The 126,475-nt window shown below is 50.3% G+C and overlaps 29 protein-coding genes across 29 annotated transcripts; 16 read left to right on the plus strand and 13 right to left on the minus strand.

Annotated features, from left to right (window-relative positions):
* Positions 1-3,614: 3,614 nt before the first annotated feature.
* Positions 3,615-5,208, plus strand: CkaCkLH20_12197 (uncharacterized protein; the record flags this gene model as incomplete). Its single annotated transcript, XM_038894910.1, has 6 exons — positions 3,615-3,675; positions 3,724-3,934; positions 3,996-4,044; positions 4,103-4,394; positions 4,452-4,774; positions 4,879-5,208. The coding sequence occupies 6 exons, from the start codon at positions 3,615-3,617 to the stop codon at positions 5,206-5,208; spliced, it is 1,266 nt and encodes a 421-aa protein (XP_038739811.1).
* A 4,928-nt stretch (positions 5,209-10,136) lies between these two features.
* CkaCkLH20_12198 (uncharacterized protein) lies at positions 10,137-10,784 on the minus strand (the record flags this gene model as incomplete). Its single annotated transcript, XM_038894911.1, has 1 exon — positions 10,137-10,784. One exon carries the CDS (start codon positions 10,782-10,784, stop codon positions 10,137-10,139), a length of 648 nt encoding a protein of 215 aa, XP_038739812.1.
* A 4,176-nt stretch (positions 10,785-14,960) lies between these two features.
* Positions 14,961-15,824, minus strand: CkaCkLH20_12199 (uncharacterized protein; the record flags this gene model as incomplete). The annotated part of the gene is made up of 4 exons (XM_038894912.1): positions 14,961-15,146; positions 15,199-15,253; positions 15,304-15,488; positions 15,558-15,824. 4 exons carry the CDS (start codon positions 15,822-15,824, stop codon positions 14,961-14,963), a joined length of 693 nt encoding a protein of 230 aa, XP_038739813.1.
* Positions 15,825-16,242: 418 nt separating this feature from the next.
* CkaCkLH20_12200 (uncharacterized protein) lies at positions 16,243-17,907 on the plus strand (the record flags this gene model as incomplete). Its single annotated transcript, XM_038894913.1, has 5 exons — positions 16,243-16,314; positions 16,385-16,520; positions 16,573-16,756; positions 16,812-17,515; positions 17,570-17,907. 5 exons carry the CDS (start codon positions 16,243-16,245, stop codon positions 17,905-17,907), a joined length of 1,434 nt encoding a protein of 477 aa, XP_038739814.1.
* A 768-nt stretch (positions 17,908-18,675) lies between these two features.
* On the minus strand, positions 18,676-19,865 carry CkaCkLH20_12201 (2-nitropropane dioxygenase; the record flags this gene model as incomplete). Its single annotated transcript, XM_038894914.1, has 2 exons — positions 18,676-19,525; positions 19,582-19,865. 2 exons carry the CDS (start codon positions 19,863-19,865, stop codon positions 18,676-18,678), a joined length of 1,134 nt encoding a protein of 377 aa, XP_038739815.1.
* A 1,307-nt stretch (positions 19,866-21,172) lies between these two features.
* CkaCkLH20_12202 (dihydropteroate synthase) lies at positions 21,173-22,841 on the plus strand (the record flags this gene model as incomplete). The annotated part of the gene is made up of 3 exons (XM_038894915.1): positions 21,173-21,442; positions 21,616-21,824; positions 21,875-22,841. 3 exons carry the CDS (start codon positions 21,173-21,175, stop codon positions 22,839-22,841), a joined length of 1,446 nt encoding a protein of 481 aa, XP_038739816.1.
* Positions 22,842-23,506: 665 nt separating this feature from the next.
* On the plus strand, positions 23,507-25,057 carry CkaCkLH20_12203 (FAD binding domain-containing protein; the record flags this gene model as incomplete). Its single annotated transcript, XM_038894916.1, has 1 exon — positions 23,507-25,057. One exon carries the CDS (start codon positions 23,507-23,509, stop codon positions 25,055-25,057), a length of 1,551 nt encoding a protein of 516 aa, XP_038739817.1.
* A 40-nt stretch (positions 25,058-25,097) lies between these two features.
* CkaCkLH20_12204 (uncharacterized protein) lies at positions 25,098-25,497 on the minus strand (the record flags this gene model as incomplete). The annotated part of the gene is made up of 2 exons (XM_038894917.1): positions 25,098-25,401; positions 25,460-25,497. The coding sequence occupies 2 exons, from the start codon at positions 25,495-25,497 to the stop codon at positions 25,098-25,100; spliced, it is 342 nt and encodes a 113-aa protein (XP_038739818.1).
* Positions 25,498-29,221: 3,724 nt separating this feature from the next.
* Positions 29,222-30,415, plus strand: CkaCkLH20_12205 (SET domain-containing protein 5; the record flags this gene model as incomplete). Its single annotated transcript, XM_038894918.1, has 2 exons — positions 29,222-29,477; positions 29,538-30,415. The coding sequence occupies 2 exons, from the start codon at positions 29,222-29,224 to the stop codon at positions 30,413-30,415; spliced, it is 1,134 nt and encodes a 377-aa protein (XP_038739819.1).
* A 483-nt stretch (positions 30,416-30,898) lies between these two features.
* On the plus strand, positions 30,899-33,326 carry CkaCkLH20_12206 (ABC transporter; the record flags this gene model as incomplete). Its single annotated transcript, XM_038894919.1, has 5 exons — positions 30,899-30,988; positions 31,041-31,209; positions 31,259-31,474; positions 31,522-31,714; positions 31,766-33,326. 5 exons carry the CDS (start codon positions 30,899-30,901, stop codon positions 33,324-33,326), a joined length of 2,229 nt encoding a protein of 742 aa, XP_038739820.1.
* Positions 33,327-36,668: 3,342 nt separating this feature from the next.
* CkaCkLH20_12207 (alpha-1, 3-mannosyltransferase CMT1) lies at positions 36,669-38,044 on the plus strand (the record flags this gene model as incomplete). The annotated part of the gene is made up of 2 exons (XM_038894920.1): positions 36,669-36,807; positions 36,861-38,044. 2 exons carry the CDS (start codon positions 36,669-36,671, stop codon positions 38,042-38,044), a joined length of 1,323 nt encoding a protein of 440 aa, XP_038739821.1.
* Positions 38,045-39,280: 1,236 nt separating this feature from the next.
* CkaCkLH20_12208 (uncharacterized protein) lies at positions 39,281-40,147 on the minus strand (the record flags this gene model as incomplete). Its single annotated transcript, XM_038894921.1, has 2 exons — positions 39,281-39,795; positions 39,856-40,147. 2 exons carry the CDS (start codon positions 40,145-40,147, stop codon positions 39,281-39,283), a joined length of 807 nt encoding a protein of 268 aa, XP_038739822.1.
* Positions 40,148-42,693: 2,546 nt separating this feature from the next.
* On the minus strand, positions 42,694-44,259 carry CkaCkLH20_12209 (glucose/galactose transporter; the record flags this gene model as incomplete). The annotated part of the gene is made up of 3 exons (XM_038894922.1): positions 42,694-42,954; positions 43,014-44,006; positions 44,062-44,259. The coding sequence occupies 3 exons, from the start codon at positions 44,257-44,259 to the stop codon at positions 42,694-42,696; spliced, it is 1,452 nt and encodes a 483-aa protein (XP_038739823.1).
* A 1,885-nt stretch (positions 44,260-46,144) lies between these two features.
* CkaCkLH20_12210 (uncharacterized protein) lies at positions 46,145-47,501 on the minus strand (the record flags this gene model as incomplete). Its single annotated transcript, XM_038894923.1, has 3 exons — positions 46,145-46,458; positions 46,511-47,397; positions 47,443-47,501. 3 exons carry the CDS (start codon positions 47,499-47,501, stop codon positions 46,145-46,147), a joined length of 1,260 nt encoding a protein of 419 aa, XP_038739824.1.
* A 1,551-nt stretch (positions 47,502-49,052) lies between these two features.
* Positions 49,053-50,188, plus strand: CkaCkLH20_12211 (ribonuclease T2 family protein; the record flags this gene model as incomplete). The annotated part of the gene is made up of 4 exons (XM_038894924.1): positions 49,053-49,155; positions 49,212-49,294; positions 49,354-49,628; positions 49,678-50,188. The coding sequence occupies 4 exons, from the start codon at positions 49,053-49,055 to the stop codon at positions 50,186-50,188; spliced, it is 972 nt and encodes a 323-aa protein (XP_038739825.1).
* A 289-nt stretch (positions 50,189-50,477) lies between these two features.
* On the minus strand, positions 50,478-51,931 carry CkaCkLH20_12212 (translocation protein sec62; the record flags this gene model as incomplete). Its single annotated transcript, XM_038894925.1, has 5 exons — positions 50,478-50,684; positions 50,745-50,913; positions 50,970-51,357; positions 51,416-51,531; positions 51,588-51,931. The coding sequence occupies 5 exons, from the start codon at positions 51,929-51,931 to the stop codon at positions 50,478-50,480; spliced, it is 1,224 nt and encodes a 407-aa protein (XP_038739826.1).
* Positions 51,932-54,861: 2,930 nt separating this feature from the next.
* On the plus strand, positions 54,862-55,790 carry CkaCkLH20_12213 (uncharacterized protein; the record flags this gene model as incomplete). The annotated part of the gene is made up of 2 exons (XM_038894926.1): positions 54,862-55,108; positions 55,174-55,790. The coding sequence occupies 2 exons, from the start codon at positions 54,862-54,864 to the stop codon at positions 55,788-55,790; spliced, it is 864 nt and encodes a 287-aa protein (XP_038739827.1).
* Positions 55,791-56,873: 1,083 nt separating this feature from the next.
* CkaCkLH20_12214 (cation transport atpase) lies at positions 56,874-60,256 on the plus strand (the record flags this gene model as incomplete). Its single annotated transcript, XM_038894927.1, has 3 exons — positions 56,874-57,156; positions 57,208-57,276; positions 57,330-60,256. 3 exons carry the CDS (start codon positions 56,874-56,876, stop codon positions 60,254-60,256), a joined length of 3,279 nt encoding a protein of 1,092 aa, XP_038739828.1.
* A 7,568-nt stretch (positions 60,257-67,824) lies between these two features.
* CkaCkLH20_12215 (major facilitator superfamily transporter) lies at positions 67,825-69,562 on the plus strand (the record flags this gene model as incomplete). The annotated part of the gene is made up of 3 exons (XM_038894928.1): positions 67,825-67,894; positions 68,005-68,370; positions 68,424-69,562. The coding sequence occupies 3 exons, from the start codon at positions 67,825-67,827 to the stop codon at positions 69,560-69,562; spliced, it is 1,575 nt and encodes a 524-aa protein (XP_038739829.1).
* An 855-nt stretch (positions 69,563-70,417) lies between these two features.
* CkaCkLH20_12216 (tpr repeat protein) lies at positions 70,418-71,698 on the plus strand (the record flags this gene model as incomplete). Its single annotated transcript, XM_038894929.1, has 1 exon — positions 70,418-71,698. One exon carries the CDS (start codon positions 70,418-70,420, stop codon positions 71,696-71,698), a length of 1,281 nt encoding a protein of 426 aa, XP_038739830.1.
* A 373-nt stretch (positions 71,699-72,071) lies between these two features.
* CkaCkLH20_12217 (APSES transcription factor Xbp1) lies at positions 72,072-73,672 on the minus strand (the record flags this gene model as incomplete). The annotated part of the gene is made up of 4 exons (XM_038894930.1): positions 72,072-72,949; positions 73,001-73,085; positions 73,136-73,251; positions 73,303-73,672. 4 exons carry the CDS (start codon positions 73,670-73,672, stop codon positions 72,072-72,074), a joined length of 1,449 nt encoding a protein of 482 aa, XP_038739831.1.
* Positions 73,673-77,874: 4,202 nt separating this feature from the next.
* CkaCkLH20_12218 (uncharacterized protein) lies at positions 77,875-79,464 on the plus strand (the record flags this gene model as incomplete). Its single annotated transcript, XM_038894931.1, has 1 exon — positions 77,875-79,464. The coding sequence occupies one exon, from the start codon at positions 77,875-77,877 to the stop codon at positions 79,462-79,464; it is 1,590 nt and encodes a 529-aa protein (XP_038739832.1).
* A 3,375-nt stretch (positions 79,465-82,839) lies between these two features.
* CkaCkLH20_12219 (uncharacterized protein) lies at positions 82,840-85,963 on the plus strand (the record flags this gene model as incomplete). Its single annotated transcript, XM_038894932.1, has 2 exons — positions 82,840-85,013; positions 85,060-85,963. The coding sequence occupies 2 exons, from the start codon at positions 82,840-82,842 to the stop codon at positions 85,961-85,963; spliced, it is 3,078 nt and encodes a 1,025-aa protein (XP_038739833.1).
* Positions 85,964-86,761: 798 nt separating this feature from the next.
* On the plus strand, positions 86,762-87,391 carry CkaCkLH20_12220 (acetyltransferase; the record flags this gene model as incomplete). The annotated part of the gene is made up of 1 exon (XM_038894933.1): positions 86,762-87,391. The coding sequence occupies one exon, from the start codon at positions 86,762-86,764 to the stop codon at positions 87,389-87,391; it is 630 nt and encodes a 209-aa protein (XP_038739834.1).
* Positions 87,392-89,397: 2,006 nt separating this feature from the next.
* Positions 89,398-90,350, minus strand: CkaCkLH20_12221 (inositol monophosphatase; the record flags this gene model as incomplete). Its single annotated transcript, XM_038894934.1, has 2 exons — positions 89,398-90,170; positions 90,233-90,350. The coding sequence occupies 2 exons, from the start codon at positions 90,348-90,350 to the stop codon at positions 89,398-89,400; spliced, it is 891 nt and encodes a 296-aa protein (XP_038739835.1).
* A 933-nt stretch (positions 90,351-91,283) lies between these two features.
* CkaCkLH20_12222 (uncharacterized protein) lies at positions 91,284-92,099 on the minus strand (the record flags this gene model as incomplete). The annotated part of the gene is made up of 2 exons (XM_038894935.1): positions 91,284-91,886; positions 91,995-92,099. 2 exons carry the CDS (start codon positions 92,097-92,099, stop codon positions 91,284-91,286), a joined length of 708 nt encoding a protein of 235 aa, XP_038739836.1.
* A 1,643-nt stretch (positions 92,100-93,742) lies between these two features.
* Positions 93,743-95,333, minus strand: CkaCkLH20_12223 (phytase; the record flags this gene model as incomplete). Its single annotated transcript, XM_038894936.1, has 2 exons — positions 93,743-95,045; positions 95,104-95,333. The coding sequence occupies 2 exons, from the start codon at positions 95,331-95,333 to the stop codon at positions 93,743-93,745; spliced, it is 1,533 nt and encodes a 510-aa protein (XP_038739837.1).
* A 1,673-nt stretch (positions 95,334-97,006) lies between these two features.
* On the plus strand, positions 97,007-99,597 carry CkaCkLH20_12224 (dynamin family protein; the record flags this gene model as incomplete). Its single annotated transcript, XM_038894937.1, has 6 exons — positions 97,007-97,117; positions 97,174-97,428; positions 97,482-97,611; positions 97,785-97,881; positions 97,937-98,840; positions 98,902-99,597. 6 exons carry the CDS (start codon positions 97,007-97,009, stop codon positions 99,595-99,597), a joined length of 2,193 nt encoding a protein of 730 aa, XP_038739838.1.
* A 266-nt stretch (positions 99,598-99,863) lies between these two features.
* On the minus strand, positions 99,864-101,447 carry CkaCkLH20_12225 (uncharacterized protein; the record flags this gene model as incomplete). Its single annotated transcript, XM_038894938.1, has 4 exons — positions 99,864-100,176; positions 100,236-100,573; positions 100,631-101,202; positions 101,279-101,447. The coding sequence occupies 4 exons, from the start codon at positions 101,445-101,447 to the stop codon at positions 99,864-99,866; spliced, it is 1,392 nt and encodes a 463-aa protein (XP_038739839.1).
* Positions 101,448-126,475: the final 25,028 nt, after the last annotated feature.

Raw genomic sequence — 126,475 nt, forward strand, 5'->3', positions numbered from 1 at the left:
CCTGTTCTTGACCGGAGACATGCCGAGAGAGCAGCACGCCTCCGAGTCCACCGTCAACTGCTTGGTAAGGTAGTTGCGAAGCAACGGGAACTTGTCTGCGCTGTGTTGTTGAGTTATTGAACGAGGCGCAATTGTGATTTGCGGAGAATCATACGCTCATCGCACCATTGTGGGATAGAGCGCACCACTACTGTCGCCGGGTGGCATGTAACTTCCGACGGATTTCGCGGGGCAGAAACGATGATCTTGCATAAGAGGCACCTGTGTGCGGGGACTTAAACACCGCTGGCGTTTCCAGTACCGCAAAAATGCATGGTTCTGATGCTGTTAGAGTTGCGCGGCTTTGGTTGTCTCGCTCAACGAGACAAGTCTGCCATTGTTCAGCAAAAGGCGCGGAAAGAACCCCGCTGGCTTGTTTCCACCGCGGCTTCAACTCCTCTCCCCCTGAACGAGTTCTTACAAGTTCCAAGACTGGTCTTGACTACTTCAATGCGTTTGGCAGTTGATCAAATTCCAGATAAGCCGCGATACTCTGAAGTGCTGACTCTGAAATCACCGAGTGCCTCAAGGTGTGGACGCTGAAGCAAGTGGCTTCTTGCAAGGCTTCTTAATCCCATCGACGGGTGCATCATCGCTCAGTTCCTCGCGCAAACTGGAGGCTGCCATGGCTGCCTTCTGCCTCGATTACGAAACTCGTCGAGGTATGAGTCAGTCCCTGGCCAAACGGTCCAACGGAAATGAACCGAGCTCTTAAGTGACAGACTGGATCTGCCCAAGCTTCCCCAGACTTGCCTCTTTTTCAGAGTATCCGTACCCCCGCAATGTTTTCCAGGAGGCCTGGGCGGTGGCTCGTAGAGCTGTACTCCGTAGTTGAGGACAATTGCGGCGGTATCGTGTTATCTGCCCAGACTGCCCTGGGTGAAGATTGACCCGAGCCTCCTTGCCGGGACAAGCCTGTGTTTGAAACCAGCTTCCTGGAAAAAGGCGACGAATCTGGGGCGTAGGAACGGACTGGGGATGGCGTTTTACGGGGGGGCGATACAGATAGGCTGTGGGGAGAGTCAGAGCCACGCCTCTGGGCGTGAACGTTGACGTGTGGTGTGCTGTTATGATACTGAGTCCCATTTTTCTGAGGGATGTCGAGATCCCGAGATTCTCCGACAAGCACAAGCAAGCAAGCTCTGAGCTTCTGCTTGGTCAGAGCTGGTGGTATGCGAGTGGCGCCGTGAAGTCTCTGTTGTGTCCTGGTCGCCTCAGTGAGACGCAAACAGACAAATGAACGGCGCCGAGACTCATCCCTCATTGAGGCATCGCTCCGTGATTGCAATTCGTGCTGTTGCAAAAGCTTTGAGTTTTGGAACGCAGATAGACCCCTCGTTCACATGTGAAAAGATAAGGTGAAAAGGGGGGGTACCCCAGGGGGAAGTCGGCCCCTTTCCCCCGAAGAGAGAATTTGACCATGATGTCAGCGACAAAGCTTGGGAACCGCAATTAGTATTTGGAGAAACGGTAACATTCTTCCACATGAAAAATGCTGGGGAAGCGCGTACCTTGCATCACACATGGATGCCAAAAGTCAAGTAATTTGGCCAGACCAGCCGGACTGGTTCTGTGGCTTTTGCGCGCCCTGACGCTCCGTTAACCGCACCTGTGAGCGAGCGATTTCAGGCAATTTGAAGCGCCGCAAAACGCTGGCCCGAGTCCCGATATCAGCTCCCCCACAATATTTGCGGACAGCTAAACGGAAGAAGACAACTCCGCCTGCCCTCCACGTTATGAACCCCAGGTCAAAAATGCCCAAGTCACATGGGGATTTATTGGCAAATGTCCCCAGTTTGTAAGATGAACGACGCCCAGCCTGGGCCAGAGGACGCAGAAATCGATTTCTAGACACCTCTTGGAAAAGAACAACGTGATCCGTCGACCCGAGCTCGGGTCTCGGTATGAAGTCGAAAGATTTTTGGACTGATGATTACAGCAGCGGATGTTCTGTTCAAGAACATGCACGACGGCGCGGCTGCATGGCATCGTCTTCCATCGTTATGCTTTCTTGGAGCATATTTGTCAGGAACATCCTTGGTAGTCTTCTTGTTGGGCATTTGAGGTTCAACCACGTAGGGCGACTGTTGGCCGCGGCCTGCTGGGCGACTCAGGTCTGCTCTGTCGGGTGGAAGTCGCACACATTTTTGATCTTCGCAAGGGTCTTGGCCAACGACTGTCCGCGAGTGGTGGAGCAGATAACCACCGTCCCGATTTCCGAGCCGACGAGTGTCCGTTTTAGACAGGTCATGCTGGCTTTCGATATTGCCCTGAGCCTCCAGCATCTCGGGTAGGACCTCTGCCCCCGAGGGGTCGTCCTGGATCCCATGGGGAGACCCCAAGATCAATAAGTTGCTCAATCTAGACATACCGAACCCCCGCAGGGCCCCACGCGGGATCATGCCGCAAGTGTCTCGAGAGATATTGACCTTGATAGGCATGATCAAAGCAACTGCTGATGCTTCTTATTGGACGTAGTTCTCGGCGAAATTGTGGTCGTCTGCGATATTTCGACTTAGTTGACCTTTGCTCGCACTCTGAGCCTGAACCTTAGCGTGCCGGTATCAGGACTTCTTGACTTGACTCGCTGCAAGGCGTGCGAATCCACAAGTGCCGTATGCTGATGAAACCACGAATAGGTTCGCCCAGGCATTTGCCGTAAGATAACCATCGCAGGTCAAGTTAAAGGTCTGAGAGCTGGTGGTATCCGGTTGGCAGTAGGGTTGCAGCGAGAGTGAAACCGGAGAGGCCCTAGAATGTTCCGAAAGGAGATGGAAATAGACTTGTTTGGTGAAGAAGGAGGTTCAGGTATGCAAGTTGGCGGCGCTCGAGCAATCGACCCGACGGCCACGTTCCACCCGTTTGGCCGGGGATGGATCCGCGGTTGACATTTCTTGTCGTCCGAATGTGTAGGACGGCATCCGAAAACGTTCCAGGAAGTCGGTAACAGTGGGCTTAATGGGCTGAGACGACTCTGTGCTTTGTTGTTTGGATTGACGTCGTATCCAGGGAGGCTGTCCGCATAGTAGATTGTATCGGAAGAATGGAGAACAGATTCGAGCGTTCTGTCGGGAAGGTGAAAAAAAAAGCCATGATTGCAAGTGAGGCTCTGGGCTCTAGTCATCATGTGAACCCTTGGTTTCGTGAAGACGCACGGAGTCGCACTTTTTGGGGGTGCTCTGCGATGGCCATTGGCGAACTTGAACTTCCATCATCGGTGTGTATGTGCGAAAGAAGGACTGGATGTCAATTTGGAATTCGGATTCCAGCTCTTGACTTGTCTTTTCAATTCTGGAACGTAGTTGCAGGTAGTTGCCTTCCATAGAGGTTATTACTTGGGGTTGAGGCAGGAAGGCCCGAGGAGCCGTTCATGTCCTAGGTCGTTCTTGCCCATCTTCAGCCTCAGCCACATACGCGGTTTCCCAATGTGGCTGGTGACATCATGTGAGGCGCGCGTGTGGATATGGAGTCACGCGTACTGTACGCCTTCTCCAACCTAAGTGGCTTTAGGCAGGAATAACTCGACAACAGCACGTCTTTGGCGCAGACGATGGTCTACGGCGGCTTGTTAAGCGATGGATAAATACCACTCCGTTCATGAGGAGGATATTTCCAGCTTCGATCTTCCTTCCACGCGTACGTTTGTCACCGTAGCAGTAGGATCTGAGCACTGACGAGACGCAGACCGATTGCCCACTGTGTCCGCTGCACAGGTGCTAGAAGACTTGGACGAAGACCTGTCAAGGCATATTCCTACCGGGCTGGAGAGTCTGGACAAAACACTTGATGCTTCTGGTTCTTCCGAACATTCGGACTCGAAACGACCGGGAGGCATTCTGAAAGGCCAGGTCACCGAGATCTGGGGACCGCCAGGTTCTGGCAAGACGGCCCTGGGGTATTACTTCACCAGCCACGCAAGATACAGTGCGGTACTAATCCTGTTCTTCCACTTCTAGCATCCAACTCGTTGCGAATGCTCTTCGCGAGGGCCATGGTGCCGTGTGGGTAGGTCGGTTCATCTTAGCCCGCGTTGCATCGCATCAGAGCACGACAAGACTGACAGTTCCTTCAAGACTGCGCCTATCTACTATGTGGACGACGACTCGCCGCGGTGATTGAGGCAGTAGAGGGTGCCTCTACATCGACGGAAGACCAAGCAGAATCGTTAGGTCGAGACAACTTCACCCACTACACTTGTCCAAGTCTGCCTCATCTAGTTGCGCTGCTTTGCCGTCCCTCAGCGACGACAGTACCAGCAAACACGGCCTTAGTGGTCATCGACTCGCTATCGGCGCTGGTGAATCACGCCTTCCCCAAAGCACCCGATGGAAGGAAAGCAGCGCTACAAGGCAAAGGTCTGCAAGCCGGTTCAAGTCGACTGTATGAGCGGGGCATATGCTGATGATATGCAGGTCCAGGACCATCAGCAAAGCGACTGCAAGCGTTGCAGTACATCGTCAGCGCGCTCCAGAAGCTAGCAGCGACGCGAAACTGTGCTGTTGTGGTCTTGTCGCAATGCGCGACCAAGATGCAATCGGAGCGGAGTCCGACTCTCATTCCTTCCATTAACGCTGGGGTTTGGGAGCAGGGGGTATCTACGCGGCTGGTGCTCTTCAGAGACTGGGTCTGGAGGGATGGCAGCCCGTCGAGTGTGTGCTTCGCTGGCGTGCAGAAGCTAGACGGCAAGGCTGGGTCGGACTCGATGCAGAGCGCAGCAGCATTCAGAGTTGAAGCGGTCAGTAATTTTGTTGGGCATTCACGAGTGCGGCATAATGTGGCAGATGCGGAGTTTCCGAGAAGGGAGATTAGGTTGGCTGACACTCCACGTTGTGTTGACAGACGGGCCTGATTGGCGTGCATTACGACACTAGCCAACCATCGGTGCTGCTATCGACGACTCCACGGGCAAAGCGCAAGCTGGCAGAAGCCGGTCTCGAGGTGCCCGACAGCGACGAAGACGACGAGGAGTACGGGTGGGCACAAGACGACGACGCGGCACTTCCCGGGATGCCACCGCAATGGCAAGGCAGCGAAGACTTGCTCCTGGGAACGCAGGCCGCGAGCGACGAAGAAGACGGCGGCGGCGGCGACGGCGATAATGATGACAAGGACGACGAGGCAGAAGAAGTGGAGGACAGGGCGGCTAGTGGCCGAGGTAACGACGAATAAGCCGAGTATTTTCAGCACAAGCAGGCAAGGCCACCAGGCCCGGCTGGAGAAGGGCCGGGCCAAGGTCCGGAGCTTGGCCGACAGATAGGACGAGCATGAATCGATAATACGGTACCAGTCCGAAGTCGTTGTTGGCCCCCCTTTGGTGGTCCCGGAAAAACGCAGCCCCAGACTTTGACGAGACTCAGTTGCAGAAGAAAATTCTAACAAGGAAAAACAGGAGAAATTCCGAGACTCGCGAAGTGTGAGCCTTTGGAGGACTGGAATTATGAGGCGGGAATGCTCCGTAGGGAGAAAAAAAACCAAATAACTCCACCGAATATCAGCGGCGACCCGCCACCAGCCAGAGATTCAGCGGTTAAGGACCGATAGGAAGCAGCGGTCGGTCAAGGACCGGCTCCACCGAGAGCATGAAAATTCATCGTCACCATCGGCCAAATGTCGGCTTGACGCGGACCGCCCAGATGCCCCCCTTCGCCCGTCATCGGCCGGGCAAAAAGAAGGTTGGGTGAGGTGCTGGGCTGGGCAAGCTGGGGTGACGGTGCGGGAGCTGGAGTCCTGGGCTTGCGAGCTTGGTCTGGGGACTCCACCGTGATGTGTTGGTAAGCCGCATCAGTGACTGCAGTCGTGTCGTGGCTCACTGAGGCTGAGGCAAAGGATGAGTTGGATCCTGGACTCTTGGTGCAGTCGTTAGACCCGGGCAAGTCCGGATGCGGCTGGAGGCTCGGAGGCTCGCAGGCTCGACGAGAAAAAAAAGGGAGGACCGTGATGGTCGAGAGCCGGGGTGCCGCGGGTTTTCGTGGGGAAACTCTTCTGCTGCCCCGTTTGTTCTCGAAGGAAAATATGGCGTCAGATCGAGGCGCTCCACACACAGCACACACTGCACAGCGGAAGATGTGCTGTTATTGGAGCACCGCGAAGCCGCTGCCAGGCTTACCGGCGCGCCAAGCTTCTCCCCCAGCGCACCCAGCACCTCCATGTCAGGAACAAGGACGCCAAAGCGCTGGACCGTGGGACGTATCTCGTCGTCCATTCGTCTATTGGATTCCGATATGGACACTGGCAGGACGGCCTTGGCCAGGTGGCGTACCCTCCACACAGGGCACGATGAATATTCTCACCACCAAGGGAACATTCATCGCTGTGGAGTTCATGCCCTCTTCAACGTTAGGGTCTCCCGACATCCTGAACGGAATACCGCCGTAGCGCAAGAAAGAGCGCTGAAGACACTCTGGACACTGCCCGTCCACCGAAATCGACGAGAGGTATCCCTCTGGGGAGAGTGACTTTGCGGTACTTGTGTCCCCCAAATTGGCCTGTCGCATCCCGCTCGCGACTATCTCGCCCTCCGTCAAAGCCCCAGATCTTGGACTTGGAGCACGTTCAGCTATCCGCACCCCTCCAGACCCTCTGGAGCTCCTGGAGAACGGAGACTGGGGACTGGAGACTGGAGACTGTTGAAGCACCAGCCCTGCGACGGTCCCGTCCTCCCACGAGAAAGACGCCATCCAGCGCGGAATTACAGCGTGCAAGAAATTCCCTCTGCTGAGGTTTGAATCGTGGTGAGTGAGTTATTTCCTCACCCAAACGCTGTTTAATGCCGCGATCCCTTCAATTGGTGACATAATACAGCCCCATCAACCCGCATTGGTTGGTTTGAGGTTATTCCCACCAACTCTACTCAGAGTTAGCAACTGGCAACACACGTACATTGTACGTACGTGCTTGATATTCTCCGACTTCACTCGAGGTCTAGAACGCGGACTGATGACGACGTCGGGTTCCTGGGTCCTTGTACCGCAGTACACCAGTTGCGTTTGGAACTTTACGCTGCGAACTCACCGTGGTCGTATGCCATTGTGACACGCGCACAGTACACACACATACATACACACACACAACTTGGCCATCCATCGCCTCTCCTTCCCGAAGTTGAGGTCGCGTTGCATCACAGGCTCGCAGTAGGATGAATAGAGTGGCCACTAATCTCACCGACGGAACCGGCCAAGGATGTGGAATTCACCCTTCTCTCCGTAACGTCCTTTCTCCGCCATATCTCTCCGGTTGTCTCTCCGCTCTTTTGTCCAACATAACGCCATTCCATCTTACGATCTTGGAAATCGGGAGATCATCCTATCCCGCACCAGATCCCGGTCCCGGACTACAAACGCAGCCCATCGCGGCCTTCGACTGGTCTATCCGCCGCCGGTCCAGACTAGCCGAGACGGTGTAAGACAGAGAGTCGTGTAGAGGGTGCGACGACAGAGAGATACTGCCAAGATTGAAGCGTTAGGTGGTGAGAGCCAGTCCGCATCGCCTGAAACGCTGTTTCTTCCAAGGCCTTGTCCGATCAGTCGACATCTCTCCCCGGAACCCCAGCCATGACTTTAGCCGCACCACAGCGATGCCGTGGACAGAAACACAATCTAAGAAAAGCATAGATTGATTGCCCGGATCGACAAACTACTGACGCGTCCACTCGCAGCCACGCAGCATGAGAGTCACATATACGATATCACATCGTCCAGTGACGACCCCGGCATCATCATCACCAAACACCATCTCGCTGCTGCTTGGCAGCCACTCTGTGTTCTGTACTATATCGTACCTCTCCCTCTGCCCGCAAGCCGGGGATCTACGACGGGCATCTGGACCTGGGCCTGGATATCACTACAACGCTGTCCATGGCCAGAAGGGGGGCCGCGGGCTGCCTTACGTTGCGCTGCTACTGCTGCCACTACTGCTGCTGCTCCCGCTCCCTCGCATACAGATCGCCCATTCGCCGCGCATCCGATTGCAACCCACGAAGTTGGAGAGCCACAGATGGGGTTGGAAGCGGAGAGAGAAAAGGTACGATGCGGTGCGCGGTGCGGGCCAAGGCGAGAGGGAAAAAAAAAACATCAGATCCCGACGCTGAGTTGAGACGATTTTGCTGCACGAGAACCCTCTCACAGGCGCCTCCCGCTTCTTGGTCAGCCCACAATGCCGCTCAATCGTGCGGAGGTCGTCTAACCCTGGCTCCATCTTCCCGGATCCTCACGGGCGGCGGACAACCCCCGGTTTGTTCTTGCAACCAAGCTTCTATTGTGTGAGCCGCACCCGCGCCGCCCGCGCCCCGGAAAACAGCATTCTTCCCCATCCAACTACGACTTCACAACACACTCGCCCATTGTTTTCGCTACACCTGCTACAATGTTTGTTTTGCTGTTTGTCAATGTTCTCTCTCCCCGTCTCCGCAATCTCCTTTCGCTGGCATCCAAGCACCCGTTTCTCGTCTCATGTCACCACCGTCCCCAAATGCCGCAGCCGTTGCCGTTACCGCTCCCACTGCCGGACGATGCATCCCGTCGGTCTGCATGCTTTTCTACACTAGCCCTCCAGAAACCCGCGCGAGCTTCAAGGCAAGATTCGGCGAAGAGTGTGCAGAAAGAAGAAATTATCAACAGAGCCGTCAACCTCGCTGCGATGACTTGCATCTGGGGGACCTTGCACATCCCGCTTCCCCGCCTGCCTACCCGTCCACCCCCTCCCGTCCCTCCCATGTCTTCCCCGAGATCGCCCCCCGTGATCCCGCCGCAAGCGCTTGACTCTGTCATTGTAGAGGGCTGCTGAGGCTGAAGAGGGCTGTGGCTCTTACGGTCACAATTTCACTGGAGTCTAAGTAGCTCCTTTGCCACTGGGGAGCGTTGCAATATCACCCCCTCTTGGCCAGAGTGGCTCTGATCGCCTACTACGATTTTCGTCCTGCATATGCGCTGAAGGTCTAGACTGCACATCGACATGTCCACGCAACTACACTTCCCGGCGTGTTTCTTCCTATCCAATGTTTGTCCTTGGCATTGCAAGTGCCAGCCGGGTGTGTGGTCGTCGCAAGAAACTTGATTGCGCAAACTTGTGGACCATGCATATGGACATGGAAGGGGGTCGTGTGAAGAAGAAGACGCGGTGACTTTCACACGTCTCTTTATCCCACAAAAGTCTCCGGCCTATTAAGAACGGGTAACCGAGGATACATAAACTGAGATGTATTGTACAACACGTAACTGAAGTACATCGGGCCTTTTTCGCAGCATGTGTCAACTTGTTTTTTGCGGGCTCAACTGAGAGGGGGTGTGTTCGTAGACTAGTGATCTCCTCGAGGTTTGGTTCGTTCATAATTCGGAAGTTGGCCAGAGTTCGCCGGGACAGTTGTCATGTTTCGCATCGGAAAGTATGCTGGCCAAACTCGGGAGGATGTAGTTGCGGTTCTCTCTGTTCTCTGAGTTCTAACTTCTCTGAACCATTTCTCTGTCACATGCCAACTCAACAACGAGCCCGCATTTTCGGAACTGGTTCCTGGTTGCTTATGCCGCATGAAAGGTAACAAGCAAGTTGTCCCCTCTCTCTCGCGCGGCAGGGCAATTACCAGAGAACCTGGGCTGATCCGGAACACGTATAACCGGTAATAGTCCAGAACGTCTCTGTTTGGCTGAACTCCATGTCTATGCGACCAAGCTCTAAACTTCGTCATCCTGGGGTGAAGCTTTCCGGCAATGCGGATTTCAACTTAACCTCGGGTGCGGGGCGGGACGGGAGCTTGTTCGATCTCAACATTTGTCCCTGCGTGTGTCTTATGACGGAATATCTCTTTTTGCCATGTGAAAGGGAACGTCTCTGTTAGATTCCGCGAGATGATCTGATCTTGCCATGAGGGCATCGACAACACCCACCCGCCGTCGCGATTGGCCAACCTTGCCAGGAAATTCAATCGGTTCATGCCATGCAAGACCTTCCCCCCTCAGCACATGAGAGTCAAAAAACAACAACCAAAAACGCCCATTACCCAAACGCCGATTGTGCGCCCGATCCCATAGCGCCCCAAGATCCCGCGCGAACGACTCAACAAAAACTCGAAAGAAAACGAAAACCCCGCGCCCGCCCGCCCGACGTCATGCCGAGTAACTCGGCGGGCTGGGGTCGACGTACAGGGTGGCCTTGAGGAAGATGAGCACCTCGTACGCGGCCTTTGCGATGTCGAGCCCCCGCTTCTTCCACTCGGACTCGTACCACAGGTTCTGCAGCAGGTTGTCGGCGACGAGGGTGATGATGAAGCGCACGTAGTGGTCCTCGGCGGTCCAGCCCGTCTTGTCCGGGTGGTAGACGAGGAACTTTGGCTTTTTGGAGTTGAGGGCCTCGCGCGCGGCCTGCGCGGTGCGGGCCTTGTCCGGCTCCGGGATGCCGGCGCCGCCACCACCACCGGACGGGCCTCCTCCGGACGCGGCCCCGCACCGGAGGAGGAAGTCGGCGTGGAACTCGTTCCAGGGCCCGCGGACGAAGGGGCTGTCGAGCCACTCGTGGAACTTGGACGCTTCTTTAAAGGGGAGGAGCTCGAGGAGCAGGCGCTCGTGCTGGGAGGAGACGCGGGCTGAGGAGGGTCCCGGCATGCCGATGGTCGGCATCGCTGAGGTGGTGGTGAGTGGTTTGGGGGCCATTCGCGGCGTCGGGGGCGGCGATTCCAGGCGGTCGTAGGGGAGGTTTGTGATGGGAGAGGTCGTGCTGGAGGAGGATCTGTGTCTCCGCGGGCGAGGGATGCACATTTGACGGGAGGAGGACTACTTCAAAGTTCGGGTTTGACGTCGACGAAGCACGTGCGGTGGATTGAGGCGGATGCCTTTAAAACGGAGACTATGGTTTTAGAGTAATCTGTAGGGCGGATTTGCGTGGCTGTACGTGCAGAAGACGGCGAAGTTCTGCCTGGGGAAAAGGCGGCAAATCGTCCATATATGCACCTTGTGACACGGCTTCCTTCTGCGCCTCACGCCGGTTAGTCCGTCGTTGAAGTCTGCCCCGGTGCTTTGACGTGTGTGCCACATTCCGTTTACCCCAGCTTTTTTGGCATGTTTGCGGGTGCCTGTGTCTGGGTGGTGGAAGTGCAGGTGGTGTTTTAGGCAACAGAGCTGAAAAGCGGCTTGGGCGAATCAAGCGCCCTGACGGCGGCGCCTGCTTACGGTCCCGCTTACGTGGCTCTGAGGGAGCCAAGAGGGATATTCGGAACTTCTTTGCGCGAATTCTTTATCTGCTGGTGGTTGGTTTCAATTACGCTGGGGAAAATAGAAAAACGAACGTGTGGTCTGTGGTAGAATTGAGTGTGATTGAATGACGCTCAACAAGATCGTGGTCTGGACCTCAAAGAGGCCGCCAACCGCTCGGGGCTCAACGTCTGTTTTCCACATTCAATTGACAGGATAAGCGGGTGGATGAATGTTTGCGTCGGCGACTACGTTTCTGTCATAACTGGTAGAAAGACGGCACTTTGGATGAAGATGCGGGTGGGATGAAAACGGAGAGATCACACCCGGTACTTCTTCAGTGAGTGTATGACTCTGGAGGAAGCTCAGACGTAACCATTTTCCCTCGAAGTCTCCAATGGTTCTTGCACTCTCTACTTAGATGTAGCGATTAAATTTCTGATGTTTACTCCCAACCAAGCCTTCTATTTTACATGGAATCTTTCACAGATTTGGTGGCCACACAGCCCAACTTGATGATGGAGGATTTTGGCAGGGACGATGTTGAAGTCTTGATCGGGTATAGAAGTCTTGGAGTAGACTTTTCATCTGGCTCCTATACCCTGACCAGCGGTCCAGTGAAACTGAAAGTGAAACCCCTATGACTTCGAATAATATATGTAAAGCTCACATAACTGAGAGGATATTCAATGCAAATAAAGTGCTGAAGTCGTAGTTTCCGGGCTCTCCGCGTGTTGATGTGGGACTTGAATGATTGGAACCTACTACACCAGCAGCATAAAGCCAACCACGTAGCTCAAGTAGTATATGTCATCTCTTGGGAAAGAGTCCAGGAAATGAAACCCTTGTCGAGATTGTCAAGGACTTAACCATCGTCTTTTTGTGAATCAGTGAAGCTGGCTCACAAGAATAGATATCGTAATCTCATGTTGAAAGATAAATGGGAACTCCCAGATACCCAAGTATAGACGAGTTCAGGCAAGACGTCAGCAATCCTTGCCGTGCTTGTAAGCTAGGAAGGTGAATACTGTTACCATCACTTTCAAATTACCTGAGCTTCTCTGTTGCCAGACGTATAGTACCATGAACCCAGATGAGGTTTAGCTTGTTCACTCTTCGCGAACTTGGGTATCACCTTTACTTGTCTCTGGAATGATCCAGACTTTCCCCATTTTAGTTGGCTTGAGTTCACTTCTCATACAAGTATTCACCCTTCTTTTATTGCTTAGCGAATAAGCAATGACTCGGCCTGATTAGGAGACGTCGAAGTTCAAGTTGTGACAACGGAATGACCAATCTGTGTCGTGAGGAGCATGATAGCCTCGCCAGCGAGGTAGGGATACTCAAATCCTGTCCCTCAAAGTACGTGGTATTTGTGCTTCTTGATGTTTTGCATAGAAAGCGACGTTTCGTAACAGCGTTAGGCGTAGTGATTAGTATCAGAGCATGCCTTCCCCTTCGCCGTAGGCGGTCGGCAGATGTCTGAAGCAGCCCGATGGCGAGTTGAGAACGTTTCCACAACCGGCTGCCTTGAATAGCTCTCGAGTAGTCAAATAGTTGGAGGAGTAGCTCTTACAGTGGCCCGATTCCGTTCATTTAATGCGTAGACTGTCTTACTATTGGTCATCTGGCGCTTTCGCCGCTGGGGTCAAAATCATTACTTCAAATGACGACAGTACGCCATGATTCCGTATACAAGGAGACTCGCGTGACCTACTTCGATAACAACTCTAAAAATCAATTTCCATCATGGAGGGAATCACCGGGCCCAGTTGGATATTAATGGATCACCGGTATTCGACGTCTTGCGGCACTATACGCACCGCATGTCATCGCACCCGAGAATATTGAAGGGGACACCATGGATCTCTTCGGGAACATCAAGATACCTATGTTGAATGATGCAAAAGAACAAGTCTGGCGAAACATATCTTTGGACACTAGTGCGATACAGTATACCTTCCTGGTAGGCGTTCCTGTCGGTCATATTGAGGATGGGAATACAACATTCTTCATCGAGTCGGCCTATATACACATAGAATGCAGCAACATCACTATGATTGAGTGGTTCGGCAACGTTTCTTCTAAAAGCAACAAACTTCATCAAGCCGCAACAGTCTTGAGCGGAATGGACCCCTCGGGCAGCTATTCCGGTTGTACAATGGCACGTGGCATGACGTTCCCACATCCAGGGCCAGCAGACTATCTGGAGACACAACGTGGAGTCTGGCGCTTGACCGATTCGTAGACCCCATTTGGATGGGAAACAATGATATGGATGGGCCTTTCCTCAATTATGAGAGATTGTTGGAGAAGATGTACGCACCCATTCTTTTCCAGAAGGAAAAGGGCGTAGAAGCAGGCCCCACGACACTCCTCTTTCGAGGTTTCTCTCAACACGCAAAGAGAAGCGGCCCTGAAACTGATTTCAGTTTCAGAACATACTGCAGGGTCAAGCAGAAGTACGTTGAAAGTCGGGTTGTGTGCTCAGCTACCACTTTCAGCAAGAATTGCAGCGTCACGGCACAGAGACCTTCCCAAAAGCAGCACCCACCCGAATACGTTTCCTTCTTGTCGTTCCTAACGAACTTCATTGGGATTCTAGACGTAATCCCGGATGTAATTCGGCCCTCTACATTGTATCAGTCTGAAACCTCCCTTTATTACCTCAAGGACCCAACTCTCAGAAGCCTACAATCACCAGAATATGAATTTCTGAGAGGAATCACAGAAGAGGATATCAGCGTCCGCCTGGCTCAATTGATTAACACGTACCTACAGCTAAGCCAGCTGGGTACCAACATCACAACAGGCGGCGACACTGATGGAACCTTTGAGCCAAATATCACAGTTCCAGCCAAACACACCAAGGAAGTTGTCAAGGTTGTAGTTTCACAGACCTGGGCACTATTGTGTTGGATTTCCAGTCTTGTGCTGTTTGGGGCGGGCATCCTAAGCGCAGTCTACAAGCATTTAGCGCGGGGCCCCGAAACTCTGGGATACATATCGACGATCTTCCGAGATTCTAAGTACATTCATGTGCAGTCGGACTCAGGCTGGATGGATGGCATCGAGTTGTCGAGCAATATGAGAGATCAGCGAATACGACTTGGTCTTGTCCAGGCCAGCGACGCCGGTGCGGAGCCATCGGTAGGGGTTGCGCGACTGGAAGAGACGGTACAGATTGGACATACAGGTGCTCACAGCTAGAGTGAGTCACGTCGTCACTCACCTGGTTGGTTGATCGACATGAGATTCGTTCGGAGCTTCGGGGTTTGGCGCAAGCCGGCCGCTTGCATTATCCAAGGTCACCTACGAAGCCAGGGACCGAATGTCGTCCTCTATGGGCTGAAAATGCTGCTCAACTTCTGTATCTTAGTAAACATGGACTGCTTGATCAGCTCCCTCCGAGCTTCTGTGGATATCCGAGGAGCTATCTATAGAAACATCCTGAAGTGCCTATGCTCTCACACGACTTCACCAAGCAGAGGGAGTGATAGCCTGCCAAGGCGATTTTAGCGCTCTCTGCGCCGAACTTGACCACGTTAACTGAGAGCCGCTGGACTTTCTATCTACACTGATACTCGAGAGTCAGAGCGGCATGCTGGTATATGAGGTGCAAGGGAGCTTTATGGAGCAAACGCACTGAATAGTCCTTCTCACCTCCTGATGAATGTATCCTACAATGCTCATAATAGATTCCAGCTGACACCCCTTGATATAGTACAGTTGCTACTCCTGGCATCACCAGCTGATGCCCAGGAACTTGAAAGCCTTCTTTCCAGAAGCAGAAGACCCGGTGTCGTTCTCCAGGTAGAGTCTCTGGTGCCCTCTGACATCAAGATACAGATACTTGTACTCAAATTCACCGCTGCTGGGTGTTTTGACCATATGCAGGTAGACGACTCCTTTGTTGAGGGGCCCTTCGACCTAGAGACTAAAGTCAGGCGGTGAAATACCAATCGCAGTGATCAAGACCTACGTGGAAGTGCATCAACAGATGCTCGTGACCTTTAGAATCGGTATTGATGGTCGAGCTGTTGCCGTTAGACACGCAGGTTCATGCTTGACAACACGGAAAACATACGCAAGGGGACGAGCACGGCGCCATTTGTTATTCGTCTCCTCTCCATGCGCCGAGATCTTCTTCGGGTCTCCCAGCAAGTCAATACATCTCGGATCGCTTCTGATCCTGTCTACGACTCGGTTGTAGTGCGCAGTCTTGCTGTCGAGGGAGAACACATCGGTGTATAGGACGTATGCAATTCCACCCTGTTTCGCGCGCAGGCATTAGCTACGTTGCCGCGGGGTAGAGACGATGATCGTATGACTTGCCGTCACTAACAATCCGGCGAGGATCAAGCCGAAGTTGAAGGTCTGCTGCGTGGCTCTGGCCGCCTTTTCTCCCGCTGAAAGATCCGCCCAGGGAACAGCTCCGGTATCGTTGAATGGGGTGACCGTCCTCCGCTTCGGCTTGGACGAAGCTGTCGCTCCCAAACCAGTCTGTGTCGCGTATTGGCGCTGTAGTCGGAAGGGTTGCAGTCGCGGCGCAAGGCCCAATGTCGTGGGTGCGCGGATCGCGATTGCACTGGTGTTCAATTTCATCATGGCGGTTCGGCGTCAGCCATCGTACGAGGGCGATTCGCTGGGAAGAGAACGTCGTCGAGGAAGCTCGGCAGTCTGTTGCTAGAGCTCCAGTGTAGCTGGGCCTCGAGCTCTGCAAAAGGTGCTGACCGCCCTTGGCAGAATTCCAACTACCAGTCCACTGTGGGGAAAAGGGAGCTAGCCGGATGAGGATTAGCGCACTGATTACATGCCACTTCAGCGAAGGGCGGCGAGCGCCTCCTGAACTTTTGGACACGAAATTCAGATAACTCCGCTCCCTGCTTCGCTCTCTCGTTGGCGCACCCATTCTCCGAATACCCGCAATCTACACTCTCCTTTCCCGGACCGCCCTTTCTTACGGCAGCGCATTGCATCTGGACAAACTACAAACCCTTCTCTGTCACTTGCACGCACCGTCAACATGGCTGCACTTGCTTCTAAGCAGCAGTCGCAGAAGATCTTCGAGAAGTTGAAGACGAAGCCTGCGAACAAGGTAATGCCTTCCACCTGCGCCCGTTAAGATCTCTCTGTGTCCTTTGGTTCTGACTATTTTTGCACTACAGATTTGCTTCGACTGCGGCGCCAAATACCCTACCTGGACCTCTGTTCCGTTCGGTATCTACCTCTGCCTCGACTGCTCGTCGAACCACCGAAACCTCGGTGTCCATATCTCTTTCGTCCGATCTACCAACCTCGACCGTATGTCCTCGGCTTTCCAGGCCACGTTTCCTTTGACTGACCCCTGCGATAGAGTGGCAATGGGATCAATTGCGCCTGATGAAGGTCGGTGGAAACGAATCGGCTACCAAGTTCTTTCAGCAAAACGGAGGTACCGCCGCGCTCAACAGCAAGGACCCCAAGACGAAGTACCAATCAAGCGCTGCCACCAAGTACAAGGATGAGTTGAAGAGACGGGCCGCCAGAGATGCCCAAGAGTGCGTCAAGACTGAACATCCAGGACAGATTACAGGTTCACTGACCGATTCTCAGATACCCCGGCGAGGTTGTCATCACCGACGCCACCGATGTCGACGCCTCTACCCCATCCGGCGAGCCTGACGACGATTTCTTCTCCTCATGGGACAAGCCCTCCATCAAGAAGCCCACTCCTCCTGTTTCCCGAACTGCGACCCCCCCGACCGTCGGCCGAACCCCTTCTCCGTTCTTGAACGCCAATAACGGCGCCGGCAAGGACATCGCCCGCTCCTCATCGCCCCTGTCCAAGACCGATGGCGACAACAAGCCCGCTGCCAGTCGCGTCACTACTTCTGCTGCGCTGCGCAAGACCACTGCCGGCGGTCCCCGCAAGGCCAACATCCTGGGTGCTAAGAAGGCTCCCAAGTTGGGCGTGAAGAAGGTCACCGCCGATCTGATCGACTTCGATGAAGCCGAGAAGAAGGCAAAGGAGGAGGCTGAGCGCATCGAGAAGCTCGGATACGACCCCGAAGCCGAGGAAGAGAAGAAGGCAGCGGCCAAGGTGGATAGCGTCTCTGCACCCACCCCCACCAGCCCGAAGGGTGGTTACGGCTCTTCCAGCCACACTCGCCAGAAGTCCAACGCAGAGGTGGAGCGCTTGGGAATGGGCGTCGCCAGACTTGGTTTCGGTCAGGTCGGCGGACCCAAGGGCGCTGCGGCTCCCAAGAAGGCCGCAGCTGGCGGATTCGGCTCTGTTGGACCCATCAAGGCTTCTGAGGGTATGAGACAGAATCTCCAGTTCAAAGTGAAGAGCATCACTGACATTAGTACAGACAACGACGAGACATACGCGCGCAGCAAGTTCGGCGCCCAGAAGGGTATCTCTTCCGACGAGTTCTTCGGCAAGGGATCGTTCGACCCCAATGCCCAGGCCGAGGCCAAGACGCGCCTGCAAGGATTCGAAGGAGCCACATCTATTTCCTCCAACGCTTACTTCGGCCGCCCTGAAGACGAGCCGGTCGAGGAGTACGGCGATCTCGAGGGTGCCGCCAAGGACTTCATCCGCAAATTCGGCATCACCGCCGGCGACGACCTCGAGAACCTTACCCAGCTGGCAGGCGAGGCCAGCCAGAAGCTCCAAGGTGCCATCCGTGCCTACCTTGGCAGCTGAGAGACCTAGAGGGGAAGGCGTAACGGCATATGAAAAAGGGACGAAAGACTGCTTTTCACACAGACAAATTTGCTACGACAAGAGAGAATATCAGACACACCCCCCAGCGGCATCTACGGACGGGAAGAGCTCGGTTTCTAAGGGAAGGGAAACGTGGGAAACGTTGGAAAAAGAAACGGCCAGGCGGGTTTGCGAACAGACACCTTGTGCTCTGCCTCACGAACCCATTCTACCGAGCTTGCGGGTGGGAAGGGGGTCAAGTCAGGAGGAACGCGTGCTGGGGAGGGTTTTCCATGATGCATCGTCCCAGCACGCGGTCTGCGGCTGGGGCCGGCGACGGGAGTGATGAAACTGTTGTTGGTTTAGGTAATACATAAGTATGAATGAATAGATTTGAGCTTTTATCGTTTAAGAGTTGTGGCACGCGAGTGACATGTGATTCGCGCGTGTGTGCACTGTCTCGCGTTCCACGATGCTGTACCACAGCCTTCAGGGGTCATGCGTCGTTGGAAACGTCCAGACACACAGTCGGACAACAGAACAAGCGCACAGCCCAATTCATCACATCACCACATCCACAGAGGTGGAAATGACACACTGCAAATGACCCAGTTTGGAAAAGAAAGGAAATCATTCATGATATGCTAGTAGTCGTATCCTAGATCATTCTTATGTACAGAGAGCCTCAAAACTCCAGGCCCTAGCGCCTCCCAATAATGTGACCGATTCGTTAAATGGCAAGGGTAATAGATGGTGTTTTTTACAATTTTACAGCTTGGCGATCATCTTGTTTCCCTTCTGGAGCCATGCGACGGCGTCGGTGACGAACTCGTCGACGACGGCCTTGGCGGGCTTCTGCTCGTTGCAGACGGCGGCGGCCTTGCCCATGAGGAAGGGGCGGAACTGGTCCAAGGCGTCGTCAATGTCGACCTCGGAGGCGTTATCGTCGCTGCCGCCGTTGCCGCTGCCCTCGCCGTCGCCGCCGGAGTTCATCAGCTTCTCGAGGTCGGCCTCATAGGGGATGACACCCTTGGCGGTCAGCTCCTTGATCTCCTGCTGGCGCTCCGTCTCCCAGTTCTCGATGTAGGGGTTCTTGCGGACGCGCAGGGGGCGACCGGTGAAGATGAGGGTCTTGATGTTGTCGTCGTGGCCGGCGGTGCGGACGGCGTCCTTGTGAGCGGTGGGGGCACCGGCCTCATCCGTGAGAATGAAGCGGGTACCGACCCAGACGGCGCCGGCGCCCATCATCAGGGCGGCGGCCAGGAGCTGGCCGTTGTGGATACCACCGGCGGCGATGACCTGAACGGGGCCGTTGGTGAGAGGGCTCTTGTGGCCCTTGCAGAGGTCAACGACGGCGGGAATGAGGACGGTGGTGGGGACGTCTCCGGTGTGGCCACCTCCCTCACCACCCTGAGCGCAGATGATGTCGACACCGAGGTCGAGGCACTTCTGCACGTGCTTGGGGTGGCCGATCATGTTCATGTACACAATGCCGGCCTTGTGGAGCTTGTCGACGACATACTTAGGAGGAACACCGACGGCAGAGACAAAGAGCTTGGCGCCGGACTCAATGATGATGTCAACCAGCTCGTTGAGCTTTCCCTTGGTGTAGTCGTAGCTAAGCGAAGCCTGTCAGCTCACAATGTGACGTGGTGTTTGCGCGCTCGTGCTTACTTGGTCTTGCGGGCGTTGCCGCCAACCTGGGGGAGCAGCAAGTCAACACCAAAGGGTGCGTTCTTGTCGGTAAGGTACTCCTTGAGCTCGGCGATCTGCTCCTTCAACATGTCCGGGGTGTATCCGACACCACCAATGACACCGAGACCTCCGGCGTTGGTGACGGCAGCAGCGAGCCTGGGTCCAGCGGCAACGTTCATGCCGGCCAGGAGGATCGGGTGCTTGATCTTGAAAAGATCGGTGATGGGGGTGCGAATCTGCTCTGTTTGCGCGCAACGTGTCAGCGGATGGACCGGCGCATGTGATAGTGGGTTCTGGAGAAAAGAACTTACGAGGAGAAGCCATCTTGTCTGATTTCGTTGATATGATACGACACTTGAAGCCCGGGTATATTGGATCGCGAACGATGCTGAGACAAAGGGACTGGGCTGGGGAATGAGTTGTGTACGAAGAAGGAAAGTTGCGGTAGCAGTTCGAACGAAGAGGGAGCTGGCAACCGGCGGTTTAAAGAGAAATAGCGTTCGGCATCACCCAGCTTGGTTTCCTGGGGAAGAAGGGGCGGAGTGCGTTGCCATGCGCCCATGCTGGGCCGAGGTTCACCTGTGACCTCAGCGACTAGTCCCGATTGGGGATGGCGCCTGCAAGTGGGTAAGCCCAGCGGGGTGGATCTGGGGAAAAAGATGCCGAGGGTCATTCACAGTTCTGAGAGGGGGATCGTTCACAAGTTGCTGCAGGGAAAGCATAAATCGATTGGATATCCGGGGTGATTCATCACGGAGTTTCGATGTGGAGAGCTGACCTCGGTTTGACGTCTCGATCTGAAGGTAAACGCTTCAGATGCAGCACTTGGGTCCTTCGCATTCTCTTCGGACAACAACACGAACAAAGGGTGACAGTGGCTGACAGCGGGTCAAAGCCCTCCCGAGTCAACACCAGCTAAAGCGGTTTCCGTTCCAGAACGTTTGGAAATGAAATCGCAAACTTTGTCCGAATCATGACATGATCTAACCTCAATGTCGTCCGGTCGAGTGCTACCATCGACGGACGGGAGCCAATTCGAATTTCGGACCGGTCAGATAAGATAAGGTACGGATAACGATAAGAGCGGTGCACACTTCACCTCTCATCTTGATTGGATGATCAATCGGAGCCTATGGATTGTGAACGAGGACCCTGAGGACCGCAGCTTACATAAACATCTCAATCTAAAGGGACCACCACACCCAAACCTCATTGGCTGCAAGATTCTCTCTCGGTGACCCTCAACACCACACAAGCGCACACTTGTCAGTGGGCGCCTTCGAGTTTTGCCATGATGAAACCTCCGATCCCTCTCCCTCTCCCTCTCCGCCACCCCTCCCTTCTTTCACGAGCTTGCGCCCTTGCTCGCAGCGACAATGCGCGCTGCTGTCAGGCCATAACACCGCGACTCGCACGGTCCCATCTCACGATACCAAGAAGCTGTTACACAACCTCATCCTCCTGCTGCAAATCATCTGCGCCGCAGGCCTCCACACTCACTGCACTCTCCCGTTCCCGTGCCCGCCTCCGGCCAACCACACGGTCACGGTCCCAGCCCCCGTCTCCGAACATGCCCGCCGTCCACTCCCGATCCGCCTGCGGATGCGCCTGCAGTAGCGGCGGCGGCGGATGCGGTAGTAAGGGCGCCGCCCGTCCTAGGGGCCCGACGACGGCGTACATTGCCCTCGGCAGCAACCTTGGTGACCGCGTCGGCTGGATCGAGCAGGCCTGCACCGAGATGGACCGCCGCGGCATCAAGGTGAAGCGCACAAGCAGCCTCTGGGAGACGGAGCCCATGTATGTTCTAGATCAGGATAGATTCGTCAATGGAGCATGCGAGGTTAGTGACCAACCCTCCTTCCTACCTTCGCTTTCGCATGGAATCGCTTGTTTCGCTTGTGATGCTGATTGCGCGCGCGTGCTGCATGAATATTGTTTTGTGTAATTGAGTTTTTCACCTGACCTGGAGATGAGCTGAGCCGAGTTGAGTCGAGCTGATCGGATGACATGTAGGTCGAGACTGAGCTTGAACCCCTAGCCCTTCTCGATGAGCTGCAGGATATCGAGCGCACGCTTGGTCGTCAAAAGTTTATCGACAAGGGCCCTCGGAATATCGACCTCGACGTTCTCATGTATGGTGATGAGAAGATTGACCATCCACGCCTTACCGTTCCTCACATCGGCATCCCTGAACGCGAGTTTGTCCTGCGCCCTCTTGCAGAGTAAGTTGGCTCATATCTCATCTCACTGCCAGCAATTGACATTCATCCAGACTCATTCCCAACAAGCCCCTTTATGCATCCAACCCATGGAAGCTCACCCTCGACTACCTTAATGAGCTGCCTCCAGCGGCAGCACCACTCTCACCACTGACTCCCATCTCAGCCGGCCATGAGCCCCTTCTCTCTCTCGCCTCTAGCCGCAAAACTCACGTCATGGCCATCATCAACGTCACACCAGACTCCTTCTCCGATGGCGGCATTCACACCCCCGAGAACCTCATCTCAACACTGCGATCCTTCGCCAAAGCCGGCGCCACCATGATCGACGTCGGCGGCGCCTCCACCGCCCCAGGTCGCCCCGAGGTCCCCGCCGACCAGGAGCTGGCCCGCGTCCTCCCCGTCATCAAGCTCGTCCGAAGCCTCCCCGAGCTCTCCCACCTCGCCCTGAGCGTCGACACCTGGCGCGCCTCCGTCGCCGAGGCCGCCGTCAACGCCGGTGCCGACATCATCAACGACGTCTCCGCCGGCCTGCTCGACCCGGCCATGATCCCCTACATGGCCCGCAGCAAGCGCACTGTCTGCCTCATGCACATGCGCGGCACCCCGGAGACAATGAACTCCCTGACGGACTATCCTGACGGCCTGATCCCCACCGTCGCCCGCGAGCTGCTCGATCGGGTCGCCGAGGCCGAGGCCGCGGGCGTGCGTCGCTGGCGCATCATCCTAGACCCCGGCCTAGGTTTTGCCAAGACGGGCGCCCAGAACCTCGAGATCCTCCGCCACATGGACGAGCTCCGCTCGTGGCCCGGTCTCGAGGGCCTTCCCTGGCTGCTGGGCTCCAGCCGCAAGAACTTCATCGGCAAGATCACCGGCGTGCTGAAGCCGCAGGAGCGCGTGTGGGGTACGGCGGCCACGGTCGTCTCGGCCATCCAGGGCGGAGCGGACATTGTGAGGGTTCACGATGCTGTTGAGATGTGCCAGGTGGTCAAGATGGCGGATGCGATTTACAGACAATGAGACACTGCATGCTCCTGGAGTTTGGGGGGGAAACAAAATTCAACATGATATAATCAGCGGACATGAGCGTCAACTGCTCATGATAGATCTACGTGTACACGGCCAAATTATAGCAAAAAAAGAGTCGAGACATTGCATATATACTAGCAATTTGCGTCCGTCAGTACGAGTTAACAGCGTATGGACAATGTGCAATCAAACTCTCTTGGACATCAAACTGAACAGTCATCACGACACGACGGTCTTATTCTCAACGGTGAAGATTGCAGCTGGACTTTCAGGAATCCCCGAATTACCCCGATTCAGCCCTCTTGCCCACTAGCGCGCCACACCAAAGACTCTCAAAGGTTAGTGTCATGAACAAAACGTACAAGACATGCTGACCGATTCCGGGTAAGTCGGCTCTGTACAGGATTCATTTATATCAGGGTAAGTTTCGGTCCCGAAAACAGCGCCCGAATTCAGTATTGAAGCTGTCTAATATAAGCTGATGCAATACTTCATGTCGGGCCCGAGCCCGATGCTAAGCATCACATGGAGCAACAGCCAAATTCGTATAAAGGCATGGTTTTGGCATCACCCAGAAGATATTCAATGTTCCACAGCTCTTTTTCGGTTCTCATTAAGGTCGTCTAATTCTACTCCGTGTTTCAATCCTCGCAAACATGACCAAACTATACGACGTAATCATCTCCGGAGCCGGCCCCGTCGGCCTCCTCCTGGCATGCGAGCTTGGTCTCGCCGGCTCCTCCGTGCTCCTCCTTGAACGCGACGTCAAGCCCGAGTCGGCGTGGAAAAGCAATCCCGTTGGCTTCCGTGGTCTCCACCTCCCCTCCATCGAGCTCCTCTACCGCCGCGGCCTCCTCGACAAATTGTACGACCTCTCCGAGCGGCCCCACCTGCCGCCGAAGGGGCCCGGCATGCAGTTCGGCGGTCACTTCGCCGGCATCCCGCTCAACCTCAACCAGCTCGACCTCAACCGCTGGAAGTACCGCCTTCCGGGCCCCTCGCTGATGCCGGGACCCATCACGATCGACCGCATCGAGGCGGTGTTGGCGGAGCGCGCTGAGAGTCTTGGTGTGACAATCCTCAGGGGTCACGGGTTTAAGAGAATCGTCAAAGAGAACGATAACGACATTACGGTCGAGGCGGGAGAGGAGGGGACGACCTTCAGGGGCAGGTGGCTCGTGGGCTGCGACGGCGGCCGCAGCGTCATTCGCCACGCGGCCGGGTTCGAGTTCGCCGGGACGGAGGCGACCCTGACCGGGTACGTCGTCCACTGCGACCTGGATCATCCCGACAGGCTAGTGCCGGGGTTCCAGCCGACCAGGAACGGCATGTACATCTTCAGGAAGCCCGACACGGTCTACCTCATGGACTTCGACGGCGGCGCGGGACGCACGCAGGAGCTCTCCCGGGAGCGGATCCAGGACATACTGAACCGCGTCACGGGGAAGACGGACGTGCAGATCACCGCGATCCATCTCGCCACGGCGTTCACGGATCGCAGCAAGCAGGCGACGGAGTATCGAAGGGGGAGGGTCCTCCTCGCCGGCGACGCCGCGCATATTCACCCGCCCCTCGGAGCCCAGGGCATGAACACCGGCCTCGGCGACGCCATGAACCTGGGTTGGAAGCTTGCTGCGTCGGTTCGACGGGAGAGAGAGAACGGCGGCGGCAGCGGCGGGACCGACTACGAGCTGGTCGATACGTACGAGAAAGAGAGGCATCCGATCGGGGAGTTCGTGCTGGAGTGGAACCGTTCACAGGTCGCGGCGCTCCGGCCTGACGAGACGGGGTACGCGGTACAGAAGCTCATCCGCGATCTCATCAACACTGATGACGGGGTCAACCACTTCATCGATCGCGTATGGGGTCTTTCGCAGCGATACGATCTCGGCGGCGAGGCTCACCCGGCTGCCGGACGGAGCACGCCGGATTTCACGTTTATGGATGGCTCGAGGCTTGGTCCGAAGATGGAAGGTGGACGGGGCATCCTCGTCGATTTTGAGAATGACGGGGAATTTAAGGATCTCATTGCCAACGGGGCATACGAGGGCCGAGTCGACTACATCGGCGCGGATGTTGAAGACAGGCGCGGGATCCGCGCCCTCTTGATAAGACCAGACGGATTTGTTGCATGGGCGGTGGAGGAGAAATCAGAAAATGATATTGATGGTCTAAAGAAGGCGCTGGAGAAGTGGTTTGAGTTCTAGAAGGGGAGAAATGAAGATGCGGCCTGTGTATCCGTAGATTCTAGAAGTTGGACAGTCTCCTCACGATCGGCCTCGTCGACAGAGGCACGACCTCGCGCTTGTAAATACCCCTCTTCAACTCAGACCGAGCCGATCCGCAGCTCGCCAGGAACGAGTCTCCCAAAGTCTTGCAGTCCGCGTCCGTGAATCTCTCCGGAAGCTTGGTGCAGAGCTCGTTGTCCTCGCTCAGGATACCGCCGCGCTGACTGCAGAGCTTGCGGCCGCCGGTCCTGATGACGGAGTTTGTGAGAGTTGCTTTGCATTGGCACTGGATCGTGCCTTGCTGTGCGAGGCCGAGGCCGAAGCTGGATTGGTGTGTTAGTCTGGACGTGTGTAAGTGTATGAGCGAGGCTTTGAGCTTACCAGAGGGCGAGCATGATGTAAGAGAGAAGGCACTTCATGATGAGAATAGGGTTTGTGTTGCGGGGTTTTCAATGGCCTTTCTGGTACCCAGATGTAGAATGCGAGCAATTCGATGAACTTATTGATTCGTAGATGATGTATTGAGTGTACTCTTGCTGGTGTTGTTAGATCGTCGCCGAGAAGAGAAGGGTCGCAGATCCTTTATACAAGCAATGCCGAGCCCGGCGCCCCAGCCATGATCATCGCAAGACTCAAATTGACAGCCCTGCCATCCGATCGTATGGTCTAGAGTGGATTTGACTCGCGTCCAAGTTCGTCCTACTGGCCACGACCGCGGAGGAAGACCTGCAATGGCGTTGATGCCGGCCGCAAAAAGAGGGCGGCTGAGCGTACGATAGGGGGGTCATCCTGCCTCCCTGCGCCGTCTCATGTCTGTCCAGCCCGCGTAAGCTCAGCGACGAGAACATACATACATTTTCGCCATCGTCGCTCTGCTTGAAGCACGGAGCCGCCGAACCAGCAGCGGTCCTCCCACTTCCCGATCTCAACCTCAGACGAACAATGCCAGATTTTGATCTCGTTGGCTCGTGCGGGCCTCGCGGTAATGACGTTCGGGCTGACGCGTGCTTGGCATGAAGAGCGGTTTTTTCTTGGGGACGTCGACGTCTCAGGTCTGCGAACATGGATTGGAGGTGTACGTTGCTGGTTTCAGGGTTTAGGGGTAGGAAGAAAGGGGGTAAGCTTGAAACTTGAGATGGCATGCGAACCCACATATCGAACCCGATAATATTCTGGCTTGCTTCTTTTCGAACACCGCCGACTCCGGAGGACCGGACCGTCCGGCGGGTTCCATCCAAGTCCGACATGATCCGCGGAGCCCGCGGTGCTCACGGGCCCGGTCCGCCGGTGGGGCCGATTGATCTTTGAAAGCGTGCGATGACATTTTAGGGGCAAGAACCGACTCAACTGCGATTTGCTATTCTTGGTTTTTATAACTATTAAGCAGTGGCTCATATATGTATTTACTGGAGCAAAGTCGAGTAACTTGAAATGAATACTGAATTGATGATCAGAATCACGATCGAGGATGCGGGCGTTGATTGACAACGGCTTTCATCTCCGGTGGCCTGGGCTTTTTCTCAACAGCTTTGGAACCTTTTGACCTCAAACAACATAGAAAGTGTCCATAACGACGGAACGTGAAAACCTGGGAGTGGTTACTGACTAACACTTGTGACAACTTTGAGTAGTCACTGACTAGCTGCCGTGATGATATTGAGAAAACTCTCTTCAAATGACCCATGACTGATTCACACGACGACTTACTCAATAGCAACATGAAGACTCAATTATATGCGAAACCGAATGCAAAAGAGCGCACTCTACTAGTCAAGGATGGACGGTCTCGGCTCGAAGATAACTGCTTGTGATTTCGAACGTCGCAACGAGAACTTATTATCGCGAAAGCGACTTTGATTTCTCGGGGTGTTTTCTCACGATGAAACAGAAAACTCGCGAGCATTTCGATGGAATTTACTGCAACGAAGTTTCAAGAAGCCGGTGATGGGTTTGTAGTAAGCTCCTCAGAGGCAGCCAAACCATGTCGAGTGAGGATATTCTCTTCCTCAACCTTCTGCTCCATCTCAATTGACATACTGTTCTCGATTCGTGCTTCGGTCTTCTGGATCAATGTGAGTGTCTGATAGGTGCTATTGGATCTTCTCATAGACAAGAGCTGCACTGGAGGCTGACCCATCTCTCCAGGACGTGGGCGAACCATGAGGGCTTGGTCACGTTCACGTAATCCCTCACCTTTCTAGCGAGCCTCTACGTCTTACTACTAGACAAGTCCGTACAAGAAATATTCATTGCTCAGTATATCCCAATACGTTCTCAATACGTTTCTTCTTTCCCGGATGGCCGTAGTCCCATATGCCTCATCCACCTGTTGAAAGTAGTCTTCGTCAAGAGCTCTCGATCTTACAGGCGTTCTTAAACCCAGGATGAAGCTATGGGAGGCCTAGCGGCGGAGACAGTCCTCACGGAGCAGGTCTGTTTATGCAGGGCGTGCAGCTCGTACTCTTTGACTAGGAGATCTGCAAGTGTTTCCATTTCAGCGATACGCTATCAAGACTGTCTGCGTTGCTGCTAACGAGCGATAATCCGGCTGCTATATCCTTCAAATTCCGACTTGTGACAACCCCCAGGTGAAGTATTCGACAGGATATGTTTCGAGGTAAAGTTGAGCTCGAATTGTGACTATTTTGTCTCGAGGCATGTGTTGTTGTGGAGTTTTGGGTCTTATTTGGTAGGGTTTCCGCGAAGGTCGTTGAAGTAGTCGGTAGACGTACAGAAAGCCGTCTTATAGAATATCAGGTAGTTACCTCACACTAGAAGCTCGCACTTATAACGACTTGCTCTCAAAGATGGATCAAATTTCACTACTGCAGCGTTCGCATTCCTGAGTTCAGCTTACGTGTGATCGCCATCTATGCCCCCTCGTCTTATGATTTAACCTGTTAAACCGCTAAAATCACAGTCCAGTGACGGCGTCCCCGAGGGCTGCCACGGTGCTGAGACCATTGCAATTTCCATTTCAAGCAAGTAACTCATATTCACGAATGCCAAAATAATTACATCACCAAACCCCAGTATCAGACTTTCCCATTTGGAAGAAGACATATTTTGGAGCAATAAACTAAAGAATTAACGACGGCGACATGCCCACTTGGCTCCTGGGGGATGTAGATAAAGAAATAAAGACACATCCGAAATAAATCAGCGGCGAAAAGCAGCGCAGGTTAATGCGCACAATAATGCAAGAATCGCGGACGAGGACGGAGAACGGCGTGTGCGGCCGAGGCCCGGCAGAAAGCGGGGCCTGCTACGGACCCGGGTCCGGGTCGCCCGCCGAATGTCCCCGGGATCCCGGAGAATGAGGCCGGCGGAAGTAGAAGGATGATTTGGAGCAGTGCAACGGACATCGTCAGAAAATTGAATCCTGAAACCCATGCAGTGTTTTCTCTTAGTCCTTTATCTACGCCAATGCTGAGTACATTCGCTTTGGACTCCTACTCAATTCACTGCTGTCAATGTGACTGCGCTGACTACTACCACGATATAGAGACTTAGCAACAGCGCGTAGTTTGGACTTATCTGGCTTTGGTTTTTTACCGGCACAATGGCGCGGAAATTCCAAGGAACGCTTGTTTGCAAAGGGGCTTCGATGACAGGCTAGGCGAGAACCAAGCCAACTCGAAACAAAAAGCCCCTGAAACCCCAAATCATCGACTGCCCCTTAGGAGAATTGGGGTAGAATACGACCTGAATTAGTGTCGATCACCGCACCGAAAATCTTCGCGAAGGATGAAATTTGAAGAGCAGTCACCTCACTTTTATCGCATTTTACCTTGCAAAGGAAAGGAGATCTGTTCTGACTTGTTTCAGTCCGAGAGGCCTTCAACCCTCAAGATGCCTGTCGCGTGGGGAACGCCACGGCGCGTTGACACGATCCTGTGACAGCAGATCCGTTTCGACCGGCCCCCGGCTAGCCGGTCTAGCCAGCCAGCCATACTTTCTTTGTGTGGTGTTTGTCAGACATTCTCGAGCCTGCACGGCACGGCGCGCGATGGCTGGAAATACCTATTTCCCAATATTTCCCCGCGGAGACACACCATTTGAGACAACCTCAGCCAAAGAAGAAGCAATGAGAGTTTTCGTCTGAACCACGGACATACGCGGGAGAAACCAAACCAAGAAATTATGAGATCGTCTCAAGTGTTGATGTGGCTTTGTCTCGCCGCATCGCAGCATCCCCCCGCGGTACTCGGCTACGACGGCAGCAGCAGCGGTGACGCGCAGGTTCGCGATCGTATATGCGACTCGGATTCATGTCGACATCATGACGGCGAGAAGGGCCATCTGGGGCTACTGGACACGAGTGACTTCCCTCTCGCGGATGGGAGCATACCAGACGGGCTGGGCGATTCCGAGGAAGTTCGCGTCCGCTACGGAACAAGTGCGCACGACCATTCAAGTCCACTTCAGACGGAGCTCAATCACTGACTATGTCTCACAGATCTCAAATCAGAAGATGGGATATGGGAAGTACGGCCGTCGCCGGGCAAAGGCCTAGGCGTCTTCGCGCGGCGCAAGATCCCCAAGCACACCATCATCATCGACGAGACGCCGCTCTTCACCGTCGACCCCGGCAGTCTAGTCAGCGGGCAGGGGTTCGCGTTCGACACGATCGCCACGGCCGTCGACGAGGCCTTCGAGCGCCTCAACGCGACGGCGCGGGCGGCGTACCTTTCGTGCCCGGAGAACCGGGACGCGGACGACGCCAAGTTCAGCCGTGAGGCGCTCATCTTCCGGACGAACGGGTTCACGATGGCGGGCGGGACGATCGGGATCTTCCCGCGGATCGCGAAGCTGAACCACGCGTGCCGGCCCAACGCCGCGAGCGTGTCGGTCGGCGGGAGGAGGGTGATCTGGGCCGGGCGGGACATCGCGGCCGGTGAGGAGGTGACGGCCACGTATGCGCCGCTCACGGAGACGACGGAGGCGAGGAGGGCGAGGCTCGCGCAGTGGGGGTTCACGTGCGACTGTCAGTCGTGCGCGGCGAGGGACGGAGGGGAGGGGGCTGCTGAGGACCTAAAGAGGGTTGAGATGAAGAGGTTGACGGGGTTGGTGGAGCAGGAGCTCGGGAGGGATGAGTTCGGGGGCGACGTGTTGCCCCTCGCGGAGAAGTTGGTGAAGCTTGTTGAGGAGGTCGGGCTGGTCGACTACCTCAGCAAGGCGTACAAGTATGCGGCGTATTCTGCGTCGCGGGCGGGGAAGTACGGGGCGGCGAGGAAGTGGGCGAAGAAGGAGTTGAAAGTTCATGAGATTGCCGACGCCGAGTCGGTCTACGCCAAGCAAACGAGGGAATTCCTGGACTCACTTCCTTTGTTTTGAAAGGCCCTTGCTTGGGATTTACCCGCAACAGTAGGAAAAGCATGTCGAGTGGTGGAGGACTTGAGTCACTCCGGCAGCCGTGACACCGCCGAGACGGAGGGCAGACGGTCGGGAACGGAGCACTTCATCGGTGTGACTCACCCGGTGCGGAGGTCAGAGACCAAAAGTCGACTCGACATCGCAGCCACAACATGCAAGATGAGTACGTACCATCAGGGCGTACTTGCAGCAGCAGATGTGCGACGCGACAGATTTGGCGTTCGAAACTGCTGTTTGCTTCTTCCTTGAAGGACTAAGGAATGGAAAGCAGCATGCGGCGATATGCAGCCGCAATTCACCTAATAAATACAAAAAGATTCCCCCGCACCATCCCGAGTTTTGAAGCATCTTGGACGTGATCCTTCGCGCGACAGCCACTTCTGAAGTCATTCGTCAATTTGTCAATTGATTCACGTTGTTCAGTTCCCTCCTGCCACCGCTGCGATGACGTCGATAGCATCCGAATCGGTAGCTACGATCCTCTGCACCAGCAAACAGACACGCTTCAACATCCAAAATGCGGATCGCCGAGAGGTGCTACAAAGTCCGCTCATATCAAGATGATACCAGCTAACCCAGCGCCCAGTTGGACATAGATGGCCTGCACATTACCGTCACTTCGGGCAGCAAGCCTGGTGTGAAAGGAAAGGCCAAGGCTAGGAGTGAGGGGACGGAAATCCTCGTAGACGCCAAGCTTCATCTGAAGGCCGGTCAGAGATACGCGCTGGTCGGTCGGAATGGGTCAGGAAAATCAAGTAAGCAGAACACCGAAGATGTCTCGAGACAGGGCTGACGCCAGATCAGCACTGCTCAAGGCCGTCGCCGAGAAGCTGATTCCTGGCATTCCCGAGGAATGTCGTATATCCATACTGCAGCAGACGGATGCCAGTGCCTCCGACACAGATACTCCGCCTCGAGATACCTCAGCCGCAGTGGATCAGGCATTCCAGGACCGAATTGTACTGGAGCATGTCATTGAACAGGCTACGGCTCGGTCAGACGTTGAGCAGGACATTAGAGGTATGCCGGAGTACGTTCACCCAGTAAGCCACGCTAACGTTCTCCAGCTTTGTCTGAAGGAATCAACAGTAACGATCCATACGGGCCTGTGCGGGCAATACGTGTTCTTCGTCACGAGAGGAATCAGAAGCTTCTCTTTCAGTCTGATAAGAATGCGAGGTTGCGGAGCGGTGACCGGGGCCTGGCAGCACGAAAGGCGTTGAAGGCGTTTGAGAAGACTGTCGCCGCCTCACAATCGCTGTAAGCGAAACGCTCAACTCATCACCAAAGATTGTATTGACCACAACTTAGGGTCGAGCAACCCCAAGACGAGATCTCAGCCGAAACTCTCAAAAATGAAACCCAAGAGGCGCTCGACATGCTCGCAGACTTACAACTGCAGGTCGAACCATCCAAAGTTGCAGAGATAGAGTCTAGAGCTAAGAGAATTCTGACCGGTCTCGGCTTTTCAGAGGCGTACATGTCGAAGCCGGTTTCGGGTCTGTCCGGTGGATGGAGGATGCGCACTGCCTTGTCCATATCATTGCTTCAAGAAACCGACATCCTCATCCTGGACGAACCAACCAACTTCCTCGATCTTTTGGGAATCATATGGCTACAGCGCTACCTCGAGTCGCTTCAAGACGAAGAGACTTCCCCGACCCTCATTCTCGTTTCCCACGACAGAGATTTCGTCACTCTTTGCACCGATCTACTGATTCTCAAGGATAAGGGGCTGACCTATTTCCACGGTGATCTCCCGACATATGAGGCCTCACAGTCTGAGCGCAAGCTGTGGTTGACCAAGATGAAGGATGCTCAAGACAGGCAAAAATCACATATTCAACAGAGCATCACCAACAACATCAAGGCGGGGAAAGCCAATGACGACCAGAACAAGCTTCGCCAAGCCAAATCCCGCCAAAAGAAGCTGGATGAACGTTGGGGTCTCCAGGTCAGCGCCAAGGGCGGCAGGTTCAAGCTAAACCGAGACCTCGAGGGTTATCACTTGACCAGCCGCGCCGATATCGATGTTCCGCAGGATGAGCGTCCGGTGTTCATCGACTTACCCGAGCCGCCCGAGCTTCGGTTTCCCGGACCGCTAATATCGATGGAGAATGTGACGTTTCGTTATCCGAACAAGACGAAGGGCAAGACGCCGGCATCGCCCGTGTTGCAGGATGTCAACCTGTCGGTACACATGGGTGATAAGATTGGTATTCTGGGGTTGAACGGCGCCGGCAAGTCGACTCTGGTGAAGCTCCTTGTCGATGAGACCAAGCCTTCGTCAGGGAACGTAACGACGCACCCGAGATTGAAACTGGGTTATTACTCCCAACATGCTGTCGAGGAACTGCAGAAGATGGGCCGAAAAGACCTCTCACTGACGGCTTTGTCCCTGCTGACAAAAGAAGTCGACGCGGAGCTGGATGAGGGACAACTTCGAGGCATACTCGGCAGTCTGGGGTTGCCCGGCCGAGTTGCTTCCGACATACCAATCGCGAAGCTATCCGGCGGCCAGCTCGTGCGATGCGAGCTTGCTCGGATACTCTGGCGAAGACCTCATTGCCTCATTCTCGACGAAGTGACTACTCATCTCGACTATGAGACGGTCACGGCCCTGCGCGAGTCGCTGAGAGACTGGGATGGGGCTGTTATCCTCGTCAGCCACGACCGATGGTTCATGCGGGGTGCTGTAGAAGGTTCGACAGAAGACGGGGAGGATACAGAAGATGAGGACGAGGACGGTGCCTTTTCCGGGAGACGAGCGGTGTACAGGCTGAGGGCCGGAAAACTGACGATCCTGGAGGGCGGCGTGAGCGGCTTCGAGGACGGGGTCGCGAAGAAGGTCACGAAGCTCCTGAACTCATAGAAAAAGCAGATTACACCGTCTGAACACAGTCAAGTCTCGTCATGCGGCTCGCCGACTATGGAATGGTTCGTCGCGTCGGCCGAATTTTCGTGAATTCTGCATGCTGAGGCCGAACATGATACAGAGTATCCGTAGTATCGTAGGACCCGTATTCCAGGCAGACGAATTCTTTCGAATTTGAGTTGCCCGATTGAGGAACTTCACTCGATGCGGGATGGCGCTGCTAGTCAGGGGGGAGGGATCCCCGGTGTCCGCGCGTCAAGGGCTCCGTTCTCAGTTCTGTTTCCCCCCTCCGCATCGCATGATTCTCCCGGCTTTTCCTCTTTGCCAACGAATCTGGGCCCGTGGGTGTTGGAACTTTGCAAGACTCTAACAGAATTGATGGCTGACGTACATCTCGAAACAAAAACGTGCAAAGATCAACAGCCTTTGCTTTGGTAGCATCGCAGGTCAATATTTGTAGTTTTAGTGTTCGCGGTCGCGGGCTTGGCGGATGCACGAAAGGGGACTTTTGGGCCTTCTTTATTTCTTTTCGTCTATCCGTGCACAACTAGGGACGGGGACCTATCGGGGATTAGATTTGCTGTCGCCGAGCGAACTGCCGCCCGGGGAGCCTTATCGGGACGACGGAATGGCACCGATCATCTGACAGACGTCACCTCGTCTCTTATTCATCCCTTGCCCGGGGCGACGCATGTCGAGTCGAGTCGACATTCCTCGATGTCGCTTTGCCAAGCCCTCTTGTTGTGCGGAATGTGTGACAGAAAGTTGAAGCGTAACTCAAGCCGGGCTGAAGAACAAGGGACAAGGGACATGTCGAACAAATTTGGGCGAGGAAAGTAACCAAAAAACCTACCGTGTTGGTTGAGAGTGATCGTCGTCACGGCCTGTGGCTGGGACGTTGCCGCGTGCCCGGTCGGTAGGGAAGCGTGGGTCGGGTAGCATTGAAAAGTCGGGAACATTTCGAATGCAGGGAACATGCCCACCGCGGATTCGTACTTGGCGACAGGTTACGTCCGTTTTCCAATTTTGCTTTCGTCGGGGGATATTTTGGGGACGGTCTGAACTTTTTTTTTTTTGGCGAAGTCAAATAACGGAACAGAGTTCCTTGGCGACGAATAGATGTTAACGGCCGTCGGCAGGGCCAGGCGGTGTAAGTTGTTGCGGAGGCCGTGATGTTGTTCTGGTTCGGTATGTGGGATTTCCCATGAATAAGGGACGAGGAAAGGATCGCCGAGGACGCCCCGTCGCCCGGCTTTGCTTTTTCCCCAAGGATTCAACGGGCCACTGAGAACCTGGTCGTCAGCAGAATCGGGCGAGCGAGCGACTCGGCGACGGAGGTGGTCTCCGTACCTTAAGGAAAGGGGCCCCGTAGAAACAATTACGTTTGGCCGGCCGTGTGGGAGGCGTTGCTATCCGATGTTTAATTGGGTTGACCAATATTATTTCGAATATTTATTCGTTGTGTCTTCTGATTTTCGGCACCATGCGAGTCTGAGACTTCTGTGCTCATGCTTGCTAGTCGCCGCTGATGCGTGCGGAGGAGGCTGAGTCTCTAGAAGAGTTGCAACCGCACATGCATTCGTCTGTCAGCCACGATGATTATGGTGTTAGTCCACATCTCCACGCAATGAGGTTGCAACGGCTTACTACTGAGCCACGACATGATCGGCCCCTAGAAGCTCACACCAAGGCTGAATGTTGACTTGGTATTATTATGTTGTGTTGATATATTTGGTGCCTGCCTACGAGTAAGTAATGTACAAGGTGAAACATTCCCTGACAGAACGTGGAACTTGCCGCACCCAAGACACCGTGTACAGAACCGTGTGTAAGGCATTCCGGTTCTCATCTCAACTCTGCTTCTCCCACATGTTTCCGCCCGAGGCATATCGCACGGCGGCGGTACGGGCGGGGGAGAACAGAGCGCTTTTGTTGCGCTGTTCAATCGTAGTGCCGCTCATTTGTTTGCCTAGAAATCCTTCGAACAACGACAGCATTCCACTCGCAGAACGACTGGAATATGTGGGCGCAGGAGTCACGATGTGGACACTCGCAGGTGATGATTCAATTTGCATGCCGGTCCGGAACTGGGTCCGCTCTGCCCTGGTCGTGGAGATCTGGGCGAGGGTTACATAGTGCGATGTGCACATCCCTCCTGACGGGTAAGGCCAGCTGTAATAATACCTTAGTATCCGTAGAGACTAGGCATCCGTAAAGAATGATTAGCCAGGAGAAAGCTGTGCTAAGGTTTGCGTCGGTAAGTGGTGGACGTTCGAAGTTGTGTGCCTTGAAGAACGCCCCCAAATTGAATCTGCAGAGAAACAGTCTGTTTCTACTGTCTTTCTCTCGAGTCCACCACCCCTTTCCACTTTCCACTTTCCCCCCAAGCTTTAAGTTGCTTTCGTTCCTGACGTCGGCCGGGACTCTTCCGTGCGCGGACAGCTAAGGTGAACGAACTAAAGTCAGCCACAACCGTCTGCAAGCCTACCTTACATTAGAGAGGAAACCTTGAGACATCTGGACCTTTTTTTGGCCTTTACCCTTTTGACCTTACGCTTGCCTAGCCTGACATCCTGGGCAGTTCAAACTCTCTTCTCTTCTCTTCCTCTTCTCTCGCTTTTCCTCATCCTCCTCCTCCCCCCAATTCCCTCCTTCTCCATCCATTGGTTGCTGCTGCGCCTCGCATCGCCCGGCCTCCGTCCCGTCTTCAAAACGTCCAATCGTACGAAAACACCTACCTGGGGAAGAGCACCGGTTGGCCATTCGAACCACACAGTTCATGCCGCAGCTTGTGCCTTGTGCCCGGCTATTGTAGTACCTTCTGCACCTTAAACCTGGGGCTTCTTTTACTTTCCTAGAACCATCGAGCTTTGGCTTCTTCTCCCTCGCCCCCCTTCTTCTCTCACCTGCCTCGTCCTACCTTATGCCAAACATCTTTCCTGCAGGGCACCTCGGGAGTTCGCGCCTCAAACCAACACGCAGGTGCAAGATCGAGGCCTGAGCTTTCCCATCTTCTGGGTCCCCCGGCCCAAGCTGATATGAGCTTGCCATCCCCACCTCGACTTCACCCTTCGACGTCCTTCGAATCCTTTGGCATCTCCTCTCTTCCTCGCTGCATCACACGAGAGTACAACCCTGCATGACCGACGCTGGTTGACCACCTCGTTGCATTCCTGCTGCATCTTTCTCGTTTCCTCTTCTTCTGTTCAGCGTCCTAGCTCCTAGAAGGTCGATCTTCGCCGCTTGCGTTAGCTCCTCCGACTCCTCTTCGACCAAGTACATACGAAGCTTTTCCTGAACTTGTATAGATATTCGAACGACGGGCGGCACAACTTCGAGATGCTCGCCAACTTTCATAATCCCCGACGGCTGAAGACGCCCTTCATCGCCATTGTCGTCTTCATCCTCATCACAGGCTTCTTTCTCCTCTTCCACCAGCCACTAGTCCAGTACTTCGTCACGCCATGGACGCCAGAACGTAGGTCTTCCGCAAATAACATTCCTGTGCTGTAGATGCTAAGTCAAACACAGAGTATGGCGGCAGCTGGATGAACGCGTCATCACCCAATTGGATCCAACCAGCACTCACCGAGGGAATGCCAGATAAGTCTGACGACGCGGGGCGATTCGTCCAGGCTATTCTGGATCCCAAGAATGGAGGGTACCCCATCGTCAACTGCCCGTCACCAAACGTGACGCGGTACGGCGTTCTCAAGCCCACCGAAAATACCGACAAGCGTCACTTCTTCTTCGCCCTCGATCTGCGCCAGGTTATCGACCTGCTTCCTCAGCTTATCGGTGCCGTTCTCGAAGCTGTCAATATCATCGGTCCCGAGAACTGCGCGATCTCGATTGTGGAAGGCATCTCCACAGACGGAACTTACGAGACCCTCTACCGCTTGAAGGCGCACCTCGACAAGATGGGCATAGCGTACCACCTGCAGACGAGCAACATCGACTCTCACAGCGGCGACCGCATCGGCAAGCTTGCCAAACTGCGCAACCTGGCCCTCGAGCCCATGATGGCGGAGGCTGACAAGTACGACCCAAAGGCCACGATCGTGTTCCTGAACGACGTTGCGGCCTGCACGGAGGACATCCTGGAACTCGCCTACCAGAAGCAAACTCAAGGCGCCGACATGACCTGCGCCATGGACTACCATTTCCTGAGATTTGCGCCGCATAATGGCGAGCCATCTTTTTACGATTCTTGGATCTCTCGCGGCATCAACGGCGACACCTTCTTGCCCATTCCCGATCGAACGCCAAAGGGCGAGCAGTGGAGCGACGTTGCGAACATGTTCTGGAACGAGCCCTACTCCCAAGACCGGTACCTCAGCCGCAAGCCTCTGCAGGTCTTTGCTTGCTGGAACGGGGGCGTTGCAATGACGGGCGAGCCATTCCTCAGCAAGAAGCTCGACTTCAGGAGGTCATACCCGGGCGAGTGCCACACCGGCGAGCCCACGCTACTGTGCAAGGACCTGTGGAACTTGGGCCACGGCAAAATCGCTGTCGTGCCCAGCGTCAGTCTGGCGTACAACGTCAAAGACGGAAGGCTGATTAAAGAAGAGAGGGGTTTCGCGAGCACGTGGGTTGCCATTGAGCACATGGGCGAGACCGCCAACATCACCTGGCAGGTCGAGCCGCCTGAGATGGTCAAGTGTATGCCGACGTTCCGCAACCAGTTCTGGCGGCCATGGAACGAAGGCTTGTAGAAGCGAATGGAAGGGGGCAAAGTATTTTAGAAAGGTGACCTAAAAGGGTAACCTTGGAGAATTCGTGCGGACGGCGTGGTAGAGCATCATGATACCCGGTTTCTGTAATTGTGCTGTTTCATCCGGACAAGCAGGCGCTAATAAAAGATTTGATTTTTCCTGATTCAAAACAAAACATTTGGACGAAAAGGCTCGGTGATGTGTTTCTTGGGGACTGACGGGACATGACACGTTCATCCGAAGACTGCGTAAAGGCATTAAAACAAGCGGGCCGACATTCAGGCCAGCAGGGCAGCTCGTGACAATCCTCGGCTGCCCTCGCCGAAAGCCGAAGGACGAAGTCTTTTCCAAATATCGGGCGGCACGACACTTCAGACCGAACGGTGAGATGACGTCGATGCGAACTGGTCGGGCTGAGGAGGCGGCAGGAGGAGGAGCGGATGTTTGTTTTGGATGTGCCACGGCGCCGCGAGGCACTCTTCGGTTCGAAGAGACTAAGAGAAGCGCGCGCCGGTGCGACGACCACCGTCGAACCCGGGGGCGCCGGGTCCGGCCCCACATGGAACCACGGCGCCGACCTCGCGGCCTCCGATCACTCCGCACCAGCGCCGGAGTCCAGCCTGGGGCCCGGGATCTTTGTTCAAATATCGGTCATCGGCGGGGTTGTAAATGACCAGCCATTCCGAGATTACCCTCCGATATATCACAGTCAATTGAGAAGAGCAGTGAGACCTTATGTGTGTGTGCAATGTTCGTGATGTGTATTTGTTTTTTCCAGGCCGGAATTAAGGTTTATGGATGGTGTGTACAGATATGTACATGCAGAAGAAAGAACAAGTTACAAGGGATATAAGCGCTGATTCGAAACGAAGCAGGTCCTCCTCCTCCTCCTCTGCTCACATTCATCGTATCTTTCCTCTTCTTTGAAACGTAAAAAAAAATCGCAGTCAATGGTTCATCAAGCCGCTCCGTACGTCTCTCTTCAGTTGGTGGGGGAATCATGAAAAAATAAAAATGGTCAAAAATGAGATCTGGTCGAACATTTGACATCCAAAACAGAGCACGGGGGTATTTCCCGTTTTTGTTCACCCAACGCCGTCCGCTGCTTTTTTGTTGGTATCATTACACTCGTGACTTCATGGTGGTACGTTGAGCCGGGCAACGACTCCCGTGACGAAAGTCAGTACGGGGGCCGCTGCCCGGCTCGGAGCCTCCAGTTGGGTCAGTTGTCGATTACTACAGCAGGGCGGCGACGAACGCGGCACCGAGGATGATGGCGAGACCGGCCGGGCCGTTGTGGGCGCCGGCGTTCTGGTCGGGCGCGGACGGGTCGGCAGACGCGGTGGGGGTAGGGACCCTCGTGCTGGCGCCGCGAGTGGTGGAGGCCAGGGTGCTGTTGGCGGCGGAGAAGGCGCTGCTGGTGCCGGCGCTGGGGACGAAGCTCGTGGTCTCGGCGACGAAGGCGGTGGTGCTCACGACGACGGATGACGAAGAAGAGGAAGACGAGGTGGTCACGACGACGACGGAAGAAGACGTAGGCGGGGCGGAGGACGTCGAGGTGGTGGTCGGGGCGACGGAAGTGCTCGTGGGGGCCTGAGTGGTTGAGGTGGTGGTGGGGACGGGGACGTCGGAGGTGAGGGCGCCGGTGACGCCGTGCTTGGCGGCGCAGTCACCGAGGTTGAGGCCGTTGGGACAGCAGATGGTCTCGGCGCTGGGGTCGTGGGTGCAGTAGAAGGAGGACAGGCAGGAGTCTGAGTGGCATGTTAGCGATCAACGAGTTCTACCAAAGAGCGAGGGGGTTTGCGACTCACTTCCGTTGTTGGTAGAGCAGCAGGTCTCGCCGGCGGCGGGGTTGTAGCAGTGGACGGCCTGGTCGGTGGACTTGCACTGCTGGTAGCCGGTTCCGCAAGCCTCGGCGCAGGTGTTTCCGCCCTTGTTGCAAACCTCGTCCGCGGGCTGGTAGCCACCGTCGGCGCGGCGCATGAGGCCGAAGTCCCTTGAGGGGGTGATGATGCTGCGCTTGAAGACCTTGGTCTGCTGTTGGGCGAAAGCCTGGGCGGCGAAGGCCACGACGGCCACGGAGGCGAGCGAACGGATATGCATTGCGACGGTCGGTTGTGGGTAGCGATCGGATCTTATCGGTCGGTTCGTTCGGAAAGTGTTGAGGGTTAAAGAACCACCGAAATGTTGTCAAAATGACTCAAAAGTCTTTGTTTGTATGGCGGATCGCAAGTCGGTGAAATGAGCGGATCGACAGGCGGACGACGACGGCGAGAGTATCGACGGAGCGAGAGAAGACGAGTACTCTGGTGTTGAGGTGGTCGTGCAGCGGAAAAAAGAGCGTTTGGAGGGGCGTAGAGCAACTAAAAAGCACGCGACGGGATGCGAAGGGGCAAAGCGAGGGACAGCGCAGAAAGAATGGAGATGAAGTGGAGAGGGAAAGTGGGAAAAGAGACGAGTCGCGAGAACTGTGGTGGTAGGAGGAAAAGGGCGAGGGTTGCACGGTTCGACGGTTGTGGGCGATGGTTGTCAAGGATTCTTCTGAGAGAAGCAGTCAAGAGTGCAAGGGCGGCCTGGGCGAGATATGGCGTACCGATTCGGAAGGATCCTCCTTTTAATTTCATTTGCCTGGACAGCAACCACTCAGAGGTGCTTGGCCCGACAAGGCCAGCCACGATACCCCCGATACCCCCCCGTCTTGGGGCTGTCTGCGTCAGAGACTCTCAGTGGACGGTGAACAGACCGCTCAGGGTTGTTGATGGGTTTTGTCGAGGGGTCGGAGACGATGTCGGATGGCTGAGTGGTTGAGGCGTCAGAGACTGAGAGAGAGGGTTCAAGCATCGTCAACTCCTGTTTGGAGAGGGTGACACCGGCCCATAGAGCGTGTCTCAAGTGGATGGTACCTGTCCGTAGTGGTACTCAGTAGTGTGGTGTAAAAAAAGGAAAGGGATGACAATGTCATTCTGCAGATACGGCATGTAGGCTCCCTTGTTCCTCGTTCCTCCGGCTTGGGCAGCAGCGAGCAAACTGCGTGGCATCACGGCCGTGGTCCAACCTCGCTGACCGTAAGTTGCGTGTTGTTGAGTTGTTGCTGTAAGACAAGAATGACAAGAAGATCCAGCAAACAATGGAGCCCAGCCTGCATCCTGCAGTAGCCCATCTTCCTTTCCCACCTCCCACCTCCCCACTGACCGACCGGGCCTCCCAGCACCAACATCAATCGCGACCCAGAAGTCAATGGCAAACGTGACCGCCCCCAAAACCAGGGAGGCCTTGAACAAGGCTCGCACAGAAGCAGAAGAGGAAAGACAAACGGCGGGAATCTGCAGGCAGGAAATGAGACAGCCAAAAGACCAGAGAAACCAGCGCCATCTCTCATCTCCTGAGTTGCTGGGCCGTGCACCTCGACGCCCCCAAAGGAGCCAAGCATCGCTATGACTGGACAAGAAGGCTGGAAATACGGGTCATCGGATCGAATAGGGCAAGGCGTCAGGTCCCAGAAAATAAAAAGCTAGGGCCAGCATCGGGTACCTTGCAGCGCCAAACCTGGTCCCGGTCGTGCATCATCCGCCAATCGCTTGAGTCCGACCACTTGCTGTGGAGGTGTGTTGTGTGGGGACGACGACGTGAACCGACGAACCATTGAGCGCCGTTGGGTTCAGGCGCTTTCGCGACTCTGATTCGTTCGGCCGCTTTCCTCAACTTCACCAGTGTTCCTCTTTCGGTTTCCTCCTCCAGAAGAGGCATTCGACGGACGCCAACCCCAGACTCTCACCCTCCAGGTCCCCTCGATATTAGTAGCGGCAAAAAGGGCAAATGGGCATGACGGAAATGCCCCGACGGAGATGCTGGAAATTGAACATGACGTTCGGTTCCGGATCCGTCCCCCTCTTGGCCCGCCGTCTTACCCTTTGCGACGCGGCCCATTTCCCGTTTTCACGGAAGCGCTGTCGATAATCATCAGACACCTACAGTAATCTCACGACGGGACATTTGTTTCCCCATGATTTGAGAACAATGGAAATTCGATAGCCGCCGGCCGGTCTCTCTTCCGTTCCCCAGCCGACTTGACTGCCGGCGCCTCTCTCATTCCCTTGGAGATTCTACCTGCGACCACACATCGAGTCGAACTTGTGTGTGTGTCTGTCTCATCGTGTTCCATTCCGCCAGCGCGTGAGGAGGCTTCACGGGCGGCTTCTAGAACAGAAACAGTGCAATCTTACCCGCGCAGATCGCAACAACGTTTCCTTCCTTTTTTCCTGTAGGCTCTGCTAGCGCCGGCATGGTCACGGAGGTGGTCGACCTGATTCTGGCGCGCCACCCACCTGAATCCCCCCCCCCCAAAAGACGCAGTTTTCCCCCGAGAAGGGCCCAGAATGGCGGGTTCAAACCCAATTACTTCGGACGATGTATCATGGAACGTGCCGAAGAACGGCACATGATGGCTTGAAACGAAACTCCATCAGGAAATTGGTGCTTATCGTAACGCTGTCGTGATCATTAATCATTACTAACCGGACTCTATCGCAACGTCTACCAAAATCAAGCTAAAGAAACACTCAGCATTTTGATGCAGGTACCCGAGACACCGCGGCGCGTAGCCGTTCTGCAGGCCTCAGCATCAGCCACCATGGATGTGGCGGTATTCATCATGCCTCCAGATGCTTTGAGCTCGTCTTATCCGTCTCCTCACGCATCGGGTCGCCAATGACTCCATTCTCGTCGGTGTTTCCGATCTTGCTGGCGCTGAAACCGTCCAGCTCGCGCTTCCAGATCGTGTTGAGGAAGATGGGATACGCAAAGCTCACGACGAATCCGCTGAGGGGAACCAACATGGCGATGTGGTAGTCCTTGCGGTCGGCGAGCAGCCCGGTCAACGACGGGAAAAGCGCTCCTCCGCACACCGAAGCCTATCGGTTCGAGTTAGCAAACGGACGAAGATTATCAAGACGGGCACAGCGCTACTCACCACAATCCAGGAGCTGCCGCGCTTCGTGTGCCGTCCCAGACCTCTGATGGAAAGCGTAAAGATGGTCGGGAAGATGCACGACTCGAAGAAGAGCACGAGCGACAACATGGCGATGCCGGCTTCACCCCACAGCGCGATCGCGAGCGCGATGAACACCATGATGCCCGTCATGAAGGTCATGAGCACGAGACGGGGCTTGACGAACATCATCAGCCCGGCCGCCGCGAACCTCCCGATGGCGAACAGCCCCTGGCCGATGGCGTACCGGTCGCTCGCCTCGGCGTGCGTGAGCCTCGCGCTCTCGGCGGCGTAGTTGATGAACTGGCTGGCCACCCCGACCTGCGCCCCGACGTAGCAGAACTGCGCGGCGACGCCGAAGAAGAGCTTGTGTTGCTTCCTCATCGGCTTGTCCTGGAACCCGGTCTCGGCGGCGCTCTGCTCGGCCTGCAGCGCCATGTCGGCGTCGGTGACCTCGGGGAGGGGCGTGAAGAAGAAGACCACGGCCAACAGGAAGACGAACGCGGCGATGCCGAGGTACGTCCACTGCACCTTGGACAGGTCGTTGGGCTCCGTGTGCGAGAAGAAGACGCGGGCCGCCAGCAGCGGCGCGATGACGGAGCCGATGGCCTGGAACGACTGCGACAGCTCGAGGCGGAACTCGGACAGCCGCGGGGGCCCGCACGTCGCGATGAAGGGGTTCGCGCTGGTCTCGAGCGTGGAGAGGCCGGAGCCGACGATGAAGAGCGAGCCGCAGAAGCCCGGGAACGAGCGGTACACGGCCGAGGGCCAGAACATGAGCGCGCCGACGCCGTAGATGCACAGCCCCGTGATGAAGGTCCAGCGGTACCCGAACTTGCGCACGATCCAGCCCGAGTACGTCAGCGGCCCGATGAAGTAGGCGCCGAAGTAGGCGCCCTGGAGACCGCCGGCCTTGGCGGCCGTGATGTTCAGCGCCGTCTGGAACTTGGCGTTGAGGACGTCGAGGAGGCCGTACTGCACCGGACGTTAGATGCTGACCGTATCATCTCAGCAACTTGATTGGACTTACAGCAAACCCCCACAGGAAGAAGAGCAGGGTGACCAGCGTGATGGGGAGGATCGATTGCCTGACCGTCAAGGCGGAGGCGCCCGTCAGACCCCGGTTGGAGACGGACATGCGGTGCTGGTGCTCAGTCGCCTCGGCGGCGGCGGGCTGTCGCTGCTCGAGGACCTCGGCGACCTCTGGTTCTTGTTTCTTGCCAAACATGATGGGCGATGCGTATGGAAGGCGAGCAAAACAGTTGTCTCTATTGGAGGATGGGACGATGGATGCTCAGAGTGCTGCTGGCTGAATGTTGCATGAGCCGACAAGGTGTCGTTCTCGAACCTTATATACGCGCACATCCAGAACCGGCTTCATCGTGACGAAAAGCCATCGGCGGATCTGTCGTGCGAATACACTGACGCCACTGACATGCACACAGGCCGACGAAGCTAATGCCCGCAACTGAACCGCGATGTCGGGTCCAGACTTGGCTTCCAGAGGATGAATATTCACGCACTACACGGCGCAGATTTCGCTCAAACTCCCAAGTAGCTGGAGAAGAATGGCTTCAATCGCCATCGCGTGGCCCCAACCCCCAGCGACGAATGATGAGCTCAACCGACCCTCCCTCAGGAAAACTTCCATCTGCCGTTCTAGTCTGGATGTATCGAAGGCCGCGGGGAGAAGCCCGCAACCCACGGGGGAGCGGGCTGCGGGGTGATGATCAGTCGGTGGTGCTAACGTTGTCAGTATGTAGTCTGGGAGGACGCTAACGGGCAACGCGAACACTACCCCAAGTCACCATCCCCCGCGCATTCGGCCGGGACTTCGTCGCATCGAGCGAAAGCTGGAAACCCATATCCCAGAAATCCCGCGACGTCTAAGCTACCATAGCGCGTGGCTACCGCCCCGATGTTGGATCTTCCTCGGCGCTTCTTGCGGGGGTGGAAGCGGAGCGGTCTTTGTGGGGGGGAGACGGGATGAACGGCGGGCTGGCTGGCTGGTGAGTCTCCAGTGTGTTTGGGGGTTTTCAGCGAGGATATCGACGTAGCGCGGGCCGGTGGTTGGGGCGATTGGTTCGCGTTGTCCGGGTCTAGTCGAGTTTATCGCGCTTGTCTGCGGTGCTTCTTGGGGAAATGTCCCGGATGGCGGGGGTTAGGACGTATGTGAGGGGATTTTGAGGGAGGTGATGGAGGGAGAAAAAGAAAGATGAAGACGGGTGAAATGATGAAGGGGATGGAGTGCGCGATAGAGATGAGTGCTGTATTTCGTGCATATCACGGAGTACAGGAATAACTGATGGAGTATGCACCCCACGGAATGAGATTTTGCCCTGAAAACCAAATCTCAACGTAAATATAGGATCGCCCACGTCGAGGTCAAAACTCGCGTGACATGCATGTCCTGACGTTCAAACCTACCGACCCCACGGTTCGACACTCCCCGCAAGGGACCTTGGCACGAAGCTTGATTCTCGTCGTCGTTTGATCGCGGGATGAGCCAAGAAGTGCCGATGGGGGAGGGCAAGCAAGGGGAGTTGGCTCGCGTGGGCAGGACGCTAGCGCCGGGGTCGCCACACGTCAGCTGTTTGGCAGCCGGGTCGATTCGGGTCTAGCCTGCGAGATGAAGGCCGATATCGTCGACCTCTTTTCGGTCCGATGCTCTGGGAGGCTAAGTTGGCGTGTGCGGATGAGGGCGCTTATTTGGGATTTGGGAGACGAGGGCGGTATGGCATGGGTGTCATGGATTCAGGACAGCGACGACTGCGTGGTCACGAGGATGAGCTTGACCGAGAGAAATGTGACAACAAGGAGCTAATCTGTTTGTTTGTCTGTCCGCTCTGACCGTATAAATACATAAGTTTCCCACTCCCCAAGCCAGTCTGGGTATTAAGCAAGTCCTCTGAAAGAAAGCAAGTCTCCGCTCCGAAATCGACCCCTAACCTATATAAAAGATTCCCCATCTCGCCGCCATTAAGATTAGTAACAGCGCTTTTGGGGTTGAGAAGAAAAAACCAGTGACCACTCCAAATAGTGTACATGCAGAGTTATGCTTCAAATGTCTCTGCTTGATCCGACGAAGAAAGGTGAGCATCCCCGTTGTCGCTTCAGTCCACGGGCTCTCTCATCATCTTGGTGATGTTCTTGGTCATCTGAGAATACTTCTCCTCAAATGTCTTCTGGAACTTCTCACATGCAACCCACATGGGGTCGCCCTTCTTCCAGTATGTGTAGCAGTTGTTGAAGATCTGGCGGACGTCCGAGGCGAATGTGTCCTCATTGGTGTACTCTCCTCTGGCCATCTTAGCCTTGATGGTGTTGAGATCCATCGGGTTCTTCACTTTATCGAAGTAGTCGGGCACGCCATCCTCGGCGGGGTCGACGGGCTCCTTGAAAGGACCGACCAGACGCGTCCAGAAGCCTAGATGAAGAAATTAGCTAGAGCATTTACACAACTTTCACACGCGACTTACCAGGGCCAGAGAGCATTCTGTCAAGAAGGTCAGAGCAGAACTCAACCTTTTTCTCCGTGGTAATTTCACCGGTCGGGCCTGCAGGCATACTCCGACGCTTCTGGACCACGGGCTTCTGCTTGGGTGCCGAGGCAACAGCAGCTGCAGCGGCGGCCTTCCGGACAGGAGGAGGCGGGGCCCGGTTGTATGCCTTGGAGTTCTGAGAGGCGGGCAACGGCGCAGATGCCCTCCGGTTCTTCTTGGACTGGCGCTCCTCTTCACTGTCCTCCTCGAGGTAGTGCACGCTCTTCCTCGGAGCAGGCTCGGCAGACTGGGGGGAATTCGCTGAAGTTGGGCTTTGACCAGCGGGCAGATTCTCAAGGGAGCTCATAGCTACCACGAGCTCACTCAGAACCTCCTGGGGGAGTGACTTGGCAAACTCGGCTCTATGCTCAGAAGAGCGCATGTACTCGGCCGCCCACGACAAGAGAAGCTGCCGGATTGCGGAGCCCTCAGGAGTGTCTCTCCAGACCCGGACAAGCAGCGGAGTGGCGGGGATGTGCTGAGTGACTCGTCTACACTCAGTCATTACCTCGAGAGTCGTGTCGCAGAGGCCATCAATGCCGAGCTCATAACCCAGCTTCCAAACGCCAATGAGATCCTCGTAGGAAGGGATGGAGTCGGCATCGTCTGAGACTTGGCCAGTGAATAGAAAGTGTTGGGTCAGACCAAAGACTTCAACCGAGGTGCGGGGCAGCTTCACGATGTGCTCGATGGTGTCGGGCGCAGAGTTCTCCTTGAAGTGCTTGCGGTAGAATGACGATCTGGCACAGAGAAAGTCTTTCTGGATGCCGAAGGGCACCTCATGTGGTCCGACGAGGATGATGACGAAGATCGGATGCGGTTTCCTTCAAGATGTTAGAGAATATCAGTAGCGGCGGAAGATGAGAGACTTGCGTCCAAGAAAATGGCTCCTCTTTGACAGGCTCATTGGGAGCCTCACGAGCGACATCCTTGACGGGTTCCGACTTCTCGGTTGAGAAAGCTGGGGTGACGCCGTTGGTGGCGGCAACCAGGGCCTCTTCAGACATTCTGATATTGTGGCTGGGGAAGCTTGGAGATGGTGTCAGCTATCGACAGCAAGAAAAATCAGCCACTGCACAGCAGATGTGAAGGGTCGAATGTGAGAAAGAGTGTATATGTCAAGATTGAGATGAGTTGTCTGTGGTGGAAAAGGATTGATGGATCGCTTCGCGCAAAGTGAGGTACGCTAGGCAAGTGATTGATGGATGAAGGATTCAGACAGTTGCGACGTCTTATGAGCGAATGGTGAAGTGGTGGCCGTCTTGTCACCCGGCGTCAACAGAATACGATGCACTCGACGAAGTGCAAGCGCGATGGACGTGGCGTAAAAAGTTGATGGAAAAAAAGCTTACCTCGATGGTCCGCAGGGAGATGAGACGTGGTTGTTGAGATGCAGACCTTGATGAGAGAGCTCTGAGCGTAACGAAGTGACGATATCTCACGACCGTCGTGAACGAGAGGTTGTGTTTGAATATAATACAATTGTTCAGACAAGAGAAAATAAAAAGAGATGAGATTTGGTGATCGGCCTGCGTTGATAGATGAAGGGAAGGCGTCACGCTGAGATTTTCACTCCCTCGATCTTTCCAAACCTGAGCTCAACCTTGAGAATGAAGGTGCGACGGGTAAGTAAGCCACGGCAGTCGTTTCATGCCTTCCCTTCTGGATGGACGTGGACCGTGCGAGAGCTCTTTTCGGATCCACAGTTTCGCCATTCCGGGGAGCAGCTTCCAACCTTCCATTCCATGCATTCCCGTCCAGGTTCCCGCCCGCCTGAAAGTCTGCCATAATTACAGAGCACACAGCCACTCAAAGCAAAGGTTGGAGGTTCTTCTTGCCTGTCATCTCGTTGTCAACCAGGCACCCTGACTACCCCTTCCACGTGCGAATGGATTTAAGATGCCAACCAGACATGGTAAAGTGCAATCTCATCCACGGCAGGCGCCTTTGGACCTCTTCAGAGACGTCCAGTCACATCTCGATCCTTATCCTCGGAGCTCGCCGTAGTTCCCAACGGCAACAGTTCCCAAAAAGCTCACCGCAGACCGGCCCAAGTCCGCACCGCGCTACTGCACCCGAAAAACCACTCCGACTTTATCGCCCCGCGTCCCCAATTGACCTCTCAGGGGCCGTATCTCGAGCAGGTGGGATGCTAAAAAGATCCCCCCACAACGGCCCTGGTTGCTTCCCTGGCGGCGCAGACGACCGATCCTGTGCTTCTTCACCAGCTTCCCGATCAAGCAAAGAGCCCTTTCAATCGTTCCCAGCAAAACATGTTTACGTCGTGTCCCGTGTGGAGATGGGATTGGATAAGGCGGGAAATTTTTCAGCTGTGATGCGGAAGAGACGGCATTTGCTATAAAACGCCATGTCGCCGCTGCGAGGTGTAAATGTGAACTTGCTTGTGTGGTCAGTCGCTCTTGGCCTCTCCTGTCTCCGCCGTATTTCGCGAAGGACTTGAAGATACTCCCAATTCAAGATGACTCGAGCAATCGGTTTCCTCGCGGTCGCCGGCCTGTTGCGCAGCGCCGCCGCCGGTCTCTACCCCGGATTGACCACCGCCAACCACACCTGCGCCCTGGGTAAGGAAAATACACTGTGAGATGAAAACATGAACACTCAACTGACAACGATACAGTCGAGCCCGTTTTGTCATGCTCCTGCAACGCGGTCCCCGAGAAGGTCGACACCTGCTGCGTCGAGACCTACGGCGGTCTTGTTGTAAGTACATCCGCAAGCACGTCAATTGAGAAGTCTGAAACTAACACCGCGATGCGCAGCTTGCGACTCAGTTCTGGAACACCTACACCGGCCTCGAGAGCGAGGGGCAGAAGCTGCCCAAGGACTCGTGGGGAATCCACGGGCTCTGGCCCGACTTCTGCAACGGCTCGTACACGCAGTACTGCGACCTCAGCCGTCAATATGACCCGATCCCCTCGCCCAACACCACCACCGGCAAGCCTGATGGCACGCCCGTCCCCGCTTACAACGGCTCTTCCATTGACAACTTCATCACCCCCTTTGAGAGATTCGACCTGCTGGAGTACATGAACAAGTATGTGACCCCCCAGCGTATCATCATCAGGAATTCTAACAACAGCCAGGTTCTGGATCGCCCTCGGCACCCCCAACTGGGTCCTCTGGGCCCACGAGTTCTCCAAGCACGCCACCTGCTTCAGCACCTTCGACGTCGAGTGCTACGGCCCCAAGTACCAGGAGCACGAGGAGCTCGTCGACTTCTTCGAGACCACCGTCCACTACTACAAGGCGACCCCGACCTGGACGTGGCTCGCCGACAAGGACATCAAGCCCTCCAACGCCTCCGCCTACTCCCTCTCCGACATCCAGGCCGCCCTGACCGCCGGCCACGGCGCCGTGCCCTACGTCGGCTGCGGCGGGCCCCGCTACAACGCCACCGAGGCCGGCAAGGGCTCCCTCGACAACGGCTTCACCCAGCTCAGCGAGGCCTGGTACTATTTCCACGTCTACGGCAAGCCGCAGCGCGGTGACGGCGTCGCCGTTGGTGCCGACATCAACGGTGGAAGCATTTCGAACTGCGCCAAGGCGGCGGGTGCGGTTTGGTACTACGAGCGCTCCGAGGGATCGGTGCAGTAATAATCTCTGTTGGTAGTCGTAGGTTTTTAGTAATGAACACAATTTTAGGTGTTTTGAAGACTGCACATCAAAAGTCTTGAAAAAAAAGCGCCTTGAAACGTATCGTAACAATTGTATCCATTGAGTACATCGGGAGTATGCCAAATCAATCATTTTATGTACCACTATGACATGTTCCCCTCCAGTCCCAGGTAGCAGCATGCTCAACTCTGGGTATATCTACAAGTACAATCTTCAACCAAAGCCCCCCAACGCCTGTATGATGCGAATTAGTCCCTCAACGATGCATCTACTCGTCATCAGCCAACTCCTCGACCGCTGGCGCAACGTAACCAGCGCGCTGCGTAGGCTCAGATGCGATCTGAGTCTGGGTCGCGGTCGTCGTTGCGGAAGCGGGGGCGGGTTGGCCGGTGGAAGCAGCGAAAGCACCGCCAGCGTTCGCGACACCTGCGCCAGACGAAGAGGACTTCTTCTTCTTGCCCTTCTTGGGGTTAGGCTATTCATGGTATTAGCAAGACTGCTTATATGTCAATGGGCTGATGAATCGTGAACTTACGTCATGCCACGCCCAGACGGGCTTGAAGCTGTCGACGAACGATACGTCCTCCCAGAGGTTGGGGAAGAGCCAGAGACCCGGAGATGTGACGAAGTAGGTGATACAGAAGAGGATAACGCGGAAGATAGCCATGGCGAAGAAGAGACCTAACAAGAACAGGAAGCCCCAGCTGGAACGCAGAAGGTTAGCATCAGACCGAATCAGGAGGCTCAAGGGGGGTCATACGATAGGTAGTAAACACCAAGACGCAGCTTGAGAGGCCAGAGAGGGTAGCAGACGACGATGAAGATCAGGATAAGGGCGAGGATCGAGTATAGCTTGCGCTTGACTTGGCTGCCCTCGTAGAACCAGACGTAGTACATGTCGTCACCGGCCTCTTGTTGAGGCTCGATGCGGACGGTCCAAAGACCCTTGACACGCTTCGTCTTCTTCGGGCCGTGGTCGTGGCCCTCATGAGGGTCAGACTTGACAACTCGCAGGGCAAGCATGGACATGGGCAGCAGCTTGAAGGTGTTCTCGAGGGAAGCGCGGTCGGTAATCTCGGGGAGCTCGGGGTGCTTCTTGCGAAGCTTCTCGTATCCGGGGGACTGGAGGGCTCGGAGGGCGCGCTTGACTGTACTAATTGTGAGAAAGGGGTTCATGACTTGAACGCATATCCAGTGGAGTCATACCTCTGAACATCTCCTTGCGCTCGCCGTTGAGAATACATGTTCGGGGCTTCAAGTCCTGGCCACGGAGGAAGTTGCCCAGAGCGAGAGCGTGAGGTGTAGGAGGACCGGGTTGGATTCTACGTATACGGTCAGAACTGCAGGCAATGCGATGATCACAAGTTGGATGACTTACGGGCGAGCAACACCCTGTTGCTGCTGAGGAGGGCCATGTTGGTGCTGGTGGTTATGGTGCTCATGGTCATGGTCATGGTCATGCCCCTCACCACCCTCGCCAGCCTGTTGCTGGGCCTGCTGCTGAGCAGCTCTTTGCGCCATCATTTGCCTCTGCATGGCCTCTTGGCGCAGCTTGGCCAGGAAGTCCGGAACAGACATGCCTGCCTTTGCAGCGTCAGCCTCGATTTGCCTGCGCATCATGGCAAGCTGTTCGGGAGAAGGCTGCATAGGTCTGCCGTCCGGTCCCATGATCATGGGGCCTTGCATTGGCTGGCCCTGGGGGGGCATTGGTTGTTGCGACATGTTGAAATTGAACTGTGGTTCGACGCGACCGATGCGAGCTCGAGGAACAGTGTCCTGTGTAAGTATGCGCCGGCAAGATTGGAAAGGTCCGGATCCTGCGCCCTGGATGCGACTGTCGTGATTATCAGAGCTCGCACTCTGCGCTGTGTTTGCGGCCGGAAAAGAAACAGCAATCCGTAAGATGTGTCGGTTGCAGAAACTCGAAATTGCCGTCAACGTGCGGTCGTGGGCTTTTGGGTCTCGAGCAAAAGCGGCCCCAGCAAGCAAGCCAGGTGTTCACTTCTGGTCCAAAAAAACCGTGCAGGGGTGCAGGTCCGTCCGCGTTCATAACGGTTCGGCATTCTCTTTCTCCGGCAGCCGTTATCGATAAGCCTTACCTTACCTAAGCCACTTAGAGCCCTGGAAGGCTTGCGCTCAGACCACACTCAAAACCGTCTGACGCCCCTGTAGAAATCACGTGACTGGGTGTTCTTGGTCAGCATCTTCCAGGTCGTCTTACATAAGCGGACGGGATCCTCAGCTCCAAGCCCCCGCCTCTTCTGCCCTCCACACTGTGGCGGTTTGCCCGAGACATTTTGTCTGCGCTAGAGTAACACGAGAAGGCCTGTCGAAGACTCTCATCCACCAGTTCCCTTCACAACAGCCGATGACGAAGGACTCCGCCACGCTTTTTAAGCAACGACTCCCGGCTACTCATCCTACTTGACTCGAGTAATCACCAAGCTGGCGTTCACTTCCTTTAAATCCACCCGACGGCTGCAACCACTACGGCGAAAATTATCGCAGCGGACATCAAGTGACGCTCATTCCGTGAGGGGCTTATTATTAGAACCAAGCAAAAAAGAGGATTGAGAGGAGGCGAATGCTGCGGACCGGAGCGGAGCTGAGCTCTGCAAAGCATACCACCTGCCCGCAGCAGCTACCCACAATCATCGCGACCTGTCGCCATCGTCAACATCATCTGTCTCAAGGCAGCCAGTCGGCCTCGCCCTCCCCGTGTGCGACCCTTCAACGGCGATGCTGTCCTGCAACAGGAGGACCCCCAGGGCTGCGATGGCTGCCGTGACGGCACAGCGCATCCCTCAATCCGCCAGATAGGCTTCCCGCGTTTCCCACACCCATGCCACCCGCGGTGCCTTGCATGCTCTGATGGGCTTTGGAGCTTTTTTCATTCGTTTCCCGTCCGCTCACGTTGGAACATGTCACCGAATGACTGGGATGGCCGTGCCGTTTGGGCGACCCGGATCGGCCTACACCGCAGTGATTGGTCCGTCAGGTCAGGCCGCTTTCTCTTTTGCCCGACTGGAAACACGCACTCTCCGCGGTTTCGAAATGTCATTCAGCCGCGGCCCTGTTTGTCAATATTCTTCGACGAAGAGGGTTCGTGGGTCCTCCCCCAAAAGAGAATGACAAGGGGCGGTGACGGTGACTGGCTTTTGGAGTTGGATGACGGTTCGTGACTGGCACGAGACCCTCCTTCGGAGGGGCACTTGTGGCAAGCAACTGCTGGTCAAGCTGCCTCCGGGTAACCCAGAGCAAGGCAGAGGTGAGACATCGACTCGCTGAGCCATCGTCTTCATCTTACACGACTGGTGGAGTCCTGCAATCTGGTGCAGGATAGTGGTGTAGCGCCAGCCATCCGAATCCGCGACCACCCCAGCTTCCTAAGCGCCGGTTGGCCGGCCGTGTCGGGCCCCGTCTGCAACCCCGGCCTATCAGAACGGCCCGTCTGCATCTCAACTGCACACTTCGCCGACAACTGCCCAGGCCCTTGTCCCTCCCATGTTCCTCTCAGCTGGACCTATTAAGCAAAGCACAAGAGCAAAACCTCTGGCCCAAGGTGGGAATTTGGGAAAGGAAAATTTGCCAGGGAACGAACGCGGGTGAGCTTGGTCGGGCCCAAATTGCGTCTTGAGGGTGTGTGTATGTGTGTGTGCATCGCCAGGTGTGGTTGTGTGTGTGGGTGGGTTCTTCTCATCTTGCAGGTTGCCGTCTTGCCTCCCGCCGCTGCGTTCTCTATTATAACTCAATCGGATCACTTGGATCTTTGTTTCCTGCCGCCCTCTCTGCATCTTCCCTTTTCTGTTTCTGTCAAATCGCTGGCCGTCTTTCGTTATAATTTTTTTTTTTTTTTCACTCACTTATGCCCCCAGCGTTTTTCGGCATGAAGCATCTTGCGAAGCAGGTATGAAGGGTTTGAGTGGCATGCTTGCAGACGCCTATACGACATGGCTTTCGCCCCTCACACACTGCTGTACTTCGTTGTCAAACTGTATGGATGAAAAGCCGCGTCAAAGTGAGTCCACAGACTCCGGCCAAGTCCGGCGGGAGAGAGAGAAAACACCACACATATACCCACCGGACACTAACCCGTCCGCTTAGACACCTTTGACATTTCTGAGAAACTGCCACCCACCGTAACCCGCGACCAGCCCGTGCCCATGCCGCCGCCTTTCGCTGGCATCATGCGGAAACCTGTCGCTTCTCGTACTCAGCAGCGGCCGCAGCCGCAGCAGCAGCCGGAGAAGCCAAAAGGAATGAAGAGAAGCTTCGCATCGCTCCGGGAGCGTTTCTCTGTGAGAAAGCGATCTCGCTCAGACTCTTCCTCGCCGCGCCGGCTACATATATCGGGGCCTACCAACTTTCGCCATCTACACTCGGAGTCTTTTCAGTTTCCTCAATATACGAGTCTTCGATCTGTCGGACGCCCTCTGCCACCGCGGCCGTTGTCGAGAACACGCCCTCGTTCATTCAGGCCGCTTGAGTTGAGCATTTACGAGCCGAAGAGGGAGCTGTCGCCTATTCTGCCTCACTTCGAGATGCTTACCCCGCCACCACCTGCTCGGGTTCAGCCGAACCCGGATGACGATGTTTTTGGGCCTTCGCATGGACCGAGCTACTCTCCGATGTCTTTCCACCTACCGAGGAAGATGTCGATGTCGCCTTCGACGATGGCAATGTCGCTGACGCCGGATGACACACCGCCAAAGATCCCGCCCAAGTCAAGGGCGCGGTCGCGCACATCATCCAGCGTGGAGACAATGAAAGAGCGCATCGCTGGCGCCATGTTGGAGGTCGACAAGCTCCAGCGGGAGATCGACTTAGTCATGGAGCGTCAGAGCATTTACGCCAGCAGTCGACCTTCGACCGCTCATTCGATGGCACTGACAGCGCACGGTAAGCCAAGCTGAGTCCCAAAATTAGCAAAAAAAGTCTCATGGCGCTGACAGGATTAGACATAGACATGGATCCCATACCCACGGTCCCCGCCCTGCCACCAGCCGCACCCTCGTTCGCAGAGCGCCTCAACCCCGGCGTCGATCGCCCGCACACGGCGCCGCCCCGGCCGCCGATGCACATTCCCCACCGCGGCATGGCCTTCGCCGATGCCTCGGCCGCCTTCATCACCCCACCCCCGAGCCGCGGCAGGGAAACCCGACCGCCGCCGCCTCCTCCCCTGCCGCTCGTTCTCCGCCCGCCGCTGCGCAAGAAGAAATCCTTCTCGCGCGTGTCCAGCTGGCTGTTCCCGGGCAGCAACATGGGTGGTGCCGCGGAGCAGCACCACCGGAACGTCAGCCACGATTCCATCACCAATCTTCCCCGCCCCGTCAAGGGGCGCGAGGGCTTCTACCAATGTGTCCATGCGCCGCGGGACGGGCGCACGAGTTTTGACACGGCGTCGACTGTGTCGACGTGGGAGTCGGAAGACGGGGGCCAGACGGTCCCGACGACGTGGTCGCCCGGCAGCACCCCCGCCACCAGAGCGGAGGAGCATCCGCCGCTGGAGCGCGTCACCACGTTTGGGAAAGAAAAAGACACGGCTGGGCCTAGACGGACCAGCGTCGGCGTGGCGTTTTGAAGGAGCGGTTTTTGTGGTCTTTTATTTTGCATGATACCAAATATTGCGGGGGATGGATGGGGGGAACCATGATACCATGATGTAAATCACAGGGAAATAGAGGGATGGGGGGCGGTCTTTTGGTTTTAGCGGGATATGTATTAATGATAGTAGTGGCGCTCGGGAAGGCCAATGGATCATGGATGAAGGGAATGAGCAACGTGTTGATGTCGATCTCGTTCTTGTCTCGGACTTTTTCCAACTGCCTCAGAACGATGTTGCACCGAGATTGTTGGTGAGGCGTTGCCGAATGACCGTGGACCGTGATCGCCGAGCCGGTCTCCGACTGAAACAGCAGGCGATGTCGGAGAGAAGATCAAACAGCCAACACGGTCTGACTAAACCTCTCGAAATGACTGATTCAGGTCTCGAATGTTCGGTCGGAGTGGGGCCGCACGAGAGTTCGTCAGGAACAAACCTCACTGCTATCGAAGATGCCACTCAGCAGCTCTCCACTTGCCGGCACGAAGCTTCATCCTAAGTTCGTGCGTCAAGGCCCGACGGTTCGGTTTTCCCCAACATTCAGAGTTCGTCCATCCCGTGTCTTTAGGCATCCGCCGTCTCAATCAGACTTCCATCATGACAGGCCATATGATAACGTTATTCTAGAAGATTTGGAAGGACAAAGATGCAAATGACAGCTTACGTAGCGGCGGCTTGGCAATATTCAAAAGTTTGATGTTTGGAGGTATTACGGGAAGGAACGGTAACGAGAAATGGGTTCACGAATCAACAATCTTCATTTTGGCTTGGACGACAGGGGACGTCATCCGACTCGGAACGCCCAGAACCGAAATGGCGACATCTTGCTATTGGACCAACGCCTTGCCTTCTCTTCTCAACATGCATGTCACTCACCCCCAGTCTATCCACACGCAAGTCGGACCTCCTCCGCAGCATCGACGTCTAATAGTCACGTCGTTCCCCGCCTGCGAACCATCCCTATTACTCCCCAAACACCACATTCTCTCTTTTGTCCTCGCGTAATACTTCCTTTTGTCAACAGACTTGCCGACAAATATTTAAACAAGAATCATTATCGTCATGGGGTCCGGATGCTGCTCCGGTGGCCCTGCCAAGGATCAGGGGTGCAGCGGTGCTTCCACCGAGGTTCGTCATGGACACGACCACGAACATGACGATGGCCACGATCACGCTCATCAGCCTCAGCCCGTCTGCAACGACGTCGAAGGCTGCGACGGTGCCCAAGACGTGACTTGTCTCGACGAAGACTGCGACGCCGAGACCTACTGCGACGCCGAGGACGACTCTACTTGCCGCTCCGCCAAGCTCGAGTGCTGCACCTCCAAGGAAGAGCACTGCGATGGTATGAATTCTTTATCGCCTTGGTCGTACGCTCGCTTAACACGTTACACAGAAAAGTGTATCATTGCCGCTGCCGCCGTCGAGTGCGAGAAGGCCTGCGACGACGATGACGCCCACGACGGTATGCATTACATCTCATGACTAGTGTTCGTCTCAAGACTGATGTCCTTGTAGCCGCTGCCGACCACAAACACGTCCACGACAAGGACGGCCACCACCAGGCCTCGGCTTGCAGCACTCACATCACCAAGGCTTTCGAGCAGTACAGCGCCTATCTCGAGTCGGCCCGTTGCATCTGTCGCAGCATTCTCGATCGCGGCCTTCCGACCGTTTGCTGCAGTGAGCAGCAAACTGCTACAGTTGCTGCCGCCGCTGCCGCTCCCGTCTCGGCTCCCACTGCCTCGCAGACACGTCGCAACAAGACCGAAGCCCATACGACCGCCCATTCTCATGACCAGCACAAGCATCATCATCACCACGGCATTAAGAGACGCGGCAAGAAGAAGTCTGCGCACGATCATGACATGGACATTAAGCCCGTCCGCGACCACCAGTCCGACTGCTGCAGCGGACACGATGTTCACCTCCCATCGGCTCTCGACTCGGGGAGGCCCCTCCGCACCTTCGATGGTGAGAAGGACGTCGAGAGGGACGCTGGTTTGGAGCAGGTCGCTCTCGTCGTCGATGGCATGGATTGCTCTGGATGCGGCAACAAACTCGAGCGTGCCCTCAAGGCTAACCCCGGCGTCTCTGGCGTCCGCGTCAACTTCGTCATGGGCAATGCCGAGTTCAGCTTCGACAGCACCACGGGCAAAGTTGAGGATGTTATTCGAAATGCAGAGCGAGCCTCTGGCCTGCACTGCACCCGAATGTCCAGCGACGACCAGACGCTCGACGTCCTTGTTTCGGGTGCGGCCGCGAAGGCAGTGGCCGACTTGGCGATCATTGGCGTTAGCGATGTCGACGTTGTTGACTCGAAGATGGTCAGGGTTACCTACGATCCCACCGTCATTGGCGCGCGAACCCTTCTCGAACGAATCGGTTCTCTCTCGTCTGGGTTGGCACCTCCGCGTGACGACCCTGCGGTTGCCAGCGGAAGAAAGAGGATGTATGATCAGTTGACCAAGACTGTGATTGCCGCAGTCTTCACTGTACCTGTTGTTGTTCTCGCATGGGGCGTCGATCTCGTCACTCCTCAGACGCGCTCCATCGTCTCGATTGTACTTGCGACGTTTGTTCAACTCGTTGCTGTACCGGAGTTCTACAAGCCGGCCATTTCAGCTCTGATCTACAGTCATGCCATCGAGATGGACATGTTGGTGGTCATCAGCATCACTGCCGCCTATGTCTACTCCGTCGTGGCCTTTGGTCTACGCCAAGCTGACAAGAGCCCGGAGGGCCAGCAAGGAGAATTCAAAGAGTTCTTCGAGACCAGCACTCTTCTCGTCACTCTGGTCTTGCTGGGTCGCTTTGTTGCAGCCTTTGCCCGCATTCGAGCTGTGGCTGCCGTCTCGCTGAGATCTCTGCAAGCCTCCACCGCTGTCATTGTTGAGGGCGGGAGAGATGTGGAGATTGACGCTCGACTTCTTCAATACGGCGACAAATTCAAAGTTCTTCCGCACTCCACGGTGCCTACTGATGGTCTGGTGATCAGCGGCTCCAGCGAGGTGGACGAGTCTATGTTGACCGGCGAAAGCGTTCCGGTTTTCAAGAAGCAGCGCGACAATGTCATTGCTGGTACAGTCAACGGATCCGGCACGCTCACAGCGCAGCTTACGCGTTTGCCTGGCAAGAACACCGTTACTGATATTGCCGAGCTTGTTGAGGACGCGGCCAACTCCAAGCCCAAGATTCAGGACATTGCCGATCGTGTGGCTAGCTGGTTCGTGCCTGTCGTCGCAACCATTGCTGTCGTCGTCGTCATTGTCTGGCTTGTTGTTGGCTTGCGAGATGATTCTATCTCAGACCGGAAAGCCATATCCAACGCTGTCACTTATACCGTCGCTGTCTTGGCTGTGTCTTGCCCCTGCGCTCTCGGTCTCGCCGTTCCGATGGTCCTGGTAGTTGCAGGCGGTATTGCGGCTAAAGGGGGTGTCGTCATCAAATCCGCGGAATGCACTGAACGAGCTCGCAAAGTGACCGACGTTGTTTTTGACAAGACCGGCACCATCACCGAGGGTGACCTGGATGTCCTCGAGGAAGAGTATCTCATCGCCGATCATGACCAAGCTCGCGCCATAACCAAAGCTCTTGTCGCTGGTAACAAGCACCCTGTCTCCGCGGCCATCGCCAAACATCTCTCTCAACGCGCAACGCCTGACATCAAGCTCACTGAACCGCGCGTCATTCCCGGAGCTGGTGTGGAAGCCACTGTTGATGGTCATGCCATTTGCGCCGGAAACCCTGCCTGGACCAATGTCGATTCTTTGCCTGCCGTTACCCGTCTTCAGGACGCCGGCATGACTCTTCTTGTTGTCACCAGAAACTCTGCACCCATCGCTATCTTCGGTCTGCGTACTCGCCTTCGCTCCGAAGCGGTCAAGGTTATCAAGCAACTCAACAACCGCGGTATCGCTGTTCATCTCGTTTCTGGTGATCAGAAGCGCGCTGTAGAGTCGGTTGCGGCGCAGGTCGGCATCCCCAACGTCGCTTCTCAACGAACGCCGGCTCAGAAACGCGAGCATGTGGCTTCGCTCATGTCGGAGGGAAAGTTCGTCATGTTTGTCGGCGACGGTACCAACGACGCGGTGGCTGTCACCCAGGCGGATGTCGGAGTTCAGTTGGGCAGCGCTGCGTCGGCGAGCGACGTCACGCGTGGAGCCGCAGACGTGGTCCTTCTCGCAGGTTTGGAGGGTATCCCCTTCTTGCTTGACGTGAGCGGCGCCAGTTTCAGACGCATGGTGTTCAACTTTGTCTGGTCGGCCATCTACAACGTCCTCGCCATCCTTCTGGCATCTGGAGCCCTCTCGCAGCTTGAAGTTGCCGGAAGACCTGTCTCGATTCCTCCCGAGTACGCCGGCCTAGGTGAGATTGTCAGCGTCTTGCCCGTGATCGCGGCCGCCATGACGATGATGAACAAGAAGATCCGAACCGAGGCCTAGATAGGCAGGTGTTGCGCGGTGGCCTAGCTGGCACGTTCAACACCTGCGGGCTGAGGCGGTAGGATTTCCTTTTTTTCGTCATTGCCGGTCGATGACGGCTGTAATCGGTAAAAACGGAGGGGTTCAACACCAAGTCAAGGGCTCGATATCTGCTGAATTGTTTGGTTTTCATTCGCTTCGCCTCGTGGCTTGCTACAGCGTGAACTGGTCTCGGCAGAGTTCATGTAAGTGTAAGCCTGCAACATCACCTCACTCGACGTGAATTATACTACACAGTGACCCGGAGGTCGTTTCTTAGAATATAGCTAGGAATAATGGCTTTCGGGTAGAACTTATCAATACAAGACTGCAATTGCAAGTCAATCTCTGCTTTCCATGCTCTGTGATTGTATGTTACTATTCAAGTTCTTGCGGTCGCTCCCACTCATTATCCATGTACGTCAGAAGTCGACGCTGAAATGATCTGATAACGCAGTCGACGATAATAACGCCGCATCAGTTTCCACGTATCCGTATCTGTAGATGCTCTTCCGGTGATCATCCCCCCACCATGTTGCGAAGCTTCAGCCCCTCCCTCCGTCGACCTCAAACATCCCCACTACTCACACTTGGTCCGATTACCATACCAGCCAGCGTTGACAGGTGAGCCTTCGATATCGCCTGCAGAGAGAGTCCTCTGCATCCGCAACGTTCTATCTACCACTCTTCGCCTTCATGAGGTACAATAACAATAATCAAAAAAAGAAAGAAGAAAAAAAAAAGGGAGTCGAATGGCAAAAAGGCACAATCGAACCTTTGAGCTCCCAACAAAGCAGGGCAAACATGTCCGGATCAGGCAGCGAGTTCGGAGAACCGGCCTAACCATCTAGGCCACTTTGCCCCGCCCGTTGGTGATGATGGAAGAGCGCAAGAGTTTACAAGAGGGAAGGCAGGTAGGCGGGCGGATGAGAGTTTGCTTGAAGTTGAGAATGGTCCGGTATTTTAGGCAGCAACCTGAACTCACCGGAACAGACGGATCGCTATAACTGGAACTTGAGAGATGAATTTGTCTTGAATGTCTGATTTCGGATGGAGATAGATATCAGGCTCATGGAAGGGGTTATTCCTCGCGTTCTTGATTTTCGTCGATGGGAGGCAACAACATCCGAACGTCGAAGGGTCTCATTCTGTTAGAGATACCTATACAGTCTTCTCATCATATGAATCAAGGAAGAGACGTAGTTTTGAACCTGCATGTTCGGTGGCGTCACGTCTCGTCTATCCACCAACCTACACCGGCAAGGAATCCACGCTGCATGTCTTCATTACGCCTCAACCTCGAGAATGAAAGATGAGAACACCCGAAGAAGGAAGGGGAAGCAAAGAATACGATATACTATAAAGCCCACTCTGCATGGCCCGAAGTTTTCCAAGGGGAACTCACCATGCGAAAGACTTCGAATACCGAAAAATAAACATATGGAAGAAAATCACCCATTATCAACCACCGAACTTTTACGACATGTAGTGAGTGTGAGAGTGAGAGCGCCCTGGACCAGCCTTGCCCTGTTACATGCGCTCTGTAGTCTTGCGACGATGTCGCGGATTCTCAAGGGCTTCACTATGCTTAGAACTGGCAAGGCACGTCGTCTAGCCCTTGATACCGGGGCGCCTTGGGAGAGGAGCGCGTCGCGTCGAACCACACAGATACTCTTTAATGAATTGCATCACTGGCCATGGGGGCATTCCAGGGAGGTTCAGACGGTGGGACTGGCAATTCAGCACGGCACACAACGTAAGGAGTTTTTTCAGTTCAGCTTGGAAGTCATGGTGCCTTTGAAGGCGGTTCTCGATAACGAACGGGCTAGCTACTACGCCGAATGCATTCATTTGCGAGTCTCCATGCGACCAGACGTGTTGATGACACTAGGAGCATTTCTTGTTAGGGACATTCTCTTCGCTCAAGCATTTGTGGTTTGTTCCAAGATACGGCGGTCGCAAAATCAATTCTCCTCTGGCTGCGCAGAAAGTTGTCGATCTACTCCAGTGGTAGCAGCGCAGCCCTCGGCAGGGACAGTCTATCTGCTGTGGAAGGTGATTCGACATCCGGACACCGAGAGTCGAAAGATACGGCATAGGGGGCGCACCACTGTGATGATCGCTGATGTGGGTCAGAGGGCAATGAATTTCTGCCAAGTTACGACCTTGGGCTCTAGGGGAATCATCTTGAGAGATGTCTCTGCTGTCTCTCTCTATCGATCTGGTCGTCGTCGTCGTCCTCGTTATCATGAAGATGTTCCCTTGTTGTTGTTGAATCAGTCACTACATTTGTCATCGACATCGTGTCTTCTGCTTACCAGCTATTCATGTTGTCTGTCCCTTGGCTTGCTTCCGCTTGATGTAGCACAAAATTTCGGCGCTTCTTGATGAGATGTGAATGTCAGGGGAAGACAACCGATGAGAGCCGAAGTAATGCATTCCAATCGTGGGAACATGTAGAACGGCGACGAGCATCTGCACCACGCATGGTAGCTGCTGATCATATAGGGTTTGGGCGGCTACGTGTCTCCGAGAAGACCAGGTAACGGCCGATCACCGTTCACATGTCTCAACAAGAGAGCGATTGCGCCCAGGTCAGACCGATCATCGGCACCGTGCAACCAAGGCCGATCAAAGCCGGGGCCACTGCAGAAGCCCCAACGTTGGGAAAGTCAGCGTGGTTACGCAAAACCTCGCTTGGTACGGCTTGTGTTCCTGATCGACTCAAGCGGTGCCAAACATGATCTGCAATTTTTGCTGTGCAGTTCTGAGTCAAGTATCCCGCTTGGCATCGAGATCAACAAGTCAGTCGTCCGAGACAAACTTTTGGATCGGTACTGGTCGAAAGAGGTAAGTAAATTCGCGCCGGACCAAACCGAAATATTAGTAAAAATAAGCCCAATAACTTGCGATCGTAGCCAAGATGAGACGACGTTGAAGGCGGCTCATATGTAGACGTCGAAGCGTGGGGGTTCGCGAGAACGTCAGAGCCCTACAGGATGGCGTGCGCGGGGGTGGTGGAGCACGACTTCAGGAACCATGGCACACACCCTTGTCTTTGGCCGTTGAAGGCCGTCCTAATTGCGAATTAAGCATCGGCATTGGGAATGCCAAATTCGACGGCGCCAAATGGGATTCCAAACCAGAATGCATTTGATTGCCACTGGTTGCGTAGAGGTGGCGACCATTTCGGTTGTCGCGACACGCATGTCGCCTGCTGGGTACGGGCATGCCGATGATTGGCGTACTATGTAGGCGATCACCGTTGAAGCGCAAGAACCACAAAACGGCGCAATTAGTGCCCAAAGTCAAAAATAAACAAGTTCGGTGGCTGTTTATCGAATAGCCGCCATCTCGAGTCTTTGTTGACTAGCATCAGTGCCGTGATCTACCATTGTAGACTTGTACACGTGCGAGAGGAAACAAAGTCAAAGAGTGTCGTTGGCGGCTGAGTACCACCCACCCCACTCGCCACGGGCTTCACACCCTCCAGGATCCCAAACGGGAACTAGCGCAAGTTCCCATAAAGAACCCTGTCATGGGGTCAACCGGAACATGATGCCTGCAGATGGGGGATGCGGGGCGTCGAGAAACAAATTCAACGTCGACGAAAGAGGGGTGTTTTGACGGCATTCGATTCTGAAGAGATGGTTTGAAGCTGAAAGGAGGAACGCGCAATCGCCGTAAGCCGTCCATCATGGTGTGAGGGCAATTGGTGGGAGGGAGGACAGGCTGGCCAAAAAGTCGGTGGAGTTGGATGGTCGGCCCAGTTGCTCGTGTTGGGAAAAAAGGATGGAGGTTCGGCGACGGGAGTGTGTTACCGAGGAGAAGAAAGAGGATAAGCGGTAGATGCAATTAAGCGGGTTATCCGAGATTCTCTGGCTCTGGCTCTGGCTCCAGCTCTAGCGGCGCCGCATGTGGGCGCATGTAGCGGTGGGTACGGTACGGGCTGCGGGCGGCGCTAGCGAGGTGCTGGTGGTGCGTGTCAGTCGACCAAGAGGGAGGGCGAAAAGCATAATTTCATGCCGGTCTAACGAGATAGTTGAGATGAGGAGATGCCCAGTGAGATAAGGCCCGAGGTGCGGCGGTGCTGCCGTGCGTTGAATGCGAGCGTTATCTCGCAGATGGACTAGGTATTCGTAGACGACGATGAGATTCGTACAAAAGGCCCAAAGTACTGATTCAAGGTGGGCTGCCGACAGACCACCCACGAATGGAAATGAGACGACATGCGCTGCGTGTTCGGCTCATCTCACTCTTGCTGCAGCATGGCCGGATGCAGGATACACTGCAGCCGTTGTTGGCGTTGATGATTGAGGTGTCCCGGGAAATTTGATGAGCCAGGCGCGTGTTGCAGCCATGCGTGGTGACCACCTCCTCAGAGCCAGAGTGACGAGATGGTGATGCAGGGCGAAGCAGAACGTCTGAGGATGCGTGTTGCTTGCGCCTGTCAACAACAGAACAGATGCGACGACCAGGACTGGGTCTGACCGAGGTCGGCGTGGTGCTGGGGTCGGCTGGAGGGTAGAGGCCTGCAAAGTGGATAGCCGGGCTTGTCCACAGTCTTTGCAGGCCCCGATCCTTGTCCCGGTCCTGGTGCCAATGCTGGGATGACTGCCGCTTGTCTTGCCCACTGTTGCACTCGTCGCGAACTGGGGCTTGTTGCTCTCTAGACTCTAGTCTCCGTCTTTTCGAGCCAGGCCCGGAGGCTAGCTGATACTGGATTCGAGATCTCCTACGCTTTGCACCGATCGCCTCACCCGTCGTCCATTCGCAGCGAGTGACCTGAACCATGGTTTGGTTCCACAACATCGTCATGCCTTTGACCCTCGTCTTCACCGCATCTTGGTGGTGGTGGTGATGTTCCAAGGCAGGGTGGCTGTCCGAGGCTGGCTGTTCTTGAAACAGGAAATTGGAGGCATGCGAAGGACTGCTAGTCGTCGTCTTCGCGGTCGCATTCGACCGACAGAGAAAAAATGACAGCGGGCAGTCAGCAGCGTTTTGGTTTCTTGAATTGTGACGAAAATGGGAACAGCCGTTGTCAGGCGACTACCGCAGTAAGGTAGAAAGCAGTTCCCCTCCATCAAGTGGATTTGCGACAATGGTTTGGCGTCGTCTGAAGTGTGCACCTGGTGCGTCGCAGTAGCGCATACGAATAGGGAAAAAAAACGGATGGTGATCGAAAGTGAGAGAAGTGGTCTCTGGACGTGGAGTGTTTTGGCGGTGGCGGAGAAGAAACCGACTTGAAGGCGAGTCGAGGAGGAGTTGTGTGCGTTGTCCAATGAAAAGGGCCAATGACTAACGAAACTCGGATACAAGGATGCGGCGCACGCTAAGTGCTAAGTGCCTTAGGCGAAATGGAAAACCGAAAACTGGGGCAGCAGCACAGTGCAAGCAGCACTCAACGGCATGGGCCAATCAACCGTCTCAAGTGCTGTGAAGGCCCGGAGGCGCCAGCCAATAGCACCCCGGGCCATGGCAGAATTGGGCCATTGAACTGGGGAAAACAGCAGGGCGGGCCAGCGTAAGCAATTTCGCAGTCAACCGAGCCGCCAGAGACAGACGAGAAGAGACCGTCTGGACCAGTCCAAAACTGATGATCCGTGGAGCCTCGTCTTCTCTTCTCAGTCTATGTCCACCGTGTTATGCAGCATCTTGGTTTTGAGCTCGTAACCCTTGAGGGTGAGATCGTGACACCCGGGCAGTCACGCCAACGGTCCAACAGGGTAGACAAGACGTGGACCAGGGCCGGCAGTGGCAGTGGCAGTCGCTGTCGCGTGGAACAATCGGCATTGATCCGCTGTGGTGAATTGGTGACATTGGCGATCCATGACTGCGGAAGGCGAGGCAGGAGGCAAGTGGATGACTCGACAGATGGTGAAGACGAGTTGAGAGGTGAGTTGGCTGGGATCGCCTGCACCAACACCAACGCCAGAACCAGAGCCAGAGCCAGAGCCAGAGCCAGCACCAGCGCCGGTTTTCGGTGAGAATGAATTGCCTCTTCGAGTTCGAGAGGGGCAGCTGCCAGAAACAACTCATCGTCCAATGTCAAAGGGGCGGAGAATTATCGCCAACCACTCAGTCAGTGGTGGCCGGCATTGGCGTGTTTAGTGTGTTGACAGGCCGTTGAGTTTCGAAGATCCCAGGACAGATGTGCGTGTGATGTGGTCAGCGGGCGAGAGGCGAGGAGGAAAGAAGGGGAGATGAAAAATAGGAGACAGAGCCGTCTCAAGTGTGCCGCGTTAGTCTGCGGTAGTGGTGCCCGTGGTGAGCATCCGCAGTTCGCCCTACTTCGTCCGAGGAACCGACAGCCGGCGTCGGCATCCTTGCTTGACGACGAACACTGCCTTCCATTTTTCGCAAGAGAAGAGAGAGAGGAAGAAAAAAGTCCACCACACACCATCACACACCACCACCCTTTTTTTTTTTTTTTGCGCGCACACACGACAGTCAGTGGAAGCTACTGCATGAGGAACTAGCGCAACTTGCAAGCGGATATTCCTTCCAGGCCCGTGCGGCAGAATTGACGCTAAGAAACTAGCGCAAGATCCATCCCCCGTCACCCGCATACCCACTACCCACTTGATACCTATCCACATGCAAATATCCCAGGCCGAATCCGCTCTTTCACCCCGCATATCTGCATACCTAACCCTGTCCACACGCTGCCGCTATGCAGTTAGAATGTCTGAGCTCTCGGAACCCGCAGATGCCTGTCCTGTGCCTGTGCATGCCCTGCTTCTTGCTGCTCCGTGCATCTTGCAGGCCTGCAGGCTGCAGCAGGTTCAACCGGGCCTAGACAGCTGTGGCCACTTTTCAAGTCTCCAGCAAAAGGCGAATGCTGCTGCAGCCAGGCCATAACCTTGCTTGCTAGCCGTCGGTCTGGAAACCGCGCCTTCACTCATTGAGTGATGGAAGCACCGTCCTTCAACGCCCCACCTACCCGCTGCAGCACTGTGTGCTGTTGTTGGCGTCGAGGACGGTGTAAGTCACCCGGCTGGCTCAGTCGTATCAAAAAAAAAAAAAATTCCACGCTCCTGCTCCTCCTCCTCCTCCTCCTCCACCACCACCGCCCGTCGCCCGTCATCTGCATTCCTCCCACCAAGAAACAAGACACCCGCTTCACACTTACCACGCACCCTCCGGCACTGCTTCCCGCTTTCATCCGCCATCCTTCTTTACTTCTAGCTCCGTCCGACACCCCGGCTCTCTGCAAGCGCTTTTATCACGCCCCGAAAAGCCGTTATCGTTCTCGGACGGGATCCACGTTCCAGGAATCAATATTTACCTCCCTCCCCTTCCTGCTCCCGCTCTTTGCTACATTCCTCCCCTCTTCTCTTCCATCATCGACATCTGAGAACGGACGACGCCTCTTCAACTGTGTCTCTCTGCCGTATAATACTCTCCCGCCGCCGGACCAGGAGATCAGGAACGTGTAGAACGAAGACCCTACACGCATCTCGACAACTCATTCTTCTTGTTCCTACGTTCCAGTAGTTTCCAGTCGAGTGTTCTGTCGCTTCGTAAGACTTGAATCAAGTCGAGAGACAATGGCCCTAACCAACCAGAAAAGCCCTCGCAACCCTGACGACTTCCCCGCCGCACAGCTCTTCCTCCTTGGTAAGTCTCACATTCCCGCTGTTGATGTTGTTTGGTCGTGTCTCGCCTTACAACCACGCGCTTCACTCCCGCGTGCCAGCTGTTCACCCTTGCTAACACTACATTCTCAGCCATCGTCCGTCTTGCCGAGCCCATTGCCCTCACATCCATCTTTCCCTATGCTTGGGCACTCGTTAAGAGATTCGAGATTGGCAATGCTGAAGATGCATCCTTCTACGCCGGCCTCCTCATCTCCTCCTTCTCCCTCGCGGAGGCCCTGATGGGCATGTACTGGGGTGGTCTGTCTGATCGTATCGGACGCAAGCCCGTACTGCTCTTGGGATGCATCGGCACCATGTTCAGCATGGTCATGGTCGGTTTCGCCTCCAACATTTGGATCGCCTTGATCGGCAGAGCCATTGGCGGTCTCCTCAACGGCAACATCGGTGTTATTCAGACCATGGTCGGCGAGTTGGTTACCAAGCCAGAACATGAGCGTAAGATGAACCTCCCAGCATCCTCACTTATACAACTTGCTAAATAAATGCAGCTCGCGCTTTCTCGGTCATGCCGTTTGTGTGGTCTATCGGTACAATCATTGGTCCCTTTATTGGAGGTACCTTTGCCAACCCCCACGATGCCTTCCCCAACGTCTTCCCTGTTGATGGATTGTTCTACCGATACCCCTACCTGCTTCCCAACCTCGTCTGCGCCGCCCTGCTCTTTGTCAGCATCATCCTCGGTTACTTCCTTCTGGAAGAGACTCACCCCGATATGCAGCCCCGCGTTTCCCTCCCAGATGAGACCTTTGCGTCGGAAGAGACTCCCTTGTTGGAGACGATGGATGCTATGAAGCGACCGGCTGTTGACATGAGAGACGAGAACTACGGCACCCTCCGAGGCCGCGATGTCCAGAACGCCACCAAGAAGTTCGAGCCTTACAACATCTACACCAAGCCCATCATCTCGCTCATTGCCGCCCTCTGCATCTTCACCTACCACTCGATGACCTACGACCACCTTCTTCCCATCTTCTTCGAAGACGACCGCGCCTCGTCCGATCCCATGTCCATCCTCACCTCCTCCTCCAGCCCGTTCTACACGCCCGGTGGCTTGGGCCTGTCCCTCCGTGCCGTGGGCATGATCATGGCCGTCAACGGTGTCATCGCCTTGTTCGTCCAGGCCGTCATCTTCCCCTTCGCCGCTGAGAAGCTTGGTGTCTACCGCCTGTTCATCATCGTCACCGTTCTGCACCCGATTGCCTACGTCATGGTCCCGAACCTGCTGTTCCTTCCCGACTCGATGCTCTACGCCGGCATCTACGTCTGCCTGGCTGTCCGAAACGTCCTCTCCATCATCCTCTACCCTCTCCTTCTGATCTTGATCAAGGAGGCCACCCCGGACCCCAAGGCTCTCGGCAAGGTCAACGGCCTGGCAGCAAGCGCCGCTGCCGGCTTCCGCATGATCGCCCCGCCCGTTGCCGGATGGCTGTACACGGCGGGAAGCAAGGTCGACTGCACTGCATTGGCGTGGTATGGCAGCGCTGTGGTTGCCGTCTTCGGCGCGATCCAGTGCTTCTCCGTGAAGCGCGAGCGCAAGGACGAGCTGTTTGAGGAGGAGGCCCAACCCATTCTGCACAAGAAGGAGTCCCGCGTGTCAGTCACTGAGGTGTTTTCGGACGACGAGTGAACGTGTCATGAATGAGTGGCCATGAGATGCACGAGGAAATTCGATGCCCGCGGAAGAGGGCTACGGGGTCGATTGAGATTTCAAAAAAAGACTTTCACGACTGGATCCGACGAAAAATAGCGACGGGGATAGATGGGGAGTTTGTTTGCTTCAGCGCGGAAAACATGAACGGCGTCAAGGGATTTGTTTCTGGAGTTTTGGAAAATTTGGAGTTCAAATGGGTCGCTTCTTCGTATAGACAAAGATATCCGAAGCAGGCAAGGTTGGTTAGGAAGGAGTTCCGGATTGGCATTGCTTAGGCGCTGGGAATAGTCAGTTTCATGGCGTATGCGCTCTAATAGAACTGACTTGTTTGAATCATTGGCAACATGACGAACTGAGTGAGATCAAACTTGCAATCCGATAGTACATGCTAAGTTCAACTTAATTTCATGTGTTCATCGGATGATGGGAAACTAAAAAATCGGACTAATGATGATCGGATTCGAGTTGAACTTCGATGAGGTTCTGAGCTTCTCCATCAAACTCCAGAAATTGGGGGGGTTTCGCGCATTGCGCACCAATGAGAATCGCCACAGCCAAACTCACTCATACCCCTCCAAAATTTTCACTCTCACGGTAAGAGTCACCACTCACAACCACATCACACCGATCAAGTGAGAGACTGCATCACTCAAATTAGCACACGGCGAAAGCAGAAAATACAAAATCAACTCATTTTCACGTCAATCAACTGAAAAGGAGGGGAGAGAGAAGGAAAAAATAGGAAAGAGACGTCACTACCCCACATCCCCGGCCAACCGCCAAAAAAAACAACCCCTCCAACAAACCACACATCCAAAAATCCGCCCAAAAATGGTCCAAATCGAAGAACTCACGGACCAAATGGCCGACGCCTTCATCGCCGAAGAGGCGCGCAGGAAACAGGAAGCCGCAGCCGCCGCGGCCTCCGTCCCCGGCGCGGACCGCGGCGCCGCCCTACCCCCCGGCCACGCCCTCCACTCGGGCAAGACCGCCGACGAGATCTTCGCGGACCTGAACAAGTCGCCGCTCTTCATGACGGAGCTCGAAGAGAACGACGACCTCGCGGCGCTGCAGGCCCTCGCGTACGAGGGCACGCCGCGCGAGAACGGCGAGGACTTCAAGGAGCGCGGGAACGAGTGCTTCAAGGTCAAGCAGTTCGCCGACGCCAAGGAGTTCTACACCAAGGGCATCGAGATCCTCGCCGCGCAGGAGAGGACCAGGCAGAGGGGGGAGAAGACGTTCCACACGGAGAAGGCGAAGAGCGGGGAGGGCGAGGACGCCGAGGAGAGGGAGGTCGAGGTCGAGGACGACGAGGAGGAGGTCGCGGCGCAGAGGGCGCTGCTGGAGAGCCTGTACGTCAACCGCGCCGCGTGCCAGCTCGAGCTGCGGAACAACCGGTCCTGCTGGACGGACTGCGGGCTCGCGCTGCGGCTGAACCCGGGCAACGTCAAGGCGTACTACCGCTCGTCGCGGGCGCTGCTGCGGGCGGGCCGGATCGCGGAGGCGGACGACGCGTGCGCGCGGGGGCTGGCGCTCGACCCGGAGAACAACGCCCTCAGGGCCGTGGCGCGGGACATCGTGAAGGCGGCGGAGGCGGCGGACGCGAAGGCGAAGCGGGAGGCGGAGCGGGTGGCGGGGGAGAAGAGGCGCGCGGCGCTGTTGAAGGCGGCGCTGGCGGCGCGGACGATCCGCACGCGGGAGACGGCGCAGCCGCCCGAGATGGAGGACGCGCGGATGAAGCTCGTCCCGGACGAGGACGACCCGGCGAGCAGTCTGAGTTTCCCGGCCGTGTTCCTGTACCCGGTGCACCTGGAGTCGGACTTCATCAAGGCGTTCAGCGAGAGGGAGTGCCTGGCGGACCACCTCTCGTACATCCTGCCGACGCCGTGGGACCGGGAGGGGGAGTACACGGTCGACGGGGTGGAGTGTTACATGGAGACGGTGAAGGGCGGGCTGGTCAAGGTCGGGAAGAAGGCGGTGTTGTTGAAGGTGCTGAGCGGGGGCAACGTGGAGGTTGTGGATGGGATTGTAAGGGTTTACGTCGTGCCGTCGGGGAAGGCGAAGAAGTGGATTGAGGAGTTTAAGGTGAAGAAGGCTGCGGAGAAGAAGTGAAAGCCAAGATGATGTGCTTGGGTTGTTTATGAGGTTCTGGACGGTTGGTATGGGGTGGTTTTAGGTCATGACTGGTATGATATTCAAGAGACAGAGAGAAAGACATGGCGTTGGGAATTTTGGTAAATTAGATAAAACTTTTCTCGTCCTTGAAAGAATCATCGACACTGCGCCGCCCAACCCGAACCGGAGAACGTTTTTTGATAAATCATCATGAGACCTGAGTCGTTCCTAGTCTAACACCCCTTTTCCGAAGTCCTCCCACCCATCCATCCCAAAGAGAGTAAAACATGACATTTGCGCGAGCGAGGCTGGGAATCTAGGGTTTTACGTTTGCACATCATATCCATCTGTTTGCTTCCACCCATCCACCTTACGCCGACGTGGCCCTCCGCCGCTTGGCGCGGTGCGCGTCCGGGCTGTCCAGGTCGCTGAGGTACCCGGGCTCCTTCCGGCCCGCGGTGGTGCGGAGCGTCATGAGGCCGAGGGCGGCGTTCTGCTCTGCCAGTTCAACGTCCGACTCGTCGTCCCTCCGTTGCTCCGAGACGAAGCTCAAGGCCGGGCTGCTGTTGTTGGTGGTTGTGGCGGTGCTGCTCTCTACTCCGCTCTCGCTGTCATCATGATCGATGGGCCGTTTGTTCCAAAGGGGACGAGGCGTACTGGCGGTGTGGTGTCTGTTCAGCGGGGTGAAGCGCGGGACCGCACTGAGGTATGGATGGGGCGAGCGGTAGCTCTCGTCGACGAGGCGGTAAGGCTCGGGGCGGTTCGCGGGGGTCCAGCCCGAGCCGGACGTGGGCGGTTGCGGGTGGCGATGGGGCGGCGGCGGCGGAGGCCCCGAGTGGTAGCCGTAGGTGTAGCTAATACTATCTGAGCCGGTGCTCGAGGCGGAGTCCGGACAGGAGCGGTGGCCCTCTCCTTCGGTGTCGCTGTAGGGACTCATCAGACGCGTGTTGAGGCGTAACCGTCTGTCGTCCCGGAGAGAACGCATCGGTCGGTGGTCGATGCTCGGGAGGGGGTTGTGGGCGGCGGAAGGGAACCCGTGGTGCTGCTGGACCTTGCGGGAGAGGTCGGCTTCTCTGATGGCGTCCTCGACGATGCGGGGGTCGATGACCATGCGTTGGTAGTCGGGGGATCCGGGCGGGATACACATGGACGGAAAGGAGGGTCCGAATATCGGGATCAGTGCTCCCGCGATGTTGTAGCAGAAAGTTGCGCAGACTGCCTTGGCACACTCATACGGCATCCAGTAGCCTGCCGGTGTCAGTTTGTTGACAAGAACACGCAGGATTTCACTGAACTCACCTTGAGCAGCGATGGCACCACCGGTGATGCTGTGGGTGATGTCCTTGAGGCCCGGGTTAAGGCCGAGCATCTTTGCTGGTACGGTCTGCAACTCATCAGTTCTGAACGACAAACCGTCGGTTCTGGAAGGCTCACCTTTGAATACTTGCAACATTTGAAGAAGGGAGTCATACGGACAAGCCCAACATTATAGTCCCACATGACGGTGAAATCGGTTTCCTCTCCAGGGACCTTGAACTCGTACTTGAAAACTAGACAACCCCGTCAGCAAAGGGCAGCCTTCGACACCGAGAGTCACATACCTTCGAAGCTCTCACGACCCGTCTTCTCGAAAAAGTCCTTCTTGCCGCTGTTGTATGGGATATGGGCGCAGGACTCCTGGATCCGGCCAAAGGGGGTGACACGAAAACGAAGCACCTCCCTTCGGCTCAGCTCGTCGACGTTCTCGAAGGGGAAGTACTTGATGACGCCTCGCGGTTTGTACTTTGACATCGGGGCCGGCTGTTCCTTGGACATCTTGAGCTTGGGGATGACTGGACGGTCCAAGTAAGGTGACGAGGCCGTTTCCGCGTAGCAGCTTCCCGGCGAGGACATGGCAGGACTTGGGAGGAACCGAGGAGCAGGAAGCGGCCCCGGGGGCGACGGGTTAAGAAGAGAAGATACTGAAAGCATCTTGCCGGCTCGTTTGTAGTAGGGGCGGGCGAAGGATGTCTTGGAAGCGGTGTAATCCTGCGATATGCGGGAACTGGTTCTGATGAACCGGCGCAGGCGGGACTTGTTCCCTAAAAGGAGAGTGGGAAAGATGGGAGACTTAAGACAAGTCCTGCAGGAATACAGAGAGAGACCCCGTCTGGGTAGAAAGGCGGATGGAGACGACCGGGCTTTCCCCTTTGGCAATCGACAAACACCTTACGTCTTCGCTCCTCCGGGGGTTGGCGCCTCACCGTCCACGGGGTGTGCAGCAATGGCTGGCAAGGCAAAAAAGTTTTCCAGGACAAGGGGCCCGAGATTGTCGTCTTTCTTGGGAGACACCAAGAATTCTGCAACGGAGCTTGCAGTCCCAGTACGGGGCTCGGGGAGGGTCTTGCTTGGGGTTTCGGCGCTCTCGGTGCAGATTTCTTTGTTGCGGTGTCTTGGAATCGACCTCTCAGCATTCAGAGCTCCGTTTGTGCCCGTCCACCGCTTTTTCTTTTGCCGTATCGAGGTGAAGCCACGAAGTGAGAGATGAGTGATTGGGTGACGAGGTGAGAATACTTCAGAAATGCCGACTTGAGAGCGGTGTGATATGTTTCTTCCAAGGACTGCTAGGTCGAAGGCTTCAAGTTTGATAGAGTTTGGGTGAGTCTGGAAGTTTTGTGTTTTCTGCCCGCAAGTTATCGGGTGTGTCGTCTCCGTGGTTGAAGACCGGATGTGCCAAACGGCCCCGGCGAAGTTTCCACGCAGCGGTCTCCGCACCTTTGCCGAGAAGAAGGCTGGAAGTGACTGAAGAAGCCAAGCCTTTTTGGAGGGTCGAATGCGGGAGTCAGAGACTGCCACACACCACTCAACACACACATATCACACACACGCCCCATGACCGTCGTAGGCCTGAGATCGAGACTAGACGGGTTTCATCAGATGCCACCAGCTCAGGCGCTGGTCCGAAAGGGGCTTCACAGCAGAACCCCGGGGGCTCATCCGCAGAGGCATCAGAAGTCATTGGACGGGTTTGCCAGCGCAAATACAACTGCGACTCCCGCGCCGCGGCGACCAAACAGGGCAAGTACACCATGTTTGGAGGTGTACGGGAGTGGGCTCTTCAGAGTGGACTCGCGGACGGCTGCATGAAGAGCATTCTGGACCACTGAGCCTGTCAGAATGGTCGACATGGTGGAACAAAGCTGGCCCTTCTGCAACGTTGAAGATCTCAGGGCAACGTCAACTTGACTCGACACACGTGGCTGGTCGTCTGCTCAGAATCTCGTGGGAAAAGAAGGTGCTTTGCTGACGATGTCGAATTTCGGTTTGCCATGGCTGATGCCTTGCCATACCAGTATGCGTTATGAGCCTTGACCCCTTTTTGAGAAAGGCAACAACTCACGCAAAAATGGTGGCTGGTCTTTCGTCAGACCGCCAAAGCCAGGTCACTTTCTTTGTGGCCAGCCTATGTGCATATCCGTAGGCAGACCAATGCCTTTCGTCAGATATTCTATGGCTCTTCGAGAAGTATAGTCGGCTCCTCCGTCCGTATAGCTGTCCTTGGGGGGTGGTTGCAGCTGTCACTAGAAGGTCCTTGTTCCCCCCCACGAGCTTGCAGGTGTACAAGCACAAGAAAAGAAAATGTCCGATGGGAAGCACAAGAAGCCGCCCCATCTGGAAGCACAACCCATGCTCTGGCGTGTACAATCGTGTTGAAGAGGCCAAAGCGTCATGGCTTCCCGGCCGGTTGACTTGTTGGGCATACCAGAAAGAATATGGGGTTCGAGTAATGGGCGGCTTAATTTGAACGACGTTCTGGAACCCGAAATGAGTTGACCGCGGTTCTCGACGTTGTCTGTAGCGTCTCGGCCGAGTTGCTGCAGTGATGCTGGGAATAGCATCAGATCGCCCAAGCATGGTACGTTGGGGAATGGAGACCGGCATTGGTCATGGTCGAGTCAACAACCCCCTTGCCTAGCGCTGCGTTTAATATCTGGCCAGGCATTAGGTTGATGCGGCTTCCCGCGCACCGCTATTTGGCAGCAGAAGTCGATGGTAATATCGCGGTCGCGAAGCTCAGGCCAAGCGCAATTGCAAACGGAAATATGGAAAAATGGGTGGACCGTCAGTTAACGAGATGGCCAAGTCATGTAGCAGGGACAGGGGCGACAGCGTGATCACCGCTCTTCAAGCCCTCGCCTCAACAAGATGAACGGGTACCTGGGCGTTTGTCGAAGATTCTCTCATGATGACAGCTCCAGGGGCAGGCCGAAACCCCCACCAGATCCTGACGAGAGCTCCCGCGTTTGGATGTCAGAGCTTGGCAATCAGCAAGGGTCGTCAGACTCTGTCGTTTCTGAAGCTGAGTGAAGCTCCAAATCGTGAAAGACGAAATCCGGCTCGTCAAAGAATCCGCGAGGAAAAGATGCCATCACGGTTTCAGATGAGCGTAAGCTGTCTCGGTGACACCGCAGAGGGTGACAGGAGAAGAAGTGGCGAGGTCGCCATGCGGCGGTGCGACGCGAAGAAGGGTGCAGTGACGGCTGTACGCATCGACTCCGGGATATTCTGCTCCTTTGCCATGCAGAGGCCGGAAAGCTGGTAGCACACTGCGTGCGTGCGAAGCGTGGTTGTGTAGCTTTGGCGGGCGGATGGGCGGCTTCACATTCTTGCAGCGGCCTAAGACGAGGCCAAGCCGTTGCTCATTTGGTTGTGACGGGGAACTAGGCCGAGCGGGAGGTGTCTCTCTTGGCCCGAAGCCGGACGAACGCCTGGCAAAGTTCCGTCGGGGACGACGATTAACTTGTCGAATATCCCTACTCTCGAGGTCAGCTAGCCGTTTACAAACGTTGATCGCCGAGTAGAAAGAGTCTTTGGAGATATTGGTGATAATGATGACCGATAGAGGAGAGAATGAAGCTCAAGTGATGAAGTGCGGAGAGACGAATGTTCCGGTGGTACTGACTGACCTGAGGAGGCGACAGCGGCTGCCTCACTTGGTGCAACCACATACCTTACGGTTCTTCCAGTCGCCCTCGATGCAAACTCGTCGTGGCCACTGCTGCATCACCGTTCCGTCGTACTGCATCGGAAGGAGAAATAAATGTGTGGAGAAGCAGGAGCGTCTGGTGTGATGCTGAGAATATCTCCGAGAGGTCCTACGTGAGACTGACGATGAAGTCAAGGGTTTAGGTATAGAGTGTGATGCTGCGCGAGGGGTTGTGTGACGGAAGCCATCACCATCGAGGCCTCCACGGTATGGTTTGGTGAGGCGTTCATGTCGATGTATACGGGAACCTAAGGGACCTGATTAAGAGAAGATGAGGCCGGGAAGCATCAACGTGAGCGGCCCGGCTTCCCTCGCCATGCTCCAAAGGGTAAGCGTGCGTCTTAGATAATCACCCGAAATCAGTTTCGTCTCTCATCCATCACTGCCCGAAACGCTCATCTTCCTGGTTGCACGTCCTTTCCTTCCGAATCATCTCATGAACTGATGGCTCAACCTCTCCCCGTCGGCCCGAGTTTGATTACATCGCTGATCCCGAATCACTGCGCATCACTCCTCAAAAGGGCGAAGACGTCGGCAGGGTGTAACTCGAGAACCCCGCAAAAGAGCCTCCTCAACCACATCTCCCAGGCCGAAATCGCCATCTGCCATTTGACCATTCACGACAGCTGTTTGAAGCTCTTCGGGCGCTGCTCCTCCTGCTCGTCACCGCGCAACTAGTCTTGGCGAGGAGAGAGCGCCATGTCAGTGCGTGCAGACTGGAAGGGAGAACAGGACGAACACCGCGTTGTTGATGGGGGGATGCTAAGCCCTGATGCGTGGCGCTAGGCCGGCCGTTCGACTCTCAAACAACCTCGAGAGATGCAGGACGAAGAAACTACCGCCCGAACATGCCTCGACTGAAATGTTTTGCGAAACAGGATTCCTATTTTGGGCCCGCCCTCTGCGTATCGATGCACCATAACAATCGCGCGTCTCAGCATAAGAGCAGCGCACGATGTCTCACCCAGCTGAATTCCCCCCATCATCCCTTTTATCGAGGTCAACATTCCCCGATACATCCCCTCAAAAGGATGGCTATTTCTCGATGGCCATGGAGAATTTCTCTTCGCATCGAGTGGTGCCCCTCCCATGACCTCGACCCAGCTGGTTTTGGGAAAGCGAGAATATTTCATCAATCGCCGTCAAGATGCATCAGCCTCTCTATGATTACCAAAACCAAGCCAGGGCCTTACACGCGGCCACTTTTCTGCTCGTTCTTCTCTTCATTTTGATCCAGCTGGTGCGAAGTCGCCAGGATGCCTACGAGATCATTGACTCGGATCCTCTTGTACCAGTGCTGAAACCGCAGAAGGCGAGTCTAGCCACGGTCGATACTGATGTGTATCTGAGGGTTCTTGTCGAGAAACACGGCCTCAAGCGGAACGTTTCCTTGTTCTCGCAGAGAGTACGAGCAGTCCCGGAGGCATCGCGGCGCCTGTCGATGACCAACATCCAGACGGTCTTTGCCGACGGCGACTTCGTATCCGTCAATTGGGACGACAAAGACTTGCCTTTGGACAAGGATGGAGACACCATCTTGCCCATCGCGACAAGCCGAGTCCCGGGAGACACCGATGCCTCTGATCTGCTGTTCGGGGTCTCGACCACCTACAAGCGGCTCGCGCACGCCAATGATTCTCTCGTTAGGGATTGGCAGCGATGGCTCACAGACGGGCGCGGTAGTTCGAACGGGGCGAGTGTCGTTGTCGCCCTTCACAACTCATCCATACGAGAGGCCTGGGAAACACACGACAAATTCAAGGACGTCGGCATCGACGCCACAGTACTGATCCTAGACGACGGTCTCGACGAGATCTCGAGGTACTTTGAATTGGTGGACATCCTCTTGGAGGTCAACAGAGCCCTTGCAGATGACGGACAAACCAAGAAGTATCTCGGCCTCATCGACGATGACATATTCTTCCCGACCCCGGGACAACTGCTCTCCGAGCTCTCCGAGTTCGACGCCCAGGAACCCTACTACGTCGGCCTCCCCAGCGAGCGCGCGGACTGGTCCGTCGAAGACGACACGGCAGTAACCCACGGCGGCGGCGCCGTCTTCCTCACCCCACCAGCAGCCGCCATCGTATCCGCCCTCCCGTGCCTCTCCCCCGGCAGGCCGCCCTTCGCGAACACGACGACCTGGGACAGCGCGCTGCACGAGTGCGTGACGAAGCACGCCTCGGACGCGCTGCCCCTCCACGTCCTCTCGAGCTTCTACTCGCCGAGGGACGCCCTGTACCACATGCACGCCCCGGCCTACGACCAGGGCATCTCCCCGCTGGTCCTGCGGCACGCGCAGTCGCGCCACCGGCTCGAGGCCGGCAGGGCGCACCTCGTGACGTCGGCGTGCGGCGAGGCGTGCTTCCTGCAGCGGTTCCGGTTCGCGGACGACTGGGTGCTCGTCAACGGCTACTCGCTCACGCATTACGGGGACGGGTTCGAGGTGGTGCCGATGGCGAGCAGCGCGGTGCTCCAGGGCGCGTTGCAGTACGGGCTGCAGGCGGAGCTGCCCCTCGGCGAGGGCATCGTGCTGGACGAGAGGGGGGAGGACCAGAAGGAGATTGTGACGTGGAGGGGGGTGAGGAGTGTGTGGTCGTTCTTGGACGCCGTGGTGGGGGATGACGGGGAGGTTTGGCAGGTGTATGTGAAGAAAGGGGGGGCGAGGGAGGTGGATGATGAGGAACATGAAGAAGATATTATGGACTCTGTGATTGTCTTGATCTGGGAGTCGTGATGAAGTTTATCGGAAAATTGTTCGAAATCATTCTTTAGAATCTCCATTTTAAGATCAATAAAAAAAATTATATCTTATATTCAGAATACCGGCAGTATTCAAAAACCGGCAAACTATCCGGAGGTCTAAGACGATAGTGATGTCCTCAATCGTGAGTATTCGCAGATGACCGCATTCAGAAAAGAAAACCCGGATGGGGGCCATCAAGACCGCAGCGTCTTGCGGAGTTTATGCAATCAACACATTCAAGAGATCCGAAGAGGCTCACAAATGCTCCAACTCGAAACCTAGCGATGATCCTGCTCGTGGAAAATTTCCGCAGAGATAATTATTTCTGTTACAACAGAACTCGCATCAAACAAGCAGGGTGAACAGGCTCAGGGACACGCGTGGATAAGAAGAAAGAAAGAACGTGGTATAAATTGGAGAAACAAGAAGGCAGAGGTTCCTTCGCTGCATCTTCATCTCGAACTTGGAGCCGTTGGCTTTACACTGAGGCACCGTCTACAACCTGTGTTTGTTTTCTCCTTTTGATTGACGTTGGATAGTGGGTGTAAACAATAACAAATTCGAAAAGTCTCCAAATTAACCCTGAAGTTGGGATCATATGAGATATTGCAAGACAACCAAGGCAGAAGTGAGAATGACGGGGATCCGGACGACATGGGACACCCGACGCTGCCCGGCGGGGCCTCCGCATGCGGAGACCCACCATCGGCCACGGCCCCGCTTCAACCAGCCACCGAGGTCCCAGCCACAGAAGTCCGAAATCCGGACCATCAAGCCGGACCCAAAGAGACCAGCCAGGCACCGACAAGACGCCACCTCGTGGAAAATGCAACGGCTCAACGCTACGAGCCTAGGTAACGCTAGTCAGCACGCATCGTCAGACCTGTCAACTCAACTTTGAGTTGGGGGCGCTAGACGTCGCAACGTTGCGCAAACAGTCATCGCACACACGTCACTTTGACGGGGCGGCAGGCGTGGAAGAAACGGTTGAGGTCGGGTGACGGGAGGCGTTGAGGCTGGGGTGTGGAGGCTTTGTGAAGGTCGGACAGCTCAGAAGCGCGACATGCAACGGCCCGGGAGGAGGGGCGGGGAGGGTGGGAAAGAGAGCTGCGCGCAATCGCGGATGATTTGCATTTGACGACGGGAATCCCGATCGCGATGGCGCCCAGTCGGACCGGGGGGGCTTCGTCTTGTTTGAAAGTGTGGTTGGTTGGTTGATGATTGTCGTGTCGTTGAGGGGGCTCCTGCTGTGGTCACCGCCGATTCGGATCGGTGAGGGAATGCCGTGAGAGGACGGAGGTCGACCGGTGAGGGCGGGCAGGGTTCATGGATGGAGGGTTCGGCATTGAGATGGCAGATTTGGGTGGCAGATTGGGTATCCGCCGCAAGCGCGTGCGTTGTGCGGTCGCTGTGTTTGTTTTGGTGATTTGTGGTGATGCTAGAGCAGAAGCGCCTTGGAAGTTGGAGGAGAAAGGGAAAGAACCCAGGACAGGGTTGTCGCGTAGCATGGGATTGCGATAGTCGATACCTTGGGAGGCTGAAAACCGTGGAGAATAACATCTTCGCGGGCTGGTCTTTGCAAGTTGGCAATAGGCTTCATGGGTGCAGCATGCTGCATGTGATGCCTGATCAATCATCGTCGTCGTTGGTGGCGGCGTGTGATCCCTTCGTGGGTATGCCCGGAACTGGAAATACTGTTAGTGTTAGTCGACTCCGGCATCCCACGCTGGAAGTGCCAGGTTCCAAGCAGAAAGTGAGATGTGATGTGGTGATAGGGAAGATAGCGTGTGGTGAGAAGAAGTTGGTTGGATGCTGTTGTTGAATGAATTTTGCGGCGTATCCCTGATAGTGCCAGTCAAGACTTGACCAGGTGCCAACGAATTGACCTTGTCGACTGCATCGATGGTCTGCATTGAATCGGGAGAAGAAGAAGAGGCAGCAAAAGCATCTTGGCACGGATAATGTTCCCAGCCAATGGCCAGGTGCAATTCGATTGAGGACGGACCGAAGCGAAGATGTAACGAAACGAGCTTATCTAATCTGATCAGCATGAGCACCTCGGGAAGCGTTGCACTTTGCCAAATTCTTTCAAACGGACGACGCCTCGGGTTGCCCTTGGACTTTTCATATTTTCTATATCCGCCGTAGCCTGTCCCTGAAAGCGCACGGCCGTTGGGTCCGGTGGATCATCGTAGTTGTTGGTGGAATGAGAGAGGCCTTCTTGATATCTTTAGAAAGTCTTAGGAGCAGCTTCAATCGCGCAAGAGTGGCCTTCTAGACAGACCCATGTGCCCGCCAGATGTGCGTCTGCCATCTGCCATCTGGTTACGGATGTCCTCCGAGTTCCTGGGCTGCATGTTGCATGGTGCATCTGCATCTGCACCTGCACGTTGCAGCCAGTGCCTTGGATCGCCTCCGGCACACCCTCTGGATCTCACCGTCCCGTCAGGTACAGAGTGCCATCGGAACGACTGCCAGTGATATTGTTTGGATTTGTAATGGATTCATTGCTGAAATGCTTACCGCTGTTCAAATCGAGACATTGAACTGCAGACCCAATTGCTCAGAGTGATGATGTTTATCACAGTTTGAGGACGGTCAAAACGCCGCAGAGTGGAGTTGAGTCAGGAATGTTGCCCCATCTCAATCCATCTCAATCGGCACGGACTTGGCCTTTTTTCACAGTGAAGAGAAGAATCCCGGGTCCTTGACCTTGAAATGCCCCAGCTGCGCTGCCAGCACGAGCAAGGGAGTCCCACAACATCTGCCAGTGAACCACCCGCAAGCCTCGTGTTCTTGATTTCTCATGCTTTTCATCGCATGCTGACTGGCAGAACCATTTTCAAGCCCGTCATCGTCAAGCAACTGTTGTGGCTCCCGCACCACACCTTCACTAGCGTCCTGCCGCCTGCGCCGCACCCCAGCAGCTTTCCCGTCTCTCAATCGAGACAGCCCGATCGCCAATTGGAAACCAAACAATCGCGACAACAGACCATCATTACCGTCATCTCTACTCGGTAGAATACGCTCTCCATCGCGCACCGTACTGTCCCAACACCGCAGCTGCAGCATTGACAAGGTTCTCGTTCCGTTCCGACAAGCCAGTGCCGCACTAGAGAAGGAGGGCAGCCTTCAATCACACCCCCGACCACGACGACTCGACAAGCCACCCCACCAACAAGTCTCTCCTCGCATCTGCGGTAGTGTACTGGTCCTGTGTCAAGCGTCCCCTCCAAAGAGTCCACAGTCCACAGTCCACTCACACACTACCCGGCCTTCCCTGCTTCTCCGTCTTGTTTCTGGCCCGTCACTTCCTTCTTCCTGCCGTCTTGGGCTACTGCCACCGGCATCGGTTGGTGAACAGTCATGAGCCTAAGAAGACCCTCCGGCCACAAAAGCAAACCAAAGGCGCCTTTCCCTCCCGACCCTGACGCCGATACGGTTGCTTTGGCTCTTGAACCAATCCCTCTTGCTCCTGCAGACGCAGACCCTCCCACGCACGACAGCCCTGCCAGGCCACCCGCTGATGCCTCGAGCTCTGCATCCTCTTCGTCTCTCCATCAAGAAACCGCAGACGACCCATATAACACAACCCACCACCCACGATCCAACCCGTCTCTTCGAAGCCGTCCTTCAGCCCTCTCGTACGCTTCGAGCGCCGCCGAACATGCTGACGATACCTCCGATCCCACCCAAGACCCTTCCTCCCCGAATCTAAACGACGGCGCCATGCCTCCGAAACCCTCCCTCCTGCGCTCCGCGCGCGACGATGCTCCGTCATACGGCGCCGTCTCCCAAGACCCGAGCCGCAGTGTGTCGCCCACTGGCAGTGACTCTATGATGGGCAACGCACATCCCCTCCGCTACGTATCCGATACCACCAGATCAGCCTCGTCAAAGTACTCCGCCGCCTCCAGGCAGAGCTCACGCTTGTCCGAAGATCTCGACGCAGCCGCCCTGGTCACCGGCCTCGATGGGCGCTTCGGCGTAACCCAAGCGCCGGTAACGTCTAACATGCTGGAGGACGCCAAGTCAGACGCGCCTGACGACGAGGTGGACTACGACGACTATACCGGCAGCGAGCCTGAGGAGGATCCCGTGGACAATTCGCCTCACGAAGTGGTGCGCGCATCCGTACCACCGACAGACAACATCACCCTGTCTATAAACACTCCAAGAATGTGGATACTCTCTGTTTTGTTTTCCGTGCTTGGTTCTTCGACAAACTTGTTCTTCTCTTTACGATACCCCAGTGTTGCTATTACCCCGGTCATTGCCTTGCTGTTGGTCCATCCCCTCGGTCTGATGTGGGATTACTTCCTCAAGTTCCCGAGCGACCCCCATGAGGAGTTTGTGGACGGCGTTCTCCAGCCAGACGCAGACGGCGCACCGCACCCGAAGAGGCGCTTGACTCGACTGCGCAGGTGGCTCGCACAAGGACGGTGGAACGAGAAGGAGCACACCTGCGTCTATGTGAGCAGCAATGTGTCTTTCGGTTTTGCCTTTGCCACGGACGTCATTGTCGAACAGTCCAAATTCTACAACCAAGAGGCAACGATCACCTACCAACTGCTTCTGATCCTTTCGACTCAGATTCTCGGGTACGCCTTTGCAGGCCTCACCCGCCGTTTTCTGGTGCGGCCCAGCGGTATGATCTGGCCCGGTACCTTGATGTCGGCTGCCATGTTTGGCACTCTACACAAGGAGGAGAACAGGATCGCAGACGGCTGGAGGATATCGAGGTGGAAGTTCTTCTACCTCGTCTGGCTGGGCGCCTTTGCTTTCTACTTTTTGCCCGGCCTCCTGATGCCGTGCCTGAGTTACTTCAACGTCATCACCTGGTTTGCGCCCAAGAACGTCGTCGTGGCTAACTTGTTTGGTGTCGTTTCTGGCCTCGGTCTGTTCCCTCTGACTTTCGACTGGGCGCAAATCACATACATTGGCTCGCCCCTCTTGGTGCCTTTCTGGGCCGCAATGAATGTCATTGGTGGCCTTGTAATTGTAATGTGGCTCGTTGCCCCGATCGCCTACTACGCCAGCCTCTTCTACTCGTCGTACATGCCCATCTTGTCGTCGTCCGTCTTTGACAACCAGGGCAAGGTTTACGAGGTCAGCAAAATCTTGACGAAAGACTTCCTCTTCGACAGAGAGGCCTACAGCAAGTACAGCCGCGTCTTCTTGCCCATCACCTACGTGTTGAGCTACGGCGTGCAATTTGCCGCCTTGGCCGCGTTGTTGACCCACACGTTTTGCTGGCATGGCAAAGAGATCTGGCAAACGTGGAAGACGGCACTCCAGGAAGCTCGCGATGAGGGACAAGCAGTCTACCAGCCTGTTTCGGGCGGACCTGAGAATCTCAGGCCCCAGCGATCTTTCAGCAGCAGCCGCGGTGGCCTTTCAAGGTCATCTTCTCAAGCCGACCTTCTGTTCCGGGAAGACGTACACTGCCGACTGATGAAGCGATACAAGGACGCGCCCTTGTCTTGGTACATGATGACGTTTGTGACGATGCTGGCGGTCGGCATGTTCGTGGTTGAGTAGTGAGTTCTGCCCTCCGATCCTGAAGACTTGGTCTAACCATCACAGCTACCCCATCCATCTCCCGTGGTACGGCTTGCTTCTTGCATTGGGCATCTGCGCCGTCTTTTTCATCCCGAACGGCATCATCATGGCCGTCACAAATCAGCACAGCAGCATCTACCTCATCTGCCAGCTCGTTTGTGGCGTTGTGTTCCCGGGGCGTCCGATCGCAAACATGGTGTTTGTGACGTATGGGTACATCTCGTCGGCCCAGGGCATCAAGTTTGCGTCCGACCTCAAGCTGGGCCACTACATGAAGATCCCTCCGCGCATCATGTTCTCGGTCCAGATGGTCGCGACAATCGTGTCGTCCCTCACACAGATCGGCGTGCTCAACTGGATGTTCGCCAACGTCAGCGGCATCTGCACCTCGGAGGCCGTCAACGGCTTCACGTGCCCGATCGCGCGTGTGCACTTCAACGGCTCCATTCTCTGGGGTGTCGTCGGCCCGGGCGAGTTCTTCGGCCCGAACGCGACCTACCGCGGGCTCGTCTGGTGCTTCCTCGTTGGCGCCATCATGCCGATCCCTCTGTGGCTCTACAGCCGCAAGAGGAAGCACAGCATCGTGCGCAAGATCAACCTCCCCGTCGTCTTCGGCTCCATGGCCTGGATTCCCCCCGCGACGGGGCTCAACTTTTCGGTGTGGGCAGTAGTGTGCTACGTGTTCAACTACCTGGTCAAGAGGAGGAAGAGCGCCTGGTGGGCCAAGTACACGATGACCATGAGCGCGGCGCTGGACTCGGGTCTGGCGTTCGGCATCGTCGTCGTGTTCTTCGGCTTCATCTACCCGGGCCATATGAAGGGCTTCAAGTGGTGGGGGACCGAGGTCTACAAGGAGGGCTGCGACTGGCAGGCCTGCTCGTACAACACAGTCCCCGAGGGGTCGCATTTCGGTCCTGATAAGTGGTGATTTATGGATGCATATGGGAAATATGACTGAAATGACACGAATTTATGGAAAAAGAATATTTCGGTAACGATGGCATGGCGAAGCAAGCATAATTGGAGAGGGCACGACTTGGTTCCAAAAGCATGGGATGGATAAGAGGCGGAGTTTTGAGTTGCTTGGTCATTTGTGTTGGGCATTTAGAGGTCATAGAGGGGATACTTTTGCATTGCGGAATTGATATCAGGCCAGACTCAAACTGGACACTATGGAACTTTACTTCCTTATCTCTTACAATATCATGAGCCGCGTCTGAGTCAGAGAGAGCTGCCTGAGTTTTGAATCTTAGAAGACTAACACTCAAGCAAGGGTTTGAGAATTTGGCCTCAGTTCCCCGCAAAATGGCGAAGACGAGCTTCTGATTGCTTCCAGAGCGGTGGTTGGCGGGTTCGCGTCTGACCTTCTCGAAGAGGAAAAGAGGGCGCCGCACATCCTTCCGTCAGAGAGCTAGTGCGGTTGGCTCTGTATGGAGAGGACGGGAAAGATAAAAGAGAGGTTGTTGAAGGTCTGAGACTTTGTTGGATGAGGCAATATTTTGATCCAGCGATTTCAGGTTTCGATTGCATCTCACAACGGCTTCATTAGCACGACCATCTCAACTCACGTAGCAGTCAAACTCAGTTAGGACTACACAACGTGCCCGGTTCATCTCAAAACCCCACCCGCATCAAATTCCTCATCCACAGACGAGGAACTGTCTGCCTCACAAGAACAAAACCAAGACATTCTCATTCAAATATCGAACCTCTGTTTTGGCCAAAAATGTCACCCAAGACAACATCAGCCTCCCACCTCCCCACGACCCTCCGCTCCGCGACCCACCCCATCCTCCTCCGCACCCTCTCGCCCTCCGACGCCCCCGCCGTCTCCGCCGTGCTCTCGGACCCGGACAACACGCGACACGACCCGCACGCCTCGGCCATTTCGCCCGAAGTCGCGGTCAAAGTCGTGGAGCGGATGCGGGAGAGCGCGGGCGTGCCGAGCGTTCTGGACGCCGAGACGGGGAAGGTCGTGAGTGGCCCGGGGCGTGTGAATCTTGTCGTGGTCTACCTCGATACCGATGCTGAGGATTCCGATGGGAGGGTGATTGGGTTTGGGGGGTTTGGAGGGATTAACGAGACGGAGGGGAAGGTGAGGGTTGGCGATGTGGGAGTCATGATTGATAAAGAGTTCCGCGGCAGGGGGTTCGCTGTCGAGGCGATGCGGTTGGCGGTCGAGTGGGCGTTTAGGGGCGTGGAGGAGGGCGGGTTGCAGCTGGATCGGGTCTCGGCGACGATGAGGGAGGAGAATGTGGCTATGGTGAGGCTCGTTGAGGGGAGGCTTGGGTGGGAGGGGGTTAGGAGGGGTGGTGAGGTGTTTTTTGAGGTTACGGAGGAGACGTGGAGGAAGTGAGCGTGTTGTGCGCTGGCAAGGGGATTGGGATGTTGATGCTTGGTTGGGATTTTGTTGTGATGGTGATGGGTGTTGATGAGATGAGGCTTTCTTGCGGGTAAGGGGTGAAAGCCAATTGCGTTTCAAAGGCGGGAGCTCACGTATATGGCGAGAAGCAATCCCAGCCAGAGAGCAAGAAGACACTGGTATTGTTTATGAAGGTTTGATGTGTATGGTTGGTCGTGATGTAGTATAAATGTTGGACAGGCTTCAGGTCGTACACTTAAATGTATCTTGAGCTCGCAGAAGATGAACATCGCCAATGAACAGTGAGTACTCTCAAACGCATGGGAGGATTTGTTGCCAGCCATCAGTTCGGGCCGCGGTTAGAAAAGGTATCCAGACGTTCCCTCAAAGGTCCATCGTGTCCAGCTTGGCCGGTATCGATTGTCTTGCTAATACTGCACAAGCAGCGTTATGAGATGTGCTCTACTGCGGAAGACGCTGTGCTGTTGATTCCAAACTGAGGTGCGGACAGGGGGATATCGAAACCACTATAAAAGAATAACCCAGGTGCATTTGATACAATTACTTCAGGACGAGACTATATCCTTGCCGTGTAGCCTTGCAATCAGGCCTGAGCGAATACTTTCGTTCACAATGACCTCGAGATTCCGTCCATGTGACGGGAGAGTTTCGAGGGCGCTCAGCTGAGCTGTTATGTGAATATGAGACGGTATGCTCTCACGGGGACGACGATGTCGGGCGAGGGTGAGCGAGAAAAGACAAACGTGGACACATTTCAGCGTAAGCCTCAGTGAATGTCCACAAATCGCATTACCATGTCTTTCGTCACAATAGTGGATAGGTACCGTGATCGCGAATTTCGGTTTCCTCCGAAATCCCATGGAGTCACAGACACAATGTGCTATTTAAAGGGGTACGAAATCGTTCCAGATATCAGCAAGCTGCGACAGTATGAATGATAGGGAAACTTGCTGTAAAACAGTGCCGTCAGATGGGTGGTCTGAAAGTAGCCAATTACGGGAAACATGTCTCTCCGTGAGGAGAGGCCTTTCCATGGACTTTCCAGACATGAACCTCATCTCATGTCTACTCGAAGACGAGAGGGCCAGTACGTTTGTGGGGAAAGTTGTTCCTATGATGAATACGCAAAGAATACTGCGCCGACGAAGATGAAGACCAGGGAATTGCAGCGGTACATACGCCAGGCCAATCGCCGTTGGTGTGCTCAACAATGAACAGGGAGGAGATGTAGATCCTCAACGTTACGTGCACACCGACTGGCGGTTCTGGCGATGTGTCTTGGCAGCATTCTGCCGTGTGATGGTAGAGGGAGGAAAAACGGCCAGATTGACAACCGCGGACTCGAATTTATTAAGTCATTTGCGGGAAGTCCATCGAACGGGGCTGACCGTTGACCCGAAAGCGTATGTCGACGTAACATCGCCCAAGCACATGTACGAGGCGATCACGGAGCCAGCAAATTGGTCTTTTGGAACTCGTCATCTCGAATAGCCGCATCTTTGCCTTGAGTATTGTAAGTAGTGCCTGCTGCTTCGAGAACTTTTTATACCCTCGGAGTCTTATGGTGGTGGTGTTGATGCGGTGGACGGTCACTACCTACAGACCGACCTTGATGTGAAGTAAGTTATGTCATCTGATCTATGCAGATATGTTTCCTTGACAACTTCATGCGCATTTCGTGTTCATCTGAACGTGACGGTCTGCCGCGGACGATTCGGACGGAAAGTACGTAGCTATAATTGAAGAGAAGTTGCCAATGAAACTCCCATTGTCTTGTCATAACGTTACAGCTCCGTTTGCCCTTGAGATGAGTTCCCTCTGTTCTATCGTTCGGGTTCCTGTGGCTAAACAACCACAGGCAGTCTATTTCATCTTCAAGTCACCAAGTCTATGTATGTCCTCTATCAATCCAAGCACTTTAGATCTAGACAATCAGAATGCCCAACACAACTTTTCAATATCCATCCCATATCGCTCCCCTAAACAGTATAATCCAGCTTCTTATCCCCCAGAACCCCCCAAAACTCCTCCACGAGCTCCTTCTGCCCGCTCGGCGCCCCGCGGACGGCGAGATACACCCTCTCGTCCACGGCGGGCTCCCACACCCCCGGGTTCCCGCCCGCCATCAGCCCGCCCGCCTCGTTGAGGATGCACCAGCCCGCGCAGACGTCCCACGCCCAGCACCCGCCCTCCCAGTACGCGTCCAGCTGGCCCGCGGCCACGGCGGCGAGGTTCAGCGCCGCGGACCCGAGCGCGCGCATGCTGTGGACCATGGCGCCGCCGGTCTCCTTGGTCGCGGCGAGCTTGCGGAACGTCTCGGCCTTGAGGTCGAAGTTGGGCCCGTCGCGGGTGGAGCCCCACTCGCAGGCGAGCAGGGCGCTGTCGAGGCCGCGGAGGGGGACGGGGTTGGCGGCGAGGGGCAGGCGGCGGGGTTCGCCGCCCGCGCGGCGCATGTAGGCGCCTTTCGACTTGACGGCGGTGAACCAGAGGTCCTGGAAGGGGTTGTAGATGACGCCGACGACGGGGACGTGGTCGACGGCGAGGCCGAGGGAGATGCAGGCGTCCGGGAAGGAGTGGACGAAGTTTGTGGTGCCGTCGATGGGGTCGACGACGAAGGTGGGCTCGGGGCCGAGGCGGGTTCCCTTGGTGTAGGTTTCCTCGCCCATGAAGGCGATGGAGGGGTAGGAGGAGCGGAGGCGGGTTGAGACCATCTTCTCGACGGCCTGGTCTGTTTCGGTTACGATGTCGACGGCTGGGAGGAGGGGATTGATCAGCTGAGATGTTGGTAGGGAGCCGAGGGGGAGGTGCACGAACAGTTGAGCTTAATTCCCTGGTCGATTGATGATGGGTTCGCGGCCATGATCATCTTGCCCGCCTCGGTCGCGACCTCGACGAGGGTGTCGTGGATCTCCTGGAGGTTGAGGTCCGCCATGTTTGCCGCTCTCGTTGTCGTGTCTTGCGTACAATGATCCGATTGTAGAAATCAGCTGCGTCTGTTCGCGATGTCGGCTTTTGTTTTGTAGGCGTGCAATTCGTCTCTGTCGATCAGTATTTTTTGGGGTTCAAGTTGAGCTTTGGAGGGGTAGAGGGGAAGGTCAAGGAGGAATGATGGCGGGGTTTGGAGAATGAGGTCACGGCGTGCGGGAAGTGTGGGGAACTGGAACAGGCGGCCCCGGTTCTCAATTTCTGGCCGGGGGTCTTCCAGAAATCCATCCATCCACTAGACCCCGGCTCGCGGGCGGTTGTCAGGTCAGACTTCTCGGGAGGGGTGAGCTTGGCGGGCGTTCGGATCAGGCGGGCAGACCGAAAGGATGGACCAATCGTCATCCGCGGACGGAGCATGCGATAGACTCAAGTCGAGCGACGAGCGAGCGGCACAGACGCCTCTTCTGACATCGTGGTCTGATCGATTTGCGGACCCGTCAATTTGCGTCGGCGTCCACGGGTTTACCTACCGGGTGGGATGCCGGGAACGATGTTGAAAGCTCTGCATCAGGGCAAGACATTTCAAGGTGAGGCCGGGTTGTCGATCGCGACTTGTTGTATGAATTTATTGTTCTCGCGAGAAGAAAAATGAGATGAAGAAAGAGTGAGACCCAACGCCGTGGATTCGCATGAAAACCATATCGCACATCCTCTCCGTGACACAAACCTTGCCCAACCCGTCTCCCTGGCCCGCTTTCCTTACATCATACGTATCGTCGCATGAGCCCAGCGACAAGCCGCCTTGCTTTATTCTTCGCCTCGCCGTATGAACTAGTCTGCCATGTTTCTGTTTCCCATTCGGACCCTTCTAGAGACCGCAATTTCTACTCGTGCCAAATGACTGTTGCAGCGCAATCTGAGGTCCCGCCGACCCGCCGCCTCATACGTTCTCCCGGAAAATCGACCTCCGCTCTGTCGGACTCTCGCCGTTGTCCTTTGGCTGTTGCTGGTGTTGTGGCTGTTGCTGTTGCGGCGCGGTATCGACCATGGGTCTCGGACTCACGCCTCGCATGCTGATGTTGCTCGGCTCCGCATCGTCGTCGAACGGATTCCTGCCTCCCTTGGGCACGTTGAGCTCGTCGCCAGGCCGGCTCAGGCTGCGGCCCCGCGGCTCGTCGTGGGCGCCCGGGGTAGCGGCCAGGTTCATGCTGTAGCTGTTGTCGCCGCCAGCGCGGGTGGCGCCGCCGTGGTAGCCCAGTTCTTGCTCCTCATAGTTGCCGTAGGGGCCGTAGGTCTCAGCCTCGTGGCCGACTCGGGTATCCCAGGCCTCGTCAGGGTCGAGAGGGCCGAAGCCGCGGCGGGCGGTGCCACCTGAGGGCGCCTCGTACGCTCCGGCGGCGGAGCGGTTATTGCGGTTCTTGAAGCCGCTGATCTTGTCGTTGATCCAGCCGACGATGCCGCTCGGAGCAGGCCGCGGGGGTCCGTAAGACGGTGGATCGGATTTTCGGAACGGTATGTAGGAGGAGAGGGACGGCGGCGGAAGCTGTTAGCAGCTGGTTAGCAGGGTCAAGCGATGCGATGCCATGCGACATTGGTGAAATCTTGCGATAGCTGAATAACGATGGTTGGGAGAAGGGGGAGTTCGACGTACGCCTAGTCTGCGGGCGCGCAGCTGAGTGAAGATGACCCAACCAATTGCGGCAACGATGAGGATGACCAGGATGGCGATGACGATGCCTCCAGCGGCGTTGACCATGACTGCGATTCAATTGCGACGAGCGTTCGTCGTCTGCCTGGAGATGTTGAATCGACACGAGACTATTTCTCAGTGGGTGGTGGAAAGTGAAGTTATCCGGCTGGGGATGGAAGTCCGGTTCATGAAGTCGCAGTTCTGTACTGTGGCCGGATCTGTGGCTGTGGCATGCGCGGACGAGGAAGCGACGGACAATGAGGAAAAGCGCGCGCAAGCGACTGCTGTACTGTGAGGGAGGAGGATTGCCTAGCTAGGTAGCTAAGGTAGACAAGGCGGAAAAGGGCAAGGTAAGATGATTGAAAGAGCAGAACGCAAAGCCCGGCGAAACCTTGTTTGGCGAAGGAGGTGAGGCGGTGCGCAAGGCCAGGTCAGCACTCGAGCTTTCCCGTCAGCCGTTTCCTTGGTATTTTTTTCTTTCTTTCTCAGGTAGTTCGAGGTGACGGAAGTTGGTTGGTGAGTAAGTTGGAGGTAAGCTGTGGTGGTGGTGGTACGAAGAGCAGATAGGCTGAAGCGCAAATCGAGGCAAGCTCGGACGGGCTGTGTTCTGCACCTCCGTCTTTCACAGCGGAGAGGGATTGGTTCCAAGGTTGAAGGTATTGGGCAGCTGCCAATTACAGAGGCCCGTTTCCTCTAGCTCCGCGGATTCCGTCACCAGTTTGCTGCAACTTCTGCATGGGAAAGTACAAGTATTACCGAGTGCCTCCAGCAATTAGGCTCCCCCTCAAGCGAAGGCAGGCTCCAGGTTTTCCCGCACCTCCTCCTCCACACTGAGAGGTGAGCTTGGCCAACACCCTGCTCAGGTGCTTCTTAAGTGGATTACTAAGACATTCATTGCCCAATCATGCCGCGACCGTCCACTGAAGATCCGGGAACGGGGGCCGCGCGCGGGCGGGTGCTGGTGCTAGGACGGCGCACATTCCAGTCCGTTGAGCACCGACGGACGGGAGTGCATTCGTCGTTGACACTGGAAGTCCAAGTTCTCCCGTCCTCTCAGAGCCAACTCCAAAAGTCCGGCACCACGTTCCGGGGAACCGGACCTGGCAGGACGCACGGTGAGGACCTCAAGACCTCGACCGGGTTTCGCTCTACCACCATGTCCGTGAACCTCGTCCGCCGAAATTCCACGTTTCTGGAGGGAACCAACCAGTTTTCGAAGCTCTATCGTTATTCAATTTCATTGAATGGTGCTGGTCCTGGCGCTCAACTGTTGGCAGCACCTTAGGATCATTAGGGACTGATCTGCTCAACTGCTCTAAACAATATATGTGCTTCAATGATGCACGATGCCAGCAACTTGATGCCGTTGACAGGAAAACTCCATCCAGGCAGAAGATTTGCCCACTCAACGCCTCTGATATCACCACGCTTGAGTAGGAGTTGCGCTTTGGGAGGGTTTTGACAGCTATCAATTGCGGCCTTGGCTCTGCCACACGAGCAATACCCGCAGAGATCATCCTACCGCCCCTGTCACTGAAACCTAGCGCCGCCGACAATGACTGACTGACACTCGACACATCTTGTTGCGGTTAGCGCCTTGGCGAGCGTCTTCTTCCAATTGGGATATCATTAATAGTCTATCGACCTCGTCTCATGCCAGAATCACGAATGCCCGAAATGCAACCAAGAAGGCCTGTTCTCTTGGGGTATCAAGGAAAACACTGGTCCCAGAGCCCGCCGCTCTTTGCGAACTTCTGGCTGTTGAGGAACGCATCCAGCGTACACCGTCCCAAGTCGTCCGCGCCGCATCCCACAAGCGGGACGACCCTGTCGTTGACGAGAATACGAACCAGCTCCTCGTCCGACCCGCATCTCATCTTTTCCACGTACATGCGCGCTGCAAAGGGTACCGTCCAGCTTGCCGTGAAGCCCTTGGCATCCTGCACCGACGTCCGGCTCGTCTTATTGAGCGGCGCCGTGTCGTTGTAGAGGCCGAGCGCGCCGTAGATGCTCATCATGTCGTTGTCGTGGCTGAAGTCGGCGTAGAGCACCTTGTCAAGGGGGAAAGTATTCCGGTCGGCGTCGAGGGTCGAGTTCGTCGACGTGTGGTCCTCGACGGGCTTCTTCGCCAGACGGGCGAGGAGCTCGTTGGTGAAGCCGACACCCTGCGTGGGGCCAAGTGGGTTGCCAGCGTTGAAGCCGTAGTACTTGCCCAGGGTCTCGTAGTACTCCAGGTCCTTCCACTCATCCAACGTGATGAGGTCGCAGAACTGCGACTGCGTCCCGTTCACCACAGTGTTGAACGGGCACAACTGCATAAAGCTGATGGCATCCTCGGGAGTGAAGTTGACGCCGGGCAGGTTTGAGTTGAGACGCGTGACGATGGGGGCTGTGAAGGTCTCGCGCCAAGTAAACTGGGCGTCATCTCCAACCTTGGAGAAGCTGCCCGACTCGAATGCCGTGCACAAGCTGTGGTCCAGCGTGTTGTTGTAGCCCGTCTCCTCGGGGATGATCATGAGTAGCGAGTTGAGTCCTCCGTTGGGTCCGCTATGACCATCGTTAATCTTGGCTCCAAAGAAGCCCGCTGTCCAGTTAAGACCCGATTCAATAACACGGCTCTGGCCGGAAGATCTCGTGAAGGGATCGTTGCCGGCGGCAAGGCCTTGATAGCGCTTGTAAAAGGCTTCGCCCGAGTCGACCATCTGCCTCTGGCCGAACTCGGTGAGCTCGTCAGCGCCGAGGGTGTACTGGTAGTCTTTGATGAATTCGTAGCCCTTGCCGTATTGAGTGACTCTCTGGTGAATGCGGTCGACGAGATCCTTGTAGAGGGCCGTCTTTCCGGCAGTGGGGTCACGAGCACCGTGACGAGACAGCACCTGTGCGAAGGAGATCTCGCAGCCCTTGGGCGTAGCGGGACTGATGTCGGACGGCACCGAGAAGAAGGGGGAGTACTGGCCCCATAGTTGCTGGATAGAGTCAGCACCGTCACCGGGCGCCTGGCCGCTGACGAGACTAAGTGACGGCGTTAGCAATAGACTCTCACCAAGAATGAGTCGAATCAAGAACTCACCTGAACCCAAGAGCCAGAGAGAGAAGGGTAGCAAAAACCATGGCGGCAATTACGAGAATGAAAAGTCGACGTTTCTGGTCAGGCCAGTAGGTCTCACGATGGTCGTCGTTCGGCTCAACACCATCCCTGGCCTCGTCGTCCGGAATCGAGTCGTACTTATACGCCTTACCGAAGAGAAGGCCTCTCACGGACCTGTAGGCCGAGGTGGCGACGTCGGAGACTCGACCCATCGCGGCAGATAGGCGGCAATTGCAGGTGCCAGACAGACAGGAGAAAATTGAGATTAGATTGCCCAGGTGGCTCCCCGGATCAGTGAGCTTGCGTACGACGTTGGTCCGCACTCTGCAGGATCCCCTGGTTGGCTCTGACAGGGGTCTTCTCCTGCGTGCGTGGGATGCAATGTGGATGGAGAGGTTATCGGGCTAAGAAATGCGATGTCGTCTCGTGTTCCTCCTGGCCGAAAGTGTGCAGAAATGCCTGCTGCGTATGTGGTTTGGAAACAAATAGGCAGTGGTGCGGCGGTGTTTTTTCAGGTGACGCGGTCCGGGTCAACCCCTGGGATTCCTGGGCATTTCAGACCATTCAAAAGTGGCCGGTGTTTGATGATGGACGTTGTTGGCTGTGCAACCTCCTTGTAGCGATACCGAGTTTCAACTTTTTAGGATTGTACAGACTTCCCAGTCGTCGTTTGGAGTGTTCCAGTCGCCGCCGGTCGGAGCGTCCCGTGGAGGAGGTGGGAAGGTCGGGCGGACATTAGGCCCAAACACGGGTAGGCGCGGCGTTTCTTTGGAACGGTCACGTGGGTCGATGCGACCCTGGAATTGGAGCACTGAACAAGCTTTTGGATCGCCTCGCGGCCTCCTCCTGGCCCCTGCCTGTGACTCCACCCCCAAAATACCGCACTGGGGCGCGGCTCTTTCCTTCCCACATCTTCATGCCGTTTAACCCAGGCCAAGCTTTGTTGGAAGACCTGGGTGGCTGGCTGATTCGAATTGCTCCAGTGCCTCATTACCTAGTCTAATCCGACTCAGTTCATATGGCTGTCATGTCAGACAAGACCTACGACTTTCCGACTTGACGTTCATCAGGTCCGGATGAGGCACGAGGTAGCCTTTCGACTTCAATCAGGTCGCCTGTTGATTCTACCGCCCTTTTCTGGTCTAGAAAGACCGCGAAGGCAGCGAGTGCAGCAAAGCTTTCTCATCAGAAAGAGTTGATACTTTTCTTCCCAAACCAACACTGTGAGCATTACGTTCATCATATTGCTCGTTGATATCTCACAATTCAGCTTTGGCTCTTTTGCAAACACGATTTCCGGCTAATACTCCACCTACTCTGTAACTTATGGTTGAAAATTGACACTTTATCTCAATGCGGGAGGCCCTCAACTCACAATGCCGGAAGGCGTTTGCTGCCGGCAGGGCGCCCGCATCATTCTCCTCAAACACACTGTATCATTTCTGTTGGTTATCTTCACCTAAACTGGTATGTTCGGAAACCCCAGGAGAAAAGTAGTCAGAGACAGAAACAGCAAAACAGTACGGAAGGTTTCTTAACACTCTCGACTTGCAAGGTTTCCATCCGGGAACCTATTCTTTTGTTCTTCTCTAGACAAATCTAGGCTGGGTTGTCTCTCACTGCTGCTCTCGTTTGCGTTTCTGGGTGCCTTTGTCTGTGTCTGGAGACGACTACGAACCCAGGTGTGTAGCCGTGAAAGGTTCAGGCAGCCGAAAAGAGCCTGACAGGTTGGACAGTAATACCCTTCTCAAGAAAATCTAAGCTGTCAAGTTTCTCTCCATTTCTTCTCTTCATCATCTTCTTGGTTTCCACGTCAACCTCTGCCTCGCTTGCTCGTAAGATCGTCACGGCACTTTTATCCACATACATTGGGTTGGACCATACAATGGCGCCTGTGCAATCTAAGACCCAGACCGGTCTTGGCAATCGGAATCTGCTGGACAAGATTGACAAGCTTCGCGAGCTTGGAATTTCCAAACAAGTTGCCCTTCCTCAGGTAATTGCTTTGCACCTCATTGGTTCGACAGTCTTGCTGATCCGTAACGCTCCAAGCTCGTGGTCGTTGGAGACCAGTCGTCGGGCAAGTCAAGTGTTCTCGAGAGCTTGACCGGGTACTACTTCCCTCGATCGGTCGGATTGTGCACCCGTCATGCCACCGAAATCATCTGCCGTCGCGAACCGTCCTCAAGCATCGTCGTCACCATTCATCCATTCGATGCCTCGACTGAGAGGGCCAATCTCGCCAAGGATTTCAGACACGTACTTCAGGATTTGAAGGGAGAAGAGTTCGCCGAAGTTCTTCGGGAAGTGAGTGCGAACACTTCTCTATATTTTGGAGTTCATACTGATCACATCGGCAGGCATCGGTGGTCATGGGGTTGAAGTCAACCACTGATGGCTCTTCCGAAGGTGCCGCATTCACCAAAGACATTCTGCGAGTTGAAATTTGCGGCCCAGAGGAGGAGCACTTAACCATCATTGATGTTCCTGGTACGTCGCGCGAAATGTCTCGGGTGAAATCATGGAAACCCAAGCTTCTCTTTCCTTCTTGAGGTCATCCTCATCAACCCATCTGTTCCTCTTATTACTTCAGCGTCTCATACTGAACGCACATCCATGAATGCTGCGTTTTCTTATGTTCGGAGACTAATAGATAACCTTAGGAATCTTTGAGAACGCACAGGAAGGCTTCTCGACTTCCAGAGATGTTGAACTGGTCAAGTCCATGGTCAAAGATTACATCAAGGATTCCCGGACCATGTGAGTCGCCTCGCTTTGGCAGAATCGAATCTACAATTAGCTAATAGGCACACAGCATTCTTGCCGTGATCCCGTGCAATGTGGACGTCGCAACGCAAACCATTCTCACCTACGCTGCCGAGGCAGACCCCGAAGGCAAGCGCACTCTGGGCGTCCTCACGAAGCCCGATCTGGTCACCGAGAACGCCACGCGAGAGGCAGTCATGGACCTCATTAGGGGCAAGCGGCGTGACCTGAAGCTGGGATATTACGTCGTCAAGAACCGCGGCGCCGATGACACCTCTTCCAGTAAGGAAGACAGGGACTGGCAGGAGCAGCTCTTCTTCGGAGCGGAGCCTTGGTCGAGACTCGACAAGTCTCGTCTTGGAATCCCTGCCCTTCGCACTCGTCTGAAGGAGCTCCTCATGGACCGCACCAAGTCTGAGTTTCCCAAGGTCCGACGCGAGATCAACGAGCGCCTCGCCGAGGCGAAGAACCAGCTCGGAGCTCTCGGTCAGCCCAGAAGCACCGCTGACGAGCAGAGAGCGTTCCTCGGCAAGATTGTCAGCCGGTTCACTGACCTCAAGAACTTCGGTTTGGACGCCTACTACACGGGCGACCCTTTGTTCGACAAGCATTCCGATCTCAGACTCGCGACGCGAATCCGGGAGGCCAACACGGCGTTCTCATCCATGTTCTTCAAGAACGCCCACACTCGCCAATTCGAAGACCCTATCTCTACCAAGAACTCGGACGGCGAGAAAAAAGAGGCAACTGACAAGCTGGAGTTCCAGGACGAGGAGGATGATGCCACTAGAGACGATCTATACAAGCTCGCGTTCTCCATCCCAAAAGATGAATTCGATGAACTCGACGGTGTATTGTCAGAGGCTTGTAAATGCGCTTTGCCTGGAACCGACAGCATTATGCAGCATCTCGAGAAGCTGTACCTTGCCTCTCGAGGATACGAAATGGGTACCGTGAGTAGTCAAATAGTGCCACCATCCCGCGGTTTAGTATAAGAACTGACACGAAATTCAGTTCAGCAGCCACATGCTTCCCACTGCTTTCAAGGAGCAGTCCAAGAAGTGGGAGGCTACCACGCTGGCCCACGTGAGCAACGTCATTCTCATCGTTCACCACTTCATCTTCAACGTTGTGAAGGAGGCCTGCGGCGATGCTCAAGTCCGCGATGCCCTCTGGTCTTCCATTCTCGAAGACCTCCTCAAGCGGTACCAGATCGCCATGGACCAAGCCAGACTGCTCATCTATGTTGAGCGCGAGGGACGCTCAATCACTTACAATCCGGCTTTCGACCGAGCTCTAAACCAAGTCAAGACGGTCAGATCTGCGAGCAAGTACCAGGACTCCAAGGTCACGGTTCAGAACGGCGAGGAGACTCTCGAGTGCGTCATGTGGAAGGACCTCAAGAGAGAAACAACCGATGCCGAGGGTCTCAGCGAGACTTGCTGCACCATCCACGATGTCCTGAAGAGCTACTACGATATCGCCAGCGCCCGGTTCTCCGACATGATCTGCACGCAGGTCGTCGATTACTTTCTTCTCGGTGCCGAGGACAGCCCTCTTGGAGTCCTGTCCCCTAACCGCATCTTCAGCATGTCGAATGAGCAGCTGGATATGGTGGCGGGAGAAGACGCGGTCAGCAAGGCTCTTCGCGAGATGTTGAAGAACGACATCAAGCTTTTTGAGGAGGGGAAGAAGATATTGCGGGCTTGAGTCTTTTGGAGCGTGTGTAGTAGGGCTTGATTCGTCGTCATAGATGCCATAGTACGTATCCCTGTGAATGAGGGATTCCACTGATTGTCCGTTGTCAACATCGCATGGAAAGTCACCGGCATTGATATAATATGAATGCTCATTGACCATTGAGCAGTGAAGAAGATGAACATGGTCGTGCATTTCAGTGAGCCTGATATCTTCAACAGCCTTCAAAAAGTGTCCTGCGGGTGTCAGAGCATCGGCGCCTCCGGGCAAGAACCGGCTCAACTCCAATCTCCCTCATCAACAATCTCATGCCCAGCCTCGGAAGCCCGCAACATCTCCCCCACCGTCCACGGCTTATATACGTAGCCAGGCGGCATGTTGGTATTCGCAAACGAAGCGCCCGCGATGAGGTGGTTGACGCATCTGCCGTAATTATCCACAGCATATTGCTCAGGGTCATGCCGGAACACCCAGTCGCCGACCGCGCGTCCGACCAGCTTCGGGTTCTTGGCCACGGCCTCCCAGTCCGTCTTGTGGTACTTTTCGCTGATCTTGAAGCACATCTTCTGCGCACAGACAACTCTCTCGAATCTGTCGAGTCTGTTATCTTCTGGACCGTCTGGATGCCTGAAGTGGAAGGTGCTCCTTACCTGAGGCGACTGTGGACCCTCGCTCCCAAGGGGACGTCGGCTTTCCCAGACAACTGCAGACACGCGGCCAGAGACAAGGCATCTTCGATGCCCATAGTAGCGCCGCTTCCCGAAGTCGGGAGGAACGGATGGGCCGCATCTCCTATCTGCACCACCCGGCCAGCGGGGGACGCCCAGCTCGTCTGGGGGTCGCGGAACATGAGTCTCCAGTCCACGATGTTCTTTGTTGGCGTTGCCTTGACGAGCTCGGTGACCACCGGCGTCCATCCCTCAACATGAGGTAGGGCGTCTGCCACCGTTGCCGTCCCCATGATGGGGTCATCTGCGGGCCGTTCGTCCTAGCAAGTTGTCAAGTTAGCAGCTACTTGGGAGGTTATGAATGGACGTTGTCAAACCTTGTGCGTCATCAACCAGCACACATCATCTTCCAACTTCCCAATCAGAATGTGAGCGCCAGGACCGATATGCAGAGAAACTCGACGATCAAACCCCTCAAACTCTCGCGCGAGAACCGGGTTGCTCTCAAGCACAGGCTTGACTGGGAAACTCGCCCTATAAATGGCAAGCCCGGTGCTCACCGGCCGGTCATTGCTGCCGACCACCAACAACCGAGACTTCGACCCGATCCCGTCCGCGGCGACGACCAGGTCAGCCGTCATCGTGGAGCCGTCGGCGAGGCGCACGCCCCCATGCTCCTCTGTCTCGAAGTACTCCACCGCCGCGGTCGAGAGCTTGATCGGGATACCCAGGTCTGTTGCGTACCTATGTAGGAGTGCGTGGAAGACCAGTCTGTTCAGGGGAATAGAGGGCAGGTCCGGGTCTCCGATTGGAAAGATTCCGATCGGGGTGCCGTCGTACTTTTTGTAGTGGTTGAAGGCGGGCCATGCGGTCTTCTTCATCTCTTCGACAAAGCCAGGCCACTGGTTCATGGTGTGGAGTACCGGGGACTGGACGCCTACCAGATCGCCTGGGGAGTTTTGTCAATCACGTTGTGGTCTTTGTGGAAGGGTCTCACCGGAGAGGGAAAGGTATTTCTTGCTTACCGAAGTCGTCAAAGTCGGGGCGTCTTTCGATGATTTGGACTTTGTGGCCTTTTCGGGTGGCCTCAATGCCGAAGGAGAGTCCAGCTAAACCGCCACCGACAACGAGAACAGAGATGCCACTCTGTGGCCACTGGCTGAAGGCAGTTTTGAGGTCGTCGATTACCCACATGGTGTAAGTAAAGCTGAGTGTACGTATTGGTGGTTGTGATGAGGACCGAGTTTCGTGGTTGATACTCAAATCCAGAAGCCATAACTGGACTGGCTCTACGTATTTATACAACTCCAATATCGACCATTTGCCAGCCTGATTCTTTGACTCCTCGACTGGAGACCAAAAGACCGAGTATCTACTCCGATGAATGCGAGGGGGAGCCTCATCTGCAGGCATAGAGGTCGGCTGCATCTCTCGAAGGCACCTCGAATAGCCTCATGATTGGTACATGCTAGATCCGAAGGTGGTGATCCTCCATCAGACTCCATGTGTGCTCCATTAATTTCAACCAAGTCTACGTCGACTACGAGTTATCTTCTCAATTCCGATTATTCTCACCCTTCTCCGAAGACGTTTGAACGGAAATCGGATTACGCAGCCACCGGCCCCCAGGTCCCATCAGCGGGCAGGAAAGGACTTCAGAAAACAACCGGAAGGTCGGGATGCGCGAAATGTTGAGGGATTTACATATCAAGAGGCTTCCATGGCCCCAGCCTTACTTCAACACGGCGAAGTCGAAGACGCGAGCGCGCGATCTCGGAGACGGGTATAAGCTGACATGACCGTACCCGACCAAGACCCCCGGCCGGTGAACTCGGGACGCATACCCGAGAACCAAAGTAGAAGTGGGTGTACTCCGTCTGACGCGCGATTCTAGACTTTACAAATATGTCATTTCAAATCGTTATGATAACGTTAAGCCTGGTCAATAGTGAGGGTGAGCGCGGAAGGACATAGCTACCTCATAGGCCATGGAGTAGCGTCGTCGAATTCACCGAAGCATCCATGAAAATGCCGAGTTGGGGATTACCGATGCTTACTTGATATCAAAGTAATCCATACTTGAATACAAAAAGCTTTGATTAATAATGAACGGCTTTTAGAGCCTGGTGGTGTTGTGCTGGATCACCAGGCCGGCTGGCCAGAGGCGACGGTAGGTTTGACTTCCGGGAAGCGAGGATTGATGAGGCTCAAGGCATTCAGAGGAACGCAGAATACGCATGCAACTTTTGCCACAAATAAGAGTTCCTAAAGTTTGAGAATATCATCTCTGGCTATTCTAGCCCAGGGACGTTCAAGATCAGAGCTGCACGAGAGGCTATTGATGTAAATACTGAACGGTTCGATGTTCATTAAACATGTCAAAAAAGCAGAAATATAAAATCCAATTACGTGTTTTTACTAGTGACGTGTTTTATGAAAATTTTCTGATCCTCCGTGTCGAAAGACTTCCCAAATCCAACCACGACATGTCGTTGATTTTGACTCTACGTAGAAGAGAAATTGTTAGTGCAAATTTCACACCCACCTACTCACTCACATCCACACACTTAGGACTATTAGACCCTATACCGCTTAACTAGTATAAGCACTAACTTAATAAATCTACTTATAGATTCCTACCTAAATATAGCTTATTTATATTAAGTATATATACCCTCCTTTTTTTTAGTATTTAGACTAACTTAGCCCCTTTTAGCTAGTTATATATTAATTAATATTTAATATACTATATTACTAGCTATAACTATTACTTAATAGTTATAAGCTTAAGTAATTTCTAGTAATAAACTCTTCCTATATATATTATATAATATATTATTTAAGTTATTAATTAATAGATCTAATATAGTAAAGCTTATTATAGCTTTAATATTTAATTTAACTAAATAATATAATTAGTAATTATAAATAATATGAAATAATAAAGATATTAGAGATTATCTAAGCGTTTTTTAGTATATTTAATATAATTTATATTAAATAGATAATTAATAACTTTATATATTAAAATAAATAAAAGCTTTATATTATAATAAAAATAAATCTCTTATATATTATAAGATTATTAAGATCTTAATATAAATATAAGATATTATTAAAATAGATACTTTAAAGTATTTTTTTAATTAAAATAAGAAAATAATTTATTAATTTTATATCTAAATAGTTAATATAAGTTTTAATATTAATATAAATAATAAGCTAACTCTCTAAAGCTCTATTAACTATAATAAATAATATATCTAAATTATAATAATTACTAAACTATATAAAATTAAGAGATATATTAATTTAAATATAACTAATAGTAATAAAAAGCTTATTATTAAATATCTTAATATAAATAATAAAAACTTTAATAATAAGATATCTCTTATAAAGATAAAATATTAAAATATTCTATAAGAATAAAAGGAGAATAAAGCTAATATATAGGTTATAGCTAAAAAGATTATAAAGTCTATTTTATTATTATATTATTAAAAGATCTTTAAATATAGTAATATTTATATTATACTAAAAGAGATTAAAAATAATATTAAGCTAAATAGCTTTATATAATAGAGATATATTTATTAATAATATTAAACTTATTTTTACTCTATTAAGAGGTTTTAGCTAAATTAATAGCTATTAACTTATAAAGAGATTATAATAAATATAATATTTATTAAAGTATTAATACTTATAGATCTATTTACTTAAGTATTAAACTTTCTATATACTATTAAGGGTATCTTACTTAAATACTTTAATAGTATTTTAATATTATTTTTAAAGGCTAATTAGAAAACTAAACTAAATATATTAGCTATTAAAGAAAAGTCTATAAGTATAAAGGAGGCTAATAAGTTTTAGTAATAGGTTTATATATTTTATTTAAACTAGCTAATAGTATTAAAGCCTCCCTCTATTATATTTAAGAGTATTAATTATACTATTTAATAAAGGGGTAATAAAAATATAATAACTATATTAATACTCTATAATAATAAGAAAGTATAAAAGGATAGTAATAAAACTTAAAAGTATTTAGTTTATAATAATAAGTTTTACTTTATTATAAACTATATCTATATAAACCTATTAATTTAGCTTAAAGTATATAATCTAAATAATATTAATAATAAGAGAAAAATTAATACTAAATATAAATAGTTATTAATACTATTTTATAGCTACTTTAAGAGGAAACTTAATAATATAAATATTAATATAGGTAATATATAAAAGGATAAAAAGTTTAAGATAAACTTATATAATTAAAGAGACTATAGTAGAAATAGAGAGCCTTTTTATTTATACTCTTAATTAAAAGATTAAAAGGATAAATAGATATTCTTTTATACTACTTTATATATTAATATAAAGTTAATTTATTTTAATTCTTCCTTTTATATTATTACTTTAAGTTATATTAATAGTAATACCCTCTATAATAATATAATTATAAACTATAGTATAGACTTTTATATATATAATAATATAAACTATATAAAAGATTTAAACTATATTTATATTAAAGTTATTCTTATTAATAATAGAGAAACTATAGTTATTACTATTAGACTAATAAAAGTATAGCTAAACTAAAGAGGTAAAGAGATATATTATTTATATATTTATAAAGTTTAATATTATCTATTTTATTTTATAACGTTATTATTATTTAGCTAACTTAAAAAAAAGGGTTTATTATTCTTTTAGAAAGTCTCTAGACTTCTAAATAACTAGAATAAAATAATATATAAAATACCTTTAATTTATAGCTAATATATTCTTAAATACTATAAATTTAATATAGATATAAGTTATAATAATATTAAATCTTTATTATAAATAGTTTACTTTAATATATTAAAAGATAAAACTAACTAGTTATATATAGGCTTTAAGTCTTTATTATTATTATATATAAATAAAGTAGAGGCCTAACTTTAGTATAAGAGGTTTAGTTATCTAAATATATAAAGCTTTAAATAACTTATAAAGATAATAATAAATATTAAACTTAAAGGAATTATAAAAAATAAATATAAAGTATATACTATTAATAAAGTAATTTAATAAATATTAAGGAGAACTCTTAATTACTAGCTAATAGTATTAAATAGTTATATAACTATTAACTTCTTTATAATAAGTAATCTATATAATAGAGAGAAAGTTCTATTACTTTTATATAATTAATAGTTTAAATTTATATAGAGATAACCCCTTTATATATATAAAGAGGGCTTTAAAGTAATATAGAATATTATAACCTTTCTTGAATAATAATATAGAATACTTATATTTATTTTATACTTTAGTTAAGACTTTATATTATATAATATATTTAAGATATAAATAATAATAAAAAGTAAACTTATTAAGTATTTAGCTAATTATATAAGTATTTAAAACCCTACTAAAAGGTATAAGGGATATATCTTTATAATTATAAAAGCTTTAAGATATTAATTAAGATTCTATAAATCTCTAGCTCTAAAGCTTATAAGAGTAGTAATTTATATAGCTAATTAGTTTAGCTATTAATATTATAACTAAAAGACTTTAAAAAGCTTAGTTAATAAGTAGTTAAATAAATAACTAAGTATAACCTATTATTATATTAAAAAGCTATAAGTTATTTACCTTAAAAGATATAGATATTAAGTATATCTATTAATAATAATATATAAAAGAGATAAATAATATATAAATAAGATACTTCTATATATATATATTAGATATCTCTATAGATATAATAGTATAAATATATATTATATCTAAATATTATTATTAAGTAAAGTTCTTTATATTTAAGATATTATATTTAATAAGAATATTATACATAATCTTAATATTAAAGATATAAATACTTTATATTAAAAAGAACTTTAGATTTAGTTTAAATAGCTTAAAATACTAACGTAGTTAATAAGCAAGTGGATCAGACAAGCGAGTGGATCAGCCAACAGCAACCACAGCACATTCGCAACTAACAACCAACATCAAGCAAATTAATTTAATATAAACTAGTTAAGATCTTCTTCTTTAGGCATTTCTTCAGCAAATTGATATATTTGCGCATTATGACCGGTGTTCCTATAGACGCCACATCGCTGTTGGCCCGTCTCTATCTTCAGTTGGCAACCACTACTCTAGCGCGTTTCCTCCTCAATCTGAGCTGTAGCCTCTCTCTGCGATTGAAGGTCCTCTGCCTTAGCTATAGTGAGACTTCCTCCTTGTCTAAGATGTGTTTTCTTAGCCCTCTAGCGTCTATTAAGTAGGTTGTTCTCCTCTTGAAGGATCTAGACCTCAGACCTTAATAAAGCAATCTAGTGTATAAATCCGCGCGCCCCCTTTAATAGATGCTCTATAGCTTTAATAATTGAAGTTAGTGAGCTATTTTAATAGTGGGAAATTCTCCTCTTAATGAGTTTAGACTGAGAAGATGCTTCTATTAGGTTATTTGGCGTCTGAGAAGTCTATATGGGGGTTGTTGTTAGGAGGGACCCTAGAGGTGTTAGAGTGTGTAACTTAATATTAAGCTTTAATAGTATACTTTCTATACTAAGAGGGATAAGCCTAGCCCCTCTGAAACCTCCCTAGATGTTTTTGACTATAAGGGCTTATATAAAAGCCTTATAAAATGTAGGGAAGAAGTCTTCCTTTATAATATAGGTATTACCCTAGCGCATTTTATCCTTAATTTATTAACTATATGCTTTCTTTAGTAGTCTAAAATACCTAACGTCTAAGGGCTAAAGTAAATAAGAGGAATAGGCTGGCATATAAAGTATAATAATATTGTTTTCCTTATAATATATCTTAAAGTTAGTAGCATAGTGACTTTTATACCTATTAATAATGAGGAGGTAATATCTACTACTTATATGTAGTTTTATATGCTAATTAAAGTGCTAGAGCTAATTTAGGCCTCTTTTGTTTGTTGTCCATCCGTTTTTAGACGTTGCGATAACCTAGTTGCGTGGGAGACCTGTTTCTGTATACTAGGTGGAGAGGTGATATTGCCCTGAAATGATGATGTATGGTGGAACGCTGTAGCCTGACGAACTGATGGCCTGAATAACTATAACCTATTTATAATTACTAGGCTGTATTATTTTTATGTTTAAACGCCTCTTAGCGCTTATTATAACTATTCTAGATGTAATCTAGCCTATTATAAACTTAGTCTTATTAAAGTTATAGATATCTAAGTCTATAATGCTATATTTTATAATTATATTTGCTATAAGCTGAAACCACGCGTTTATTACGTCTAGGTCTTTATATTAGGCCCTCTTATAGTTATACTTATAAAAAAAGCGCGTCTAGAGCTATAGTTATTACTTAATAAAGTTTAAGGCCTAACGCTTCCTAATAGGGGGCATATTATAGTTAGTAAGTAGTTAATTAGCTATATCTTCTATACTACTAATATAGGGAGGAAATAATTAGGAATCTAAATTAAGAATATACTTAACTAGCTTCTCTTCTTTAAGCGTAGTTAAATTTCACAACTTAGGTATAGTATTATATTATAATCCCTTTCCCTCTAAATAATAGTATAAGGTTAAAAAGAGCACTAAGTAGATATAAGATATAGCTTAAATACTAAGAGTTAGTATCTTCTTAATAGCTTAGATTGCTAAGTTTATCTAACCTTTATTACTCTATAATAATATATTTAGTTATAGTGTGATGTGATATAGAAGTTAGAAGACGGTTTTGCGCGGTCGGCTGATCCACTCGCTTGTCTAATCTACTCGCTTATCAACCACGTTATATTTAGACCTAATTAATAAGAAATTACTACTTAATTTATCTATTTAGAATAATAATAAGCTACTTTATATAAAATCCATTTAGCTAGTTTAATAATAATAGCTTAAAAAATAATAAGACTTTAATATTAACTTAAAATAATAGTTATTAAGTTCTAATCTATTTTATAAAGTATTAGCTAATATTATTATTTTAGCTAAAGGGGTAATAAGAGATATAAATATAATATTACTATTACTATTAGCTTAATCTACTTCTTCTTAAGTAATTAATAAGAGGCTAAAATACCTATAGTAATTTAGTACTCTATTTCTAATTAATATAAATAGCCCTCTATATCTAAGTTAATAAGTTCCTCTATAGGTAGATATTTTATTAGTTAAAATAAGACTCTAGTTAATACTTATTACTATAGCTACTATATTAGCTAGCTCTATAAATCCTACTAAATACTCTAAAGATAGAGATAATAATAATAATAATAATAATAAAGCTATTAATACCCTTATAAAAGAGTTATTATAATATATTAAGTTAGCTTAATAAGTTAAAATATTTTCTTCTCTATAGTAGCTATTTAGCTAATAAGTTTAATAGAATAAATTATTATTAATTCTATTTAGCTAGTTTATATTTATAGAGTAAACTTAGCCTAAAGAGATAGAGATAGAAGCTATAATACTTATTAAAGTTAATAGAGCTAAACTAAATATAAAGACTAAAGAGAATTATAATAGTTTAGAATTAAAAATAATTATAATAGTAATAGATACCTTTATACCCCTAAAAGATATAAATATAATTATAAATATATATTTATATTTATTAACTTCTTTAATAAGAATAAGAAGTAAATTAAAAAGTAGCTATAATAACTAGCTATATAATTAAGAAGGTTTTATTAATTAGGTTAATTATTAACCTATTAAAGCTATAAGATCTTTAGTAAGATATTAAGCTAGAGAGTAGTCTTATAAACTATTCTATTTTCTATTATTAATAAATATAATAAAAGATAAAAGCTTAATAGATATATTTATTAAGAGTCTTAATAAGATCTATTATAGAGACTTACTATTAATACTAAATAACTATTTAAAAGCTAAATAATACTACTTTTAGAATAAATAGCTAATAGTAATAAATATTAAATAGAAAACTATATAAAAAAAAAATATTTAAAATAACTTAAATTAGTAATATTAAAAGAAGGTATTATATCTTACTATTTAAATAGGTATTTATATATAAGTTTAATAAGTATAGATATCTAAAGAAGTTTAAGATATATATTTATATAAAAGGAGACTTATAGCTACTTAATAAACTAAAAACTTATATATTAATATTTATATTAACTTTATTTTAAAGTATTATAATAATAGCTCCTTAATTTAGCCTTAAATTAATTTAACTTAATACTATAAATATATTTATAAATATAATACTTAATAAACTAGTTTATATCTATTTCCCTTTAGGTTTTAATTAATTAAATAAGTATTTTATACTATATAAAGTATTATATAGACTCTAAAGATTACTATATCTCTAATAAAGTGTTACGGCCAGCTAACTGATAGTGGGTTTATATTAGTAGTAAGTTAGGGATTGAGAACTATAAATAGTAATTAGTTATTTTATAGGTCTAGTTGAGTAATTATAGGTCTTTAAAGGTCTTAGTGATTAGTTAAGGCCTTAATAAGAGTTATAGAGTAATTATTACTTAGGTATAGCTAAAAGTATTATAAGTAATAATTATAAGTTGATTGCTAAAGAGCTATAGAAGTCTGTCCTTGAGGCAGGCTTAAGTCTATTCTATATATAAGTCCTGAACAGTTCCTTTGATGTGGGATAGCTGGGATAGCTTATATCTAACATATCTATGGATAGCTAGGATAGCTTATATCCAATATATCCATCTTTGTCCTGTATCTGTACTGTTCCCGAGATCACGTGACCTATACTATAGTTCTTCCTTTCTAAGGTTTCCTGGTTATACCTGTGTTACTGCTTATATATGGCCTGCGTTAGCCGCTGAGGACCTAGGCGGGGTTATCCTAATGTGTTATGCCTAATAGGTTATAATATTAGGTCTCCTCTCTAAGGGTCTTATCCCTAAGACTAATATAAGTAGGTTATCTACCCTTAAGTGGGAGGGTATTTTATTTTGCTTCCTTTAATAATGCTTATACTATATTAGGTTGTATTGAAAAATAAAAGGCTGCGTTATTGCCTAATAGTTGTCCTGCTAAAAAGATAGTTAAAAAGAATTCCTTACTTTCTGCTATTCTCTAAAATTTAATCGTTATGCCTATGTGTTCCTATTATAAAGGGAAGGGCTACGCCAGCTGTGAAGTCTCACTGTCCAATTCTTCCCGTTGTGCTAAATATGTCCGTTTAGGCTGTTCTTACTGTAACGTTTTAGGTATAGGAGCTGCCGAGCTTTAGAACATCACCACTTAGCATTAGAAGTTAGAGGATAAGTTATAGGCTATAGAGGAGAAGGTATTACGTCTTTAAAAATAAAAGAAGATATGGTTTAAGAAGATGATGCGTGTAGTACGTTATAGTATTAATAGTGTGGAGGAGTTGGAACGGGTGGAAAAGGAAGAGGCAGAGGTGGAGCACTATTAGCAAGAGGAGGCTTATCCCCCTTCTACTGGTTCCAACCCTCTTCCTTTAGAATTTATTGGGGATTGGGATATAGTCTATCCCAATATGGCCTTATCCCCTTCTTTATTGGCTGAGTTTGGCCTGCTAGATTTGGCTCTAGCTGCTGGGAGGCGTGGTACTCCTGAAGCGTCTATTGGGAGTTCTAGAGGTTCTTAATGGGTTCCCATGAGTTATCTTTATATCTATATCCTTTCTACTTAATGAGATATTCTATATTTCTATTATTATTATAGTAGTTAATAATTTATTTAACTTTATATTCTAGTTTAAGAGGTTCTATAATAATATAATCTTCTATATATAAACCTTATAGTGCTTTTTTGAGAAGTAAAATGTAAAAGACTAGATAGCACTTTATAGTGTCTAATAGTATAAGTTTAAAGTTAACGTTAGATACCTTCTTTATAATCTTAAAAGGTCTAAGTTTCTTAAAGTCTAACTTATTACTTAGTTATTTTATCTTAATATTTTAGTAGAGAAGATATATATTATCTCCCTCCTATAGAGTTAGTCCCTTAACTCTTAAGGTATTAGTATATTTATATATTTATTTATATATAAATTTAAGTTCTCTAGGTAGCTCTTACTAGATTTCCTTAAGTTTATTAATATCTACTATAGCTTTTAGAGCTACTAGGCCTTATTATAGTTCTCTATAGGCTATTAGGTTAAATCTATAGTTTAGATAGAATAGTAATTCTTTTATACTTTCTCCTATTGCGCTATTATAGGCAAACTAGGCCATAGGTAGCAGTTAAACCTAATTATCTTATTAGTAGTTAATATAGTAGTGTAGATAGGTTTCTATAATCTAATTAATTTGTTCTATTTAGCTATTAGTTTATAGATAAAAAGTAGTAGATATTTTATAATTAGATCTAAGCTGTGAGATTAGGGATCTCTAAAACTTAGAAGTAAATAACTTATCTCTATTAGATATAATTTCCTTTAGCGTTCTATATTAGCTAATAATTATCTATAGAAACTTATAGGTAAGGTCTTTTATAGTGCTAGACTCTATATATAGGATGAAGTATAAATACTTTATAAGTCTATTAATAATAACTAGGATACTATTATAGTAGACCTTAGTTATTAGTTCTTAGGACTTAGGTAATTTAGTAATAAAGTCTAATAAGATAGATTCCTATGCGGTTTATAGCACTAGGAGCAGCTATATCTTACTATAAGGCTAATATTAGCTAGGTTTACTTTTTATATAGACCTTATAGTCCCTAATTGCTAAAGATACTTCTTATTATATAGCCGTTTTATTATAGTATTATCTAATATATTTCTATATCTTAGTTACGCCTTAGTAGCTATATATAGGAGCAGAGTATATCTCCCTAATAGCTTTATGAGATATCCTTCTAGTCGTGCTAGTATTATCTCTCCTGGCCATTATTAAGAGTCTAGCTGCTAGCATAAGGTCTCCTTCCTTGTCTTTCTTGAGGATAACTTAGGTTTCCTTAGGTACTTAGACTTTATAGTCTAGTCTTCTACTAAGAGCGTCTACTCTTCTATTTTCTTTACCTTTCTAGTAGATAATCTTAAAATTAAATTCTAAGAGGAATTTAGACTATTTAACCTATTATTTATTAAGTTCCTTTAATATTATAAAGTAGGTAAGGTTTTTATAATTAGTATAGACTTTAACTTTATACTTTATTCCTAATAGTTAAGGTCTCTATTCCTTAAATACTTTAATAATTACTATAAGTTCCTTATTATAAATTTAGTAGTTAAGTTCTAGGCTATATAGCTTATATAAAAAGAAGGCGTATAGGCGTAGCTATCCTTTATTATCTCATTAGCCTAGCTATCCTCCTATAGTATAGTCTGAGGAGTTGGTCTCAACTTTAAATAGTTTCTTAGGATTAAGTATAATAAGTATAGGTTCTAATATAACCTATTACTTAATCTTATTAAAGGCTTATTCTTATTTATCTTCTTATTACTAGGGGGCATCTTTCTTTAAGAGTCTTATAAGAGGGTTATTCTTATTTAAGTATCCTTCTAGAAATTATTAGTAGTAGTTTATATATTTAATAAAGGATTATACGTCCTTAACGTTCTAAGGTATTAGCTAGTCTTATACTACTATAATTTTATCTTTTAACATTTTAAGGATTCTAGGGGCTATTATAAAGCCTAGGAATTTAACTTCTTAGGTATAGAATTTACTCTTTTCTAGTTCTACTAGGAGTTTAGCTTCTTAGAGTTTCTATAGCACTTAATATATATACTTCTTATAGTCTTCTAGCGTCTTTAAGAAGATTAGGATATTATTAAGATAAACTATAATAAATATATCTAGGTATTCTTATAGGATATAGTTAATTATTATTTAGAATATTATAGGTACGTTAGTAAGTCTAAAGGGCATTATAAGGTATTTATAATATCCTCAATATATTTAAAATACTATTTTCTATTCTTCACCTGATTTTATATATATTAGGTTATAGGCTCCTTTTAAGTTAAGTGCTATAAACCACTAGGCTCTATATAGCAGATCTCTAAGTTCTAAGATAAGCAGTAGTAGGTAGTAGTTCTTAATTATGATATTATTAAGTTTCCTATAGTTAACATAGAGTTATAGTTTGCCGTTCTTTTTAGGCATAAATAGGATTAGATATCCTGCTGGTAATATAGAGGGTCTAATATATCCCTTCTATAGGTTTTCTTCTAGGTAAGCGTTAAGTGCTTCTATTTCCTTCTAATTAAGTCTATAGATTGCTTCTAGCTTTAGCTCCTTCCCTTCTCTTAGGGGTATCTTATAGTTATAGTTACTATATTCTAGTAGTCCTATTTTAAGTTCTTTAGCAAATAGTTTCTAGTATTACTAGTATTCTTCTAGGATAGATAGAAGTTAATCTTCCTTATTAATATCTATTACTAATAACGTCTTAGCGTTTATATCCTTAATTTATAGGTATACTAAAAATCTCTTTACTTTAGGAGTTCTAAAAGGTTTATTTAAGGCACCTCTTCTAGGTTGCTACTTAGTAACTAAATCCTAGTCCTAATAGAGTTAGCTTGTTCTCTAATCTATCTATAGGTTGCTATTATATAACTATAGTCTTCTAAGGATAACATCATACTTATCTCCTATCTCTATAATATTAAAGTTTAGTTGTTTATTCTGGCCCTAGATCTATATAGAGAGGTACGCTATCTCTACTGTAATGCGTCCTCCGCTATACTGGACTTATTCTCCTTTAATAGTGCTGAGTTCATAGCAGTTTCCTTCTGCTTTTCTTTACTAGGTTATCTATTATCTATTTACTATACTAGGTAATATAAAGTTACCTTAGGCTCCACTATCTATTATTATGGTAGCTAGTCTTCTATTAAGTTATATCTAAACTTAGATATACTTATATTGTTAAGCTAGGTATGCCCTAGTTGCACTATATAGGGACCTTATCTTATCTACCTATTATTATCCCTTAGTTTTAATAGGTAATCCTAGTTTTTTAACTAGTTATCTCTATAGTAGGTAATCTATTTCCCTTTACGTTATACTTTCTAGAGCTAGCTCTCCTTATACTTTACTATAGGGGGGGTCGCTCCATTCTAGCTAAGTTGCTATACTTTAGCTTTATTTTCTCTATAGATTATATATTTATCTTATTAGCAATCTTACCAGCTTATATTAGTATTATAGAGGCATCTTATAGGGTATTCTTAGCTTAGTCTAAAGGTTATAATTTATTTATTAAATAGCTTAAGTTCCTATCTATATATTTAGTTAATTTAATAGACCTTCTTAATAGGTTCTTAGTTATACCTTCTAGGGTAGAATTAATATATATACTTATCTCTAAGATATTCCTTATAGTTATTAAAGAAGTACTATAGCTAGTAGAGGTATTAGTAGTAGTTACTTTCTATATATAAATATAAGTAGTTATCTAGTCTAAACTCTAGTTTATAGTTTCTATTATACTATTCTCCTAAGGTGCTAAAGAATTCAAGTATCTATTTATCCTTTATAGGATCAATTTTCTAGTACTAAAGGCGTTTACTAGCCCTAGTGGTTTTATTATTAGAGTCCTCTTTAGAGCTAGTATTATTAATATTAGGTTTATACCTATAGATAGCTACTATCTAAGTACGTTATTATGTAACGTTATAAGGCTTATCTAAGTTATAGGTTAGTTCTTATTTAAGGCTAATATATTTAGACGTCTCAAACTATCTATTTTCTTTAAGGGCCCTATATTCTAGGAGGCTATTAAGTTATTCTTAAGCCTTATGCTTAAGTTTATTATTACTTCTATATCCTATAGCAATAGTTTATTAATTTAGGGGTCTATTAATATTCTTCACTCTAGTAGTATTATATCCTATTCTACTAGGGTTCTTAGGGTATTATCCTATATATTCCTTAGAGTCTAAGTAAACTCTATAGTTATTATTAAAGTAGATAGTCTAACTAAGTTATTTATAAGGGATTACCTTAATAGTAGTACTAATTTATCTTTTCTTAGGTACCAGCTAGAAGCGTTCTTTCTTAGGTGCTCTATATTCTTTTATAAGGTATCTATTCTTATTATAGTTATAGCACTTAATATTCTTCTTTTAGCTATTACCCTTATTATTATTATTACGCTAGGCTACACTAAGATCTATAGGTCCGCTATAGTGCCTATAGGCAGTGCTATTACGTTTATTATATTAATTATTATTATAGTATCTAGGCTACTACTAGTACTTATAGCTAGAGTTAGTAGGTTATTATTATTTACCTTTCTCCTTATATTACTTATATAGTTAGTTATTAATCTTAATAGTAAGCTTAGTATACTAGAGGAAGTCTTTAGGTCTATTAACCTTAATAATTTTATCCTTAACTTTATCCTTAAGGTTATTATAGAATATAAAGATCTTACCTTTATTAATTAAGTCTAGCTAGGTATAGATCTATTAGAACTCTATAGTGTAGTCCTTAGCTAACTTAGTCTATTTGAGGTAAAGTAAGTCTTATTTAGCTTATTATTTCTCATTAGGGTCTTAAAATAGAGACTTTAGGGCGGACTTAAAGCCCTAGAAGCTACTAAAAATATCTCTAACTTTAGTAGAATAGTAATTAAGTATTTCCTTATTAAGGTACTCTTTAAGGAAGGGTTTAAACTACTAGAGGGCTTATCCCTTAAGGAAGGTAAATATATAGATAACCTTCTTAGTTTTATTCTTAAAGTTACTATAATAGAAATTCTAGTAGTTCTTAACTTAGATAAGGAATCCCTTAAGCTATCCTAAAGATCTATTAAAAGGATTAGGAGAGTTAAATTAAAGCTTCTCTTATCCTTCTATAATAGGGGTAGTAATAATATTAGTAGCAGCTTAAAGAGTATAGTTCTACTATTTAAGTTCCTAGGTATACTAGTTAGATAGGCGTATAGCAGCCTAAAGTTCTTTAGTAGTATAAGTATTAGTATTAAATATTTCCTATATCTATTAGATATTATAGTTAACTTATTTAAGCTATTCCTTAAGCGTATTATTATTATTACTATTACTATTATCTTTTATTCTCTAATCCCTAAGTTCTTAAGTAAGGTTCTTCTTAATGGGGGCCTTCCTAGCGCCAGAGGAGGATCTAGTGCTAGGGGTCTTTCTAGAGAGTTATAAAGATATTATAATACTATTAGTAGTTTTTAAAGGGTAACTTACTAAATAGGAGCAATTAAAGTATTATAGCTAGCTAACTAATAGTAGGTTTATATTAGTAATAAGTTAGAGATTAAGAACTATAAATAGTAATTATTTATTTTATAAGTCTAATTAAGTAATTATAGGTCTTTAAAGGTCTTAGTAATTAGTTAAGGCCTTAATAAGAGTTATAGAGTAATTATTACTTAGGTATAGCTAAAAGTATTATAAGTAATAATTATAAGTTAATTACTAAAGAGCTATAGAAGTCTGTCCTTAAGGTAGGCTTAAGTCTATTCTATATATAAGTCCTGAATGGTTCCTTTGACGTGGGATAGCTGGGATAGCTCATATCCAATATATCTATGGATAGCTAGGATAGCTCATATCCAATATATCCATCTTTGTCCTGTATCCGTACTGTTCCTAAGATCACGTGACCTGTACCATAGTTCTTCCTTTCCGAGGTTTCCTGGTTACACCTGTGTCACTGCTTACATATGGCCTGCATTAGCCGCCGAGGACCCAGGCGGGGTTGTCCCAACGTGTTATGCCTAACGGGTTGTAACATAAAGGAGTATAAATATAACTCTTTAACTACTTAATATAAAGCTACTTAATAAAGATAATTATATATTTATAAGCTATAATATATTAATATTTATATTTATTAATAATATTATAATTCTCTTTTAAAAGAGAGATTATAATAAGGTATAATATATTATTAATAGACTAAAAGAAATATATAAAATAATAGAAATAGATAAACTTAATATATTCCTAAGTATTTAAATTATTTATAACTATTACTAATAAAAGATCTAGCTCTATCTTAATAAATATATTAAGAAGATCTATAATAAGTTTAAGATTAAAAGAGATAGTAATAAAGAGATAGTAATACCTATAAGTATTAATAACTTTATACTTAATAATATAACTATAATACTAAAAGAAATTAAATTATATTAATATAAAGTTAGCTTAATTAATTATATTACTATTATTATATACCTTAATATTATAAGGACTTTATTATAGTTATTAGAGTTCCTTCTAAATTCCTTAAAGGAATACTATAAAGTAGCTAATTAATATCTTATATATCTCTAGTAGACTTAATACTTAGTAATTAAGTTTAATATTAATAATAAGGGTATATTCTTCTATACCTCTAACGCTTTATTTATTAATAATAATATTACTTATAAGAGTACTTAAGGCTATATAATAATATTATTTAGAGGACCTATTAGTTAGAAGTTATTAAACTAATATATTATTATAACTTTAAGTATTAAAGTTAAACTTATAGCTCTTTTATAAATATTAAAAGAGTATATTATAGTTATATAACTTATTAATTAATTATAACTATATCTTAATAATAAGTTTATTATATATTATAATAATACTTAAACGTTATACCTTCTAACTATTAAAAAACTCTATATAATAAGTAAGTTATACTATATTAATATTAATAACTTATAGCTATAATAAGAAATTAAAAGATATTATATTATATATAAATGTTACGACCCGTTGGGCATGCTTAGCAGAGAAAAAGCCCCATAAGGACAACTGGGCGGCTAGAACGTCACATTTGTATGCAGGATCACGGGAACAGAAAGGACTCACCTTGGAACGGAAGAACTATGGAACGAGTCACGTGACCTCAGCCAATGAGATGAGAGTCGACAGAGTTGGTGGCCGACTCCAGCGACTCTCAAGTACACCAATTAAGATGAAGTTAACAGAGTTGATGGTCGACTCCTGCGACTTTAAGGTAGAGGTACAGAGGAACGGCTTGGGACTTATATATAGGATAGACTTGAGCCCAGCTCAAGGACAGACTTCTATAGCTCTTTAGTAATTAACTTTATAACTACCCTTATTAGTACTTTTAGCTATACCTAAGTGATAACTACTCTATAACTCTTATTAAGGCCTTAACTAATTACTAAGACCTTTAAAGACCTATAATTACTTAAATAGCCCTATAGAATAACTTAATACTATTTATAGTTTTTAATCCCTAACTTACTACTAATATAAACCTACTATTAGTTAGCTAGCTATAATATTTTAATTACTCTTATTTAGTAAGTTACCCTTTAAAAACTACTAATAGTATTATAATGTCCTTATAACTCTCTAGAAAGACCCCTAGTACTAGATCTTCCTCTAGCGCTAGGAAGGCCCCTATTAAAAAGAACCTTACTTAAGAACTTAGGGATTAGAGAATAAAAGATAATAGTAATAGTAATAATAATAATACGCTTAAGGAATAGCTTAAATAAGCTAACTATAATATCTAATAGATATAGGAAATATTTAATGCTAATGCCTATACTACTAAAGAACTTTAGACCGCTATACGCCTATCTAATTAGTACACCTAGGAACTTAAATAGTAGAACTATACTCTTTAAGCTACTACTAATATTATTACTACCCCTATTATAGAAGGATAATATTATAGCCAGCTAACTAATAGTAGGGTTTATATTAATAGTAAGTTAGGTAATAATAATAGTAATAGTTATTTATTATTCTATAGGTCTAGTTGAGTAATTATAGGTCTTTAAAGGTCTTAGTAATCAGTTAAGGCCTCAATAAGAGTCATAGAGTAATTATCACTTAGGTATAGCTAAAAGTCTTAAGTAAGAATTATAAGTTAATTGCTAAAGAGCTATAGAAGTTTATCCTTAAGCGGACTTAAGTCTATCCTATATATAGGTCCTAGGTAGTCCTATTGCTGGGTGCCGTATATGCCCTATACGGCTCCCATATCCTTAGCATACAGCTTCCGTCTTTCTGGAATATGGATGCTGTATCTTGATTATATAGATCTAATCTCTTATCTTATTGTTATATGACCTATACTATAGTTCTTCCGTTCCTAAGGGATCCTTATGTGTTCCCGTGATCCTATATATAAATATGTTATTATAACTGCCTAATATCCTAGTGGGGCGTCCTTTATTAGTTATGCCTAATGGGTTATAACATTAGGTCCCCTCTTTAAAGGTCTAGTCCCTTAGACTAATATAAGTAGGTAGTATCTCCTAGGTTAGGGAGGTATTAATTATGCTTCTTAATCTCTATAATGCTAATACTATATTAGGTTATATTTAAAAATTAAAAGATTTAAAATCTATTCTTTATTCTGCTTATAATAACGTATTTAAGCGCTTTAGTTCTTCTAACGTTATGCCCTATACTTACTATTTCTAGGTAAAGCGTCCTTATTATATAGTGGAGGGTTTAAAGGTCTATTATAGGTATAAGAATTTAAAGCGTCCTTATGATGGACTAGTTATTACGTTAAGCTATAAGTCCTATTATATCTTTCTTTATAGGCTACTTCTGACTTATTATAGTGAAGCGTCTTAGTAACTAGCGTTAAGAGTGGGAGGAAAAGGAGGAGCAGGCTAGCAATGCTCTATTGGCGCTCTATGAGAAGCTTGCTTAGGTATAATTAGAGGTAGCTGATATAGCTGGTTGTTTGGCTTATATTTGTATGACTTAGAAGTTGATTAAGGAGCGTTATGTGGAGACGTTTGCTTGGGGGATGTAGGAACTTGAGGAGGCTGATGATGTTCTTCCTGCATTGAATGCTCACGAGCGATACGTTGTGGAGGATCTTTAGGCTAGAGGTGTTGAGAACGACCCTTCCTGGACTGAGTTTGGGATTGGGGAGGAGTTTGTGGACTTAGGTCCCTTATTTGGTGATACTCCTGTAGTAGCTGCTGGGAGTGCTGGAGGTTCTTGATGGGTTCCTATAAGTTGTCTTTATGTCTATACCCCTTCTATTTAATGAGGTATTCTGTGTTTCTATTGTTTTTATGGTAGTTAATGATTTATTTGACTTTATATTCTGGTTCTAGTGGTTCCATAATGATGTAGTCTTCTATGTGTGAACCTACTAGTGCTTTTTTGAGAAGTAAAATATAAAAGACTAGATAATACTTTATAGTGTCTAGTAGTATGAGTTTAAAGTTAATATTAGATACCTTCTTTATAATCTTAAAAGGTCTAAGTTTCTTAAAGTCTAACTTATTACTTAGTTGTTTTATCTTAATGTTTTGGTGGAGAAGGTATATACTATCTCCCTCCTGTAGAGTTGGTCCCTTAACTCTTGAGGTGTTGGCGTATTTATGCATTCGTTCGCGCACGAATTTAAGTTTTCTAGGTAGCTCTTACTGGATTTCCTTGAGTTTATTAATATCTACTATAGCTTTTAGAGCTGCTAGGCCTTGTTGTGGTTCTCTATAGGCTGTTAGGTTAAATCCATAGTTTAGATAGAATAGTGATTCTTTTGTACTTTCTCCTACTGCGCTATTATAGGCGAACTAGGCTATAGGTAGTAGTTGAACTTAATTGTCTTATTAGTAGTTAATATAGTAGTATAGATAGGTTTCTATAATCTAATTAATTTATTCTATTTAGCTATTAGTTTATAGATAAAAAGCGGTAGATATTTTATAATTAGATCTAAGCTATAAGATTAGGGATCTCTAAAACTTAGAAGTAAATAACTTATCTCTATTAGATATAATTTCCTTTAGCGTTCTATATTAGCTAATAATTATCTATAGAAACTTATAGGTAAGGTCTTCTATAGTGCTAGACTCTATATATAGGATAAAGTATAAATACTTTATAAGTCTATTAATAATAACTAGGACACTATTATAGTGGACCTTAGTTATTAGTTCTTAGGACTTAGGTAACTTAGTGATGAAGTCTAATGAGATAGATTCCTATGCAGTTTACAGCACTAGGAGCGGCTATATCTTACTATAAGGCTGATATTGGCTGGGTTTGCTTTTTACGCAAACCTCATAGTCCCTAATCGCTAAAGATACTTCTTATTATATAGCTATTTTATTATAGTGTTATCTAATACGTTTTTATATCTTGGTTACGCCTTAGTGGCTATATGTAGGTATAGAGTGTACCTCCCTAATGGCTTCAGGAGACATTCTTCCAGTCGTGCTGGTACTGTCTCTTCTGGCTATTATTAAGAGTCTGACTGCTGGCATAAGGTCTCCTTCCTTGTCCTTCTTGAGGATAACTTAGGTTTCCTTAGGTACCTGGACTTTGTGGTCTGGTCTCCTGCTGAGAGCGTCTGCTCTTCCGTTTTCTTTGCCTTTCTAGTAGATAATTTTGAAGTTAAATTCTAAGAGGAATTTAGACTATTTGATCTATTATTTATTAAGTTCTTTTAACATAGTAAAGTGGGTGAGATTCTTATGATTAGTATAGACCTTAACTTTATATTTTGTTCCTAATAGTTGAGGTCTCTATTCCTTAAATGCTTTAATAATTGCTATAAGTTCTTTATTATGGATTTAATAGTTAAGTTCTGGGCTATATAGCTTATGTGAGAAGAAGGCGTATAGGTATAGCTGTCCTTTATCGTCTCGTTGGCCTAGCTGTCCTCCTATAGCGTAGTCTAAGGAGTTAGTCTTAACTTTAAATGGTTTCTTAGGGTTAAGTATAATAAGTATAGGTTCTAATATAACTTATTGCTTAATCTTATTAAAGGCTTATTCTTACTCTTCTTCCTATTGCTAGGGGACGTCTTTCTTTAAGAGTCTTATAAGAGGGTCGTTCTTATCTAAGTATCCTTCTAGGAATTATTAATAGTAGTTTATATATCTAATAAAGGATTATACGTCTTTAACGTTCTATAGCGTTAGCTAGTCTTATACTACTGCAATTTTGTCTTTTGACATCTTGAGGATTCCAGGGGCTATAGTAAAGCCTAGGAATTTAACTTCTTACGCGTGGAATTTGCTCTTTTCTGGTTCCACTAGGAGTTTGGCTTCTTGGAGTTTCCATAGCACTTGATATACATGCTTCTTGTGGTCTTCCAGCGTCTTTAAGAAGATCAGGATATTATTGAGATAAACTATAATAAATATATCTAGGTATTCTTATAGGACGTAATTAATTATTATCTAGAATATTATGGGTACGTTGGTGAGTCTAAAGGGCATTACTAAGTACTTATAATATCCTTAGCGTATTTAAAACGCTGTTTTCTATTCTTTACCTGATTTTATGCATATTAAGTTATAGGCTCCTTTTAAGTTGAGTGCTATAAACTACTAGGCTCTATATAGTAGATCTTAGAGCTCTAAGATGAGTAGTAGTAGGTAGTAGTTCTTGATTATGATGTTATTGAGTTTTTAGTAATTAACGTAGAGTTATAGTTTGCTGTTTTTCTTAGGTATAAATAGGATTAGATATCCTACTGGTGACGTAGAGGGTCTGATATATCCCTTCTATAGGTTTTCTTTAAGGTAAGCGTTAAGCGCTTCTATTTCCTTCTAATTAAGTCTATAGATTGCTTCTAACTTAGGCTCCTTCCCTTCTCTTAGGGGTATCTTATAGTTATAGTTACTATGTTCTAGTAGTCCTATTTTAAGTTCTTTAGTAAATAGCTTCTAGTATTACTAATATTCTTTTAGGATAGATAGAAGTTAATCTTCCTTATTAATATCTATTACTAATAACGTCCTAGCGTTTATATCCTTAATTTATAGGTATACTAAAAATCTCTTTGCTTTAGGAGTTCTAGAAGGTTTGTTTGAGGTACCTCTTCTGGGCTGCTGCTTAGTGACTGAATCCTAGTCCTAATAGAGTTAGCTGGTTCTCTAATCTATCTATAGGTTGCTATTATATAACTATAGTCTTCTAAGGATGATATTATACTTATCTCCTATCTCTATAATATTGAAGTTTAGTCGCTTATTCTGGCTATAGATCTGTATAGGGAGGTGCGCTGTCTCCGCTATAATGCGTCCTCTGCCGTACTGGACTTATTCTCCTTCAACAGTGCTGAGTTTATAGCAGTCTTCTATTGCTTTCTTCTTCTAGGTTATTTTTTGTTTATTCACTATTTATGGCGATATAAAGTTTCCTTAGGCTCCACTATCTATTATTATAGTAGCTAGTCTTCTATTAAGTTATATCTAAACTTAGATATACTTATATTGTTAAGCTAGGTGTGCCCTAGTTGCACTATATAGGGACTTTATCTTATCTACCTGTTGTTGTTCCTTGGTTTTAGTAGGCGATCCTAGTTTTTTAACTAGTTATCTCTATAGTAGGTAATCTATTTCCCTTTACGTTATGCTTTCTAGAGCTAGCTCTCCTTATACTTTACTATAGGGGGGGTTGCTCTATTCTAGCTAAGTTGCTATGCTTTAGCTTTATTTTCTCTATAGATTATATATTTATCTTATTAGCAATCTTACTAGCTTATATTAGTATTATAGAGGCATCTTATAGGGTATTCTTAGCTTAGTCTAAAGGTTATAATTTATCTATTAAATAGCTTAAGTTCCTATCTATATATTTAGTTAATTTAATAGACCTTCTTAATGGGTTCTTAGTTGTACCTTCTAGGGTAGAATTAATATATATGCTTATCTCTAAGATATTCCTTATAGTTATTAAAGAAGTACTACAGCTAGTAGAGGTATTAGTAGTAGTTACTTTCTATATATAAATATAGGTAGTTGTCTAGCTTAAACTCTAGTTTATAGTTTCTATTACGCTATTCTCTTAAGGTGCTAAAGAATTTGAGTGTCTATTTGTCCTTTATGGGATTGATTTTCTAGTACTAAAGGCGTTTACTAGTCCTAGTGGTTTTATTGCTAGAGTCCTCTTTAGAGCTAGTGTTATTAATGCTGGGTTTACGCCTATAGATAGCTACCGTCTAAGCACGTTATTATATAACGTTATGAGGCTTATCTAAGTTATAGGTTAGTTCTTATTTAAGGCTAATATATTTAGACGTCTTAAACTATCCGTTTTCTTTAAGGGCCCCATGTTCTAGGAGGCTATTAAGTTGTTCTTGAGCCTTACGCTTGAGTTTGCTATTACTTCTATATCCTATAGTAATAGTTTATTAATTTAGGGGTCCACTAGTGTTCTTCACTCTAGTAGTATTATATCCCATTCTACTGGGGTTCTTAGGGTATTATCCTATATATTCCTTAGAGTCTAAGTAAACTCTATAGTTATTATTAAAGTAAGTAGTCTAACTAAGTTATTTATAAGGGATTGCCTTAATAGTAGTACTAATTTATTTTTTCTTAGGTACTAGCTAGAAGCGTTCTTTCTTAGGTGCTCTATATTCTATTATAAGGTATCCATTCTTATTATAGTTATAGCACTTAATATTCTTCTTCTAGCTATTGCCCTTGTTGTTATTATTGCGCTAGGCCGCGCTGAGATCTATAGGTCCGCTATAGTGTCTATAGGTAGTGCTATTGCGTTTGTTGCGTTAATTGTTATTATAGTATCTAGGCTGCTACTAGTACTTACAGCTGGAGTTAGTGGGTTATTATTATTTACCTTTCTCCTTACGTTACTTATATAGTTAGTTATTAATCTTAATAGTAAGCTTAGTATACTAGAGGAAGTCCTTAGGTCTATTAACCTTAATAATTTTATCCTTAACTTTATCCTTAAGGTTATTATAGAATATAAAGATCTTGCTTTTATTAGTTAAGTCTAGCTAGGTATAGATCTATTGGAACTCTACGGCGTAGTCCTTAGCTAACTTAGTCTATTTAAGGCAAAGTAAGTCTCATTTAGCTTATCATTTCTTATTAGGGTCTTAGAATAGAGACTTTAGGGCGGACTTAAAGCTCTAGAAGCTGCTGAAAATATCTCTAACTTTAGTAGAATAGTAGTTAAGTATTTCTTTATTGAGGTACTCCTTAAGGAAGGGTTTAAACTACTAGAGGGCTTATCCCTTAAGGAAGGTAGATATATAGATAACCTTCTTAGTTCTATTCTTAAAGTTACTATAATAGAAATTCTAGTAGTTTTTAACTTAGATAAGGAATCCCTTAAGCTATCTTAGGGATCTATTAAAAGGATTGGGAGAGTTAAGTTACAGCTTCTCTCATCCTTCTATAATAGGGGTAGTAACGATATTAGCAGCAGCTTAAAGAGTGCAGTTCTACTATTCAAGTTCCTAGGTACGCTAGTTAGATAGGCATATAGCAGCCTAAAGTTCTTTAGTAGCGCAGGCGTTAGCGTTAAACATTTCCTATATCTATTAGATATTATAGTTAGCTCATTTAAGCTATTCCTTAAGCGTATCGTTATTATTACTATTATTATTATCTTTTATTCTCTAATCCCTAAGTTCTTAAGTAAGGTTCTTCTTAACAGGGGCCTTCCCAGCGCTAGAGGAGGATCCAGTGCTAGGGGTCTTTCTAGAGAGTTATGAAGATATTATAATACTATTAGTAGTTTTTAAAGGGTAACTTACTAAATAAGAGCAATTAAAGTATTATAGCTAGCTAACTAATAGTAGGGTTTATATTAATAGTAAGTTAGGTAATAATAATAGTAATAGTTATTTATCGTTCTATAGGTCTAGTTAAGTAATTATAGGTCTTTAAAGGTCTTAGTGATCAGTTAAGGCCTCAATAAGAGTCATAGAGTAATCATTACTTAGGTATAGCTAAAAGTCTTAAGTGAGAATTATAAGTTAATTGCTAAAGAGCTATAGAAGTTTGTCCTCAAGCGGACTTAAGTCCATCCTATATATAGGTCCTGGGTAGTCCTATTGCTGGGTGCTGTACATGCCCTGTACGGCTCCCGTATCCTTGGCATACGGCTTCCGTCTTTCTGGAATATGGATGCCGTATCTTGATCATATGGATCTAATCTCTTATCTTATCGTCACGTGACCTATACTATAGTTCTTCCGTTCCTAAGGGATCCTTATGTATTCCCGTGATCCTATATACAAATGTGTTGTTATAACCGCCTAGTATCCTAGTGGGGCGTCCTTTGTTGGTTATGCCTAACGGGTTGTAACAGATAAGAGAAGCTTTAACTTAACCCTCCTAATCCTTTAAATAGATCCCTAGGATAGCTTAAGGGATTCCTTATTTAAGTTAAGAACTACTAAAATTTCTATTATAGTAACTTTAAGAATAGAACTAAGAAGGTTATCTATATATCTACCTTCCTTAAGGGATAAGCCCTCTAGTAGTTTAAACCCTTCCTTAAAGAGTACCTTAATAAGGAAATACTTA

Source organism: Colletotrichum karsti (genome assembly GCF_011947395.1).
Source record: "Colletotrichum karsti strain CkLH20 chromosome Unknown Scaffold55, whole genome shotgun sequence".
NCBI classification, from domain to species: Eukaryota; Fungi; Ascomycota; class Sordariomycetes; order Glomerellales; family Glomerellaceae; genus Colletotrichum; species Colletotrichum karsti.